Below are 115,000 nucleotides of genomic sequence, written 5' to 3' on the forward strand. Positions count from 1 at the left end.
ATTTAATTGGCTAATTATGGCAGATTAATTGCCCTAATTACCTAATGATTGCCCTAATTACCTAATGATGATCTGGTGACATCATCAGTGACTGATGACATCATCATTGAGTGCTCGAGTGACATCACCAATTCGATACAGATAAGATAACAGATAAGATCAAATAAGATAAGATAAGATAAGTGATAGCATCAGTGTTTTATGATAAATTTGAGTGTGTCCCAGAGGCTTTGGAGACCACTGTGTTCCAGATCAACTCCCAGGGGGGTCTAACTCCCAGCGGGGTCTAACTCCCACAAGTCCACTAGTATAGATAAAGGTGATATAATTATTGTAAAACATAGTAAACAACATTTTGGCTGGATGGCTGCAGCATAAAAACACTGTAGAAGTCAGCTGCACATGATTTTCCCTCTTTCTCTCCGACTTTTTCCTTGATGTAAAGTTCATGAGTTTTACATTTGCAGTAGTGGTGTTTTCTAGATTAGACACAATTATTTTGTAGCTTTTTTTCCTCATGAGTCAAGGAAAACACAGCAATCACCATACTAATTAACAGTCCCACACCTAGCCATTTTACACTATTTCTCCAGTTAAGATGCATTTCTCGCAGGTTTGAAACAGGCTCGTCTCTTGTGCAAGCTGTTGGGGGATTTGAAGAACAAAACCCGATCACTTTAAGCCTGTAACTGTTCCTACAAAATCACATCCTGCTAGCGAAGTATGAAGTAGAGTATTTGCAGCACCTTGGAAAAGAAATGTATACATCTGCTTCATAAACTATTTAACCCCTTTGACTTTTTTGGCATCTCTTGGTGTTGCAGCCTGAACTCAAAATGGATTCACTCAGGATATTTTGTCATAAATCTATACAAATTACCCTATTTTTACAGATTTGTTGAAAATGTAATACAGAAATATATCATGTTCAATCCCCTGTGTAAAAACTTTGAAGCTGCTCTGGCAGCGAGTCAAGTTGGATGGAGACCATCTGTCAACAAAAAATATCCGTCACCTCACAGCTTTTCAATGGGATCCCAGTGGGTTTGGCTAAGTCACTCTTTCACATTGTTGTTCTGAAGCCAGTCCAGTGTTGATTTAGGTTTAAACAATTTGCCTCTTTTTGGCTCTATCTCTCTATCGTTACAAGTTTCCCAGTCTCTGAAAAGCACTGTTCTGCTGTACATCTTAGATATGTGCAGTGCTGCACTGACTGTTCCAGAGATAGTAATGGTAATAATGGGGTGGCTTTAGCTCAGGAGGTAGAGCAGGTCGGCCAATGACGCAAGGGTTGGCGGTTCGATCCCCGCTCCCTCCCAGCTGCCGTCGTTGTGTCCTTGGGCAAGACACTTAACCCTCCTTGCTCCCGATGGTGTGTAGGCACCCTGCGTGGCAGCCATCGGTGTATGAATGGGTGAATGTAGACTAGCTACTGATTGTAAAGCGCTTTGGATAAAAGCGCTATATAAATGCAGGCCATTTACCATTTACCATTGCCATAGTCTGTACTTCCACCCATTAAAATTTGGACAGAGGATGTTGTCATCTTCCAAATGAGAGAGAGAGACACTTCGGAAGGAAATTTGATGGTATTCGACCAATCACGACACATGTAAACATAGCCGAGGCAGGTGATTGAAATGAGTGGATATTGACTGGATATCCTATTTTTTGACTAATTTAACTATCCAGATTTTTTTTTTAAATGAAAACATTTAACTTTTGACTTTTATTGGCAGATTATTGACACAAATCAGATTAAAATTTAATTTTACTCAATTTTGTATGAAGGCTGCCCCAGATAATGGGGTAGAAGTCATGTTTCATGTTCTGCTATCTTTTGAAGGATAGGCTACTTACTGGCTCCAAATATTTAATTGTGCCATTCATTTTTGATTATACATATTTTTTTAATGAAAACATTTAACTTTTGACTTTTATGGGCAGATTATTGATGCAAATCAGATTAAAATGGAATTTTACTCAATTTTGAATCCAGGCTGCCCCAGATAATGGGGTAGAAGTCATGTTTCATGTCCTGCAGGCACTGCGTGAATATCTAAAGCATTTTGTGTTCTGCATTTAACAGGATTATCAGTAATGTTTTTTTTAAACTAAACTACAAGTTGCCAGCCCGGATTATCAGTAAAAATATTAGCAGAAAATGTTTGATAGTAGAAAAAAAAAGTGCGCCAGAGGCTACTTAGTGGTGTTAGCCTGTTCTCTCAGCAGGTTCAAAACACACTTGTGGGAGAAACTGTAGAGTTAATGAAGGAAGAAAAGATAGAAAAGAAAGACGCCGACGCGTTCCAGCCTAGTGGCCTTCGTCAGGGCACAGGGCAGATAGTAGTACTTTAGATTGCAATGTTGTAATTTGAAAGAGAAAACTGTAGCTCCTTTCACTGCTGTTTGTATTGGGTCCAGCACCTGCCTTGAAGACCGTTTTTTTGGATGTGCGTGTCTCTTTCACTGTTTTTTAATGATGTAATTTGCACATTTTAGTAAGGCAGGGAAACAGCAGGAAACCAGACAAAGGCATCTGTCAAAATTGAATCATGAGCAATTGAAAGATAGCATTCAAATGTTCAACATGGAAAAAGCGTACGCACCATTAAGAGTATTAAGGTTAGATAATCATTACCCTGATGATGATCATGTTCTAATCTTCTTCTATTGTTTGACAGGATGAGGCTACCAAAACAGGAGGGACGAAGAACAAAAAACCAAGGAGCAAGAAGACTAAATGAATCTGAAAAAACAATACTAGCCAAGCCTAGTTAAGCCGGACCCAGACTGCTGTGGCTCAACACTCATGCATGTATGTTTAAACAGTGAGGAGTGAGTCAGTAAGTCTCTGAGGCTTTTTTTTGGAAGGCCCATTCTGGGTCTGGCAACCAAAAATAAAAAATAAAACATGCAGTTTGTTTCAGTAAAAAGGTAATTTGGAGCTAATTCACAGACATCTTAACAGCATTGAACGGGATAAAAATGACTGAAGTCTATTTTATGGCAAATAAACCGTGATAATAATAAATAAAATAAAAATATGTAATTTAAAACTGGATGGAGGGGAGGCTGTTTAGCAGGTGAAAGCGAGTTGAAAGAGATGGATCTTGAGTAGTCTCAACGCCAGACCCATGAGAGTTCTTACGCTGATACACTATGTTACTGCATGCTGCAGAGCTCTCTCTGGGTCTGGGACACTTCCCCCCAGCTGGCTGGTTATGGAAGGGAACCGTTCACTTGGCCAGTGATTGGCCAGTGGTGGATTCAGTCTTCCCCAATCAGTAACGACTTTGCGATCAGACGACACCGGAGGCGTAGCCCATTTTTCGAACCGCTCTCTCATCAGTGCTACGACCTGTCACTCATTCAATTCATTTATGTAGTATGCGAAGCGCAGCGATTCAACGTAATATTTGAGTCTGGGGAGAGACTACCGTAGGTCTTGAGGGCCTGTTTGAAGGATGGTAGAGTGGCTGCCTGATGGATGTGGGTGGGGAGGGCATTCCAGAGGGAGAGTGCAACAACTGAAAAGGCCCTGTCGCCCCAGGTCTCGAGCTTGGTCCTGGGGGTTATCAGACTGTGTCAGCAGACCTGAGGTGGCGGGGCAGGAGGTCGGAGAGGTAGGGAGGGGAAAGGTTGTTTTTGGGCTTTGTAGATGATGAGTAGGCTAGTATTGTGAAGTCAATCCTGTATTTAACTGGGAGCCAGTGAAGGTTGTGAAAGACAGCTGGGGTGATGTCGATGTCGGCGATGCGTGGAGGTGAGCAGATTGGCAGTGGAGTGCTGGACGTATTGGAGTTTATTGAGCATTTTGTTGGGTGAGCCGTAGAGGATGCTATTGCAGTAGTCGAGTCTGGAAGTAACGATGGCATGGATGAGTGTTTTGTAGTGTTAATTTCGTCGACGAAAACTATGACGAAAAATGTTAGTCGACTACCTTTTTCCCCAAGACTAAGACGAGACTAAAATGTTCAGACTTTTAGTTTCATTGACTAAGACGAGACTAAAATACTCAAACTTTTAGTCGACTAAAACTTAACTAAACAAAAAAAGGATGAGTTTGACTAAATATGATAAAAAACTAACAAGGACTTTTGACAAAGGACTAAGACTACGACTAAATTTAAAAATAGATTACAAAATGAACACTAATTATAGACTGTTTCCCCCCCTCAATGCAGCAGTTCAGGTTCCTGTGCTGCAGCATCATAGATCTAGCTGACATTTAGCTGTCTTAAAAACATTTACAGTAGTTACAACAGAACCCGCCCAGTCTTAGTTAAGGGTCTTATCTATGTGTATGAGGCATCGTGTTCCCTTGCTTGTCTACGTTATATCCAGAGAGGTCTGAGCGCTTTCCACATAGCGCAGCCAGTCCACTTGTCGTTGCTACCGCCGTACGCCGACACTGGCCCGGGTGGGCAGAGTCAGCATTACTACTTAGCTACTTTCCCTGGGAAAGAGTTGCCAACACTGCTTCGAATTACCATTACTACTACTAGTGCAAGCGCATCAGCAGATTCAACAGTTTTCATTGACTAAAACTAGACTAAAATGTGAACAGTTTTCGTTGACTAAAACTAGACTAAAATACTTTGGTTTTATTTGACTAAGCTGAGACTAAAATGCTCAAACTTTTAGTCGACTAAAACTTGACTAAATAAAAACAGGATGAGGTTGACTAAATATGAAAAAGATGATAACAAGGACATTTAACATGGGACTACGACTAAATAAAAAAATAGCCGACAAAAGTAACACTTCGGCAGTGGAAAGGGACAGGGATGGGCAGAGGCGGGCAATGTTCCTGAGGTGAAAGAAGGCAGTTTTGGTGATGTGGTTGACATGAGAGGGTGGGGTCGAGGGTGATTCCGAGGTTGCAGACCTGCATGTAGGGGTCAGAGCCGTATAATAGAAGAGTTCCGACATCTCCATTCACTCCAATGGACCAGTTTTTTTCCAGGAAGTTGAAAGTGGAACTCTTGAGTAAAAAAAGCAGCACTGTCGAGTTGCAACAAAATAGACAGTTTGTGTTGTACTTTCAAAGGGTTTTTCATCCCTTGAATCAAATTGTACATTATCAGCTTTATTTTAGCATGCAAAAGTAGCGTGAGACCCATTCCTGGCTGTTCATTGGCTAATGAGTCTCGCATTTTGGTCCTCCGCTGACGCCACTCTTTTACTAGAGGACACTAGTAGGGGTGATGATGGAGCCATCGATGTTGAGAGCATAGACTGTAAATATAGGTTGAGAGATAAGTTCTGGGCGGAGCGGGTGAGGGAGTTTGGCTCGATGATGAGTATGTTGGATTTTTTGCAGTTGAGTTGGAGAAAGTTATGTTGCAAGGCAGGTGGAGTGGGTGGTTGCATACCAGTGGGAACGGAGGCCATGGCGGCAGAGAATTTGTCCAAGGGGGAAGCATGTACAGGATGAAGAGGACGGGGCTGGGCGGGCACTGAACCTTGGGGACACCATGAGTGACTGATGTATTGATGTCTGTCAGAGAGGTAGGGGCCGGAAATGCCAAGGGAGTGTTGAAGGCATGAGAGGAGGATGGAGTGGTTGAGCCCAAATATCCCTGTGTGTGTGTGTGTGTGTGTGTGTGTGTGTGTGTGTGTGTGTGTGTGTGTGTGTGTGTGTGTGTGTGTGTGCGCGCGCGTGTGTGTGGGTGTGGTGAGGTTTTGTTTTTTGACTGTTCATTAAAGAAACCCCAAAAGTCTCTCTCTCTCTCTCTCTCTCTCTCTATCTATCTATATATATATATATACAGTATATATATATACATGTATGTATATATATATATATATATATATATGTATATATATATATATATATATATATATATATATATATATATATATATATATATATATATATACATAAAAAGCTGAGTTTGTCCATGATGATAAGACAAGAGTCTTTAAATAGTGATAGTTTCAGTAGTGGTCCTGCTTTCCCACTGCTTTTTATCAATGATGCACCTTTTTCCTCCCAAAATAGGACACTTAAGTGAAGGATTTTTGAGTGGCTTCATGTCTGCCCTGGTATCTATCACCTTTTTCACTATCCATGAGTTTGCATCCCTCTTTTTAATGCACTCCTTATTCCTTGTAAATATTAATTCAGTCTTCAGCCAAAATCTGCATCAATTTATTCAATGTTGCTCTCATGAAGGATGATTAAACTTTGCTGGCCTGCCAAGGTCAAATTTGATTGAGTTTCATGACTCTCTCACACACACACACACACACACACACACACACACACACACACACACACACACACACACACACACACACACACTTCGCATGTATACTATACTATCTTTTTGGCATCTACTTCAGTCCTGCTAAATAGGCTATTCAGTTTTTCACAGTTGCCTCTTCCCACTGAGCAGTTATAGGCTACCTCTTGCTGTGGCTCCTGTGGGGTTTTGCCTCACCTCTCCATTTTCGTGTCCCTTAATCCCTTGAAAGACGTGGTCTGCATACTAACCACTCTGGGCTCGGCTTTAGACAGCAGAGGTTCACCATCTAAAAGTATCCTGTTCATCTGCACACTTCTTCTTTGGCTTCCATTGCTATCACTCAACCACTGTGATGGACAAAGTGGACTTTTATGTTCAGCGTGACCCAGGAAGGACGTTTTACTAGACTTGATCGACAGTAGGCTAGGTTTTTACTCCAGGCTCGTATAAAATTACCTTCTAAAGATTAAATTGGGGCCACTGCTTATGGCAGGCCAAGTGCTTAAAATCCTTGAGGTCCATCTCTGGACTTCAAGCTCCCCATTCATTTCAGCTATTGAGAATAATTGCACCCCAATTCATTCAGCTGAGAGCCTTGTCCTTGACAAGCTGTCATCATGCCCGAACTATTGCAGCAGCTATAAGGCGAGTTAAGGACTATAAGGACTTATTTTAGTGTCTTGTGACTCATGGAGCTAAATTCGCTACGCAACACAGAGGAGCATAATTAGCCTAGATTAGATTTGAAATTTCTGTTGCATCCATACAACTTCAGTTTGCTGCGTATTGTGACAAATGAAGTTTTTCAGAGTCTGAGATCAATATACTTTTTTGGACACAAAAGCCAAGTTGCTGCGGTTTTGAATAGCCTTATCTGAAATCAATAACAATAATAGGCTAAAATGATGCAATACTAAAATAGGCTATTGTTAGCACCGACACTTCTGCCATAATCTCTTCCCATAGAAATAGGCTAGGCCAGAGCATTTGAATTTCATGGTGGGAGCACTTGCCTTTCATAATGTTGATGAACAGTGAGATTAGTGAATCTGCTGTTGCAGTGGTTCCAAAACTGTGGTGGTCCATCAGAGCATTTATTTTTTATTTTTAACAGACAACAATTTTTACACTAAATTATTTTGTGACCCTTATTGTAAAGTGTTACCACTACTCTTCATTACTGTTTTATGATCTCAAGACAATATTATTTTATTTTTTATTGTATTTATTTGATCATTGGCTGTATAATATAATAAGACGTTTTCTCCAGTCTGCAGCACGTCATCACTCACCCTGACAAGTTTTCACTGATCACAAACCCTCTGGCTGTAAAACTCTTTTATCAAAGTACAAAGTCTATCTGCCAGTTAAATTTACTCTGAATAATAAAACACGCCTGTGTAGTCGCAGTTTAAAAGTCCAGTGTCCCAAATGAGAAATTTGGTTTGCAGTAAGGCATACAACACAATAAATCATCATAAACAACTTATACATAAACAGACAATAAACATTGAAATGAGTGGTGGAAAAGCAAATACTTGAATGACTATGGAGGTGAAAGCATGTTGTGTAGAAGTTATCTGGTGTAGATGATCAAATTCAGGGCATGATTTAGCCTCTGGTTGGTAGGTCAGGTCAGGACAGTCTATCTCAATGCTGTGGGTTTAGACTAGCCTGGGTAAACCCATCCCCCACGTGACCTGCTCTCAGACCTGTTCTCAGTCACTAGTGACTGGGAACTGAGAGAGCAGGTCACGTGGGGGCTGGGTTTACCTAGGCTAGGTTTAGACATGACAATACTGTTGTGTTTTGTTTTTCACACTCAGGTTTCTTACTACACCACTGCAACTTTCATAACCCATCGTAACTCAAAATATCTTTCTTCTTCTGTTTGATTTTACAGTGTCAGAAATACATATAAAGTGACTTTCAGCTGTATACTGCCAGTTCTTGCAACAACTCTGTGGATAAGTTTTGAGTGTGAAGAATATGCTTTCAGTCAAAGTAATTCCAATATGAACAAAGCCAGCAGGGCAGCAACATTTCACAGTGCCGTGCTGCAGGTAGAGAGTGGGGCTTTGAAAAAGCATTTCCATGAAATACAAAAGGGTAATATTTCTATTTTCCTTTCCAAATGACATGTTGACAGCATGTGGTGTGTCATCTTTCAAACACATTTGTTACGCTGTTTCGAAAGAGGCAGCTATATTTATGCTGCCATATTCAGCATCTCTGATATAAAGCTCTATTCAAGAATTCCATTACCACGTATTCACTCGCCCGTCCTCAAAGAGGACCTCATCTGTTTGTTTTTGTGTGTGTGTTTTTTAGGTGTTTTGTGTTCACAGGGAGACATTTTATTCATTACCAATTATATTTGTTGAAAGTTTTGTCCCAAATCTTTCAATTTGGGGGGGGGGGGGGGGGGTCTATTTAGGGAAAGCTTTTTTGTTTTCAACTATAACAGCATCAGCATCCACATGTTACGGCAGTATTAGAAATGGGCTTCATGCGTCATGACACCATGGAAAGATCTATTCACTCTAATGAGCCCATGTCAGAATGGACAGCTACAAAATGTGGAAGTGTCACCACTCCACATTTGAGGTTTTAAAATCACAGGTCGCACCAGAGATTGTTACGTCCCGGACCGGTCTAGGGGTACCCTGATGTAACATGAAAAGAGCCCATCCTCCCCAAGTCCCAAAATCACATACTGGTTGGGAGGAGAGGAGGATGGGATATGGCCCCTGCGCACACCAGCGTCTGCTGTCCGCTCTCTTTTAAAGGCTGGGCCTCCCCAACACCAACCAATCACCCGCTGCCTCCTGACGCAACTAACAAGCACTCACACATACACACCTGGAACCCACTCAGCCACTCACAGTCAACCAGGAGGGAAAATCAACCAATTAGTGAAACAGCAAACAAAGTAATGAAAAACCCTTACGACCACAGTCGTAACAAGATTTACTGGATAGAAAATATATTACTGGTCAATAAACAAGATACACAGCTGAAACACTTTGCTTGATGTTCTGATTTTTTTTTCTGTCCACAGTGAAGTTTTTTCTGATTGGGGTTTTAATGGAAAAACAGTTAACTCTCAAAATAGAAGAGAATGTGTTTTATCACCACCCCGATATTAACTAGTCACCGCTGACTTCTACCAACATGAATTGTGTCTCGATAGAATTTACAAATGTTTATTTTTATACCTGTATTTTAATATTTGGCGGTGCCTCCACTTAGCAACTTTTAATGATCTGAAATCAAGTCTGCTATAATGAAATGTTTTTAAGTCTTTACCATTAATTTATGCTCTCACTCATTTATGGCCTTATCTAATAGTAAACACAATACTCAATTGTGTGTGTGGGGGGGGGGGGGGGGGGGGAGGGGTACCAGAGCTATGAGCCCATTATCTACTTCATGATTTTTTTGTATTGCCTTGCTTTTACTTTCAAAACTGAAAATAAACCTTGTTTAAAAATATATAAATATACAAATTGTGAGTCTCGTCTTCCTATGACCTCTGTCGCGTTCTGATTTGGTGGTCACCGGTCATGAACCAATACGTACAGCATCTAGATGTCACTAGATCAAGTTACTGTGAGTTTGACTTTATTCAACACATGCAAGACTAATAATATATTCACAATGTAACTACTACTTACTGTATGTTTATACTTTTTTTTTTTTTAAGAACATTTACAAAACATATTTACATTTCCTGAATGAAATTCAGTCAGGGCATGTGATGAATAGGATATACTGAGATGTACACTGAGATTTGACTAACAATACGCAAACTGTGTACACATCTGTACCCAAAGTTATCTGCTGAACAAAATCACTGAATGCAAAGTAAAGATCGTATACTGATCTAATGCATCGGTCCATTTTTTTTTATTACAGATTATTGAACCTTTGACTTACATACTGCAATATAATCTGGGGAGCAACTTATCCTACTCACCTTCACAAGCTTTATTTATTACAGAAAAGGTTTTGTAGAATTTCAACTTTCAGTGACTGGATTGCTCATTCAGATCCGCTCTTTAAACAGTTAAATATCTTAACAATTTTCAATTTAAATAAGTACTTAACATGTATTTTTATTTTCAATGTATTGTCCCAGGATGTTTCCACTCCCTTGCCCTGTAAAGCTTTTTTTCAGGTAAATTGCAACGTTCACAATATCAACACTAGACAAGCCAAGTTGTTACACCTCCCATTTTACCGCACTGGACTCTGTCAGTTCTCTATCAGATATAGGGGTGTCCAGATATGGAACAATATTTATCATCTTGTATCCCAGTCCAAATCTCTCAATCATTTCAAACACAAATTTAAGATCTATCTGATGAACCTAACTTAATTCTACTGCCCACATACACCCTTTCACACACAGCACACCCACACTTTTTTATGTTTTTCTTTTATTCAGTTTTATTTCTGTTTTTAATTTATTGATTGTGTATTGATAAGAGGTGACATCATGTTTACAAGCTCTCTCGGGTTTTTTAGATGTTCACCTGCACAATATGTAGGCAAATGTTTATGTTTGTTATATTATGTTTTAAATGAGTGCAAATAAATAAACTAAAAAAAAAAAAAAAAAGACTCCACCTGTCTTCCAAAAAAAAAAACATGCTTTATATGTCCAGTTCGGCAGGATTATTAGAAAACTACCTTCAACATTGATCCCATAGAAATCACCATCTATAGTTACAATGTCTTTCCTCTCAACACATCTAGTTACAATGTATTTCCTCTCAACACTAGGATTTGGTTACTTTCTGTGTGCCATGGTTTTGTGTCTTGTGTCTCCAAGCACCTCTCAGGGTCTGTTTTTTCTCCCAAATAAGAAGTCCCACATAATTCCCACAGGCGAAGCAATGCTGTCACTTCCTGTTCTTGAATCCCTAAGGATGCTTTTCCAGACTTCTTTTTCAGTATGTCTATGCTGAAAATATGTAAGAAGGGTCAAAAAGCCCTAAACTCCTGCCAAAGTGTGACAACATTCCCGAAAACAAGAAATCCTTGTTTCCACTGCAGTGCATGACTGTTGTTCCTCTGAGACTTCTTCCCTTCCAATGAACCTTCTTAAATTAACCTGTCGGTGTTTCACTGGTTTTGATAATTTGCTAGCCTGTACTGTATATGCCACAGACAAAGAGATAAATGAGTGTGGTGGAGAAAATATAAAGATATCAGTGAGCTCCAGGTAGTGCCATTCACATTCCTGTAAGGTTCCACTCCTCTCATCTCTCAACCCACACATGTAAATCTTTCATCTCCTTATCATATGGAGCCACGGCCAATTACAAACCTTCAACCCCCACAAAATACTTAACTCTCCCTGTCTTAGAAGTTGTATTAACATGTACAATTACAAAGGTTACATGATTGTAGACAATCTCTTTTTATTGGCCTTTTTATTCTTTCTTTGAACTTTTGCCGCTTAGATACAAAGTTGTCAAGTAGCTGTTTCTGTAGTACAAACCAATGAAATCTTTGAAGATACCACACTAAAAGAACACAATGACGTGGTTTGGCATGCACATTATTGTTACAAAAATGTTAATGCGTCTCTCATGTTACATGGTACATTTTGTACATCAACAAAATACTCTTAAAATTTAGTGCATTTTCAGTGTTGGCACTCGGATACTTAATATATCAATGCACCGCTGCTCCCACTTTTAAGATAAAGTGATCAAAAAACATAAACATTGATAAAAGTGCACTCAGTAGTCAGTAAACAATTGATCTTTTTCTCATTTAGGTGCTTTAAACTTGTTCAGCAATTAAGCAAAAGGTCTGATTTTCAAGTTGATAGTAATGCATTTTTGAAATTCTATGAGTAGGCTAGCTATGGGTTTCATGCACCCTATAGGTCATGAATTTTTGTGATCACATTTCTTGTCCATTTCTTTACTGAGTGTAGCAGTAGTAAGTTTTCACATAGGCTACCCAAGGTCATGAAAGTTGCACACCCTTGGATCAGTTTGACTCATATTGGAGTTAAAATATAGGCAATTCAACAACTCAATGTGCTGCAGTTCTTTTGCAAGATCTCAGACTAGATTATAGTAATACTCTCTGGCTGCCAAAAGCCATCACTTCACAGACTATATATATACGCTATATATATACGCTGTACTGATGACTGCACACTGCGAATGCGCCTCATGGCAAACGAGGAAGTAACTTCGGTTATATTCCTGTTAGTTCGGTTACTCTCTGTTTAGGTCTCGGTGTGTGGGTTTACTACGAAAATGACCGTTTAACGTAACTTTGGCCTATTTTCATCACGTGGTGAGTACATGAGTCACACCATGTACACGTGAGTGTTTTTGGCGCTGTTGGAATGTGCGACTGAATGGAAGTAGGCAAAAATCCCATAGAGACACTGCATGAAATAGGCCACGCCCATCACGGGGGAAAGCACTCCAAAACACCAGCATCATTTTGCTTGAATTAAACATGGCTAAAAGATGTTGTGTGGTGGGCTGCGTAGACAACAAATGTAAAAAAAGAAATAGTTTTTTTGTACTCCCGAGCCAAGAAAAATGAAGATATAGTTGTCAAGGAAGTAAGTTGGAGTGTTCATCTTCCGTATATATGATCCTTGTGTGCAACACGCAACCATGCATGCGACATAGGAGAACGCCAGGATTTGGCAGGGGAGTTTTTGTTTTCCCCCGTTTTGGGCTTGGTTTCTGAATGATGACGCGCTCCGCAGTGTCTCTATCGCTATCGCGTAAAATGCCGGTAAGTAACCTACATTGCAGTCAACTCATATGAGGAGTCAGTAACCCATACATCGCTATTAATAGAGACACTGCATGAAATAGGCCACGCCCATCACAGGGGAAAGCGCTCCATTCACTCCCATACACCAGCATCATTTTGCTTGAATTAAACATGGCTAAAAGATGTTGTGTGGTGGGCTGCACAGACAACAAATGTAAAAAAAATAGTTTTTTTGTACTCCCGAGCCATTGAGAATTGGCGAGAAGAAAAATGCGGATATAGCTGTCAAGGAAGTAAGTTGGAGTGTTCATCTTCCGTATACTGTATATGATCATTGTGTGATCCTTGGTTTCTGAATGATGACGCGCTCCGCAGTGTCTCTATAGACTGTGATTGTAGTGCTAAGCTATTAGCAGTGAAGGCTCTACACAGTTTGTACTGCAGTGCACGGCATGCAGATTGAAAATAAAGCCATGTACGTTCTAGTTTTAATATAGGCAATATGGCAAATGGCTAAACTCCCAAAAAGTTGGCCTATCCCTTTAAGAAGTAGCCTACAGAACTCAGCAGCATGTCCTGTCTACAGTAACACACAGTGCCTGAAGCTTAGTAGAAATGTCAGTTGAAAAAAGTGGCACCTGCTGCTCTTAGATAGCCGAGCTCTTAGAAGCAGTAATGAAACTGATTTTTTTTTATGAGTTTAACTTGTCAAAAAAGTTTGGAAACTGGTGTTTGCATGATCATATCTCTGCTGTTACTTTATCCTCAGCATTGTATCTTATATCTGCTGTTACTGTATCCTCAGTACAGTAAACAACTCCAATTTAAATGACTGTTATTCAGAAATCCTACTCTGGCTCCCTGCACAGAGCCGACACAGTTGCTGAACGTCAGATAGCAACACAGGCTTGGTGACAAACAAACAGCTAACGTTAGTGTGGTGTTTTCTATGTTGTTTAATTCTATGTTGTGAGTAACTGAAAGCCTTGTGGAAGATAGCCTATAGGCTGCTGGGGGTGGGTTGTTATGGTTGGTTATGGTTACTTCCTAGCCCCGTTTCGCCTCTTTCTGTGTAGACTATGCTAGCCTAGAAAGAGTCCCGTCTCCGTACATAGACTTGCCTGCGACTTTGGCTCCCAAGCTGTCTAAATCAGCAATAGGGACGTATTTACAAGTGTCACAGAAACATTTCAAAGCCACATACTTGAGAAGAAGGGTTCATGGCTTCTCGACGTTGGCGTTAGAAAGCTCGACGCTGCTCATAAATGCCTCTTTTCATCCGAAGTCTGTGCTGGTGATATTATTTTTTCCGGGTTAGAGCCCAGCCGTCACAGCGCTCAACAGCGCCACTCTGGTCGATAGCTGGTCAACCTCAACCAGGATTCGTCGCAGGTCAGCCAACATGGTTGTGTTGGTCACACTAGCTCTACCACGTACAGCATGCCTGAGCTGATCCTGCAAGTGTTCAATTGGGCACCTGATTGGCAGCACTTGGAGCATCCTGTTTGCTTAAATAAGGCCTGATTGGCAGCACCTGGAGCATCCTGCTGGGTGCTGCTCTCTACCAAAGTGGTCATTTGGTGTCTGGTCCAAACTAGTGGTCCAAACATGCCACGGTTAAAGCAGGTTGAAGCTGGTGTTCCCCAGAAGCAAGTTGCCACATTATTTGGAGTAAGCTGTGGTACCATCTCCAAACTCAATGCCATCCCCAAGCAACATGTGACCAGGCTGGTGACCAGCATGAGGAGGTGCCAGACTGTTGAGGCTGCGTATGATTCTTCCACTCGCTACTGAGGCTCCTGACTGTGTTCAATGGATACCGTGTCAAATTGCCAATATGTCTTGTTTGTTCCTTGTTACTGATAGAGAGTTCAATCAACCCAATCTCCCAAACAACCCAAAACAATAGAGTCAATACCAACAGGAGGATACACTGGTTGACATTGGCAGAGCAAATTGGCACTTTTGATGTTGGCGCAAACTCGCAAATTCAGCTGTGTTGCTCATTCCACAAATGCAGGATCCTGAGACAGTGTAGGTAGGGAAATGAACAGGCTTTCTTATAAGTTTCCAAACTTCTTTTGATGACCTTTACATGTGGCATGAAAGTCCACTGATTTACCACGTTACAAGACCGCAGGTTCCTCTCTTGCGCTTTGTTTTGTCGTGGTATTGCTGTCAAATATGTAGGGAAATCCCACTTGATTCTTATTCCGAAAATTGATTTTTGATGAAAGTATAATGAATTTTTACAGTGTTTGACCAACAAGAGTTACTGCATTCATAAAACATCAAAGTGCAATTGAGTCCATCTAGCTGGACTGAGTCTCAATCTGAGGTCGGACTGATTGTCTTTTAGGACACAAGATCTTAGCGAAAGCCCTTCGAAAGCTACTGTGGCAGAGAGGGTACAAGAAGGGGTTGATAGCAGAATTCAGCCACAGCAGCCAGAATGTAATCTCATACCAGTAGTTCTCCACACATTGACCTCTACAGGCGGCGCGGATAATCATCAGTAGCGTGTAAGGAGCCCAGCAAATTCCAAAAATGCAGACAATAATGGCCAAAGATTTGGCGATCTCTTTGTCACGGGAGAGGCGAGCTCTCTGTGTTCTGCGGCCAGGCGCGAGGCAGGCGGCCGTGGGCTGAAAAGGTGTGGAGTCTTTCCGGCAAGGAGATAACTTCTTCTTCTGCATGGTGTCGGGGTCCCCGCAGGAAAAGCGGGACAGAAGGTCATCGTCCTCGATAACTGCAGAAATAGCAGCGGGCTCTCTGGACGAGACCTTCCGAGTGTTGATGAAGAACACGGACCAGGCGCCGGCGTCTCTGTGCGTCTTAGCTTCTCTCTGCGTGTCGCTGGTGTCCTCCGCACAGGTGGCCCGGCTCTTGTTCCTGCGGTGGATGTTCAGGTAGATGCTGAGGTTGAAGAAGGCCACCGACACAAAGGGGCAGAAGAACTCAAAGGTCGAAGCGCTTAGCAGGAAGTACCAGGTGAAATAAAACTCAGTGAAGCACTCGTCGGCCGGGACGATGCTTTGGCCGACGATCGTCTCCCAGAAGATGATGGCAGGGCCATAGAGGAGGAAGGCCAGCACCCACACGGCCACCATCTTGGTCACAGCATGGCGGGTCATGTTTCGCTGAGCCCTGTATTTCACCTGCATCAAAGGTACATTAGAAAAGTGACTGGCAGTGGTGCGCTGTGCGTGACAAGCGAATGACTTAAATACATGAAAGGCGATTGAAAATAATAGGCAATAAACAATATTGGTTACATTTCAAGTTAATTGCTGTTCACATTCCAACTGGCTGACAAACATGCTGGCTTTTGTTCTGAGAAGTTCACTGCAATGAACCAAAGGTGTTTGTATTGTACGGCCATGGTGAGTGTGGCTGGGAAAGAGCAATGTGGTAGACTAAATAAAACCCACTTATGGGTTTTTCTCCATGGAGCGTCAGTGAAGCTGGAAGGAAAGAGTTCCAAGCAAGGAGACATCTGTTTTCTCCCCAGTCTTCACCCATCACTCATTTTCTTCACATTCGACCCGTTTGCAGTTCACTGTCTATGTAGAGTAACTCATTACTTATCACACTACTTTTGCATTACTCTCATCAAAATAACTGCAGTAGCAGAATGACAACGCCGCCCCGGAACCATCCCGAGAAATAATTTAAAGGGTCTCAAAGTCAGTGTAAACCGTCCAAAATTCGAAATGTTATCCTTTTCCTTTGTTGTTGTCATCTATAGTGGTTATTTGCGTAAAAACACACAATTTGATTAGGAAATGCTTGTATCTTGATATAAATGTGTGTGTCTGTGTGTGTGTGTGTGTGTGTGTGTGTATGTGTGTGTGTGTGTGTGTGTGTGTGTGTGTGTGTGTGTGTGTCTGTGTGTGTGTGTGTGTGTGTGTGTGTGTGTGTGTGTGTGTTTAAGTAACTCAATTTGTAACTTGTGTTACTTGACAGAATAACTAGTATAATATTACTGAAATCATATTGGTAATAAGTTATATTACTAAGTTACTGCTAAAAGTAATATATTACATGTAATATGTTACTTTTTAACGAGTTACCCCAACACTGGTCTGAAGGCATTTATTTGTTTCACAATCAACTTCTCCAAAACTACTGTATCTCTGAGTCTGAACTGAATCTCTTTAACCAAATCACACACATTTAGACTATTCATGTGATCTCCTTTTGATAACTAACTAATGTATATATGTATATATATACAGTATGTTTTCACTTTCATCCAATGAGGCTCCCCTGAAACTGTTTGGAGCCCCCCCTGGGGAGGCCAGCCTCCCACTTTGAAAACCTCTGCCCTAAAAAGAGCATGTTCTCTGGGAGACTTTTAAAATACTGTTTTAAATCTCAGAATTAAGATGAAGTGGTGTGAATGATTCGGGCCATATTACAAAGCCATCGCGTTAATATAACACAAAGTTATGACATAATGTGTTAGCTGGTCTTATATGGAGCCAATGACTCAGAAGCAGTAAAGATGGGCTTGTTTTTGTTCTGATTAGATTAGATTAGATTTTTGTTCTGATTCTTTTTCATTTGTATTTGTTGACCTCCTCCATCTGTATTGCTGTCACTCACTGATAAGCAGAGTGGACAGCAACTGCCACTGTTTGCATTCAAAATATTTACCAACTAGGCATATTGTTCAAGCTCTGTGTTCAAACTGATTGGGCAAAATTAGAGATCTTAGATCTGTAAGGGAATAAAGCAGTGAATGTAAAATGGGCTTCTAGGCAAATTTGTACCTTTGCAGTAACACAAAACACAAGTGTGTGTGTGTGTGTGTGTGTGTGTGTGTGTGTGTGTGTGTGTGTGTGTGTGTGTGTGTGTGTGTGTGTGCGCATGTGCGTGTGTGCGAGTGTGCGTGCGTGTGTGTGTGTGTGCGCGTGTGTGTGCGTGCGTGCGTGCGTGTGTGTGTGTGTGTGTGTGAGTGTGTGTGTGTGAGAGAGAGATAATGAGTAATCTCTGCTGCCTACTTACTGCTCTGGTCACTGAGAGGAAGCGGTCAAAACTAATGAGGACAATGTTGAAGACTGAGGCGCTGCAGAGCATCCAGTCCATGACCAGCCACACCTTGCAGAGGCCCTTGCCCAGCATCCAGCGCCCTGTCAGGTTGTAGGGGATGTACACGGGGATGCAGCAGACACCTGGAACAGGCACTGGATGATGACTTAGCCCCAAGCAACACCTTCCTGGCTTCCTCTATGCCAGAACGCAATATGACAGGTCAAATGTACACCATCACACTTATCAACACCTCCACACCAATCTGGGAACCCAGAGTCTATCAGTCCGATGACTGTCAGACTGATAGACTCTGGGTGCCCAGATTGCCTCCACACAGTCTGATGCGTTGGGAATGGGATTCATTAAAATTAAAATTAGTAAATTCATGGATTTCGGTGACTGGCTGCAAAAACAACCCCTGCAGGGCGTTTGATTGGAAGACATGAGCTTTAAAGACAGACCTCTAGTCTAGGGCACCGGCACCCCCCCCCCCCCCCCCCAAACAGGTAAATGCACAATTTTTGAGCAATTTGAGATGAGTACTGAATTAAAGCCAGTGGTTCTCAGGGGTCCTTGAGAGGGTTCCAGGCGGTCCCCATAGCAAAGTCATGAATTGATCAACTTCAGCATTAGCTTATTTCATTTACAAGAAGTTAACGCAATTAGAGAATGTAGAAGAAGATTGTATTGAGTATCGTTTCACTGTTGTCTACATTACAGATAGCCTAGTTATGGCAGAAAGTGCATGCAACTCAAGGTGCATAGCTCTAACCAGAACCCATTCTCATTCAGATATCTTGAGGTGAGGTCAATGGACCCCTTTGAAAATGGCCATGCCAATTTTTCCTTCACCAAAATGTTGCTTTAATTGGAGCATTATTTAGCCCCCTTCCCAACAAGCTAGGCATGGTTGGTACCGAGGATTGAATTCATAATAGGCTACAATAAATCCAATGATGCGGTATGTTAACTTAAGAGAGATCACTAATTGGGGGGGTGGATGCCTTACAGAAATAACTGTTATAATGCTATGATAAATTTTATATGCAGAGACATGATCACTCCTTTAGTAATACCCAAACAAAAGGAAACATAATAGGCTACCATAACGACCATAACGGTCACCACTGAGTAGGCAGGGGGAATAAAAATCTCACTTTTTCCCCCTTTCCATTGACGGCCATTATCCATTCCATATAGAGCGAATTTCAATGCAGACACAGAAAGAGCTCGATGCCAACTCACCCACGAGAAAATCAGTTATAGCAAGGTTCAGGAAGAAGTAGTTGCTTTGGTTTCTCAGGGATTTATCCACAATAAAAGCAACGATGACAAGTGCGTTTCCAGCCACAACAACGACAACCAGAGTCACCATGAGGACCAATAAGATCACCACCAGGTAGCCCGGGAGGACAGCCTCGAGCGCCGCAGGAGTCAAGTTGCCGCTGGAATTGGACTCCAGCAGAATGTGAGCGCCCATAGTTAGTTTAATGTCAAATCATTATAGACATCTGGGAACAACAGTCACAAACACCCAACTAGTCGAGGCATGCGCTCCGCCGTTGCCTTCCACATTAAGGAATGAAGCATGATGAATGGAGACCTATGGTTAAATGAATACACTTTCCCCAAATTCCCCATTGTCCAAGGCTTCTCTGTGACCTGGAAAGACACAAGTTTGGATGATAATAGTGATTGTATATCCTTTGTGCGCGCTCTCCGCTGCCGCTGTCTGTGCGCTCACCACGGCGCGCACCGTTGATTTTGTCGCCACTGCTGTCAAGACAGAGTAAAACATAAAGACAGCGTCCGCTGACATTTTCCAAAATAAAATCATTAAATTATATTCTAACGTCTTTCGGGGGTTCAAATAAAACATTGTAAGGAGGAATAAATAGCCTACGATTGTTTTTATTCAAAATCCTTTTCACGGGCCTAATAGCCTATTAATGCAACAAAACATGGGCTACCAGACGCAAATGCCCACAATCTTTTATGATTGCATTTTATAAAGTAAATTCTGCACAGCATAATTGTAACCTATAGCAGTGGGCAGTGGCACAATTGTTTCTTATTGGGGCAGAGAGAGAGAGAAATCTAGCTTTTATTTTGAAGGGAAAGCTACGTCTGGCCTCTCACTGTGGTGATTTCGGCTTACTTGACGCTTTGCTCCTTTGCCCGTCGATCAAACGGTGGAGTGTGACCCATTTATTATACAGTCTATGAGTGTGACTGTGGAGAGGAGTGGAGAGCAATGGTTTGACATGATACTATGCCTAGAAAGACAAACACAATTCTGGTTCCATGATATCACATGAACTCCTTATTTTGGATTCACACAAATCACCCACAAAAGGCTTAACAATGCATTAGCCTACCCACTTTTCGTGTTTTTTCCAAGATTCTCCTTAAACTATAATAGCACAACATGGGGGCCCTGTTCAACATAAGATTCACAGTTCATTATGACAGGCAGCCCCCCATCATGAAATTCAAGCCGAGGGGTTCCCAACCTTTTTTGTACCTTCTCTCTCTCTCTCTCTCTCTCTCTCTCTCTCTCTCTCTCTCTCTCTCTCTCTCTCTCTCTCTCTCTCTCTCTCTCTCTCTCTCTCTCTCTCTCTCTCTCTCTCTCTCTCTCTCTCTCTCTCTCTCTCTCTCTCTCTCTCTCTCTCTCTATATATATATATGAAAAAGACTGTGATTGGTGGGATAGTTAAATTTCAAAGATGTTGGTTGAGGAAACTGTTTGTATGGATCAGAGAGCCTCTGACTGGTGTGCACATTAAAACACAAGGATCCAAGGGCCGTTTAACCATTTATTTTGTAGTAGGTTCGGCGTAGGTTCATTGGATGGATGATTTCTGTACAATAATAAACAACAAAGTATTAGTACATTGATGTGCCCACCAGAACTAACTAAAAATAACAAAAGGAATATAAGCTTACATTTGTTATGCATCCACTAAATTAGGTCAAAATAGGTTTCACACCGGTTGGTGTGTGGCTCCACTGGTCGGACAGGGCTGGTGGGCATCACCTTGCAGGTTCAAGTCTAACACAGTGATGCAAACATTTGCTTGTTTGTTTGGTGCTGCACAATGGTGGCAGGCCAGCTCTCAACTGGGGGTGAAACTGACTGAGGTTTTAAAGGGAGTGTGCAGGGTGATTAGGTATAATTGTGAGCAGCTGGGTGAGGTGCAAGAGGAACAGGTGAGGGAGTGATGCATTATGGTAAATTAAGTCCAGAAATCAAGCTTGGGATTTTTAACAGCCGCCCCTTCAAATATGGGCCCTGTTCCAATACCCTACTTGTACTTCTTTCTTGTAGTATGTACTGCCGCTGCCCTCACAAAGTATGGATTGTAGTGTGCAGCATGCATGCAAAATGCATACTATTGGGACACACTACATCTGTCGTCACGTGAGCTTCCTGAACTCCGACCTCTTGCTCACTTCCGCCGACGTCCGCAGCGCCACATTTGAGTTTTTTTTTTTTTTTTCAATAAACAAAGTCTGGCAGTAACAAACAGTACATTATACAAAAAATTCAGACTAAACATTTACAAAATTGGAACAGACAATCAAATAAACAAAATAAAATAAATAAAGCAAAAACATTAAGTCAGAGATCTAAACAGGAATCAAGATATGCATGTTTTGGTACACACCATGCTTGTTTGGTTTTAACATATTTCAAGGCTTTCTTAAAGTTAATTATCTCATTCATGAACACGCAGCTCAGTCAGTGCGACGTAACTCCAGTAGGTGGCGGTAATGCACAAAAAGTTGTTTGCCAACCGCCATAAAACATTAGAAGAAGAAGAAGAAGAAGACATAACTTCCTGCTGCGCAAAGGATTGTGGGGAAGTTTGGCTGAAGCAGCATGCATCGATGCATACTCCGAAATAGGAGCTGATGTAGTACAACATCCTGGTACTCTTGGCATACTGCATCTGACATACTATGTATTGGGACATACTAAATCTTTTTTTGCCTACTAAATAGTATGGAAGTATGGGTATTGGAACGGGGCCATGGAGTATTTGAATTAAGTGGAATACCAAGCTGGTTTGGTCAGGTGACAGTTCCTAGTAGGCTGCCCCTTGGAGGTAATGGGCAGCATGGTCATTCAAGGGGCAGGGATCTGAACGGGCTGGGTAACCTGGGAGGTCTAAGGCGGGGCACCACAGCAGGTTTAACACTAGGGCTGGGGAACATGGGAGGTCTAAGGCTGGGTAACATGGGAGGTCTAAGGCTGGGCACCACAGCGGTTTAACAATAGGGCTGGGGAACATGGGAGGTCTAAGGCTGGGCACCACAGCGGTTTAACATTAGGACTTGGTAACCTGGGAGGTCTAAGGCTAGCAGGTTTAACATTAGGACTTGGTAACCTGGGAGGTCTAAGGCTGGGTAACATGGGAGGTCTAAGGCTGGGTAACATGGGAGGTCTAAGGCTGGGCACCACAGCGGTTTAACATTAGGACTTGGTAACCTGGGAGATCTAAGGCTGGGCACCACAACAGGTTTAAAACTAAGGCTGGGCACCACAGGAGGTCTAAGGCTGGGTGCGACAGCAGGTTGGACCTTGGAGAGCTGGCCTGGTTCTGGAGTCCTGGAGGTATGGTGGTGGCCTCCTCTCTCTGCTTGGTCTTATGCCTGCATCTGTCCCAGGCTGTAGTTCGGCCCTTGGATCCATATCCAGTCAGAGGCTCAATCCGGCTCGAAGGACCATGAAAAAGACTGTGATTGGTGGGATAGTTAAATTTCAAAGATGTTGGTTGAGGAAACTGTTTGTATGGATCAGAGAGCCTCTGACTGGTGTGCACATTAAAACACAAGGATCCAAGGGCCGTTTAACCATTTATTTTGTAGTAGGTTCGGCGTAGGTTCATTGGATGGATGATTTCTGTACAATAATAAACAACAAAGTATTAGTACATTGATGTGCCCACCAGAACTAACTAAAAATAACAAAAGGAATATAAGCTTACATTTGTTATGCATCCACTAAATTAGGTCAAAATAGGTTTCACACCGGTTGGTGTGTGGCTCCACTGGTCGGACAGGGCTGGTGGGCATCACCTTGCAGGTTCAAGTCTAACACAGTGATGCAAACATTTGCTTGTTTGTTTGGTGCTGCACAATGGTGACAGGCCAGCTCTCAACTGGGGGTGAAACTGACTGAGGTTTTAAAGGGAGTGTGCAGGGTGATTAGGTAATTGTGAGCAGCTGGGTGAGGTGCAAGAGGAACAGGTGAGGGAGTGATGCATTATGGTAAATTAAGTCCAGAAATCAAGCTTGGGATTTTTAACAATATATATATATATATATATATATATATATATATATATATATATATATATATCAGAATCAGAATAACTTGTATTGCCACAGTATGCAAGTTACATACGAGGAATTTGTCTTAGTGTCTGTATGCAGCGCAGTGGCGCCGGAACGAGTTTGCAATTAGGGGGACAAAAGCAGGAAGGGAGTCTTGCCGGCAAAAAAAAATTATGTTGTTTTTTTTACGTTTGGATGATTTTTAGCCATATTTAGAGGAATATCTAATTTTAAATTAACATTAGGATTATACTGTAGTGATGTCATTATTCAGTATTTTCTCCTTTTCTCACTCACTTGGTGACCTGCTCTCCCTTTCTCTCTGATGTTGCCTGCAGCTCAGGAACAGAAAACCTGCGGCACCGGAACTGATGGTGCCTGCAGCTCAGGAACAGAAAGCTTGCGGCACCGGAACCCTCTGTTCCTGCGCCGCAGGGACCATCAGTTCTGGTGCCACAGGCTTTCTCTTCCAGCTGTGGCCATCATCAATTCCGGTGGGTCCCTCGACAATTCATCCTTGACCCCCACATTTGGGAGTGAGTTCGGCCGGGCGCCACCTCGTACTGTTAGATGATGTCAACGATGATGATGATGATGATGGATGATGTCAGTGCTGTTGTCAATGATGATGATGTCACCAAGGATGTCAACAGTGATGATGCCACAGTGATGATGTCATAATTGATGACAATGTCATCATTGATAATTTCACTGGTGATGTCACTCTTGACATGATGTCACTGTTGAAGGTTATGATGCCACAGTGATGATGCCAAAAGTGATGATGTCATAATTGATGAATGTCATTGATTTCACTGATGATAGTGATTTCACTTCTGATGTCATACTGTAATGTCATGTCACATTTGAAGGCTATAAGAGTCAGCTCTGCCAGCTTCGTAGAAGACATATTCCGGCTGTTTGAAAGAACAAGAGCAGAGTACAAGGAGGAAGTTGCTCATTCAGAAGAGGAGATGGACCAACAACGAAAACTCCTGGATGCTGTGCGGTTACACAGAGAAGCCTTGCCTCCAGACCTTCAGAAGCTGCTGGTCATTAAAGAAGAGGTTCCCGCTGAGCAGCAGGAGTGGAATGCCAGTCTGGACCAGGAGGACCCAGAGCCCCCACACATTAAAGAGGAAAAGGAGGAACTCTGGCTCCGTCAGGAGGGAGAGCAGCTTCAGGAGGACCCAGAGCCCCCACATATTAAAGAGGAACAAGATGAACTCTGGACAAGTCAGGTGGGAGAGCAGCTTCAAGGGCTGGAGGAGGCCCATATCACCAAGTTACCATTCACTGCTGTCCCTGTGAAGAGTGAAGATGAGGAAGAAAAACCTAAGTCCTCTCAGCTTCATCAAAGCCAAACTGAGGAGAACAGAGAGGCAGAGCCTCAACTGAGCAGCTCAACTCAACAGATGAAAACAGAAGCTGGTGGAGAGGACTGTGGAGTATCAGAACCAGCCAGGAACTTAGATCCAGCAAGTAGTTTACCACCAGCTAGTGATGACAAGACTCCAGACTCTTCTGAACATGGGACTGAAGACAGTAATGAAGAATGGATGGAAGCTGAACCTCAGTCAGGTTTAGACTCACTGACAAACAGTGAAGTTCTTGAGAAGAAACACTTGAGTTGCTCAGTCTGTGGTAAAGGTTTTGGTCATAAAAGAGACTTGAACAGACACATGATAGTCCACACAGGTGACAAACAATTTATTTGCTCAGTCTGTGGTAAAGGTTTTGGTCGAAAAACAAGCTTGAACAGACACATGATAGGCCACACAGGAGAGAAACTACTTAATTGTTCTGTTTGTGGTAAAGGTTTTGGTCATAAGAGATACTTGAACAGACACATGATAGTCCATACAGGAGAGAAACAATTTATTTGCTCAGTCTGTGGTAAAGCTTTTGGTCAAGAAACACACTTAAGGAGACACATGATAGTCCACACAGGAGAGAAACCATTTCTTTGCTCTGTCTGTGGTAAAGGTTTTGGTCATAAAAGACACGTGGACAGACACATGATAGTACACACAGGTGAGAAACAATTGATTTGCTTAGTCTGTGGTAAAGGTTTTGGTCAAAAAACATGCTTGAACAGACACATGATAGTCCACACAGGAGAGAAACAATTTATTTGCTTAGTCTGTGGTAAATGTTTTGGTCAAAAAACACACTTAAGGAGACACATGATAGGCCACACAGGAGATAAACTATTTAATTGCTCTGTTTGTGGTAAAGGTTTTGGTCTTAAAAGATACTTGGACAGACACATGATAGTACACACAGGTGAGAAACAATTTATTTGCTCAGTCTGTGGTAAAGGTTTTGGTCAAAAGACATGCTTGAACAGACACATGATAGGCCACACATAGGAGATAAACTATTTAATTGCTCTGTTTGTGGTAAAGGTTTTGGTCTTAAAAGATACTTGGACAGACACGATAGTACACACAGGTGAGAAACAATTTATTTGCTCAGTCTGTGGTAAAGGTTTTGGTAAAAAAAACATGCTTGAACAGACACATGATAGTCCACACAGGAGAGAAACAATTTCTTTGCTCAGTCTGTAGTAAAGGATTTTGTGATAAAGTAAAATTGAAGAGACACATGATAATCCACACAGGAGAGTAATCGCCATCTGTGGTAGAGGGGGATTTGAGTTTTTATGTATGATACTGTATATATATATATTTGAGCTTTGTTGTGTTATCCTCTGTACATGTATCACAAAAACAAACACTTAATAGTCAATTCCATAGGATCAGGAGAATATGCAGTACAGAGGCCTCTTTCCAAAAAAAGTCACACTTTGAAAAGAATGTTCAAAATGAGTGGTTACTCAGAATCGGTCATAGAGAAAGCAGCTCAGAAAGTTTCTTCCAAAACTCAAGAGGAGTGCCGACGTCCCACCCAAAAAAAGGACACACTGCAACCTGTACAGTGTATCATACAATACTCTGGGAAAACACTTTGAGAAACATTCAACACCACCCCTCGGATAGTGTACAGGAGACCGCCCAACATTGGAGATCAAATGGTACACTCAGACCTGCCTCCTAACAAACCCCACGCATTCATGGATGACCTTCCAGAAATAGATGCTGTGGAGCATGTGCACAATGTCACTTTACAACAAAATACAACTTTTTCCACCATCCATCAACAGGAAAAAAGATGAGCATAAAAGGAAAAATGTCATGCACAACTACCAATGTCATCTATATGCTGGTGTCCATGCGGAAAAGCGTATGTGGGAAAAACAACACGGCCACTGAAAACACACATAGCAGAGCATCGTAGCACAATAAGAGACTGTGATGAAAGAAGCCCAGTGGCTGTACATTTTAAAAATGCCCACCACAGCATCGCTTCACTCAGACACACCGGCATAGAACAAGTCAGTGTTCCAAGACGTGGGGGTAACATCAACAACCTCTTATTAAAGACAGAACTATGGTGGATCCACCTCTTGAACACCATGGCACCCATCGGACTCAAGCCTTTAAGGGGCTGTTAAAGTCATGGCTCAGATCAAATCAAATCTGCGACCACATTTAAACCCTTTTGTTTCATGTGTTGTTTTTGTATGTCCTTGAAAGTCCTATGTCCACCTTGGTCAATGTCCCTAATGTTTCCTGTTTTTGTTTCATTTGTGTTGCATACCGGAATTGAAGGTCTGTATGTGCCCACTTCACTTGAATTGCAAAGTTGAATGCCTCCTTCGTGTATATGTATGTCTCCTCTCCTTTTTACCCTATGTGTATGTATGTGTCACTTACATTGCTGTATGTATATGTATGCCCTATGTATGCACTAATTTTTGTATTTCTTCTTTTAAACTTTTTTGTACCTCACCTGTCGAGGGACTACGGATGGAAATTAGCTAAGGCTATAATCCGGCACATTTACATGCAAATGTTCATTAATGTTGCACTGTCCCTGAAAAAAAAAAAAAAAATGAGGCGTTCGATATCAGACCTTACTTATGAGGGGCCTCTGTACTACTGCATATATCTCACTTACTGAGTGCACTCAGTAAGTGACCACACTTGGCATCTTGAATCCATTATGTTGATGCAAGAACATTTGGTATGAGACATTTAATAAGAAAATGATTACTGTCAACACCATATTGTCATATAAATACATTTATAAATACATCATTTCACAAACTGTCTTTACAAAATCACAACTCTTTCATTTAAGCTGCCATTCTGCCCAAACTCTGCAAATACTGTAGGAATCTCGGTAATCGTACATTAGGTGCATCGTGATATGACATGCCTACTGTACAAATGTGCTATAGTAGAAAATGTGTTATAAGATCTTCCTTATTAAAAGTAGAACTTGATCTAAGTTAATACTGATTTTGCAGAACATAAAACATTATGCCACAATATCTTAATCTAAAGAATGTAACCCTATGAGCAACACACAATTGGCATGTTTTATTATCTCTCTTGGTATACTTAATTAACTCTAAAGCTTTTGCACAAATAAAGAGAAAGACTTCTCAGAGTCATCAATGCTTTGGGGAAGAGTGGGCTGTCAACATCCAGTGTGAAAGTGTCTCAGTTTACAAACCGATCAACAAGGGCCGATGAAATCACTGTGCTTTCTCCTGCACAATGATGTCGGTTACGCCATGAACTTGTGTGATCTGCTCGCAGTCCAGTGAAGCCAGGAATTTCCTTGGTCCAGGCAGGGTGGGGATGAAGTGCTCAGTCAGAGTCTTGGAGGCACGGCTGCCAATATCACTGAAGGTGGGATAGGAAATGACCGTGAAAATCACAGCATGGCGTGTGTGTGTGTGAGAGAGAGAGAGAGAGAGAGAGAGAGAGAGAGAGAGAGAGAGAGAGAGAGAGAGAGAGAGAGAGAGAGAGAGAGAGAGAGAGAGAGAGAGAGAGACAAGATAGATTGGGTAAAATGGCAAGGAAAGTGAGTGAGCAAGATAGATTCTTGTCCTTACCCAACAGCAATCGTTCGAGCACTCAGCAGGCCTAGCCCTTCCATGTGGATTACCACTCCTTTCAGCATCCGTGGGAGTGGGTTGGTAAAGGAGATTTCTGCTGCCATCTTTGTCCCTACCATGGCCTCCCCGATTGGCTGCGTGGGAGGGAAACAAATGAAACGACGAAGGAAAACAACGTCAGGTCTGAAATGGCCTTTTACCGTAATCTCTCCAATAGTATTTTCATTTTGGCTCACCTTTATGATGAGGTCTGGGGTCCTGAGTCGGAAGCTGAACTGCGTGGCCAGGACCTGCTGTGTTTCACTGACCCGTCCCGACAGCGTCAGCATCAGAATGGCTTGATCCACTAGCTGCTCCTGGTAGTCTCTGTACTCAAGGATCCACTCCAAAGATTTCTCTGTAGACAGGGGATGACAACCAAAAACAGGGGAGATTAGGGTGACTGTTCTGGTCTTATCATGTATTGTATGTTTCTTCTACACACACACGGCTATATATATATACACATAATATATATATATACACATAATATATATATATATATATATATATATATATATATATATATATATATATATATGTATATATATATATGCATATATATATACATATATATATATATGTATATGCATATGTATGCATATATATGATATGTATATATATATATATATATATATATATATATATATATATATATATATATGTGTGTGTGTGTGTGTGTGTGTGTGTGTGTGTGTGTGTGTGTGTGTGTGTGTGTGTGTGTATATGTCATTTATGTCATTTATTTTCAGTAAACCTATACTCTCACTGAGCAGGCGCTCCACTCACCCTCACTGGGCAGCAGTTCCACCTCTGTTGTATCCTTTCTGACCATGGCCTTGTGCACACCGGTGTAGTACATCACTGCCGCCTGGCTGTGGAGGAAGATTTTGCGATGCTGTGTGCTGCTGCTGTTACGCAACACAATGGTCAGCTCTGCATCGCCTCCCATGCGAGGACCTTCACCATCCATGGTCACTTCTACAGAGACGTCCTCTGCTGTGGGAGACGAGTAGGTTTCTGGCTTGGAGCCGTAGCGGGAGGCTGTTTCCACAGCAATGCGCTCCTCCTCTGTGCCTGAGAATGACAAAAATATAGTCATATAGTCATACCTCCGAGTGTCTGTAATCTTCCCCAAGACGTATTTTAGTGTCTATCCTTTATTTGATGATACCTTCAGGGTGTTTGTAAAGGTGTGTGATATCATTGCGCTCATCAGAGCCAACAGCCTTGGTGCTGATGAAGTGGCCCACTCTCTTTTTCTCACTGTAAACTTGAGTGAAGGTCCCATCTAGGTTCCTCTGCCAGTAGATTTTATCACTGTTCACCTACAGGTGCACACTGAGAGAGTGAGTGGGGAGGAGGGGGGGGGGGGTAGCTAACGAGACTGCAAATGTCTGTGTTGTAGACAATACATGTATCTTCCACACGTGTTTTAAAAGCCTAGGAGAGGATTTGAGTGATACACCAACCTCAGCAAAGACAAAGGGAGTGTCATGTTTGAGGTACACCTGCCCATTGCGGACAGCAGTAACTGAGGCGGGGCCGCAGCGGAAGGTGCCCTGGCTGGTCTCCTGAGGCGTGGCGTCAACTACCTGCCAGCCTCCCATGCCTGGAGGCAAGTCCAGACGCACCATCCAGCAGTCGTTCCACACATGGAAGTTCCTAGAGCAGAAGTGGTGGATTGTCAGGTTTCGTAAACTAGAGATATGATGCGGATTACAGGTAAAGAAAAGTGGGTTATGAGTGAAAAAGCGTGACCAAGACAAAACACACCAGATAGCGTCGGAGTTTAGGTGATCTAAAGGGTCCAGGTTCTCATCAAAGTACACATCTGTTGTCAAAGAGACGTCCGTGTCGTGGGCAGAGTTGAAATTGGTGACACTGCGACTGGGAATGCCCAAACATCGCAACACTGCAGAGAAGATGGAGAAGAAGATGTGAAGGGTCATTGATCAGTGTGTGGCGCTGTTACAACATACACACACAAACCTTCCGTCACATGAACACACGTAGTTGAAAAACAGTTCACCTGTAGTGGTAACTCCGGAGAAGACCCAGCACTGGCCGTATTTGACAGGAGTGCCTCCGCTCTTATGGTAGGTGTTGAGAATTTCCACACTGCCGCTCCAGACTGTTGGAGAATTTCCACCTAAATAGTTTCCAGACCAGTTACCCTGCAGGACACCGCGGTCATCAGGGGAGTTGATCTGGATGGATGAAGATAGTGGAGGAGTTGGTATAGGTTGGGATTACATGAAAAGAAATATGAAGATAGCTCTGGTGTTAAATGTTTTTATCAGTTGCAATTAGGGCTGGAGTGATATGGTTGAAATCAATATCACGATAATCACAAGGATTTTTCTTGATATCAATATATATCACAATGTGGTTCATGTATGCAAAATCTCATTGACGTGAATGATAATGTTGTGATATCAAACAAAACAGCTAGTCTTAATGTACAATTTGCTTGTCATCAATTTAGACAGCAGAAATGTGTCACAATATTAACATATCTTCATATCATCACGATATGATTCCACTGAAAGACGATAATATTGAATTATCACCCATTGCAATCCATGCGTTTCTTTGCGTGCAGTTGCTGTAGTCTCACCATGGCTGAGATGACTCGCACCACATTAACAGGGTCTCCCCATCCAGATGGAGGAGTCCCACTCTTTTCCAGGACGTACAGGCAAGCGGCAAGAACCCCTTCGTCAAACTGTCAAAACAGAGACGAGAGGAGGAGGGTGGGGAGTGAGAATCAGTTGACTCTACTTAATTCATTCACAATCAAACACGGATGTGGGAGGACCATACAGTCAACTCACCTGTCCGTAGTTCCATGTCCGAGCTCCTATTTGTTTCTCTGTGCCATAGTACATTCTGCCGACGTCGTTCATGACATACTCCTTCCTCTCCTCTTCAGCATCCATGAAAACTGTGTCATCTGATAGACAGGAGGAGTGAGAACATATTTCTCTGAAATGGGAAGTAACTCAAATGGGAAATAATGTAACTCAAACATGAGATCAGTTTCAACAGTGGGTAGCATGGAGTCTTTCTCTCTGAGCGTCTATAGTAGGGTATAGAGCTCAACAGCTCCCATTCCATCAGAGAATTCCCCATTCATTTTCTCCATAGACATTGAGATAATCCTTATAAAGAGTTTTAAGCTTGGAACCAAGCTAACTAGTCACCTACTGAATCGGGAGTGACCATAAAATATTTCACTTGGAGCAAAAACAAAACATAAAAAGCGAGAGAGAAAAATCTATTTTCTATCTTTTATTTTATTTTATTAATTTTATTTTGAGTTTTTATTTTTGCTCCAAGTGAAATGTTTTATGGTCACTCACGATTCAGTAGGTGGCCCCTTGGCTTGGTTCCAGGCTTAAAACTAAACTCTTTATATAAGGATTTTTTTTAAACATCTATGGAGAAAATTAATGGGTGATGGTACAGGAGCTGGAAAAAGTGGGCAGTCACTGTTGAGCTCTATATGGTATACTGTATGTTAGCTTTTCTTCTTCTTTTCTTCTTGTTCGCAGTTCCGTGTGCCAGTAGTAGCAACAATAGCACAGAACTGGCTGACACCTGTATTTATAATCTCAGTGAATGTGTTATTATGGCATAATGCTGTAACCCCCCCCCCCCCCCAAAGAAGGAGGGGCCACTGAGTGAAATAGGCAAGAGAAATTGTTCTGACTGTCAGTCAGCCTTTTAACCATGCAAGCAAAAGTGTAGATGGATAGCTGTCAAACTTGACAGTGCTGTGTTTTCCCAATTCTTATATTCTTGTTGTAATTCACTAGAAGGCACTCCATGATTCAAATGATTGATAGCGAACCCCACCTAGCCCATGTCCTCAATTTCATCATGCTTACATATCAACCTTGCATGTGACTTGTGTGTGAGGGACGGGCTCTATCAATCTCATGTAAGAAATTAAACCTTTTTATCCCATATTTTACCTTCACACCAGGGGTTGAACAGCATGTAGATGTCATTGGTTGGGTCGTGTGTGGAGGTGGCCTCGCCTTTTGGGCAACGTGTTGCCACTGTGAGTTGGTATCGGCCAATGACGGCTGTAGGTAGAGAGTTGACGGACAGCTGTATCCTGTTGCCATCCTGTTTGACAATCGCAGCTTCCCAGCGATCGTCCTCCAAGTCTTCCACCAGAGGAATGATGACATGGGTTGCCTTTGACACTGTTGGCAGGGGCCCTAGAGACATACCACAGCCATGTTAAAGGAACACTCCGCCCATTTTCAACCAGCTTTGTATCATTAGAACATCAGTAGTATATCAGAAAACTGTAAACTGTTTTGAAGTCTGTCATTTAATTTGACAGTGATTGAGTGTTAAAGTGTGGACCAGTGATGTCACTGGTCCACACTTTAACACTCAATAACTCAAATTAATAACTCATTAACTCAAATCAACTCTCAATAACTGTCAAACTATTCATCATTCATCTAGTTTGACAGTTATTGAGAGTTGATTTGAGTTAATGAGTTATTCATTTGAGTTAGTGTGGACCAGTGATGTCACTGGTCCACACTTTAACACTCAATAACTGTCAAATTAAATGACAGACTTCAAAACCGTTTACAGTTTTCTGATATACTACTGATGTTCTAATGATACAAAGCTGGTTGAAAATGGGCAGAGTGTTCCTTTAAGTATGAGGACATAGACAAAATGCACTCAGTATGACTGGTTTCAGATGTAATAAGGAATATAGGAATATACTGTAGTAGTGCATTAAAGGCGTACAATGATGCTGGCGTCGTGAAAAACCATGCCTCGAGCGCCAAGATTTTTTTCCAACCTTTTTTTCCAACCTTTTTTGTATTAACCCACACCTGCATTCCTACCTTGTGGGGTGTGTTTGACTAAACGAAGGCAAAATAGAAACAGCCCCGGATGCTCACTCACGCTCTGTCTCTCTCTCTCACACACACACACACACACACACACACACACACACACACACACACACACACACACACACACACACACACACACACACACACACACACACGTCATGACAGGTCACACATTGCAGTTCATGTCATCTGATCTTCATGCTGCTGTACTATAAATGGAATCGCAACCTAGGCACCAGTTTACTGTGCAGCTACTCAAGAGCCTATCATGTACCGGTCTGAGCACTGCAGTAACTGCACATACTGTATCATGGGTGTAGACATTAAAAAAATATAACAAAATAACATACTGCATAATTAAGTAAAAAGATTATGACTTAAATGATGACAAAAAAAAATATTAACATTTTATTTTGAAATTAAACCTTTTAATAATTCTCTCTAAGCTTAATTTCTTACAGCATGCAACTGTAAATGTAGGATCTATACTATTCTGTGTGCCGTCCTCTCTGCCTTACAACATTCAACACAGAGAGAAATGGAGAATGAGAAAACAGGCAGCGGGTAAGTCTCAGAGAGCCGGTAGTAGGAGTGCTGATGGTGTATTGTCAGTGGATGAGGGTCCAGGGAGAGCGACTCCAGAATTGTTACCATAGCAATAGCAACCAAAAACCTCTATTTATCTCTCTAGGCACAATGGCTAGTGCAATTATGCAGATGCAGGTCAACCTTAGGAGATGCAACCATGTGGCATGTCAGGCAACTGCTAGTGTGTAGGCTACAACTGTGTGTGTGTGTGTGTGTGTGTGTGTGTGTGTGTGTGTGTGTGTGTGTGTGTGTGTGTGTGTGTGTGTGTGTGTGTGTGTGTGTGTGTGTGTGTGTGTCCCCCCTCCCATGACTCTCCTATGGGATCTCTTATCATGTGTATCTCTGGGTTTCTCAGGGCAACAGGGAGGCACGTGAGCACACTTTGGCCAGGGTGGCTAGTGGCCATCCAGTTTCACACTTGGCCACTCAAGATTAGAGGAATTAGTATTTATAAGCATGTCTGTTGCCTGCAGAATGTCAAAAACTTTAACATGTACATTGATTTTAGTGTTGTAACAGTCCACCAGAGGAATGTCTAGTTCATTCACAAAACATGATCAGTCCAAATCAGGGCACTTGGTAGAAAGATAGCCTACATATCTCCCCTTCCCTCCACCCTCAATCAATCTCAGAAAACACTTTGACATTTTGTTTTTAGTATTGGTAAGAAATGTATGTGACATAATGGGAATACTATGAACACCAATATTGGAGAATATTTTGAGAAGTGACCTGTAACATTCAAATGCAGTATATTAAAAATGTTTGCTGATGGTGATTTCTGTGAGGGAGTCTCACTGACCTATTTTAAGCTCGAGATGAAGTTGGTCGGTCTTGGAGTTGAAAGGTCGTGAGAGGTTAAGCCACATCTGGAAAGTCTGTCCTCGGCGGATGATGAGGTCATTGCCGTGGTAAAGATCTGTGTGATGCTCCTTGCGGTTCTGTCCCGATTTGTTTTTCATCAGGTCTACCGATCCCACTTTCAGAAGGAGTTCTGCAAAAACAGATGCATGCATGTTATGTGACCGGCGGCATGTTTCCTTCTTTTCTCTCTCCTTGGAGCTCCTGCTAGCACCCTCTATCTAATTACCTCAGCAGGTGCACCTGCTGGAGACAATTAGCCCTCCTGGCTTAAAGGGACAGCTCACCCTAAAATCCAAAACACATATTTTTCCTGTTTAGAAAAAGAAGGTTGCGCTTCAACAATGGGCTTCTCAGTGGAGTGCCAAACCCAAAATCCAAAATATGTTCAAAAAACATTTCTTTTTTTCCAGTTCTTTTTTTAAACATATTTTTCCTCTCACCTGCAGTGCTATTTATCCATCTATATTGTTTTGTGTTAGTTGCCTGAGTTTTGCCACAGAGTTTCTGTCTTCTCTCCAATACAATGGAACTGGATGGCACTCGGCTTGTGGTTCTCAAATTGCCAATACATTTGATAAACTCAACAGCAATGTCTCTTTCCAGAAATCATGACCCCGTTACTCAAGATAATCCACAGACCTTGTTATGAGCAGTTTCATGTAGGAACTATTTTCCTTTGACCGAACTACACCCGCTAGCTGCTAGCTATTTCCTACATGAGACTGTATAGTTGCAGCTAGAGCAGCAGCAGCTAGTGGTCAAAAAAGAAAATAGTTCCTACATGAAACTGCTCAGAACAAAGTCTGTGCATTATCTTGAGTAACCGGGTCATGATTTCTGGAAAGAAACACTGCTGTTGAGGTTTTCAAATGTATTTTTTGTGTGCTTCGAGCACTACAAGCCGAGTGCCATCCAGTTCCATTGTATTCAAGAGAAGGCAGCCATCTCTATGGTTGATAACTCCAAAACTCAGGTAACTAACACAAAATTATATAGATGGATAAATAGCACTGCAGGTGAGAGGGAAATGTATGTATATGTATATGTATTTATATACATACATACATGTATATATGTATATGTATAATGTATATGTATTTTGGATTTTAGGGTGAGCTGTCCCTTTAAATTGGGACTGGAGGATCAGTGAGAGGAGACCTACATACACCTGACAGCAGAGCGCTTGGGGGAATCTTTTTTCCCCCTTCTAGTTTTTTGGGGTTGGAGATCTCAGGTAGTCTAGATATTGTTTTGTAGTTTAGCTTTACCCCTTCTTTTTTGGGGGGTAGTTTAGGGAAAAGATCACTTTGATTGTAGCGGATTGTAGTTTTTTGGGGTGTCAGCCGGGGTTTAGTCTGACAATGTTGTGCACACCGGATAGTTAGGTTAAGTTAGTTAGGTTAAGTACATACATAAGTGCATGGGTAGCGAGCAGACGGTGGTATTTGACAATTTAACTGGAGCTCAGCCAAACTTTATTTCACATTAGTTATTATTGTGAATTAGATTCTAATTCACAATGAAAACTAATGTGAAATTATTAGGAAATGGTCGGGGGGCCACTCTGCACCCTGTCGCAGGCCGCATCTGGCCCCCTGGCTGCAAGTTGAGTATCACTGGCCTATACTGTCGTTCTCTCCTCGCAGGTCAACCAGCCAAAACCATCCAGAGGTTACAGTATGTGCAAAACTGTGCTGCCCGGGTCCTCACCAAAACCCACAAATCAGAGCACATCACCTCAGTCCTTCACCGCCTTCACTGGCTCCCAATAAACCAACGGATAACCTTCAAATGACTCAAATGACAAATGTGTTCAAAGCTATAAACTGTACCGGTCCAATCTACCTTCAGGAACTCCTCAGCCCCCAATCCTCACCTCGGTCACTCAGGTCTGCAAATTACAATCTCCTTGCTGTACCAAGAACAAAGCTGGCCAGCATGGGTGACCGTGCCTTCTCGTCGCTGGGGCCACATCTCTGGAACCAGCTCCTCCCAGCAACAACCAGGGCATCATACTCGCTCGCTGCTTTTACATCAAAACTTAAGACCCACTTGTTCCTCTCTGCTTTTCCCTCGGCCCAAGTTCTTATGTTGTCCTTTTAAAATGCTGTCACAAATGCTATGCATTTTTTTAACCCTTTTATCATTTGTGCTTATTATTGTCTATTTTATGTGTAATTGACCAGTTTTACCATGTTGTTATGATTGTTTTACTCTCTGTGATGCACCTTGACATTTCGTTGTATTTTAAAGTGTGCTATATAAATAAAAATCCATTAATTTGTTTGATGAATGATATGATCATGAGCTTTCAAAAGCGTTAGTTACCGTCAACCTCGCCATCACCATCCACAGGCTTCTCGCCGTTCGTCCCTTCCTCCTTGTCCTTCTCGTCGATCCCGGTGACCACGGTGTCTGTAACGTCGTCGTCATTTGGCCTGGAATAGCAGCAACGGCAGACCTTACGCAGCCAGCGGCGACACCCCCCCTCCTCAGCATCCTGCTCAGCATCCTTTACTTCTAGTTCTTCTTCGTCTTCCTCTGTGTCCTCCTCCAATTCAAGAGTGACAGCTGGGAACCGGCCGACTGCAAATCTGTTTCTGATTGACCGTGTTTCTACAGGCATCCTGAGAAAAGAAAAGAAAAACAAAATGGGTATGGTAAAATAGGTTCATAAGACTTCTGCCATCAGGCTCTTGCTATAGACTCAAGGGGATAAAGAGACGAATAGGTTTAAGCATTCATTCATACCCTGCGCAATTATTCTGTTGAACTATAAATATGATGACTGAAAACTGGTCTGGGGTGTGCATTCTTTTTTTTATTAGCACCTCTGCACATTGAGTCTATATTATCATGAGTGCATGTTTGCCGTTTTCATGCTACTTTCAATAGAAGCTGAGTGTTGGTTATATGGTTATCGGCTACTGGTGTCAACATCAACATTCAATCTATAACATCCAGGTAGCAAAGCCAAATGCCATTGCTAAATACATATTTTTATGATAAACCTACCAAAACATTAACTGATCTTTAGTCACCTGGGGAGTGACTTATTTACATGAAATATCTTTTGTTTGCTTTCAAAATAGAAAAAATAATGAAATATTCATTTGATCATCCAACACTGCCTGCTGCTGAACAGATTAAGGCGATCACAGTAGGATCAAATCATCCTGGATTTGTGTGGATATGTCTTCCTCTTGGTGTGAAATAGGAAAACTATTAACTGTGTTGAACATCAACACACATGAGCTGTTCTACTGATGATCAATTAGAGTCTGATTTCTGAGTGTTGTGACAGTATGCAGGTTGATTTTCTGGGGAGATGAGCACACACCACCCGTTTTTCTACGATGAAATAAACCTCATTTGAGTGTAAAATCTCAAACAAATGTTTATTTCACAATCTCGACTAAAGTGTCTAAGAATCAAACATTAAAAAATTCTGCTGGATTATATAAAAGGCTTCACACCCATGCACGACTGGTAGTTTTCCTGTTGTCTCTTTGATTCCCCTTTATTCACCTCAATTGTGTCTCCAGTAGTCTCGCTGAGCCAGACCTATCTCCACACCATCTCACACAACACCATCTCCGCTATGGTTCCCATGAAAGCCTTTTCCACACTTCCTGCATTCTTCGGCCTCAGTGACAGTAACATGGTGACATAACAGGCTCTGATGAAGCAATACCAATACAGGGGACAGTGGACTCGTTCCTTATTCATATGCCAATGAGGATACTCAGGAAAGAAGTTGAGACAGAGAATATAAGTCGCAGACACAATGGAAGATAAGTGAACGTCTCCACCCAGCTCAGGCAAGGCGAAGCCCATGAAACAGGGGGGGGGAATCCAATATCAAAACAATTTGACTATAGGAGGACACTTGATATACTTTTGAATGATTAACTGTCTAGAAATGTATGAAGTCTCCATGGGATGGCAAAATTGAATGCAGGGCGAGCCCATGCAAACTGTTTGTATGTAAGTGAAAATGCAATGCACCACGGCCTCAGTGCCAAAAATATGAGGAAGGTCGATGAGAAAGACTCCATGGAATGGGAATGTGCTCCACATGGCAGGGATTATTACAGCCTGCTTGCAGTGTATCTTGGCCCAGAAACAGGATTCACACCCAGTCAATACATTTCTTTGTTGCTGCATCTGACAATCTGTTAAATGACACAGATATTTGCACAATCTCCTCTCCTCACCAAATCTGAACCGCAGAGAGAGTGGCACTGTGTGAAATGGAGTGAAAGTTGAGATGTCCGACAACTGAACCCAGTATGATTGATGGAATTTTCCTAACTTGATCCACCTCATCTGCTCTGCTGTGTCAAACTACTCAGACCAGACCAATATATCACACAGTAACATACGTGAATTGGTCATGTATTTGGCAAGCTTGGTGTCTTCAAGATCACTACTCAAATCAAATGGGGGCTAACTTTACTCACATTACGTTAGCAACAGATATGTCACACGCACGTGCTAGCCATCAAAGTAGAATATTTTCCTTGAGGAGGGTGATGATCCAGTAAACATCTCTCACCCATGACCTTGCCTTGAGGCCATAGCACTGAAGTCAATACACATTAAATTAAAGTATTCACTGTGTTCCTGTTCAGGTTCAACAAGCACTGAGTTTACAACTCTGAGCCAACTAAGTTTAAATGTTTTCCCCTTTGCACCTACAAGCAAGCTTGGGTATTTGACTTGTCTCAGCACTTAGGCTAACTAATAGCACACTCTTCAAGTCAGCTTGGAAATTATATACTACTATATTATGTTTGCATAGACTACAGAGATTTGGCTGATTGATTTGGCTGCTGCCAATGTTCTAGTCTCCATATAATTGTGTGTAAAGGAAGAAAATAGGATATCAAATTTTAAAACATTGTCTCACAGACTTATTGATGCCATAAGTGGTACCATGTGAAACTTCATTAACATAATGTTGGCATGGCCATATGAAGTCAATTGACATCTTTCTTATGGGCATCATCCCCTTTTCCTATGCACTTATGGTCACAAGAAAATTAATCTGATTATACATTTTTAAAATACAGGCTACATTTGTATGTAGCCTACTGTATATGAGTCTGAAAAAAACAGTGTACAGCATTTTTAAAGTTATAAATTATACAGCTCGTCAAATTGGTGAGATGAGATCAACACTGTCATATAGGCTACAGACCAAACAAATAATAATAATAATATAATCATAATCATCATCATAATGATAATCATAAATAAATCACACTCACTCAGTTCAGAAACAGCCGTTATGTGATAATGCAGACAGTGAAGGAACGATAATCCTTCGCGTGGTGTTTGTTTGACAAAGTTCAGACCTCCTTTTAAGAACTTGAAGATTGTAGGCACGCCTTCTTCGGTCAGTGCGTCACAGCTGGGATATGGAGGCACCACACGTTACAAATGCGATGTCATTGCTTTTCATAGGAACAGTTACAGTAATGTCATTGCTTTTCATAGGAACTAGTAGGCTACAGTGTGAAAAGTAGTTATCATCCCCTAAATTGAAGTTGAATTGTCCAGAAGTTTGATTGTCCCGAAAGTTTTCAAGATGACATTTGTCGCTGCCCAGTGCCCACTCAGTTTAGATGAGAAATGTCAAGAGGAGTTCTGTAGCCTACTTCAGGTGGAAATTATGGCAGATGGATGGGTTACCGGCGGAGGCTGGCTAGCGAGACTACCGGCCGCCCCATCTGGCGGAGTCAGGTAGGTGCAAATAGCCTCCTACATGATCGCCTATTGGTTTCACTGCATTCACAGGAGAGGTGACTGCACAGTGCGTGCCTTCGGAAATCACTGTCGAGTAGCCAACGGCTACCTAGCCCAGCCTGGCCATGCCCAATGGCCGGTCCGGTCCGGCCCGGTCGGGCCCGGCCCGGCCCAGCCCAGCCCAGCCTGGCCAGGGGCTCGGTCCCCAAACTTTTCCATGCCATGGCCCCCAAAGGCCAAACATACATTTTTATTATTTGTTTATTAAAAAGGATCGCCATTAGTTGACGTCATAGAGCAAGCCATCAGAACCATGGACAGCGCTATGACACCTGGTAACAGAATGAGTAGCCTAACAGACAGTCAAAGTATTTAAGCAGCACCTGAGAGCCGACAACCTGTCTCTTACACTGTGGTTCTGAAATGACCGCTGACTATTGTTTAATGCTGATGAATGTTGATTTTATGTTGAATAAGCTGAGCATATCATTTTGGGTAACACTTTACTTGGACAGCAGGGGCAGAAGTAAATTACAACTACTCAAATTACTGTAATTAAGTTGTTTTTGGGGGTAGTTGTACTTTTAAGAGTATTTCAAGTCTGTCATTTTACTCTTACTAATTGTAATTTCTTATTTTCAAAGAGTTATACACACACATTGACAACAACAATGACAAAAAACAAACAAACAGACAAACAAACAAACAAACAAACAAACAAACAAACAAACAAACAAACAAACAAGCAAACAAGACAATCACAAAGACAACAGAGGTGTTACAAAGGTATGCATGGGATAATGAGGTCATGAGTTTAGGCCAGTCAGGTTATATTTAGTTGGGGGTCCAGTCTTGGAAAAAACGGAATTTTCTTAATCAGTTCGCTCACCTTTGCCCACTCAGAATGTTCCTCGTTGTATAGCTCCACGAGGTTAGTAGCATCCTTCTCCATCACTAACATGTCTAGGAAAGACCTCAACCACTGATCACTGTCCAATCCATCTGAACGTTTCCAGTGCAGTGCAATGAGTCTTCTGGCTGTCATACAACCAATGGTTAAGAGGCGTTTATGATGTTTGGGCCAGGCACCTTGAGGGGAGTAATTGAAAAGGCACAGTAAGGGGTCCATGGTGACTGTGCTGTTCAGAAAGACCCCGAGAGAACAGGTCACTTTATCCCACAGTGCCTTCATTACTGGACACAACCAAACCATATGAAATGTCCGTATGTCTTGGCGACACACACCAGAATCTAACCGGCCCATTCTATTCAATCTTGATGGGGTGTAGTAACCTCTGTACCACTTTATAATGAATCTGCTTGTTTTTCACAGATTTAGAGACTTTGTGAAGATTTTCCCAAATTGAACACCAGACATCTATATCTAGGTCACCCCCAAGTAGGCTACCTCTCCCAAATTCCTTGAATGGCACTCCATCTATCTGATGAGATGATATGAGATGAGATAAACTTTGTCCCCTGGGGGAAATTTGTCTTGGGCAAAAAGTGCATATAGCCACATCCCGGCTTAACAAACAGACCACATACAACAGTCAACAACAAGAACAGAGACACTCCATAATTGCACTCATTTCAACAGAGGAAGTGTACACCAAGACATAATAGTTGCAAAGCCCCAATGCACTATTTGTTCAACTCAGACTTTTCTAAGATAACAAAAAAGCGAAGTAAAAAATACTGAAAATCCCTCAGTCAGCATCACATGTGCCGAGGGTTGTGCAAAAAGTGTACTGTACGTGTAGTCGTAGACTGAATTTCAATCATGGAAGACCAAATAAGGCATTAATAGAGCACCCCATGCTGTCATACCCCTCAGCCCAAATGACGTCACTAAATGACGTCACCATCTCCGACGTCACCTTCTCCATGACGTCACCTTTGCAGTGTGACGTCAGTTGCCCAAATGACATCAGTTATGACATCATAAATGCCCTTCTCCCAAATGACATCAGTTATGACATCATAAATGACATCAGTTATGACATCATAAATGCCCTTCTCCTGGTACTATATAAAGCTCCCATCACCACAGCTTAAATCACACTTGTGCAGTCATCACTCACCTTGTGTCAGCATCACACATTCATCCAGCATCTCCAGAGCAAAAAGCTTCATCCCACCACCTCCCCAGATCACCACCAATGTCATGACTCCTGTTGGAAACAAATCCCCTTAGGGGGGATGTCCTATCTCATACAGCACCGACGCCCTCTCTCATAAGCAAGAGGAGCGTCACATCATGGAGTCATACGCCATACTCAAACCGTCTATTCTGATTCAATAAAGTTTGTTAAAATTATATTAAGAGTCTCTCATGATTGAAATACACTGTGAGGAGATTTCAAACATTGTTACCTCTATGAGGTAGAATAGTAAAAAGAAGAAGAAAGGCCACAACCAAAACTTCATAGGTAAAATTTAAGATAATAAAATAATAAAAGTTCTACAATATAAAATCAGTCAAATAAAAGAGTAATAAATAAGCATAGCAAGAGCTTGACCAAGAGCGTAAGCTACAATACCTCCTTTCCTAGAGATACAGTACCTCCTCCTATCATCCTATGCGATACTACAACCGTGAGGTAGGCCTGGTTGTTTGTTAAGAAGTGCAATTGAAGTTGGGAGGAAGGAGAGCTTAAAGTGGTTACTCTTGTATCGACTAACTCTGTATAGCGTCTGCCAGAAGGTAACAAATCATACTAAAATGTGTGATGGATCCTTCAGAACTCTGTGCTAGACTGATGACCTTTTTCTCAAAGATGGTCTGCAGAGTTAGATGTTCTTTCTTACCTATCACTTTCATGTGCTATCTATCTGGGAGCCGTTGAGCAATTTATAAATCTTGGAAGCAATACTTTCTTTTTCCATTATTATGTTTTGCAGCTTACCTTCTAATTTTGACATTTTCGGTATAATCACTGTCTGGCTTTCTTTACCCTGTAAACTATATTTTGTCCTTGGCTTGAGCAAAAGTGAGTAATTTCCTCCCATGGGGGCCCATCATATCCACAAGTCTTTCAATACCCTTAGACTTCCATATTTCATTTCTCAAAGGCTAGTTGCCACCCTGTGTAAACCTATAATTATCCCACAATGGGGTATCAGGCGAGTTGTTACTCTTAAAACTAACGATTGAAATATTTTAGTGATTTCACAGGAGAACTTGATCGATGGATTCTCGATATTTCTCTTTTTTATGGATGCATACCACAAACCTTCTAGGGAGAACTTATCTTCCATACTCTCCAAAATCTCCTGTTCCATGACTTCCCAAACAGTTTCTCTGGGTTTTAAGCCATAACCCCACTTTAATGGATACCTGGTATTGAAGGCTATAATACTTATAGAGGTCAGGAAGGCCTAGCCCCCATCCACTCTGTCTATATGCATCTTAATCCGGTTAACCCTTGTTTTTATCATTCCAACTGAATTTTCTGAATATAATATTGAGATCCTTGACTAAGCTCTTTTCGAAAGGGAGAGGGATTGCAGAAATGAGAAAAGTCAGTCTGGGAAACACATTCATTTTTAGCGTGTATATGCCCCCATAGTGAAATGGGAAGGGATTTCCATCGGTCTAAATCATTTTTAATGTCCACTAGGAGATTCTTTGCATTACAGTAAATGGGGCGATATCCTGTATGTCCGATTTAAGAGTTGTAATACTTACTACTACTTTTAAAATCATAATTCGTTACGAGTACAATTTGAATGAATGTAAATCCAGACATGCAAACCTAAAGGCTATCAACTGTTCGCAAACGGACCAATGAAAACCATAAAATAGGGATGGCAGGTTAGGTTTCCGCTTTGGAGAGAGGTGACCACACTGACCACAACAGTGCAGGAGTTGGGAGTAATTTTGGAGAAAAAGAAAAATGGAGATGGACAACAGCAAAGTTTTGCACCCTGTCTACTGAGGCTAAGAAACGATCTCAGACACGCAGTGGCTGTCAAACAGAAATGATTCGATTTACTTCTTGAAACAGACTCAACAGCCATGGAGAACTCAATCTGATGTACATGTATTTTTCCAGCAGATAATGAGGAAGCTGAACTCTGACATTGTTGATCTTTCATTCATATAATTTATCAGGGAAATTAGCTTTGTTTAAAATTTTCTACATAGATCTCCCATTTCAATTGAATGCCTGTGACAGCCTGCTATAAAACATCGATGGGTAAAAAAGTCACTAATACTCCAAGTAGTTTTATAGAAGAGTACTTTTTACTTTTACTGAAGTATTTTTTATAACACCAGTAATTTTACTTGTAGTTGAGTAATATTTCAGTAATGTAACAGTACTTCTACTTGAGTACAGACTTTCAGTAGCCTACTTCTTCCACCACTGTTGGATAGTCTGCCTACAGAGAGTCTACATTATAACATTTACAAAAAATAATTAAATAACAGAGATGGCGTTGCCTTTCAAGGGCATAATAGCAGGTGCACCACTTTAGATCTAATGTGTGTTCTTATTTGAACATAGGTTTTTATTTCTGGCGTCAGTGGAGTGACAATTTGAGTCATTTGCAATGGCATGTTCTCTGCCCAATATGTTGTTGGAGAGCCTGCTCTCTCCACGGGCCCCTCTACCCCAGGGGCCCCAGTGCAACCGCACTGCTTGCACTGTCTACGCCCCTGCCCGGGGCATAGACCTGACCAGGACCAGGTCAGGTCAGTTGAGAAATACAAAGCACAAAGCCTGCAGACTTTGATTGATGTTTAGATTGCAGCAGTGTCACAGAAACACTTGAATTATCTACACAGACTGGTTAAGTTGCTTCAAGTCTGAGCAGCAGCTGAGACTGCTGAGTAACCCAGGCTGGGCCAATTAAGAGGTATTGTACAAATAAACTAGTCTATAGGGATATTGGGATATTTCACTGATAGGAGATTAAAATGCCAGTAAGTAGCCTATATTGCAGTAAACTCATTGAGGAGCCAGAAACCCAACATACCATACATCGCTATTAATAGAGACACTGCATGAAATAGGCCACGCCCATCACGGGGGGAAAGCGCTCCATTCACTCCCATACACCAGCATCATTTTGCTTGAATTAAACATGGCTAAATAATGTTGTGTGGTGGGCTGCGCAGACAACAAATGTAAAAAAAAAAATCGTTTTTTTGTACTCGCGAGCCATTGAGAATTGGCGACAAGAAAAATGCGGATATACAGTAGCTGTCAAGGAAGTAAGTTGGAGTGTTCATCTTCCGTATATATGATCCTTGTGTGCAACACGCAACCATGCACGCGACATAGGAGAACGCCAGGATTGGGCGGGGGAGTTTTTAACAAACAGACCACATACAACAGTCAACAACAAGAACAGAGACACTCCATAATTGCACTCATTTCAACAGAGGAAGTGTACACCAAGACATAATAGTTGCAAAGCCCCATTGCACTATTTGTTCAACTCAGACTTTTCTAAGATAACAAAAAAGCGAAGTAAAAAATACTGAAAATCCCTCAGTCAGCATCACATGTGCCGAGGGTTGTGCAAAAAGTGTACTGTACGTGTAGTCGTAGACTGAATTTCAATCATGGAAGACCAAATAAGGCATTAATAGAGCACCCCATGCTGTCATACCCCTCAGCCCAAATGACGTCACTAAATGACGTCACCATCTCCGACGTCACCTTCTCCATGACGTCACCTTTGCAGTGTGACGTCAGTTGCCCAAATGACATCAGTTATGACATCATAAATGCCGTTCTCCCAAATGACATCAGTTATGACATCATAAATGACATCAGTTATGACATCATAAATGCCCTTCTCCTGGTACTATATAAAGCTCCCATCACCACAGCTTAAATCACACTTGTGCAGTCATCACTCACCTTGTGTCAGCATCACGCATTCATCCAGCATCTCCAGAGCAAAAAGCTTCATCCCACCACCTCCCCAGATCACCACCAATGTCATGACTCCTGTTGGAAACAAATCCCCTTAGGGGGGATGTCCTATCTCATACAGCACCGACGCCCTCTCTCATAAGCAAGAGGAGCGTCACATCATGGAGTCATACGCCATACTCAAACCGTCTATTCTGATTCAATAAAGTTTGTTAAAATTATATTAAGAGTCTCTCATGATTGAAATACACTGTGAGGAGATTTCAAACATTGTTACCTCTATGAGGTAGAATAGTAAAAAGAAGAAGAAAGGCCACAACCAAAACTTCATAGGTAAAATTTAAGATAATAAAATAATAAAAGTTCTACAATATAAAATCAGTCAAATAAAAGAGTAATAAATAAGCATAGCAAGAGCTTGACCAAGAGCGTAAGCTACAATACCTCCTTTCCTAGAGATACAGTACCTCCTCCTATCATCCTATGCGATACTACAACCGTGAGGTAGGCCTGGTTGTTTGTTAAGAAGTGCAATTGAAGTTGGGAGGAAGGAGAGCTTAAAGTGGTTACTCTTGTATCGACTAACTCTGTATAGCGTCTGCCAGAAGGTAACAAATCATACTAAAATGTGTGATGGATCCTTCAGAACTCTGTGCTAGACTGATGACCTTTTTCTCAAAGATGGTCTGCAGAGTTAGATGTTCTTTCTTACCTATCACTTTCATGTGCTATCTATCTGGGAGCCGTTGAGCAATTTATAAATCTTGGAAGCAATACTTTCTTTTTCCATTATTATGTTTTGCAGCTTACCTTCTAATTTTGACATTTTCGGTATAATCACTGTCTGGCTTTCTTTACCCTGTAAACTATATTTTGTCCTTGGCTTGAGCAAAAGTGAGTAATTTCCTCCCATGGGGGCCCATCATATCCACAAGTCTTTCAATACCCTTAGACTTCCATATTTCATTTCTCAAAGGCTAGTTGCCACCCTGTGTAAACCTATAATTATCCCACAATGGGGTATCAGGCGAGTTGTTACTCTTAAAACTAACGATTGAAATATTTTAGTGATTTCACAGGAGAACTTGATCGATGGATTCTCGATATTTCTCTTTTTTATGGATGCATACCACAAACCTTCTAGGGAGAACTTATCTTCCATACTCTCCAAAATCTCCTGTTCCATGACTTCCCAAACAGTTTCTCTGGGTTTTAAGCCATAACCCCACTTTAATGGATACCTGGTATTGAAGGCTATAATACTTATAGAGGTCAGGAAGGCCTAGCCCCCATCCACTCTGTCTATATGCATCTTAATCCGGTTAACCCTTGTTTTTATCATTCCAATTGAATTTTCTGAATATAATATTGAGATCCTTGACTAAGCTCTTTTCGAAAGGGAGAGGGATTGCAGAAATGAGAAAAGTCAGTCTGGGAAACACATTCATTTTTAGCGTGTATATGCCCCCATAGTGAAATGGGAAGGGATTTCCATCGGTCTAAATCATTTTTAATGTCCACTAGGAGATTCTTTGCATTACAGTAAATGGGGCGATATCCTGTATGTCCGATTTAAGAGTTGTAATACTTACTACTACTTTTAAAATCATAATTCGTTACGAGTACAATTTGAATGAATGTAAATCCAGACATGCAAACCTAAAGGCTATCAACTGTTCGCAAACGGACCAATGAAAACCATGAAATAGGGATGGCAGGTTAGGTTTCCGCTTTGGAGAGAGGTGACCACACTGACCACAACAGTGCAGGAGTTGGGAGTAATTTTGGAGAAAAAGAAAAATGGAGATGGACAACAGCAAAGTTTTGCACCCTGTCTACTGAGGCTAAGAAACGATCTCAGACACGCAGTGGCTGTCAAACAGAAATGATTCGATTTACTTCTTGAAACAGACTCAACAGCCATGGAGAACTCAATCTGATGTACATGTATTTTTCCAGCAGATAATGAGGAAGCTGAACTCTGACATTGTTGATCTTTCATTCATATAATTTATCAGGGAAATTAGCTTTGTTTAAAATTTTCTACATAGATCTCCCATTTCAATTGAATGCCTGTGACAGCCTGCTATAAAACATCGATGGGTAAAAAAGTCACTAATACTCCAAGTAGTTTTATAGAAGAGTACTTTTTACTTTTACTGAAGTATTTTTTATAACACCAGTAATTTTACTTGTAGTTGAGTAATATTTCAGTAATGTAACAGTACTTCTACTTGAGTACAGACTTTCAGTAGCCTACTTCTTCCACCACTGTTGGATAGTCTGCCTACAGAGAGTCTACATTATAACATTTACAAAAAATAATTAAATAACAGAGATGGCGTTGCCTTTCAAGGGCATAATAGCAGGTGCACCACTTTAGATCTAATGTGTGTTCTTATTTGAACATAGGTTTTTATTTCTGGCGTCAGTGGAGTGACAATTTGAGTCATTTGCAATGGCATGTTCTCTGCCCAATATGTTGTTGGAGAGCCTGCTCTCTCCACGGGCCCCTCTACCCCAGGGGCCCCAGTGCAACCGCACTGCTTGCACTGTCTACGCCCCTGCCCGGGGCATAGACCTGACCAGGACCAGGTCAGGTCAGTTGAGAAATACAAAGCACAAAGCCTGCAGACTTTGATTGATGTTTAGATTGCAGCAGTGTCACAGAAACACTTGAATTATCTACACAGACTGGTTAAGTTGCTTCAAGTCTGAGCAGCAGCTGAGACTGCTGAGTAACCCAGGCTGGGCCAATTAAGAGGTATTGTACAAATAAACTAGTCTATAGGGATATTGGGATATTTCACTGATAGGAGATTAAAATGCCAGTAAGTAGCCTATATTGCAGTAAACTCATTGAGGAGCCAGAAACCCAACATACCATACATCGCTATTAATAGAGACACTGCATGAAATAGGCCACGCCCATCACGGGGGGAAAGCGCTCCATTCACTCCCATACACCAGCATCATTTTGCTTGAATTAAACATGGCTAAATAATGTTGTGTGGTGGGCTGCGCAGACAACAAATGTAAAAAAAAAAATCGTTTTTTTGTACTCGCGAGCCATTGAGAATTGGCGACAAGAAAAATGCGGATATACAGTAGCTGTCAAGGAAGTAAGTTGGAGTGTTCATCTTCCGTATATATGATCCTTGTGTGCAACACGCAACCATGCACGCGACATAGGAGAACGCCAGGATTGGGCGGGGGAGTTTTTGTTTTCCCCCGTTTTGGGCTTGGTTTCTGAATGATGACGCGCTCCACAGTGTCTCTATCGTTATCGCGAGTAGTAGTTGCCTCCTATGACATTGCCCACATCACTGATGACATGACTGATGACATCATCAGTGATGGTATGACATCATTGATGACATCACTGATGACATCATCAATGAGGTCACTATGACATCATCAGTTGCCTCCTATGACATCATTAGTGGGACAACAATTTAAACAAACAGAGAAACATTGCCCACATGCTCCCTTTTATAAGTCAGGGGTGTCCAAACTTTTTTGAATGGGGGCCAGATTAGATAATGTGAAAATACCGGGGGGCTATTCTCTAAGGATTTTGTGGTAACCCTTTATTTTACAGGTACCCTAGTTACATATGAACTATTTGTAATTACACATGAACACCAAATGTAATTACACAGTAATTACCAGTAGTTATAAATGATGTTCATATGTAGTTACATTGTAACAGACCTGTAAAATGGAGTGAGTCTGTTCAACTGTAGTTCATATGTAGTTACATTGTAACGGACCTGTAAAGTGGAGTGAGTCTGTTCAACTGTAGTTCATATGTAGTTACATTGTAACAGACCTGTAAAATGGAGTGAGTCTGTTCAACTGTAGTTCATATGTAGTTACATTGTAACAGACCTGTAAAATGGAGTGAGTCTGTTCAACTGTAGTTCATATGTAGTTACATTGTAACAGACCTGTAAAATGGAGTGAGTCTGTTCAACTGTAGTTCATATGTAGTTACATTGTAACGGACCTGTAAAATGGAGTGAGTCTGTTCAACTGTAGTTCATGTAGTTACATGGTAACAGACCTGTAAAGTGGAGTGAGTCTATTCAAATGTAGTTCATATGTAGTTACATGGTCCCGGACCTGTAAAGTGGAGTGAGTCTATTTAACTGTAGTTCATATGTAGTTACATGGCACCGGACCTGTAAAGAAGCTCTGGCCTGGGACAGAGATTGCTAAAACCCAGTGGTGGATTCGAACCACTGAACTTCAGATTGCAAAGCAGGTGGCTTTAACCTCTCAGCCACGAGGGCTTTCCAACTGTCTTAATGGAGTTTGGGAGGATAACTGTAGGTCAGTCAGATGTAGTTGTCACTTCCTAGCTTTGTTATTATAAGCATAGACTTGGGGGAAAATGTTGATACTTTGTTAGTTGTAGCTTGAAAGACAGGCAATATTGATTAATGTGAATGCATTTCTGCAGTGTGACTGTGCCAAAGCCCCCCCCCCCCCCCCCCCCCATGAGCTGTAAATGGCTCATGGGACTATTTTCACCAAAATTCAGAAAATTATTAGAATGTATTTTTTTATTTAAAATCTTTAAATATAACTAAATGTTTCTAGAGCACAGTGCATACAATTTATTTAGCAAATAGGGGGGAGTTCCCCCCTTATGCGGATTAGGGGATTTATAGACTGGGGGGGGGGGGGGTCTGGTGACCAAAGGGGTCTTTGAGGGGCTTCGACTGGGTCCCCAACAAATTGAGAAATTGGGAAATTGATGGGGAAATGACTCATTTACAATAAGCTAACAATTAGAATGTAGACGAATGGCTATTTTGATTATAGTTTCACTGTTACCTCTATACCTACAATACTTTTATTAGAATTTTTGTATGGGAATTCTGGACAAAATCATACCTACAACTAAATAAAGTATCAATATTTTCCCCCAAGTCTCTGTAACAAAGCTATGAAGTGACAGCAACTACATCTGACTGACATACAGTTATCCTCTTAAACTCCACCATGAAATTTGGGAAGCCCTCGTGGCTGAGTGGTTAAAGCCGCCTGCTTTGCAATCAGAAGTTCAGTGGTTCGAATCCACCACTGGGTTTTAGCAATCTCTGTCCCAGGCCAGAGCTTCTTTACAGGTCCGGTACCATGTAACTACATATGACCTACAGTTGAAAAGACTCACTCCACCTTACAGGTCCGGTACCATGTAACTACATATGAACTACAGTTGAACAGACTCACTCCACTTTACAGGTCCGGTACCATGTAACTACATATGAACTACAGTTGAACGGTCTCACTCCACTTTACAGGTATGTTACAATGTAACTACATATGAACTACAGTTGAACAGATTCACTCCATTTCACAGGTCTGTTACAATGTAACTACATATGAACTACAGTTGAACAGACTCACTCCATTTTACAGGTCTGTTACAATGTAACTACATATGAACTACAGTTGAACAGACTCACTCCATTTTACAGGTCTGTTACAATGTAACTACATATGAACGTAATTTAGAACTATTGGTAATTACTGTGTAATTACATTTGGTGTTCATGTGTAATTACAAATAGTTCATATGTAACTAGGGTACCTGTAAAATAAAGGGTTACTGATTTTGTTTACCATCTGAAAACATTAGTCCTGCCTGTGTTGTTCCTACTTGGTGCTTGTCTACAAACTGTACGATAGTGCTGTCATCATTAGGTGAACGGAAAAATGTGAAGTGAACTTGCTTGATTAACCAATACTGTGTGGAGGGCCACTTAAAATCGGTCCGCAATTGGTCCCCCGGGCCAGACTTTGGACATGCTTGAATTGTAAGTGGACTACTGAAGTGGAGATTTTTGGCTCAAAGTATGAGGAAGGGAAACGTCTGTATACCCTTTTCACCTGTCTGACTAAGCATGACTAGACCTACCTGACAGCTTTCACTTTACTGTCACAGCCGGACCAGGTCGGGTCAGTTTGAGAAATACAAAGCACAAAGCCTGCAGTAGGTTAGCCTACAGCAGTGACAGAAACACTGAATTATCTACACAGACTGGTTAAGTTGCTTCAAGTCTGAGCAGCAGCGGAGTAACCCAGACTGGGCCAATTAAGGGGTATCATACAAATAGACTAGGCTATAGGAATATTGTTGGGATATTTCAATAGATTAAAATGCCGTTAAGTAGCCTACAGTTACAGTAACACAAACTCATTGAATAGCCTACCAGAAACCCACCATGAATCCCTATTAGGATATTATGGTAGTCTAGTGATTTTTTCGTAAGGGAGTAGATAGGCTACATGTAGGCCTAGCTGCACAATAGGCCCTTCTCACAGTGGCCATTTTGTGTTGAAAAGGCAGGATAAACACAGGTGCAAGTAAAACAGTAATGAGGGTTTCCAATTTCCATGATTGGAAGTTGGACATTTTATTTATAAAGCAACACTTTTTTTGTATGTGTGATTCATTTAGGTATGTATGAGCAATTTTACCAAATTTTTCAGTCCCCAGAAACTTATTTTGGAAAACAATCAAGTATAGATGTTAGATATTTATTAAGAACTCTACAGTCTATTTAAGTCCAATAATTAATTGAGATGAATAAATAAATAAACAAATATTTTATATGCGATTTTCTAGCATATCGGACATTCAGTATGATTTGGGGAGAAATACATAAAGCAACAAACAAATAAATTTGGTTTATATGAAGAAGTACTTGGACTACAAGATAAGGAGGCGTGCAGAAACTGAAAACTGGTTGATTGGCTTCACAAGCAAGCACATTACGTCATCATCATCATCTAGCAACCCTGCATTTTTCAGATGTCATGGAACAGTTACTGGGAGTTGACAGACATCTGTTGCTCATGTGCTGCTGCTGTTAGCTAAGCTGTCTCTCAGAAAAAGCACAATCATACAGCATTTCCTTTAATAGTTTTCGAGCTATGGCACACAAAAAAGTTTATTTAATTGTCATTATCATCACCACCACCAGGAGGGTTCTTATAGGGACATTTCAGCAGTATATTTGGCATCAGGTCCAAAAACAACAAACTGCATATGAACACTAAAAAGCCAAACATTAAACAGGCATGCGACACTCCCAAAGCGTATGACAAAGTAAAGCGGGCGTCAACACCTGTTGCAAAATCACATTTATCTCACAGAACTATAATGGCATATTTGTAACTGAAGACAAATCTAATTCAGATGACACACCCTTAGTTGCGCCGGCACACCTATTGAACAACCTGGTGAATGAGTTATGGTATATTTGTCTAATTTCAGGAAAAGCTAGTAGGCTACCTCTGATGTAGCCATTTCAGCAAGCATAGAAAACAACACAGGAGGCTTGTTGGAAGGCAGTGACACCATGTGTGCGGTTTTATTGGTGGATCAGTGACTTACTGTGCAACACTATACTGTAGTGTCATATTGTAAATGTGTTACACCTTTCAAAATATATCTAGCCTATGAGAACTATGCAATGCTCCAATCATCAGCCTTTGTTAATAAGGTTCAGCTTATCTCCAAATTTAATCCTGACATTGAATTTGCAAATCCTGCTAGAAGCAATAAGCCAATCTATGTACAGTCCATTTACTGCATTATCCCTGTTTTAGCATGCATTTGGGTGTTGTGTTGAGCACCACATCCGTACACACACACACATTTCAACAAACCAATGCAATGGAGTATAGGGCTGTGAATCTTCACTGGCCTCACGATTCGATTCGATTACGATTCAGAGGGCTACGATTCTATTATCAATGCATCTCGATGTATCTTCAATCGATGCATCACTTTTTCACCCAATACATGATTTATTTTTTCTCACTGTGTGGCTACTTTTAAAATAAAAGTGCATTTAGAATTGCATTGTATTATGATGCAAATAAACAACTGCATGTACTTCCATTATATTTCATTCGATTATTAAATAAAATATATATATTTTTTTTATTTCATCGATTTTTGACATTTGTGAATCGATGCAGAATCGTGCACGTCCGCATCGCGATGCATCTTATAATCAATTATTTTTGACACCCCTAATGGAGTACACTTGCAAATGCACAGGTATGCAGACAGACACAAATACATATGCCGCGTGGCGCGCGCGCGCACACACACTCACTCACTCACTCACTCACTCAATCAATCAATCACATCTAGACTTTCTGTGAAGGCGTTTCAGTGAGGTCTTTGACATTATGCTTCAATGCAACAAGCATTCAAATCTTTCGGACCGGCGTGATTCAGATTCTCCCAAACAAGTGGAGTAAACAGTCACAAGACACTTGGAAAACACCCACTTGCTTTTCAACATACATGCCCAGAAACGGGGACATACAGTACGCACAAACAAAAGACAATGGCAGTGACTCCTGCCCCGTGTCTGATCAGAGCAGGAGGTCGCTGACTGACGGCAGCAGCTCGGCTAACTCGGTCTGGAAGTTGGCAGTCTGGGTGACGGGGTTGCCGCGGAGATCAAGGCTTTTCAGCTTGGGGCAGGAGGCCAGAGGTTGAAGGTCTGCCAGCTTGGATATTTCTGTGCATTCAGGTTAATGAAAATCAGTACTAAATGGTCAGTAACATTAGTATCAATCAATCAACACAAAACAAACTGCACCTATTCTCATTGTGTTGCTAACACTGACCACTGACGCAGCAGATAAAATGGAAGAATGAATGTGTGTGTGTGTGTGTGTGTGTGTGTGTGTGTGTGTATGTGTGTATGTGTATGTGTGTGTGTATATACAGTATATATATATATACAGTATATATATATATATATATATATATATGTATATATATATATATACACACCAGTGTTGGGAGTAACTAGTTACTAAGTAACTAGTTACTGTAACTGAACTACTTTTTTCAGTAACTAGTAATCTAACTAATTACTTTTTCAAATTCAGTAACTCAGTTACAGTTACTAAAATAGTAACTGGGCTAGTTACTAGTTACTTTAAGACATGAAAATAACGGACAACTTCAGAGGATTACCCAGTTTCTGATCCTCAGACCTAGTCCGGGGAGAGAGCTGCAGCCAGAGCCCCAGAGGCTAATGACCTTGATAGGTTATAAGCCTCCCCAATAAGAGAAGGTTCAATGCCACACTGTGGCACAGCAACACTAACATAATGTGTGCATTAATAACAATCGAAGCAGACTTTTAAAAGTAACGCAAAAGTTACTTTCCCTAGTAACTAATTACTTTGAAGTAACTGGTAACTTTAAAGCAATTAAATTACCTTTTGAGAGAAGTAACTAGTAACTGTAACTAATTACCAATTTTCAGTAACTTTCCCAACACTGATACACACATATATATATATATATATATATATATACACATATATATATATATACATACCGTACATACAGTATACATATATATACATACAGTATATATATATAGATATAGATATAGATAGCTAACGATTTTCACACTTAGCCAAGCAGAAGCCAAGCAGTTCAATAACACCATGATCCAGAATATTATAGGTCAAAATAATTTATAACAGGAAACCCACTGCTATAACACCTTATTATAGCCTGCTGCGAGATGCTGCTATTGCATCTCCCGGTCAAACCAACTGAATCCCACACACTTGAACCCTCTGACATCTATGTCACATGACTAACACACACAACCTCACTGAGTCAACAAACTAAAGAATATAAATATTTGATTTAAGGATACTGTTATTCTTTAAGATGACTTCCTCCAGTTTGGGAAGATGATGCACTCCTTCCAAGTTTTCTATGGAATTGTTATCAGCCTCCAAGACCTGGAGTGTGAAAAAGTCATTTTAATTCAGAATGTAATCAATATATAGATGCATATTTCCTATGTTAATCTACCAACAAAATAAGAAATTAAAGACATTCCTTGTATAACAGACAATTGGATTGCAATGACAGCTTTATCACCTCTAGACACTGTAGCATCGCAAACTGAGGGGGCAGCCGCTGCAGCTGATTGGACGACAGATTAATATGGGTTACCAATAACAGCTGATCCAGGTGGCATAAAGTGGTGAGGGTCTGTTGTGAAAGAAAGGGGAAGACCAAAATCACTTTACATTAGACATAGATATTCTGACAGGTCTGACAAGTTAAAATAATGTAATTATCATAATAATTATAAACCAACCTTGTCAGAGATACTGAAGACGCGTACTTCTGCATACTCCATTTTGAGAATGGTGTTTTCAATCATAAACTTACTGCACAGGTCACTGTAATAGGCAGAGCGCATGGAGTCCACCTCCTGAGGGAGAAAGTGGGACAGTTCACTCCTGTACCTGCACTATGCACCAATGTAATCTATCAGATGGTACTCACTTTGAGTGTTTGGAAATGAGCCAGGGTCTCTTTCTCATATCCCAGGGGGTCTAGCGCCCTCATCAGGAGGATGATGGTCAGCAAACACCCTGCCAGAGGGAAGAGAGGATCAACAACATGATCAGGGGCAGACATCATTGTGATCTCTTTACCAGTATATGCATGTGTGGTTGACCATTTGGCTCTGAGAAAAAATAAGGAACCCTGTGCATGCAAGGAATATAAAAAGCACTTACACTTATTCAGCGGCTCCATTTCTTGCAGCTGTTTGCAAGATTGTAGCTCAGACTGTAACACTGATGTCTTCTCCACTGACAATTCACTCCTACAGAGAAAGGTCCCACTCAATGCTTATTCCTCAAACAAACTACATGATACACAGTCATCGTGCAAAGGCAGTACCTGAAAAGTTCCTGATCAGTAGCAGAGTCCCGACACCAACTCTCAGTTCGACCTGGGGAAGTTACATGACATGACATTTAACCTAAGAGTATATGACATTTAAATCCCAGTGGATACACAATATGCATCACCTGTGTAGAGAGCACAGTCTCTGCGAGTGTGTTTTTCAGTCCAGTGGACAGTCAGATTATGTTCACTGGTGATGTCACTTATCGTCCCAGGAGGAAGATCACAGATCTGAGCCTGAATTAAGGTTCAAATATGGACAACACTCCAGATGTGCTTTAGTACAGAGCATAGACATAAATAATATGGACGTAGTTATCCCATTAAATTTCTTCCCCCTGGCGCAGTTCAAACGTTGGCCGTCACCATCTTGATTTTTCGTCAGCACAGTGGGAGGGAATGGGTTGAGTCCTTCCGCACCTCACGTGAGATGGGAGTTTCCGCAGCTCCACCTGCTATTGGTCCATGTTCGGCAAGCTGCGCAATCACTGGACAGGTGATCTGTCAATCACCCCCTTTTCTATCGTCTATTTTACTCCAAACCGGCGAGTTATATAAAAAATGACCCCCCTACAGTTGTTATGAAAAGGTGACATTAGCTATATAGACCAAAATCGTGTTTTGCCCCTCACTGGAAAGATGTTTAATCCTGTTACAAAGTGGGGCATTTGAACATGGAATGCCTACTGCCCCCGAGGCCTAGTGGCCATTCGAGGAACTACAGCTTTTCAATTCACTTCCGAATCATCAGAGGGAAGGGGGTGGGCTTGCCCACTGGTACAGAGACATTTTTGCGATACTCTACACACACTATTTATTCCTTAAGGAGAAATGCTATTTTTGCTTGATCCCTTCAGAGACATAGAACAGCACTCTGGGAGCTGGGAGGGATTCAGTGTCTTGTTAAAGGACACTTCAGCAGAGCGGATGCTTCTTAAAAAACATCTTAAAGCTGTTTGACTTCTGTGCTGCTCTGAGGTTGAAGAAGCTGACAAAGAAATGATAGACAGTACATTCCAGTGGTAGCGATAATAACCTTGCATCACAGTGCATTGATCAATGTTACGGTCTAATCTTTCTCCGCCATGCTCTTCATTGTTACACACACCATAGCAAGGTCTTATCAGCAGGTGGCATGTAAGGAATGATGTGAACAGAATGTTAAACCAATCGGTATCTGGTACAGTCAGCAGGGTGCAGTGAGTCAACATCAATGGGCGTGGTTATGACCTGTGTAATACAGGGAAGGATACCCACACAGGGCTGTGTTTGAAGCGTGGGTGGACACTCCTCCATTCCAGTCTCTGGGGCAGGCCGTCCAGCACCAGCATCAGACCCCCAGACTGCGCCTCCGAGAACAAAGGGAAATACGATAGGAGAATGTATGGCACAACCAGGGTATATGAATACTGGATTGAGAATGAGCCCACTCCTTTCATGAGACTATAACCTTTTTTCTTTTCTTTTTTACATTATTTCTGGGGCATTTTTGCCTTTATTGGATAGGACAGTAGATAGACAGGAGTACTACTCACATTGACGGGCCTGGAGAAGGCCACAGCCACTCTCTCCTCATCCCGACTGACATACACACAGCTTATCATCTCCTCACGTTCCGCTGTGACACAGAAAGCTAGACAGCTTAGGTGTGAACAACTTGCATGTGACAAATGAACACACCAAATACACACAGCATATAGACACGATTAAAGAGACACACACCTCAAATACACACAGCATATAGACACGATTAAAGAGACACACACCTCAAATACACAGAGCATATAGACACGATTAAAGAGACACACCTCAAATACACACAGCATATAGACACGATTAAAGAGACACACACCTCAAATACACAGAGCATATAGACACGATTAAAGAGACACACCTCAAATACACACAGCATATAGACACGATTAAAGAGACACACACCTCAAATACACACAGCATATAGACACGATTAAAGAGACACACCTCAAATACACACAGCATATAGACACGATTAAAGAGACACACACCTCAAATACACACAGCATATAGACACGATTAAAGAGACACACCTCAAATACACACAGCATATAGACACGATTAAAGAGACACATACCTCTGCCTAGCAGCCACCGATAGTAGAACCAAGCACTCTGGTCATTGGGGTCGGTGAAGAAAGCATTCTGTACGAGCTCATATTCTAAGCAAAATAAAAACATGAGGAAATGTATATTATTACATGCTAATTGTAGTAAGTGGGATTTTGCAGTGTAAAACAGCTACCATGCATGTATGCCGTTATCAGGCATCACTTGTTAAGCCAAACTATAATGCCTACAGTGCCTGTGAAGATGCAGACTGCCCCCTGTCTGTCTCTAATCAGTATTGCCCAACTACAAACAGCTGACTAGACAATATGACCATTCATTTGCTAGGTCATGATGTGTACCTTTGAGCAGCTGCTCCTCACAGACGCGGTGGGAGTGGGTTTGTGGGGAGGTCGGAGGGGAGGAGTGGGGGCGCTGGCGGCAGGGCGAGGGGGGCTCCGGAGACACCGGGTGGAGCAGCGGCAGCAGAGTGCTGCGGTAGTGCCAGCTGGAGTAGTTGGAAAAGTTGGAGCCTATGAGACGATCAGTGAACTGCAGCTCCTTATCCACGGGCACGCCGGACATCTTCACTACCATCCGACGATAGTCCCAGCAATGAACTAGGAGATGCGAGGATATAGTTTGAGAAGTGGATGGAAATGTAGGCAAAGAAATAGTGCAGTGTTGTGTTGACTAAAATGACCCCCCCCACACACACACACACACACACACACACTACTCACAGTTGCGGTCATCCAAGCTGAGGCAGCGATCACACAGGCTCAGTTCTCTAGCCCAGTCCGGTCGAGGCAAGCGGTGCGAGACCCACCCTCGGTGGTGCCAGCTGCCGTAAGACTTGGGGTTCACCTTCAGACACGACTCCAGAAACAACAGCTCAGCCTCGTACATTTTCTGCACGTCGTCCTCCTCCCTGAAATGAAAACATCATCCTGCTGTGATTTCTCAAGATGATTTATTTGTCAAAACACGTTATGCAGTAAACTATTTGGAAGCTACAGTATAACTGACAGTAATCTAACCTCACAGTCTCCAGGTGCATAAGAATCTCTCTTCTTTGGTTCCAGAGGGTCCCAAAATCAGGGTTGGATGACAGTAGTTGCTGGGTCAGCAGCAGGGCCTCGTCATCCCAAACACCCTCCTTCCTCTGACAAACACAACAAGGCGAGTGAGCATGTGAGAAAAGCAAACATACGGACAGCAGGGAGGGACATGAGACAAATGAGCAGAAGTGGATTAAGTGATTTTGAATCCTAATTTAATCATCATAATTATCTTTTCTTTATGGTGCATAATGTGCATTTCTTTTGAAAGAACCTTAGAAAAACAGGCGTCCCGTGCAGCCACATATATCTTCAATTTCTTCTCCCGCTCCTTTCTTTTCTCCTCCTCCTGCTGAGCTGTGGATTTGATCTTTACTCGACCATGCTGTCAGTGACAGAAAGAGGGGAAGTGGTTAACAGTTCATTATGATGAATACTTGACTCCCCAATATACAGTAGCCTATGCAGGCACACTGACATACAGTGTATGCATTTTAACATAAAATAAATGAAGAATGAGTCTCTTACCATCCTTTTCGCCTGGAGAAGACACTTCTCTAAAAATCTATGTAAAGATATAGCATAAGAGATTCTAGGTTAGGCTTAGGTAACATCAATATTAGACAGACGCACAGATAGCTGACAGATTCATATGGGCTCAAAAGTTGTGACTAGTAAATCTTATGAGTCCTGACTCCTGACGCTAGTTGGCAATCGATGTGGACGTACCCCCTGCCCTCAATGACAAACAGCACAGCCACTCTAAGCAATTTAAACTTAGCTTCCTTCGTTAGCTATGTTACTAGTCAACAACCCTGGGTTTGGCTGATTCACTGTTCATTCACACCGGAGTAAGGTTAGATGACCAGGAACGACAGATAATGTATTGTAATCATACATTTTGTAAATCGCTTTACTTACCTAAAAACACACGACTGTTTTAACCTTGTTGGCTTTATGATTTCCGAAATACGGTTAGATTTGTCTGTGTCACTGTTCTAGAGATTCACAACTACAATTTTTACTTCCGTCTCGTAAAATACACGTCACGGAAGGTTCTATAATCATGATGTTATTGCGCTCTCTAGTGGTTAAATCAGCAAACAACAGCCTAGAGTTTTTGGTCGTGCACACTGCATAGTTCCCTGCACAAAGAAGGGATTATTGTTATTCTTGATAATAATAATAATAATAATAATAATAATAATAATAATAATAATAATAATAATAATAATAATAACAGTGACAAAAATGATGCTTTCTGATGTTTTCAAATCCTCAGTTTAATGTGAACTTAATATACCGTAGATTCAAGATTCAAGAACTTTATTGGTCCCCAATGGGGCAAGACAGCTTTCTTGCATGCTTGTTTGTTGTAAAGATCCCGCAGTTACCTGAGTATAGTGCCAGTATACAGTCATTTTGTTACATACATTAAGCATCTTAGTTTTGTGTTTGACCTTAAGAGACTGAAACCACTACCAGCATAAGAAAAAGTGAGCACAGACTCAATAAAACGGTAAAACATTGTCATCAGGGTTTTGTCGACCTGTAGTTTCCTACACACTACAGTACTGTATTACAATATGATTTTACTGAAATTGCTTTGACATAGTAAAATATGTCTTTATATTAGGCATGCATGCACACACAAAAGACTGCACATACAGCATAAGATAATTTATTTATTCATCAAAATCATTTGCATTTAGCTCATTTGAATCACCATCTAAATGTGTATTTGCAAAATATTGAGAAAACACAGAAACAAAATAATATTTGTGACTAACAGGCAGAGATGCTCACAAGTCATTTTTTGCAAGTCTAAGTCTCAAGTCTTTGGTCACAAGTCCAAGTCAAGTCTCAAGTCTCTTATGTATTAGCATTCTTTCATCTGCTCCATGCCATCCAGTCTGCTTAGAACACTGCATAGCTAAAACTAAGGAATTCAACGCATGTACTGTATTATCATCACTCCTTTATCTATTAGCATGCAGTATCAGCATTAATTATTATCACATTAGTAGACATTTCCTTAATGTTAATGTGCCGCCGCCCGCCCCCCCCCCCCCCAAATATATATATATTATTATTATACAGTCAATGATATATATATATATATAAATAGTCCCAAACTTCAAGTCCAAGTCAAGTCTCAAGTCTTTGAGGACAAGTCTCAAGTCTTTGAGGACAAGTCTCAAGTCACTGTGTGTGGGACTTAAGTGCGACTCAAGTCCAAGTCCAAGTCCCAATCTCTGCTAACAGGTACTGTAGGGCTAATGCTATTGGTGAAGTTACATACTTAATCCTTAATACTTAATACTTATACTGACATCCAGAAGTAGGCCTACCCTTAAACACACCACTGAAACACCCATGTCATCATCACACCTTTATCTATTAGCATGCAGTATCAGCATTAATTATTATCACATTAGTAGACATTTCCTTAATGTTAATGTGCTGCCCCCCCCCCCCCCCCCCAAATATATATATATTATTATTATACAGTCAATGATATATATAGTCGTGGTGTGGGTTGTCTTTGCTGGTAATCCTGTACATTTACAACAAATGTATATGTATTGTATAATATTGAAGTGTGCCTTTATTACTTTTCAAATTAGTAATAATGTGAATTATTCCGAGTGTATTTCATTTAAATGCATTGTCCAATTGCTGGCGCTGTTCAATGGCGACACGGTTTTGCCGACTCTGAGAGCGAACCAAGCAGAATTTCGCTCGTGATACTTGTACCATGAAGTGACAATAAAGTTTATCTTATCTTAATCTTAATGTAAGTGCAAAGTAAGTACAGCTTCACTTCACTTCACTTCACTTATGCCTGACACCCCTCCAGGGGTATTAGGCCGTCGACAAGGGACTTCAAGGAAGTGCAGCGCTATAATGCGATTTTCATTTTCAACAGCCTATTTTGCCTGCAAAGACAATGGCCTCTCACTTCATTCAAGATCAGACATTTCTCTGTTGGGGTCAAAGAAGTCTTTGCCTGGCAGGGATCCATATCCTGATGTCTGAGAGAAGTTGAGGGTCAGCTGGTCCTCTATGTTTCTGCTGATTTGAAGTGTGGACAGCCAACTCAGGACATTCTCAAAGTTGCTGTTTGACTTTTGTCTGTCCGGTAAAGATCCAGCTACAGATGCCGGCGGGCTGTGGCTACTCACTGTGAATCAAACAAAGCACAGATTGATTTTGGTGTAATGGTGAATGTTTTGGTGAATGCTACAAACCATAAAACCATATTTTTACTTACTGGTTGGGACCAAGAACTCCTTGCTGTTTAGAAGAAGAATCGAGGATTTCAGTATGTCCTTATCCTGTTTTTCAATTTCCTGGCTGATTTTCTTCTCTAATAATTGATCAGAAAAATGAAAGATTAGAAAATAGAGAATTTATGTTAACATGAAACAACATATTGATCATCCCAATCACAGCATAATACTCACTCAGAGACTTGTGCATCACGCTTCCCCTGATCTCAGCTTGCAGGTCGAGGAGTGTTTGCCTGAAGCCTGTCATCAGCTCCAGCTCTCTCCTCCTGTACTCCTGCTCCAGACGTTTCTTCAGCACCTGCTTGAGCTCCTTCCTCCTGAACTTCTCCTCAATTCTCCAGTGGATGTCTTTCATGTCTGGGCAGAAAAACTGGCCACCGTTCCCTGCCACCATTTCCTCTATCTTCTCAAACAGCTCGGTAACCTGGATAGCGTCCATCTTCTTTATGTTGTTGAGGACGTGGTACTTGTTCTCACACTTGTCTACCAGCCACTGTAGAGAGGCTTTCTCCCTCTCGATGTGCTCCTCGATGGATTTGTCTTCTAGCCTGTCTCCATAGGTGAAGACAAGCAGCGTGTGTTTCCACACACTGGCATCGAGCAGGCTCATGTGTTCCTCCATCGCTCTCTGTCGAGCTTCTGTGAATGCCAAGTCCAACGGGATGACCAGCAGAACAGCATGGGCTCCCAAAGGGCAAAGAGACAAACCTTGGACGATTTCTTTGTCCTTCTCCTCGGTGCACTGGGAGTGATCTTTGTACCACCCTGGGGTGTCGATCACTGTGAGCAGTCGGCCTGCAACCTCTCCCTTCTCCACTTGACATTGTTCATTCTGACAGATGCCGAAGACTTCTTTGCGCAGGAGGATATTTCCCGTTGCACTCTTCCCAACCGTCTTTTGACCAAACATCACCAGCCTGAGCTCCTGTAATTTATTTCTGGGACCTGAGAAGAAAATCATCTGAATCTGTCAATGTATCTGACAAGGTGAAAGACAGTATCACATAGACACAGTATGAAACAGTGGGGTGTTGTTATACCACTACCATACATTTACCAATAGCACATTTACTCGTGAATAAAAATGGTGACGCTAATGTTGGAGGGGAATCTGAACTCTTACCTTTGAAACTCGCTCTTTTGGCTTCAATTTTCCTTTGCCTCAGTTTTGCTCTTTTTTCCACTTCCTTTCTTCTTTCCTCAATGGTCAGAAAGATCTGCTCCTCTGGGACAAAATGGTTCCAACCATTTCCAGCGACGATTTCACTGACTTTCTCCAGCATCTCTGTGACCTGAGTGCCATCATCTTTATTCTTATTATCAATGACATGGTACCTATTGCCACATTTGTCAACAAGAGACTGCAAGGCCCTTCCCTCCCCTTCGATGTACTCCTCGATGGTCCTCCTCCCCAGCCAGTCCCCTCTGGTGAAAACTATCAGCGTGTGTTTAAACACATCTTCCCCCAGCAGCTCCAGGTGTCCCGTCACTGCGTGTCGGTGATTGGCGTTAAAGGATGCATCTGCATCGATCACCAGCAGGAACACATGAGGCCCGGGCCGGCAGAGAAACATGCTGCTCATAACTTCCTGTTTGATGGCTTCAGGGGTGTCAGAGGCCGGGAAGCCTTTCCACCAACCTGGAGTGTCAACCAGAGTTATAGCAGCTTTGTCCACATAACCCCGCCTGGCCACTGAGTGTGCGGTTCTATTCCCATCCTCTTGCTCTTTGACTCCTAAGACGGTGTTCCCTACTGAGGTTTTCCCCACGTTTCGACTTCCCAAGAGAACCATCCTGAGTTCTGGGATCGGTTTCTGGTTTTCTGTTGTCAGAAAAATCAAAGCATATAGTTAGCCATTGGTCATAGATTTTAATAAAGTGTTGACAAAAAATATTGTAAACAATGATACAAGAGCTGCAATGTTTGAGTTTACCTGGAATTAGTGCTCTCAGTTCCTGCCTTTGTTCCTCTGCCCTCTTCCGTCTCTGATTTGCCCTTTCCATTGTTGCCCCTTGCTTCTCTTGAATGATTTGAAAAGTAAGTTCATCTGCCTCATAGCAACCGCCGTTGTTGCGCCACACCATCTCGTCTATCTTCTCCAGCAGCGATGTGACCTGCGATGAGTCACTTTTATCCTTGTTATTAAAAACATGGTACCTGTTCCTGCACCTCTCTACTAACCACTTGAGCGCCACTCCCTCGCTCTCGATGTGCTGCTCTATGGTCTTCTGCTGGAGGAAATCCCCGCAGGTGAACAGCACCATGGTGTGTTTCCAGACCCTCTCTCCCAGGAGCTTCATGTGCTCCTCCAGCGGTCTCCTCTGCTCCAGGGAGAAAGCAGAGTCTATAGGGATGACAAGGAGAAAGGCGTGCGGCCCTGGAGGACACTTGGACACGTTGAGCTTGAACACCTGTTTGTCCCCCTCCGGGATCTCAGTGAGGGAGTGGGAGCTGTTCCATCCCGGGCCGTCGACCACGGTGAGCCTGCGCCCCTCCACATCTGCGTTTCTCCCTTCAGACTGAGCTGTCCTGGTTCTGCCACACTCAAACCTTTCCCTCCTCAGTATGGTGTTGCCAGAGGAGCTTTTACCAGACCATCGCCCACCAATCAGAATGATCCTGACCTCTGGAAGGGCAATGCTACCTTTTTTCCCTGTGAGGCAAAAATTTAATAAATAAATAATGAAAATCACTATTATTGGATCAGAAATATAATGTAGAAACAGTGAATATTGATGCTGTTGGTGGTAACGTTATATCTCCAAATCCTAGTTAAAATTGGCTAAGTGGGCGGGCAGCGGTGGTGTCTGTGCCGGCGGTGTCTGTCACGAGTGTGATGTCATCAGTGATGTCACTTGAGCAATTGTGATATCATCAGTGATGTCACTTGAGCAAATGTGATGTCATCAGTGATGTCAGTGATGTAGTCAATGGCGCACGGTTGCACGATGGCGCCTAGGTGGGTGGGCGGTGTCTGTCTGTTTGTCTGTCTGTCAGCCACGTTTTTGGGAGCCCGTGGAGTGGGCGATTTCCATAACTGCAGCTATGGCGCATCATCTCCAGAGTCTCCACCCTAGGAAACGAGTGTGATTCCTATAATTAAAAATGCTATGCATTTTTGGCATTATCCAATTGATTTTGAAAGAGTTTCTTAAGCTCCAAGAGGCCAGAGGATTTTCTCAACAATAGAAAATACTTCCGTTGAAGTAAAAACATGAAAATAATCTAAATTGGGAATGACAAGGTTCTCACATATTTCTACTGCTTTAGAATCTAACACTTACAGTAGATGATGAGTTAGATGATGATGTATAGAAAATAAATGTTGGAAACGTGTTGCGTTGTTCCTCATCAGTTATTTCTAGGGGTTATTTTTGACTTTGTATATCCTTTTCATTTGGTAAACTGAGTCATGCTTTGAAAAAATCTGTGCGGATGCCAGTGGAGAATAACAACAATGGGAAACAAGATCAGCAGCACAAATGAAATATTTTTAGAATGTAGCTTCTTACAGCTGAATCAAAGCAAATTATGTTATGTGAAATGAAACAACAACAACAACAACAACAACAACAACAACAACAACAACAACAACAACAACAACAACAACAAAAACAACAACAACAAATGAGCAAACAAAAAACTTCAAGGAACTGAGTTCAGTGGAATCAGCTGATTTCCTTCCTGACATTTCACTTTATCTAAAAAATAAATAGGGTAGGTTTATGAACAGCAGGTTTTACCTTCTTGGAAGCCTATTTTGGGTGACACATTGAATTGTGTCGTTCTGGGAATCATACTTTTCCTCCAACCTTACGGGCACACGGGAATCTGGTCTAGCTGGTTTTGTTTGGCATTGTACCAGAGCCTTGTTGTTGATCTTTGAATGCACTCCTCCCATTTAGAGACTGCATGTTTTTATTGTATCATTACTGCGTTTATTGACCAAGGCAAAGTAAATGGTCTCCACACATTGTTGACTGTTATACAACAGTGTAAAGAATGATCCATTTAGTTAACAAATATGCTGTCTGTCTGTCTGTTTGTTTGACTGAGCTGACTTTTAGCCCACAGTAGTTATGAATGTTACATATTAAGAAAAATACACAATGTGGATATTTTATAGTGGTAACTCTACAGTCACAACACATCAGAGTACTTGATAATTGCACTTAACTTAAAGTAGGCGTAGGCCTGAAGAAAATGCCAGTAGTTTGTGGATATTAGTGGGATTTTTGGCCAATCTAAAAGGGGGCTTAATTGTGCCCTAAGCACCTTAAACTATACAGCTACTAACTCACCAAGCTTTGCCTCCATGTTGTCTGGTCCGCTTCTCGTCCTCAGCCGGAGGCTCTCGGCTCAGCAGAGGTCAGTGAGGGACTGAGGGTGAATGCTCTCAGAAGTTGACTCTCAATTCAAATATGTTCAGACCACGGGATTTGCTTCTATAGGAATTCATCAGAGTTCCCTCGCCGTCGCCCGCCGGTCTATGCTTCTGTGACTGTGTGCCATGTGATAGATCTTTTATAGTTCCAGCTAAACTGGTTTTACCAGTGGCATGGAAAACTGAGATGTTTGTTGACTGTCTCTAACACAGCACATACTGTATGTAGGTCGAATAAAAACAACACATCAATTACAGTGGATATACAAAAGTCTACACACCCTTTCAATTTTTCTACTGTTATTGCATTGAGGTCTGTTTGGGGGAACAATACACACGTATACTGTAGAACACATACACACATATACTGTACACTGTAGAACACATACACACCTATACACTGTAGAGCACATACACACATATACACTGTAGAACACATACACACATGCTGTATACACTGTAGAACACATACACACATATACACTGTAGAACACATACGCACATATACACTGTAGAACACATACACACATATATACACTGTAGAACACATACGCACATATACACTGTAGAACACATACACACATATACACTGTAGAACACATACGCACATATACACTGTAGAACACATACACACATACCGTATACACTGTAGAACACACACATGTGCACTGTAGAACACACACACACACACACACACACACACACACATACACTATAGAACACATACACACATACAGTATGTAGAACACACACATACACTAGAGTAGAAAATCTCTGCAGAATCTATGGGAGTGAGGTCTGCACTCTGACTATGCCACTCCAGGATACTGATACTCATTTCCTCCAACAATTTCTTGATTGATTTGGCTGTGTGCTTCAGATTCTGGTTATAGGGCCTACTGAAAGATTAACGTATTTAAATTGAGCTTTTTGTTGTTAAGAAGGGCAACAGATTTTTCCTCAGGATATCTTATTTGGAGTTAATAATTTCCCTATCTATCCCCTGTGGAGAAACACCCTCACCCTCATCAAGCTTCACAGCATATTGGTCTCTGGGTGAGGAGGAGCTGCGTTGGCACGGCACCAAAATATATCTTCTGGAATTAAGACCAAAAAGTTCTACTTGGCTTCATCAGACCATAAAACATTTTCTCACAGACTGACCATCTCTGCTTGCAAAGAGATGAGATGGCACTGGATGTTCTTTTTAGTAAGAAGTTGCTTTAATCTTGGCACCCACAGTGCAGAAATGTGGAGTGAAATGTGAAATGGTGTCTCTCGCTCGCTCGCACGCACCCGCGCGCACACACACACACACACACACACACACACACACACACACACACACACACACACACACACACACACACACACACACACCTTGGAGTCCTGGAGATGCCAGAACTCCTCCACTTCTTGATTATAGTCTTCACTGTTGCATGGTGTATTCATTTTAAAATAACTTTTTATATCCCTCACCTAAAACATTTCAACAAGGACATCTCAAAGTGTTCCCTCCCTGTCGCCCGTAACCTTGCAAGGCAGCTGGATTCGCGCGAGAGCATGAGATCAGGCCTCAAGGCAATACAAACTTGAAAGAGTGTTTAGACTTTTCATATTCACTGTAAATAAAAAGCCAGCTTTTTAGAACAAACTACGTGCAAAGAAAATATATGTTGTACACAAATATTTATTTTAAAGTGGTACATTGTACTTCATTGAAATTTAATATTCAAATATGCCCTCAAAACAATTGACATTTGCTAAGCTTTTCAGAACATAGGAGACTTTTGAAGCATTTTCTGAAAATCGCGTTAAAAATGCATTTACGCTTCAAAAGTCATAAAAGTGGTCCTTGTTTGTGAAGATTATCCTGCTCGACACAAATTTACACTCCCATAAGCTTGTGTTAACCACAGACCTTATTTCATGCATTTAACGGAAATCCCCATACTAAAATCCCACAGCCTTTTCCCCTTAACATGGCGGCAATTTCTGGGTAAGCCTGAATACATCATCCCTGCGGTACTCCATAACAGGAAAGGGGAAAGTTGGCCTAGGTTCTGAGAAGGGGTGGGGCTTAGGAAAGGTCATTCAGGATTGTGTGTCTTAAACAAGACCCAAGAGCATTTAAATTCAGATTTAAAATTGACATTCATAGTGTAGTAAAAAAAAAAAAACAGTGTTGATTATTTTCTAGACATGTTTCAGGTGAGAGTCAGCCTTTAGCTGTTGGGGTATAACTTTTTGTCCAGCAGATTGGACATCTCCATCCAGGACAGATCCCACTGCACCTCTGTCACATCCTGCTTGGTCTTGGGAAGCTCCACTGCTCGTAGGTCTTCTTTACACAATAGGCCTAATTGGTACCTTCAACCAAATAACAAACATTTTAGTGAACGGTTTGACTTGTGATTGATTGATTTGATAAACAAATACATAGAGAGAGAGAGTGTTAAGTAAACTGAGCCAGTTCTACAGGTGCTGTAACTGACCTGTACTGATAACCCAGCCAAACCATCAGAGGAATGAAGAGCAGGAGTCCGACAATCCAGCAGGATAGAATAATCCAGGTCCAGGTGTCTGATCAAGGAAACAAATCATATTTAGCTATACACAATATTCTGCACACTGCACCGTCATCTTAGTATAGGAAAACAACATGGGCTGTGTATAGGAAATACATGTGACATCATGGAGATACTTTGAATATGCGTCACAATGTACCACACCTGGTGAGTAACTGAAACTGCATCCCTTGTGACTGCAACACAAGGTACTTTTCAGTGTGTCTACAGTAATGTGATTTGTAAGTCTTATGATGTCAGAGTAATGAAACATGAGCATCACAATTTGAAAAAGCAGCTCGACTGAAAACCATTTGTAATGAACCGATTTCATTTCTAAAGCACAAATACACACACATTACATCCGGCATCAGGTGAGCACCTTTTCAGAGGTTGAAATGGGTGTAAAACGCTCTCCAACACTGCTGCTACAGAAAATGTGAGTTAAATTGAGCTTTGGTTTGGCTTATGCATGCAGAAGATAATTCTCTGTGATGTGCAGCCTTACACCACTGAGTTATATATAAGATATAACAAACAGAATTTTAAAACATTATACTTGGTTTATGCATAGCCCAGCCCACTGTATGTCTGAAACCATGACATATTTTATACAAAAAGTAACCAGAGGCTAATTTTAAAAAGTAATACAGTAACATATTTACACAACTGATTACTTTTCTAATCTTTTTTAATCATCACAGTTTATTATATCAGTATTCCATTTAAAAGTAGTGGGTGTATCAACAATTTTAAATCAGTTTACCACGAGTGGAGACTGTTGTCCCATCTACTACTGATGTTGAGTTGCCTAAATCAGAAAACAAACCACATCCTTTCAAAGATTCACTTTCGGTGAGGCAAGATAGAATGTTAAATATTTTAATGAAATGGAATAAATTAAACAATGGCCATCCTTCCTCACTTCCCACTGATAACCAGCTCTCTGGGCTCTCCATGTTTCTGTGCTGGGAAGCACACTTGTAGATGCCTTCGTCTGCCCGCGTCACATTGTCAATCGTCATCCCTATGACATTCTCTGAACTGTCAGAGCTGTGAACTTCCACTCCATCTTTGAAGAAGGTGGTTTTGCTGCGGTTGCTGTTCCAGTACTGGCAATACAAGACCACTTGAGCGCCCTCTGGAACAGTGAAGGTGGGGCTCTTCATGATGATGGTACCATCTGTTGGACAGAGATTATCATCATGTTTAAGAGATACCTTCATTGTCGCTCATTAAAAAATACCTCTACATATCAATCATTATTATCATAATGTTTTTTATATATCAAATACAGTCTCTCTATCATGTCACACATTTAAAGCTTAGGATTCTTTGCACCATCTACACTCCAAGTTAAAAGTTTGGACACCACATTTTCTTTCTTTCTTTCTTTCTTTCTTTCTTTCTTTCTTTCTTTCTTTCTTTCTTTCTTTCTTTCTTTCTTTCTTTCTTTCTTTCTTTCTTTCTTTCTTTCTTTCATTTTATTTAGACAAGCGGTAGCCTAGACTCTTCCACAATTTACCTTTGACTGACAGCACAGTTAGTCAGAAAGTGGTACGCCTGTAGGGCACCTCACTGTCCCCTCTGGTGGTGGCCCTGGTGGAGGAGCCACTGCCATCCCTCTGCTTAATGTATAAGTTTAGCAGGGGTGGTGCAAGGCCATGCAATGCCTGGCTTATAGCCTACATGAGGCAACCAATTTTGAAACATTTTAAATTCTCAAAACTAACTTATATTTCTCAAGAATATTACAATGCTGAGAAGGGAAGGCATCAACTTCATTATTTATATTTGTCGAAACAAATTCCAAACACTGGCATCAGCCTTTAGATCAAAGATGATGACTATATTCAATCAGCTGTGTCCAAACGTGACAGACTGGAGCAGTGTGTTTGTGTCGTGGATGCACTTTGTTTGTTTACACTACAAAAGACTCACAGCTTATGGTGATGTTGACTGCGTTGTGTTTACACTACAAAAGACTCACAGCTTACGGTGTTGTTGACTGCGTTGTGTTTACACTACAAAAGACTCACAGCTTACGGTGATGTTGACTGCGTTGTGTTTACACTACAAAAGACTCACAGCTTACGGTGATGTTGACTGCGTTGCTGCGGCCCTCGGCACTCTCACACCAATACAGTCCACTGTTGCCACTGTACACCCCGGAGAAGACACACGCGTCGGGAACGTCCACACTAACGGCGCCCTCTAGTGGGGAACACGTTCCAGTCTGGAAGTCTGCTGCCCTCAGCCCAAAGTCGTGAGAGAACTGCCTCAGTCTCCAGCCAGAGGAGTTGCTCCGAGACTCGGGGCACTGCACGGTGAGACGCTCCCCGCGGAAGAGCTGCCTGCTGCTGGGAGTCATAGTCAGCAAGGGAGGGGGTAGATCTGAGAGAGAGGGAGAGAGAGAGAGAGAAAGAAAGAGAGGGGGAGAGAGAGGGAGAGAGAGACAGAGAGAGAGCAGAACGCAATGGGATGCAGTAGTAGCCTACACACTTCTGTTGCCTGACATGACACATGGTTGCATCTCCTAGGTTTTACCTGCATCTGCATAAATGTAGCCATTGTGCCTATAGGCTGCTGAGTAATGGAATACATACGCTACACTGCAGACTATGAGAAATAAAGTGCACATCATTACCGTTAATAAGAAAAACACTGCATATAGATCAGAGATGCACTAATAATTACTTAGTGGATTACACACATGATTGAAAAGAACCTGGTCTTTTGACCGTGAGATAAATACATTTTCACACAATTAAAAAGTATAGATGTAAATGACAATAATCATTCAAACTCAAGTCCAAAATGGAAGGACAAGGACATACAGTACATCTGAACTTAATTGGTTGTGGTATGTATTTTGGGGGTAAACTAATGTAAAAAGCACCTGCAAATAACCAGAGTAGGTTGTTGCGTTAGAATAATCCCATAGATCACATTACTAACTGGAACTGTGCGGGAATACATTTAGAAAATAACCTTCCCATCCTGCTGTGTTGTGGAGTGTATACGAAACCCACACCGCAGAGCCTGTGTCTGTTGGTGGTCTGTTCCTGGAGCTCACCTGACACGGTGAGCCGGGCTGCGCCGCTGTGCAGCACGGTGGTGGAGTTGCCGGCCCCCCATCCCCCTCGCCCCTCCGCCTGGCACCAGTAGCTGCCCTCGTCCTCCCTTGTAACCCCCGTGATGGAGTAGCTGTCACCAGAGAGCAGGTGTCTGGGGTTGGGGGTCGCAGCTGTGTGTGGCTTGTGTCTGAACCAGCGGTAGGTCCACGACCTGAACCTAGAGCCCGGCGCCGGTGCCACGCCACACTGCAGCAGCACACACTCGCCGGGGAAGACGCTGGGCCCTGGAGGCCAAACAGACAAGCTGACCTTGAGAGCCTCTGCAGAAAGATAGAAACTCAATCTTTTCCTGCGCTTTCCCCCCGCTTATGTCAAATGTGCTGCGTGCAAACTCTTTATCAACATGTAAGTCAATTGTCTTTACCTTTAGATGTAGAAATGTGGATGAGAAATGCCAGACCACCTGAACAAACAGAGAAATGTATTGGACACAAACCCAGGCAGAACCACAGCACAGTAGCAGTCAGAGGTTTGGACACACCTGATTGAATGTACCATTTTGGTCAAAAGGTTTATGCTTAAATAGTGGGAGGCTGGCCAGCGAGACTAATGCTTAAATGGCTGAAATTAGTTTCTTAGACAAATATAAATAGTGAAGTTGATGTATGTCTTTGCCTCCCCATCAATGCAAATAGATTCTACTGTAAAGAATCTAAAAATAAATTGATTTTTTTGGTCACTGCATAATTCCATTGATGTTATTAGTTTGAATGTCGTTGCTATTATTCTACAATGTGGAAGATGGTAAAAATAAATATAAATGTGATGTGTCCAGTCTTGTGACTGGTAGTGTGCATCACTGACATACAGAAGAAAAGCCAATCTCTGCTGTTGGACCATAAAGCGCAGACCCTGAAGCCAAAGGTGTTCCTTTTCCTGTGTCCCTCCCTGCAGCCGCTCCACCAAAGCTGGCTCCTGCCACCTCGCTGCCATTTTGGGTATGTGAGTCCCAAGCGCCTGTCGTCAGCTCGGGCCAATCAGAAGTAGGCTAATGTATTAACATCGTCAGCTCGGCCAATCAGAAGTAGGCTAATGTATTAAAATGAAAATCTGCTCAAATGGCTTGTTACCAGATGGTGGCACGCCAGCCGAAACTAGTCAATTATCTAGTGCTGATTTTCAACCATGTGCGTTACATAACCAAGACAATGAAATGTAAAGCCCCAAAAAGGAGTGAATCTGCATGTGTGTGTATGTGTGTGTGTGTGTGTGTGTGTGTGTGTGTGTGTGTGTGTGTGTGTGTGTGTGTGTGTGTTAGGTCTAGACTAGACACCATTGCAATATTCCCTCATTCTGTCAAGACTTGGCTATAAAAAGACATGTCCAGGCTGTATTGTTTACATGGATGCTCATACTGTAGCCTTACCACACACACACACACACACACACACACACACACACACACACACACACACACACACACACACACACACACACACACACACACACACACACACACACACACACACACACACACACACACACACACACACACAGTGACAGTGGGGAGCTTAGCATTTCTTAATGAGACTGTTTAGACGTTATCATCCCCATGGGGGTGGGAGGAATATACACACACTCACTGTATCTTCCTGTCAGACAGCTGTAGCATCCACAGATAATATAGTGCTGCTGCAGTCCTACAGTCTGGAACATAACTCACGTTCGTCAAAGACGTCATTTGATTGGCAACGATTTGGCAGCCCAATTTCCATTAGGCCCTATTCAGATTGTGGCTGCTGAGCATGATTTGAAGTTAGCACTCTCTGAAATGCCCTGTTGTAGGCTGCACTCTCTGAAATGCCCTGCTGCAGACTGCCCTCTCTGAAATGCCCTGTTGCAGACTGCACTCTCTGAAATGCCCTGCTGCACGCTGAACTCTCTGAAATGCCCTGCTGCAGACTGAACTCCCTGAAATGCCCTGTTGTAGGCTGCACTCTCTGAAATGCCCTGTTGTAGGCTGCACTTTCTGAAATGCCCTGCTGCACGCTGAACTCTCTGAAATGCCCTGCTGCAGACTGCACTCTCTGAAATGCCCTGCTGCAGACTGCACTCTCTGAAATGCCCTGCTGCACTCTGCACTCTCTGAAATGCCCTGTTGCTTGCTGCACTCTCTGAAATGCCCTGCTGCAGACTGCACTCTCTGAAATGCCCTGTTGTAGGCTGCACTCTCTGAAATGCCCTGTTGTAGGCTGCACTCTCTGAAATGCCCTGTTGTAGGCTGCACTCTCTGAAATGCCCTGCTGCAGACTGCACTCTCTGAAATGCCCTGTTGTAGGCTGCACTCTCTGAAATGCCCTGTTGTAGGCTGCACTCTCTGAAATGCCCTGCTGCATGCTGAACTCTCTGAATTGCCCTGCTGTAGGCTACACTCTCTGAAATGCCCTGCTGCAGACTGCACTCTCTGAAATGCCCTGCTGCAGACTGCACTCTCTGAAATGCCCTGTTGCAGACTGCACTCTCTGAAATGCCCTGTTGCAGACTGCACTCTCTGAAATGCCCTGCTGCAGACTGCACTCTCTGAAATGCCCTGCTGCAGACTGCACTCTCTGAAATGCCCTGTTGCAGACTGCACTCTCTTAAATGCCCTGCTGCAGACTGCACTCTCTGAAATGCCCTGCTGCAGACTGCACTCTCTGAAATGCCCTGTTGCAGACTGCACTCTCTGAAATGCCCTGTTGCTGACTGCACTCTCTTAAATGCCCTGCTGCAGACTACACTCTCTGAAATGCCCTTCTGCAGGCTGGCAGTCTAGTAACATCTGTATCCTTGCACAATGTACTACTGATACTGTATCTATATCAAACAAGAGAACATAGCCTAAACCCTAAAACAGTACTCTGACAGCTGAGACATGATATAAGTAGGCCCCTCTTAAAGTGCAAACAGACTAAAACAACTAGTCTACAGTTTCCTCCACCAGTGGAGTGTGCTTTGAACTGGATTCACTCAAAATGTAAACATATGTTTTTCTGTTTGTATGCTGCACAGTAGCCTATTCTGGCCCAACTCCACATAAATAATGCATTTAGTTTTCAGTTGGTACAAACAAAATGCAGAGCTATACAGATAGATAGGCCTGTGTGAATTAAATCATTCATCATCAGCAACAAAGAGACAGCTGTGTGCATCAGTCAATCTGATTTAATCTGCTGTTAAATCAGATTTAATCTGCTGTTAAATCAGATTTAATTTGCTGTTAAACTCACCCAGAAGCCTGGAGATGAGGAGGATGTTCATTCTATCAGGAATTGAATGGCCAAAATTAGACGTGGAGTTTGGCACAGTTATTCTCCTCTATGTTTCTCTGTAAAGAAGAAAGAATGTGATAATAATCAGAATATCTATCCCCCACCTGAAATTGCATTATATTCAATAAATCCAAGGTTCTGATCCATGGGGTGTTTATAGAGGCTGTAAGAGAAGAATGATGATCTGTTAGGAGGAGCTTCGACTCCCTATCACAACCTTACTACAGAGATGGCCATCTTGGTGGGGACACTTCCTTCCTCTTTTATCCAGTTAGCAGGCAGAGCCGGAGACAGCAGAATCCAGAGGCGGAGAGGAAGACAGCAAGGTGAAGCTCCCTGTGATGAGACGCCCCAAACCACCATGCAGCCAATTTAAAATCTGATGTGAAAATATTTTTCATCTTTTTCATAGTGCACATTTCTGACATTAGTTTTCTGTCTCTGTAGGTTCTGCTGCTGATGACACTGCTGCTGTTCTGCACATCTTGCACATGCTGGAATCCTTATCTTTTTGCCGTTCACATTTTCATTTATACAAGTGGTTGTTGGTTGTGTCTGTTTATGCAATCCCCTCTCTATCATTATTATATTATATCCTACTTTGTATTGTTATTTCCTGCTGCAATAGCCCAATTAACCCATGATGTTTAATTTGATCTAATCTACTCCAATCAGTTACAACCAGATCTCCAATGAGTCCAATGAAGTAACAAACAATTGTACAATTCTTGCATTAGTCGTTATACTAGTATGAATATGTCATAATAATTTAATACGAATTTGCAGCCAACCTACCTATGCACTAGCCTACTTGTGAATGTCTCGCTGCATGCATCTGTGCTTTCAGGTAACTATACTGTCTGCCACCTCATTACTCCTCAATGATCTCCCAGCCTCCCGACCATCCATCCCCCCCCCCCCCCCCCCCCCCCCCCCCCCTCCCGATCCCTCCCTCCATCCTCTCCCACTAGCCTCCCACATCTCTACATCCATAGGGTTTCTTCCAGGAAGCGAGCTGGGCAGTCGGATGCTCTGTTGGAATGCCTGGGAGAGAGACCCTCCTTTCTGCTTTCTGATAGCGGACCAGACATGGCTTCTAAAGAGATAACTGCCTCTTGTTTCGTCAGTGTCAGCAAGGATATTACAGGTGGGTAAAAGACAGCTGTTTCTTTATTATTATTATTATTATCGGGCTATGACTGGTATCTTCCCTTTAGTCTTACCATGCCATCGCCTCCTCAGCATGTGCGACCGGAGCTCACAGGATGCTTCCTCCGCGCGTCTGGCGGAGGCTGCGAACAGAACAGACGCATTGGATGATTATCATAAAGCAACACCTTACATTCTGTCCTAAGCTATCAGGCATGGATTTTCACTGAATGTTGAATGAGTTCTCAGCGACTGAATTATTTAGAACGTGTTGTGTGTGTGTGGTGTTGAGAGGGGGGTACCCTACTCCGCTTTAAATATGCCACTCGAGGATCAGGTAATAAAAACCCTCGCCTTAGGCCAGATAGGAAAAGGGGCGTTGTGAAAATAATGGTGTGTAGCCTACTCGTGGCGCGGGGCTTCTCAGCGGTCTGTTCCCGGCTACATTAATGTTGTGTTCTGCTGCTTCTGCATTTTTATTGTCATATTGTAACAGAGAGTAACCCCCCCCCCCCCCCTGCATTGAGCGTGAATCTTTAGAATAGTATCTCTGTTTCTTTGCAGCGTAAGCTAAGCTAGCGCGCAGCATTGATTGTGTGTGTGCACGCGCTTGTGTGTGCACTGTGCACGCGAAAGTGAAAGCGAGAGAAATATTCATTCCTTTATCACGCACGCACGCACGCACAAGCACGCACGCACACAGCTAGGGGCGCGCGCGCGCACACACACACACACACACACACACACACACACACACACACACACACACACACACACACGCACGTTCTCTCCACATAGCCTACTCAGGATAGCAGGGACTGCTGTGTTAATTACTCGTAATGGCTCTATTAAGCACACTGTGATGATTAATCCGGTGGAATCCCTGCCTGATCCATTCAGTCACCTGCTAGGCGCAGCGCCCCCTCCTGGCTGCCCCCTCCTCTCCTCCCGCACTGCCATCACTGGCTGGACAGTCCAGAGCCTGCGGGCCACCGCCGTGGTCCAGGTGGCCCACAGGCGGCACAAGGTCATCCGAATGAGATCTGCTCAGCCGCGGCCCATCTCATCTCTGGATGGACTCAGATGATTGTCACTGCTGTCGGTTCAGTCTTTGTCACTGTGCCCATCACCAGCTCTGTTAAACAGACTCCCTTAAACCCATAGACTCCTAACTGTGCAGTGGTGCTGAGGCAATATAATCTACAAGCCATCCAGTAGGTGGAAAGCTATTCTATTTTTTTAGGAAAGCATGTACTGCTCTGGGGGGGTGTCTTCTTCTAGCTTACCTATACTGTAGTTTGATACTTTACTGTGATGTATATTAAGACTTTGCCTGAAGGTGGAAAAAGAAAAAGGTACATTTGTCCAGTGCCTCCACCACCATGGCACAGCTTACACTGGTAGTTCATTCATTTCCACTGTGTTCATCCAGGACGTCTGATTGGTTGAATCATGTAGTGACTGTAGTCCTATAACCTGTCAATGAGAGACTTCCTCAGGCAGGGGTTACACCGCTGACAGCAACATCTGTCAGTGGATCACAGACACTGATGCGTGGACACGTCATGCTCATATTTTGTCTGTAAGGAGGTGATGACTCTAACTTGATTTCAGCACACAGCCAGAAAGCATAATATTGTTAACTATTTGGATGGCACCACAAGTCAGTCCACCTAGAACTGGGTCAAGGAATCCAATAAAGGCCTAAAAACTGCTCAGGATAGAAAGACAACAAACACAACTAGTTGAAAACCATTGTCTTTATATTTGTGATATATATATATATATATATATATATATATATATATATATATATATATATATATATATATATATATATATATATATATATATTATGACATAAATTATATGGCAAGTCGTTTGTATGGGTTTATAATGAAAGAAGCAGTCTTGTTAGTTATCAGATTGAACGATAAGTCTTATACACGTGTCACATGCCGGCTCCAGACAAATGGGCAAATGCAGATAAGCATATTTATTTAAAAAGGAGCAATAAATAACAGAAAGAAGGTGGAAGTCACTAGTCATGTCAGCATGTATGCATGTGTGAAGATGTCTACAGCAAGAGAACAAAACAATGGCTGTACCCACAACAGGATAAAGTTTTTTTTTTTTTTAATCAGTCACCACACCGGCCCAGGTGTGGCTCATGAAGCTGATGACGACCTGGATATCTCGCAAACAAAGTAGAACAAAACAAAAGACACAGGACACCTAGTGGAGTGGAGGGGTTGTCACAACAGGATCTACTCGGTCTATTATCGTTCCGTAATATGCTTAGATCTTCATCACTGTCCTGAGTGCCATTTGTGGCATTACAGTCACTTCCACACACACAAAGGACTGTGCAAGACAAGTTTTGTCTTCTGCATGAACACCTCTGGATTGTGCAATGGGTTTTACCCTGACATCTGACCAACTCTACCACGGCCTGTGGGGCAGGTGGAACCGTCCGCCATCACGCTCATTCTGATAATAGCCATGTGTTTGAGTGGGTCGAACAGGCGTTGCCACATCACGGTGGCTTGGCAGTGGCACCACACCCTGTACGCATGCACACGTTCAGTGCGCTCCTCAAGGGCACCAACTGTAGGAGGTAACTTGCTGCTTTCTACCAGATGTTTGCAGAACAGACGCCACCTTAGATCAGGAATACCTGTTATACAAGCATTAGTTTGTGCCTGCCTTCTTCAGTGGGACACGCTGAAAATAAACAGGATAAATATAGAGAATTCAAGCATGATTTAATGTTTTGTGTGTGACCTCTATATTCTCCACCAGTTGTGCAAAGCATCTCCATCTCCATCAATTAGCGGCTGAGGGTGGTTTGATTTTTTTCCGTTCAGCGTGCTTCTTGAACAATATAGAGAAAAAATACAGAAATGGCCTTGATCCATATTGGTAATTTGACCTCTAAGGAAGAAAAGTGTTGACAGTAGGCTACACGCAAACACATTCCACCTTGCCAATGTGCCAACTTTGCCAATCCAAAGCCAGAATGCATCTTCCCTCCTGACTTACTGGAGACCTAAATTGTCTCCTCTATACTTGCAGAAAACGTGCAAAAGTGATCGTCTTGCGTTGAAAAGATTTGTAAATGTCATCAGGATGCACGCAGATTCAGAGGCCGCTGGATTGTTTCGCTGTCTGAAATGCCACAACAAGTCTTTTCAAATCACATGTCTGCCTCAGCTGCCCTCGGTTGGCAGATGGGCTGGATAAAGGCCCGTCCACCCAAAGGTCAAGCTTGTTTACTGCTCTGCTGTGATTTGAACTGAGGTGATTTGTGTGCTCATCTCATCTCTAAACCCAAAGGATGGAGCCAGACAGTGAGAAGAGAGAGAGAGAGAGAGAGAGAGAGAGTCCCCTATGTGTCTGTGTGTTTTGCTAACACTATATTTGTGTCATGGCTTTCATCCACAGAAAGCATCAGGAAGATTATTGATAAGTCATCAATCAAGTTTGTACGTGGCATTAAGCTTGACACCAAAAACGGCAAAACAGAGGACAGAATATTGGTAAGTTGAATCAGTGATTTTGGAGCTGGACTGCATGGATGGCTCACTGAAATCATGTTATTTGTTGCATGTCTCCCATTGAAAGCATCTTCCACTGGATCTCTGTGACAGTTATGATATGTCCTACAGTATAATGAGCACAGACGCAGAAGCAGGATGGCAGGGCTTAAGTGCGAGTGAATGTCTTTTCATCTTGCGGTCACTGACACTTCCTGACTCGACTCCAGTAGAACTGCTGGCCCTCTTCTGTGAGATGAATGAAAGCATAGACAGTATCTGTGGGGGCGGGGCATGTGGTGGCTTCCTGTGAGGTTCGCTCTCTCTGAGCCCCGCTGTGGAGGCAGTGGGGGGGCTGAGCAGCTCACCGTCTTTGATTCCGTGGCTCTTTCATCAGAGAATATGGGCCAGAGAGCGATATGAAATCTCTATTTGAGTGAAGTCCTGCCAGCTATCTGGACAGAATCCAGGGGCAAGGGGCTTCATCACTACGGATCAGAACCTTATACAGGAACAGGACATTGGAAGTTTGCATTGTCATATCCTAAATACACACCTCGTGCATGGTCAGAGGACACACACTGTGTAGCTCCTCCCACACAGGGTAACATACGCACACACAGAGTCCGCTGTCGCCTATTGATTCGCTTTCTCCTCTACCACGTGTTTGCATAAGCAAGACCAGCGAGGCTCTTTGACAATTCCCTATCCATCTGCAGTGCAGCCACTGTGCTGCTTTTATTCCCTCCATAGACTATAACTCCAACTGCCCCGCCCATATCCCCTGATGAGCCAATGAGCTTTCACCCGCAGCTGAGCACACTTTGGCTCGGCACAGCTCCGTGCACGCTTGCATGATTCATCGTGTGTTCATCATTTCTGTCAGAGGCTCCGCCCCCCAAAACAGTCAAACAAGAGAAGATCAGAATGTCCGTCCCGCAACTGCAATCATGCATAATTATATGCAACAATAAGTAGCATGCTGTGTGTTCAGGTCTCCCTTTGATGTGGAAGACTTTGATATGGGCCTCGCCCTCTCTCTCTCTCTCTCTCTCTCTTGCTCTCTATGTCTCTCTCTCTCTATCTCTCTCTTGCTCCATCAGCAAGATTTACTCCTATTTACTCATACACACTCTCTAGCTGCCACCCAAACCCCCAACTCATCACCGTAAGTAATGTGATACAATCTGGCCTTTTTAATCAACTCCTTCAGACGGTCTGTGAAGTGAAATCCAGAACCTCTACTCTCTCTCTCTCCCCCTCCCTCTCTCTCTCTCTCACACACACACACACACACACACACACACACACACACACACACACACACACACACACACACACACACACACACACACACACACACACACACACACACACACACACACACACACACACACTTTGAGTGACTACATTTCAGACACCTCCCTTATTGTGTGGGTGTAGAGGTGGTCAGAAGGTGTGGTGCTGCTGACAGGCCTGTGTCCATATACTCCTCGACAAATACAACAGGAGTGGGAGTGCCATCATTAAATTACTGCTTTTCATTGGACAGAGAGAGAGGTGGAGGGAGGGAGGGGGGGAAGGGGGGGGGGGGGCGGTCCACGGGGAGTGTTTTCGAGAGAGAATGGAGCAGATGATTGGGAGCGACGGAGCAGAAGAGGAGGAGAAACAGAGCAGAGGGCAGCGCTCAGGGGCAGGTGGAGAGCCATCAAATTACCCTTGGCTTGTTTGTTGGGTAAAGAATGTTTTCAGCTAGGTTTATGTAAGAAACTTTGCCACTCGCCATCGACAGTCGGCAACATAATCACTTTTGTATGACAGGAAATGCACCTTGACGACAATAATGCAGACACAGAAATCAGCTCCCAGGTTGCTTTGAAATGGCCAGGTTCACGATATTCCCCTTTAAGTTAGAGATCCGGGGAGATGGTGCTGAACGACTCCACACTGTTGGTCATTTTAGCCCAAAGCCATGTTGTATCCAAAATTAGATACAGTAGATGGCTTTGGTTCAGCCACTGTAGACCTTCACAATGGATACTAAATGATAAAGGAGGACAGATGCATGATGGGATGATTCTATGTTGGCTAGCTGATACCTTGAAGGTGTAGGTGTGTGTGTGTGTGTGTGTGTGTGTGTGTGTGTGTGTGTGTGTGTGTGTGTGTGTGTGTGTGTGTGTGTGTGTGTGTGTGTGTGTGTGTGTGTGTGTGCGCAGTTGTGAGCGTGTGTTTGTGTCTTAACATGTGTGGGCTTGTGTGAGATATGTAGGCTATTATATTATGTTACTGCATGAACAGTTTTCTAGACCAGGAGGGGATACAGAAAGAGAGAGAGAGAGAGAGAGAGAGAGAGAGAGAGAGAGAGGTGTGATAAAAAAAATAGTACATCTGTTATTTGTGAGAATATGATATTAGACCATGGCGAAGAATATGCAATATGTAAATCCATTGTACACACTGTAGCATCAGAGGACGTGTGTCCGACATAAAGGGCTTTAGCTGGATCAAGAGGACTTCTCATTTCACCCTCATTACCATGGTAACTCACAAGAGCATTTTCTCCCCGTCCGTTTGCAGTGAACTTTTGCTCAGTCTTGATTCATTTTGCTTCATTCCCTTTGTTAGGTCCTCACAACATGGCGGCTCTATTTCCTGGTGCCGAAGGTTCCTACAAAGGTCTCTGTCTCCCACAGCATGAAGCCTTTTTTTATGGTACCCACTAACATCTTTATGTATTAACTACAAAGGCGTCAATTGCATCTTTGGCTGCAGGTGGAAACCACATTCAACTTCTTGGAGATTCGAGCCTTGAATTCCCATCCAGAACATCAGGTGAATTTTAACAATTATATTCTAATCTGTAATATGCACTCAGCTAATTTATTGTCTGAACAGTCATATAGGCTAATCAAGTGGTTACATCATGTTGGCTGTCAAGGAAGGAAGGGATGCATTTAAAGCATTTATCAAAACAGCCATTTTCTATTTTTGAAGATAATCTATTCTAAAGCCAGATAAATCATGGAAAATCATCTACGGGTTTTGTTGTGGATTTGTGTGCAGGTTATCATCGACACTGACAAGTCCAGCTACTCGCTGAGGTTTCAGTCACGCCAACACCTCAATCATGTGATCAGCCACGTTAATTTCACCCTGTCTCGAATATTCAACAACTCTGTTTTTGCGTAAGTGTCTCGCAGGAAGGTCAGTTTCACTCTGAAACATCACATACCTCTCTTTTTAGCGGGCGATACAGTAATTGCTCAATCTAAAGAACCTGATCTACATTTATTTACTTGATTATCAATAGATAAATGATTCTTTCTTATATCTCATACTTCTCTCTGTGTTTTTCTTTCTTTCTTTCATCCTTGCAGCCCTTCCATCTGTCATTCAGACAGTGACCTTTCAGAGGGCAGCAGGAAACACTCCCCCAGCTCCGAGACCTCAGTGGAGACCCAGAGGGCCTGCGGTAAAGGACATGGGGACTTTACACACACACACACACACACACACACACACACACACACACACACACACACACACACACACACACACACACACAGTCGACACTCGCATGTGCATGATGACACATACACACACCCAGATACACGCAGAGGCACAGGCATCCTATGACTTGGCAGACTGGAGAGAGGAAGCTAGGCTAGTGCGTCTCACAAACATAGACCGTCTAAAAAATATGGACAGAGTCAGGGTGACGTCACCCATTGGTTTTGGACTCCCATTTTGAAGCCTAGTGTGGCCGTCGCCATCTTGGGGTTCTTGCGCAGCTCGCGTGAGGCGGCACGAGACCAGGGGTTTCCCAGAGCCACAGCTCCGCCTGCTATTGGTCCACGATCGGCAAGCTGCACAATCACTGGACAGGAGTCCTGTCAATCACGCCCAAAACATAGCCTTTTCTATTCTAAACGGGTGAGTTGCATATACTTAATCCTGTTGTAAAGACAAGGATTTTAACATGGGGCGTGAATGCGGAATGACTCCCTTTTGGAGCCAGTCTAAAGTGGCCAGTCGAGGAACTACAGCTTTCAATATCACTTCCGCTGCTACCTCTGTCAAACCCCAAGCTTGCCGCCTGCTCACAAATAGTTTCCCAGATGTTCTTGTTAAACTGCTCTGACTGACAAATTCTTATTATGTGTGACGTACCTCCTCCCGTTCTCTCCCCACCGCTGAAGGAAGCAGCTGTTCATCTAACATTCTCTCCCTCTCCTGTTTTTCCTCCCGCCTGTCTCGTCTCAGGAGGCTTCTCAGAGACCTATGCCGCTTTGTGCGACTATAATGGTATCAGCTGCAAGGAGGAAGTGCAGTGGGTAAGATCTGTGGGACTGTGCCTGTGTTGATGTGAGTGCTTTTTACTGTATGTACAGTATATATGCAGCACCGTGCACAACATTAGGGGGTCATATACTCTAGCAAATAGGCTCATGGGGTAATCTTGCTCCTAGGATGTGGACACCATCTATCACTCGCAGGACAACCGGGAGTTTAATCTGCTGGACTTCAGCCACCTGGAGAGCAGGTGAGGGAGGAGAGCCAGAGTGATCGAAATATATCACGTCCCAACCTGGTACCTCATCCCAGATTCATCTCGATGAGATGCAGCGTTTGATTTATTTGTATCTTTTGCAGGGATCTGGCAGTTATTGTTGCGTCCATGGCCTACAACACTTGGTTCACCAAGCTGTACTGCAAAGACCTGCGGATAGTAAGCATCCAGTGGATGGCTGTTAAATCCCTCTCCGTTTCAGCTTGAGTAAAGGTTTTAAGTAGGATCTCTGCCAAACACAAACAGGTGAAATGTAATGTTTCTTGCCTCAGGGGTCAGAGGTCACGGAGCAAGTCCTGCACACGCTCAGTAAATCCTCCAGCCTAGAGGAGATCACGCTGGAGAACGCTGGGCTAAAATCGTGAGTAGTTGAAATTCAGCACCTCTCAGTTACTTCCCGTCCATTTTCGGTTCTATAAACTCTTGTTTGCTTATATGTTTGTCTGTGTATGCAACGTGTGTTTGTCTGTATATATATGTTGTGGACCCACGTTACAGAGACTTCCCACAGAAGATGTCAGTTGCTCTTTCAGAGAATCCTGCTTCTGTCATCCACTCGCTCAACTTGGCCCACAACTCACTTGACAACCAAGGTATCATGAACCATAAGCTGCTCATGGTTGTCTGATTCAGTGGTTCCCAACCTGGGGTCCAGGACCCCCTAGGGCCACTCCAAAGTCATTTGGGGGGTGGGGGGGTGGTGTGGGTGTGGGTGGGGGGTGGGGGGGGGCACAATGCCTCATCAATCTTTACGTAAAAGACCAAGATAGAGAAAGACCAAGAACTCTGTTACATCTGATTATTATATGTGTTATTTGTTATCTGGTTAAATAACCAAGGACGTCAGCAAATCCAGATTTCACTGACTTTTACTGGTCTAGAAGATGACAGAAGATGAAATGTGTGTTTGAAAGACATAAATGTATGAACCTTTTGGCCCTGTCTGTATTGTGGTGAGTTTGGGGGTCCCAGAAAAAACAGCTTGGAAACACTGATCTAGGTTACGTTTGGGTGTGATTCCGGGCTTTCTTCATCCAGTTTATGTTTTCTTCTTCTTCATATCTGTTCCATGCAGGTGTGTCCAACTTAATCCAGCAGGTGTGTCGCCTCAGCAAAGGGCTTCGTCTCCTCAACCTCTCCAAGACCTCGCTCTCCTCCAAAGGTTCGGATGCTTCCCTCTCTCTTTGTTTCCTCGCTTTCCCCATCTTGTGACCATTGAGATGGTCACAACATATAAATATTTAGGTATTATTGTTGATCAAAACTTGTCTTTTAAAGCACACATTGAAAATCTTGTTTCCAAATTGAAACTTAAATTAGGTTTCTTTTTTAGAAATAAAGCCTGTTTCTCGCTCCAGGCAAGGAAGCGCTTGCTCTCAGCAACATTTTTACCCTTATTGGACTATGGTGATCTACTTTTTATGAATGCACCTGAGCAGTACCTGAAGAAATTGGACACTGTTTACCACTGTGCTTTACGTTTTATCACTGGTTGTGGCAATCTCATGCACCACTGTACTCTGTACACTACTGCCCAGTGTTCTTCCTTGTATGCCCGCAGACATACACATTGGTTGGCTTTTATATATAAATCTCTTCTTAGGCTAGTTCCTGCCTATTAGTCTGTTTACATGTGTAGAAAACAAAATCAGTACGGTCTATGCTCTCACAATACTCTTCAGATGTTAGTCCCCAGAGCTAGAACCGAATTAGGCAAAAAGGCCTTCAAATATGCCGCCCCTTCGTCCTGGAATAATCTACAGAAGGACCTGAAGTTATCAGAGCTGGTAACTTTGGGGGAATTTAATGCCATTTTGAAAGATCGAGAAGAAAATACTCTTGATCATTGTAACTGCCCCTAAATTGTTCTCCCATGTATGAATGTATTTCTCTGTTTGTATTGCTTGTGTTTTTGTTGTACCGTAAATTGTTTTTTATGCTGCCCTCTTGGCCAGGTCGCTCTTGAAAAAGAGATTTTAATCTCAATGAGACTTTACCTGGTTAAATAAAGGTTATTGATTGATTGATCTATCATCTATTGATTTCAATGAAGCCGCCTCACCACAGTATTAAGTTGTCCTGCAATTGACAAGAAGTCTCTTCTGGTAGTTAATGCAAGATGGTAACTCACTAGTGCAGGAGCAATTCAAGTGGAATGAACAACTACAACTGCTGTTATGAAGCCACTGATTGACTAGTCCCATATGTTTCCGCTCTGTTCTCCGTTCCTCTGTGATCCACTCTGAACCAGCATCACACATCCTTCCATGAGGAAATTGGGCGGCTCGGGCATTCAAAACGCTCTCCTACCCCGTCTGGGGTCTTTAAAAGTCTTTAAAAGACTGCTTTTAAACGGTTGTATATAATAATTTGGCACAGGCTGTGGAAAGACTGCTTTTAAATGGTTGTTTCACGCAGCAATATCATTTTAACCCCCCCCCACCCCCGCCTAAATTACTTATTATATTATTATATCTTCGGATCTGCAATCGGACGTCGGAGACGTGTAGGAGAGCGTTTTGAACGCCCGAGCCCCCCAATTGACTTATGTAAGGCTGGTTCAGAGTGGATCACAGAGGAACGGAGAACATATGGAACATATGCGGCTACTGATTGACCAGCTATCAAAGCCTGTGTTATATAGGTTAATGGGATATAAACCTCAATACCCCCAAATAATTCTCCACAGAACAGCTTGGTTTCATGTTTCTGTCCTGCTACAGTAGCACAGTGATGTATGATCTTTCCACTGCCTACCATCCTGCCCTGCAGGCAGCACGCCCACGTTACTGTCTCATCTTACCTTGTGCCCTGTGGAGAATTTAAATATTAAATTGATGTCGTCAGATGCTACACACTGGTTCACATTACCTCTGCTGCCCCCTGCTGCAGATGCAGTCAGATGCTACGCACTGGTTCACATTACCCCTGCTGCCCCCTGCTGCAGATGCAGTCAGATGCTACACACTGGTTCACATTACCTCTGCTGCCCCCTGCTGCAGATGCAGTCAGATGCTACGCACTGGTTCACATTACCTCTGCTGCCCCCTGCTGCAGATGTGGATGAATAATGCAGGGACGCAAAATGTTTTCAGAGCGTTCTCTGTCTTTTAATAGTTCGACAACTCCCATGTCTCTCTGCCTTGTTCTCTCATCCCTTTTAACTGTCCGTCTGTCTGCTCACCTTGCCTCTCTCTCTCTCTCTCTCTCTCTCTCTCTCTCTCTCTCTCTCTCTCTCTCTCTCTCTCTCTCTCAGGAGTGGTGTCTCTCTCTCAGGCTCTGTGCTCCAGCGACGAGTACTCCAACTCTCTCCTGCACCTGGACCTGAGCAAGAACCCGGGGGTCCTCTCTGGGGAGGATGCCTCGGTCAGAAAGCGCAGCCCATCTGCAAACATAACACACAACGTTCCATTTATATGGAAACATGACGCACACTGCCTGCATTTGTATGGCCCTTCCTCTGCTTGGTTTTGACGCTTTTCTATCTCCCTGTCTACTCTGCAGAACTTGTATCTCTTCTTATCTCAGCCCAACTGCCTGGTCCATTTGGATCTGTCTGGCACAGATTGCTCTGTGGACACAGTAAGTAGTTCATGGCTTGGATAATGTCATGTTTATTTGCAATGTTTGGGGGGGAATGCATTTCTCGTCTGTCCAGAATAACTCTTTCCATCCTCTGTCTCATGCAGTTATTTGGGGCTCTTCTGAGGGGGTGTTGCGCTGATCTCTCCTTTTTGAATCTTTCCAAAAATTCCTTCTCTCACAGGTTAGTCATATATTTAGTCATATATTTAGTCATATATTTAGGATCACCTGTCCTTTCAGTAAGATTTGACAGAGACCCACTGAGCGGAACTCCAAATCTAATCTTCAAAACGATTACCTTTTATAGTTCACCCTATCCACCTTATTTTTGAATGCCCCACTGTAAAAAATGATCGGTCCGGTTTAACGCGACTTATTGTTGCAGCTTGCCATTTCCTTTGTTATACTCAGCTGCAGACCCAAATTATAAACCGGAAGCTGGAGGACGTTATAAAAGTTATCAATATAGTCACGTTATAAACAACTAACCAATGCTGGACTGGGAGTCCGTATGGAAACAGTGTTACTCGAAATGGTTAAAAGTTAAATCAATTTGGTCATTCAGTGGCGTTTTACTGCCATGTAACATAGCTAGCTAGCCGCTAACATTAGCTACAGTAGCCGACTACCCACAATGCATTACGTTATCCCAGCACCCGAACGACACGGCTGTAGAGCAGAATGGCTCTGCTGTAAAAGGGTAAAATCCTCATAGACGTTTTTTTTTGTCAAGTTAAAACCATAGACTGTAAAACAGTCTATTACACCGGAAGCGGAAGAAGCACCCATCAGGCATCATGGCAGCTAGAAATAAGGTGGATAGGCTTCATCCTTCCAACTATCTGTCTCTTTCTCCCTCTCTCTCTCTTTCTCTCTCTCTCTCTCCCCCTCTCTTTTTATCTGTCCTTATCTTCATCTCTCCTTTAATGGGAAATCAGAAATGAGCTTTGTAGGGAATCACTGGAACATTGTGTCCCCTCTCTGTGGGTGTGTCTAATGCCGTTTAAAACGAGAACTCTCCGCCGTCTGCATAGATAAGACTCATGAATATTTAAGCAGAACTATCTATCATTTGACCCCACGAGCTGCCCCTCTTTCACCGAAGCAATTTTCACTCTATTTCTCATTCAGTGTCAGTACTCTCCACTCAATCGTGCACTCATATTTACCCAGCATGTCAACAATGTGAGCTCACCTCTTCTGTGTAGCTAGCCTCGCCCCCACTCTCCCAGTATCTCTATACTCTCGCTGCCTCTATGCGTCCTCTCTTTAACACCGTGTTTCTTTGATCTGACAGAAAGGTGAAGGATACACTGCCACTGTTCCGTCAGTTCTTCAGCTCAGCCTTCAGTCTCACCCATGTCAGCCTGGCCTCCATGAAGCTGCCCCCTGATGTTCTGAGGTCATCTCCACGCCTCCTCTCCTTCTCTCTCTAAACGCCTTTCTTTTCATCCATCCTCCCTCGCAACCCGAGGCAGACTTTAAGTGTGAAATGCTACTAAACCCACTTCTTCCTCTGCCCGTCTTTTCTCCTTCACTCACTGCTCTTCTCTCTATCTCCACAGGGCTCTCCTGACGGGCTTAAGCTCCAATCCGCATGTGAACGACCTGCACCTGGACATCAGCGGCTGTGAGGTAGGACTTCATCTAGTCTGACTGGGTTGAAGCAGCATGGTGGACTTAGCTCTCCCATTGGTGCCGACCATTTCAGTCGGTGCCGGATGGAAATCCCATTCCGCTCCCTGCAAGCTCTGCAATTGGCTCCGACCCGCTCTGACTGCGGCTGCGACCATATTTGGATTTCCTTTCCACGGCCCCCGTGTCGAATCTGTATGCCTCTGCTGCTGTACGTGTCGAATCTGCCGAGCTCGAATGCCTGCGCCGCTGCCTTTGAAACAATAACAACAGCAGCTACACGCTGAAAACGATTGATTATGGATTATGGATGGATTATGCAATGAAGCCAGCCTGCATGGTACGTTCGGTGGATGGCTGTAAAGAGACTTTTTCCCGTCTAGTCCACAGTGATGAAAGCCTTCCCCAGCCAGACTCTCCCAGCCCCTTTGCTGGGAGAGTCTGGCAAGCGAGACTAGAGTTCATCTGACACATCTAAGGGCTGGTCAATTCACCTAAAATGCCACTGATACATGAATGATAATCAAAGGTTATTTTGAGAGCATCTTCTTGCTTCCTTAATTATATAATAATAATGACAGACACCACTTTGGAAATTTTATGTATGATGATGATGATGATGATGATGATGATGATGATGATCTCTCTCTCGCTTCTCTCTCTCTCTCTCTCTCTCTCTCTGTCTCTCACCCCAGCTCAGGTCCCCAGGTGCTGCTGTAATCCAGGAGCTCTTCCCCAGAGTTTCCTCTATCGCCACTCTGGACATCTCAGACAACGGTAGGGAGGCACTCTGCAACACTCTCGCTCTTTGAACTAGACCTCTTAACGTGCCCTTGACTTTTTGTCTTCGGGCCAGTGAGGCCTATGTGGGCTGTTAGTGGAGCACACAGTGTTGAGCTGTGTGTGCATCCATGTGTGTGTTTGTGTGTATGTGTGTACGAGCACGCGTGCATGCGTGTGTGTGTGTGTGTATGTGTGTGTGTGTGTGTGTGTGTGTTGACAGGTCTTGATGCAGACCTGCTTTCAGTACTACCAGCCCTCTCCAGACACTCCTCCCTCAAACACCTTCATCTGGGCAAGAACTTCAACATCAAGAACAGGTACTGCTGCAGTTATTTGTGTTTGTTTGTTTGTGTGTGTGTGTGTGTGTGTGTGTGTGTGTGTGTGTGTGTGTGTGTGTGTGTGTGTGTGTGTGTGTGTGTGTGTGTGTGTGCGTTGCATGTGCATCTGAATGCCAGTTTGTGCTTGTGTGCACAACTTTCTTCCATTTTCCAGAGCGCCTGTCATTCCTCAGGCAGGCGACATGCTAGCAGCAGGAAATTGCTTGTGCAGCCAGCTAATGCAGTCTCGTCACTCACTCTCCTCACTCACTCACTCTCCTCTCTCTTTTCCTCTCTCTCTCGCTCTCTCTCTCTCTCTCTCTGTATCTGTGTCCACGGTTTAACCTGCAGGCTTCTGGACGAGGTCCTGCAGAAGCTGGTTCAACTCATACAGGAGGAGGAATGTGTGAGTGACAATCAACACGCATGCATAAGAACACATAGCCTGCTAAACCAGCCCGTCACGTGAACTCACATTTAATTTGGTTCTCCGTGACGGTCTGGCCCCGGTGCCATGGGGGGGGGTTAGCAGGGGCGGGAGCATGGGCGGGCGTAGTTGCCTTGACAGACAACTCCTTCAGCCAATCCAGTCAAACCCAAATCCACTCGGGAGAATGGCAAAAATATATTTTCCGCCGAGAAACTCTGCGGTTGCGGCGATACTCCTGTACTTGTTTAATTGTTGTTATTGAGTCTATTTCTGCAATAACTGCACTTTATGGCTGTTTAAACTAGACAAACGCTGACATGACTCCTCGAGACGATCAGGCAAAGGAGGCGGCCATTACTGTTTTGTTAGTGCAGTGCTAGTGGCGTTCCTGATTGGCCAACTTGCGCTGTCAATCACAGCGGAGTCGCTGATTGGCTCTTCCGCTCTGCAGCTTCTGCTAAACCCTCCCCATGGCGCCGGGGCCAGACCGTCACGGAAAACCAAATGAAATGTGAGTTCACGTGACGGGCTGGTTTACCAGGCTAAAGAACACATACTGTGCACTGCAAATTTGAAAGGTGTGCCGGAACCGCTGCTTGAAAGTCCATAACAAATTGTATGAATGAGAAATGGATCTGCTGCAAAGACACAGACAATTTCACTCCATTACCTTTCACTCCATTATGCATGAAGATGAAAAATAACAAAGACAATAATGAACCGATTGAACTTTCTGTGGATTTTCTGTTACCTTTGGCTACGGCCGGTGCAATGTAGGTAGTTACACATTCATTTAGCCTACTCCAAGTGAAAGCATTATTACATTAGGTCCATTTAAAACTCCTCTTCAATATTTACACAGTGCAGTTATTATTCTGGATTCTGCGATACAACATTTTGATGTTACTGTAGCCATGGCACTATTACTATGTCTATGATGTGACATCTGATGATGACGTCACTGATGATGTCACAATGTTAGTGGGAAGCAGGGAAGGGATGGTGATGATTTCACATCCAGATGGACACACAGCTCTCCAATTATACAGTAGTAGTAGGATAGGCTACTCCTTGCATGAAATATCTATACACACATTGTAAATAATGCATACACACACAATGTAAATTCATGTTCTGATCACGGTCACAGCACTTAGTAACCTTCCTCACTTCAGCTCTCGTGTTTAGTCCCGCCCTTGCTCTTTTATTGAACGATATGACATATTGTGCTTTCTGAATTATTCACTCTGTTTTCAAAGCTATGACACATTGTGCCATGTTCATGTAGCTTTTATATTTCCCAGGCCTTAGCTCTCACCTCAGCTCCCGCTCTCTGTTTCTCTGTGCTCTCCCCTCACTTACCCTTATATCACCTCACCCCTCCTCTTCCTCTCCTCACCCTCACTTACCCTTATATCCCCTCACCCCTCCTCTTCCTCTCCTCACCCTCACTTACCCTTATATCACCTCACCCCTCCTCTTCCTCACCTCACCCTCACTTACCCTTATATCACCTCACCCCTCCTCTTCCTCTCCTCACCCTCACTTACCCTTATATCCCCTCACCCCTCCTCTTCCTCTCCTCACCCTCACTTACCCTTATATCACCTCACCCCTCCTCTTCCTCACCTCACCCTCACTTACCCTTATATCACCTCACCCCTCCTCTTCCTCACCTCACCCTCACTTACCCTTATATCACCTCACCCCTCCTCTTCCTCTCCTCACCCTCACTTACCCTTATAATGTATCCCCTCACTCCTCTTCCTCTCTTCACCCTCACTTACCCTTATATGGCCTCACCCCTCCTCTTCCTCACCAGGCGCTGCAGTCTTTGTCCCTGACTGACTCGAGGCTGCGCTCTCGGGGGACAGTGCTGGTCAACGCTCTCGGCAGCAACACCTGTCTGAGGAAAGTGGACCTCAGCGGGAACAACATGGACGACATCGGGGCCAAGATGCTGAGCAAAGCGCTGCAAATCAATACCACGCTCAGGTAAAGCCAGAGAAACAGAGGCACTGCTATAGGGATGCTGTAAGCATGGGGAGGGGGGGGGGGGGTGCCTGTTTCTGCAGCCTAAGCTGTGTTCTGACACAAACTTTTGGACTCGGTGCAACTCACGACTTTGCCCCGCAGGAGTGTGACATGGGATCGCAACAACACTTCCGCAACGGGATTTCTTGATGTGGCCCGCGCACTTGAACAGTAAGAGAACCTTTAATTTGTATTGTACACCAGAATTTAGGCAACAAATAAGGCAATATGATATCCTATAATATAGCTGTATAGCTATATTATAGCTGCTGCAATAAGGATAATGTCTTTGAGAAACTGATATCATTTCCTGCTATTTTAGAACATTTAACCACATTGAAATTTTTAGCATGAACCGAGCAAATTTCCACTTTGCTATCTTAAATGGTCCAGGCCTACCTTTAGGCTAAGGATTACATGGTTGCAAAGATCAAAGTATTACTCACTTATCACAGCATGGGAGGGATATTTCGGTACCAGTTCTGTCCACTGGGGATATTAACCTTAACTAACCCCTGAATCTGTAACCCACTTAATCTTCTCTCTTTTTAGTCCGTTACTGTCTCCTATAATAACTCACCCCCTCCCTCTGTTCTTCCTTCCTCTTCTGGTCTTTCCTCTCAGTAATTTCACCTTGCAGTACATGCCCCTACCCCTCAGTGACATCAGCCAGGCGTATCGCAGCGCCCCCGAGAGGACAGAGCAGGCACTGACCAAGGTTGGCATCTGAGACCAACCCACTGTCGAAAGGAGAGAGAAAAATCTACCCAGAATTCAAAATTTAATCCAAAAGGCTAAATAAAATTGTAGCAGCTTTGAAAAAAATCATTCTGATTTGTGATAGAAGTACTTTTGTGTGTTTTAAGGCAGAAAATATCTTGGATATGAATGCCTCCAAAACAAGTTTCAGTTCTATAGCTTTGAACATTTGGGGTATTTTAGCACCCTGGTTCTAAGGGCTTTGGATAAGAGATGATCAGACATTGAGGCAAATTGTATACTGATGAGATATGAGAGAGAGAGAGAGAGAGAGCAGATCTAGTCCTCCATGTGGGATCAAAGGACAGATACTCCAATCTTGTCTCATGAAGGGGTCTTTGTAACTCTAAAAGCCTGCCTCTGGAGAAATCAATACACTTCTATACAGACAGGTGGCACTGTCGGATTCAGCTTATGAAGTCATGACCAGAAATGTACGATGCGAAAGGATTCTGGGGTGACTTTTCCTTCATGTCTTTAGCCTCTTCTCATCTTACACTGCACTCCGCTTCTTCTGCAACAGTCTGGCCGTGGCGCCCTCACCTCCCTCTCTTCCGCCTCTCCTCGTCATGTGTTTTTGTGGCCACCATTACATTTGTGATAAAGACAGTGGGTGAGCGCACCTCTGCTGTGCCCCTTCCGCTCCTCAGATCCAACGCGCTCTGCTGAGAAACAACCAGACCCAGCGCTTCTCCCAGAGACAGGCTCTCCGGCTGCACCAAGGCCTGGTCACTAGCACTGCCGAACAGGTACTGTTTATCTGTATGTGTGTGTGTGTGTGTGTGTGTGTGTGTGTGTGTGTGCGTGCGCGCGTGCGTGCGTGCGCGCGTGCGTGCGTGCGTGCGTTGTGCGTGCGCGAGCACCAGCCAACTTGTAAAGAAAGCATACCACTTGTTGTGAGTTTGTAACACTTCTCCACCTGTCTGTTTCCAAGGTGATGGAGCGCCTGTGTGTGCGTGTCCAGCAGCAGGTGTGTATGCTGCGAGGTGTCGGAGAAATGGAGGAGATTCAAGCTGCTAAACAAGTGCTAAAAGAAGCCAGGAACTCCCGCGCCGTGAGTGATGTGAAATGTGTTGTTTGTTTTGCGACGTACAGTATGTGTATGGTATTTTGTATGTGTGAGACGATACTGTCGCACCATAAATAACAAATTAATATTTTCTCTCTCTGTTACTCCAAAGCTCTACCCTTCACTGTGTGAGCTGGCTCACGTACTCTCTGTGGACGGACCGGTCAGACAGAGACTGGATTCTCTGGCCGGGGAACTTGCCAAAGCTGCAGACAAGGAGCTGCAGGTAGTTTTGATTTGACAAAAAATACCATCTTACCATCTTATTCATTTGCCAATCTAACTGCAGGGCTGTACAGCACAGTGTACTGCACGGAGAGTGACGATAAAAGCATTTTCTTTCTTGTTCATGTATGGGCAATATGGCAAATAATGTAGGTGAATCTCTCAAAAAGTTGGCCTAACCCTTTAACAAGTCATTTAGTCTATTATTGAGTTATAAGATCATCGTTTTCTTAAAATAAGTGACGAAATTGCAGAAAGAACTGATCAACGTAGAATCAACGTACAGATGTTACCTGTTTCAAAGTAGCCTATTGCCGCCCGTCACCTAGCAGTAAGTGTTCTTCTTCAACTGCTAGTTCAGTGAGTTTTGGGCGGAGAGTGATCAGACTAATACCATTGGAATCTGTCGGACTCTTACTGCTGCAAACAAAGAGGAAAGAAATCCAACCATTGCCTCTATGACCGCGGCAGTACTTTCATGGTAATAGGGTCTTGTTTCAAGATAGTGACATCATTTCTAGGAAACTCCTGGAACAAATGAATTTCCATTGAAAACAAATGGAGTTATCTCACCTCACTGGCAGAATGTTTCTCTGAGACTATATGACTCGTTAAGATGGATGGTTTATATGACTTGTTAAGATGGATGGTTTTTGCTATTTACATTGTGACCCATAACAGATGTTTTGGTTACTAATGGATGGATGCCTTTGCAGGTCATTGTTGACTCCATGGTGTCCCTCTGTCGTGAGCTGTGTCCCTTATCGTCGTCTGCGGCAGAGAGACTCAGTCCTCCGCTGTCATCCGTCTCAGAGCAAGTGTCCATTCCTCGCTCTGCTATCCGCACAGCTCTGATGGAACGAGCCGCGCAGGATATTCACCGAGCCCTGGAGTAAGAGAGGGATGGAGAGAGGGAACAGGGAGTGCAGTAATAAGTCTGAATTTGATAAGTAGGGTCTTGATTTGCTCTCTTTTTTTTTTCTTTTTTTTTACCAAACTCTTTCCCTGTCCGTCCCCCCTCCTCTTCCCCAGAGAAGTGAAGCTGTCGGTGGTCTCCTATCTCACCAACTCCATCGTGGACCAAATCTTGCAGGAGCTCTACGCCACCCATAAGACGCTTGTAAATACACAGCAATTACTGTAAAGGTTATTGTGTGTGTGCGTGTCCGTGTGCATGTGTGTGTGTGTCCGTGTGTTTGTGTGTGTGCGTGTGTGTGTGTGTGTGTGTGTGTGTTTGTGTGACTTCAGGGACTTCAGAGTATTGTGTGTGTCAGACCCGCCAGGTGTCCCAGGCGAAGCGCTGGGACGGGACATGCGAAGGCGGAAGCAGCTGGAGGTCCCACAGACACAGAGACTCCCTGGACATCACTGATGAGGAGCTGGGCACCAGCATCGTGAGTGCTGCTGACGTGTGTGTGTGTGTGTGTGTGTGTGTGTGTGTGTGTGTGTGTGTGTGTGTGTGTGTGTGTGTGTGTGTGCGCGTGCGCGTGCGCGTGCGTGTGCGTGTGCGTGTGTGCGCGCGCGTGCGCGCGCGCGTGCGTGTGTGTGTTTGTGTGTGTGTCTGAGCTGGGGAGACTATCTGTCTGTGTCAACAGTAAGATCTCAGGTGATATATCAGACATCACAGGGGAGGGATGATGGATTTTCACAGTGTTCCAGGGTTACACAAACTCACACTGATTGGCTTGATGGAGATGCTGTCATTAAAGGTCACAATTTAAAAACACACCAGGTCACATTGAAACAACACAAACACTGACACGCCCACACCATAAGTCTGTTTGACATGAAATTCACAGACATCACCAGACGATTTTTGACAAATCTCTGAGAGCGTTTTTGGCACTGATCGGCTGCCTGGATCATTCGCAGTGGATGACATGTTTCTGAATTGTGTATCTGATTCTAATAATATCCCTCAGCCTCTCCGTATCTCCCTCTTCTCTTCCAGGACACAATAGCCATTAAGAAGCACAGCTCTCGAACCAGACGGATACGACCCGTCTCCACCAGGCTGAGTGAGTACTGAACCCACTTTCCTCTGGTGCTCTTTAGCCCGTCCCGTCTCCATTAGTGTGTTTTTAGCTGCTTCTTCTTTTCCTCTGCACTCTCTCCCTCCCTCCATCTATCTCATCTATCCTATTAATGGCTGCTTTAATCTGCCAGAGCCCAGGCCCCACTCAATATATTTCACAGCAGCCGGCAGTTGTTTTCAATTTGAAGTTACATGTCTTTGAAGCAGAGATGATAGCTCCCCGTGATTTCTACCCCCCGTCTGCTCCGCTGCACCTTTTCAAATTGTCTTTTCCTTCTCTGCCTCTCTCTCTCTCTATCTCTCTCTCTCTCTCTCTCTCACACACAGACACACACACACACACACACACACTTAACCCTTTCCTCTCCGTCTGCTGTCAGGCCTGTGTGACGACTCCAGCTCCTCTCCGCCCCCCTCTGTGCCGTCGTTCTCCTCGCCCCTGTCGCGCTCTGCCTCCTGGGAGGGTTTGTCGGAGTTGCCCACGCAGGGCGTACCACTCCATCACGTCACCCGGGTTCGCCCAAGGCCTCCGAGGAGGCACAGAGCAGGACACATCCCCTCTGAGACGGTGAGGCGGGGTTGATCTCAGCACCCTTTTAGACATGACAATCTGATTGTTATACATGGGCAATCTGATACTGTGTGTGATATTCCAATATATACACTGTCGGTACCCAGTCTAATAGATGGCACTGTTTATGTCAGAGATAATTAACCTGCAAATTATACATGTAAATACTTAATTACATACATATATCTATCTATCTATCTATCTATCTATCTATCTATCTATCTATCTATCTATCTATCTATCTATCTATCTATCTATCTATCTATCTATCTATCTATCTATTTATCTCTCTCTATCTATCTATCTATCTATCTATCTATCTATCTATCTATCTATCTATCTATCTATCTATCTATCTATCTATCTTTAGTTCCATGCATAATTCCCATCTGTCATTTCCTAATGTTCAGGCCTGCTGGCAAGGGCAATGCGCTGCTCTATTTTTCAGAATGATTCCTGCCTTTGTCAGGCATAATCTATACAAAGTGGATGGTTGAAAGTGGGTTATGTCATGTCTCTGAAGCCACTATAATGTATCCATTTGTATTATTGCATACAGAACATTTTGCAAATGAAACCCAGTGGCTACAAGTAAACTGACCTCGCCAAAAAGACATGAATGAATGTACGCCAAATCTGTGTGTGTGTGTGTGTGTGTGTGTGTGTGTGTGTGTGTGTGTGTGTCCAGCACTGCAGAGAGAATGGAGGAATAAGTCCTCTTGATGATGGACTCCCAGATTTCTACACTAAAAGAGTCCTCCCTGATAGGTAAGTGTCCCCTTTACTGTTCTCTTTCCTCCAGCGCTTCTAAAATTGTCCGAGCAAAACTCAGGTGAGGCGTGTTTAATTGAAAGCAGGTGAGCTCCACCTTACGGCACTTTCCATAGAGATAAGAGCCATCATGTTTGTCACTTTGGCTGGGCTCAGATGAGAAATAGTTGCAGTGTGTGGCCCTCTGGCTGCCACAGCTTGTCAGAATAATGTTGTTCCCCCTCCACACACTACACTGCCCATCATCTGCTTAAGTAGAAGCTTTTAATATTATTACATTGATCATCATCATGCACCGTAGATTAGGTGTGTCACGATACACTCAGTTCACGATACGATACGTATCACGATACTGGGTTCACGATAACGATACGATACGATACGATTTTAACAATATTTTTTTAAACTTGAATAATGACAATATATGACTGGAAAAGTAGTATTTTATTTGAAATGCACAAATACAAAACATGCTGTTGTGGGAAATTGTTATTACAATAACAACTAGAAAAAACATGAGATTGGAGAGATAAGGCTTATCTTGAAATAGAATGAGTTACACCGTCACTTAGATTTACTTTGAACTAAAAGGTTTCTCAGCAGTATAAATTCTCATTATGCATCTTCAGTTTTTCTTCAAACTCAAACAACAAGACTTTTCTTAATCTATTTTTTATGCATCTTCAGTTTTTCCTGTCAAGTAAACAGTTTTGCCAGAAACTCAATTGAATGGTTTCTCTCCTGTATAACTTCTCATGTGTCTCTTCAGAGACTTGTTCAACTGAACTACTTTCCACACATTGAACTTCAACAAACAAAGACGTTTCTTAGTCTATTTTTTGGAAAAAAAAAAAAAAAAAAAAAAAAAAAAAAAAAATTCGATATGAGATTTCATCTCAACGATACATATCGTGACGTTTTACTATCGCGAAATTTCGTGGGACGATATATTGTGACACCCCTACCGTAGATAAATCATTGCATGCCAAGAGGCGTAGCCTAGCAACACTCAAGCCGCTGAGGTAGTGGACGCAGTGGGGTGTAGAAACGCCGGGCGTGACTGGCTATGAATAACTACAATTACAGGTCTTGATAAATGACCAATCTTGTAACAATGGCGATGACTCATGTGTGAACACAATGACGAATGTATTTTGTGTGTGTGTGTGTGTGTGTGTGTGTGTGTGTGTGTGTGTGTGTGTGCGTGTGCGTGCGCGTGTGTGCGTGTGTGTCCATGTGCGTTCCACCTCTCTCACCTCCTCCAGTCAGCTCTCCTCTCTACACAAAGCCCACTCTCTGAGGAGGAAGACGAGGCGCAACATGCTCGCCATCTTCAGCTTCCGTAAAAACCGCAATCCAACCGCGTCCAATCAGGGGCCGGAGTCTGGAGGAGAGGTTCATGAAGAAGAAGAGTGTCACAACACTGTTGCCACAGCGCCCACAGGGTTCGTGTGTATCCTCCCCCCTACACTCACACACACACACACACACACACACACACACACACACACACACACACACACACACACACACACACACACACACACACACCCATGTACACACACAAACACAAATGCAACTCAGTCTGTAGCTCAGGGAATTACCGTTGAGAAAGGAATGGCCTTGAACACAGCACATGGCCGGGCGATGTGTCAGATACTAATACTACACCGTGTCACAAAGCACTGATCCATTTTCCCTCCCCCATTTTATTCTACACCTTTTCTATTATTTTACACTCTAATGGCTTCTGTTTTTCACCCGTATAAGGACAATGAGCATTACTGAACTCCATAAATACTCTGACAAATAATGCTCTAAATCTCCCTTTTTTTCCTTTGTCGATATGAGAAATGACTGATAGCTGCCAAAGTGCAGACAGGCTGATAGCAGATCCAACAGAGTGATGACAATTCAGCCCAGTGACGAGAAATGAACACGTTGCACACGTCTCATACAGATTGTGATAGCAAGATGGCTGATTTCTGGGAGGAGATATGACACAGCCTAATTATAATTCAGTTCAGCATGATAGCAGCAAGCAGCCGTGTCCCTCTGTATTACATTACATTACATTCTGTATTCATATCAGCAGACTACGTGGCGAATACTGCATGCAGACTCACTTCTTTAATTGACTTCCGATCTCAGGACAGCCACAGAGAATGTGTACACGCTCCTGCAGCCTCCGAGGGGCGCTGCCCGAGTGGGATCTCCGGGAGACGGGGCTGACGGGAAAGTGAAAGATCATCAGGGGAAAAACGCCCTCGTTTTGAGCCCACCGCCAGTGCAGGGCATACCGCATCCAGCCATGGGGGGCAGCAAACACCCATTTTACTTTCCCAAAGAGGTACAGTCAGTGTAACGTGAGTACTCACTATACTGTAGCTTTACATCGGGTGTGATCTCTTTTTCTCTTTGTCTCCTTTGTCAGAAAGCTGAAGAGGATGCAGGTCTTGAACAACCAGTAGAAACAGAGACAGAAAGGCACTGGGCTGAGGACAAACAGCGGACAGAGGTGCCGCACACAGACAAGCTGTGGATGGAAGGCAGACAGAGCGATCAACATCCTGAGACACACGCAGAGAGACAGCCCAACCAGCTGTGGTTAGATGACAGGCTATCAGAGAGAACTTGTGCAGAGGTGAAAACAACAGACAGGTACTGGACTGAGAGCAGGCATCCGGAGAGACGCTTGGAGAAGCAGTGGACGGTCGACAGACACACGCAGAGGCAGATCGACAGGAAGATGGAGAGACAGTGGACCATCGGCAGACAGGTGGACAGGTCGTGGTCAGAGAACAGGCCCACAGACATACATCTTGATCATCAGTGGCTGGAGAGCAGGCATCTAGGCAGGAAGACGGACAGACAGGTCCAGGCGGTGCATCTGGCCCAAAGGCCCCTGCCGCCGTACCCGTCGGACAGGACTCCCTCGCCGAAGCAGGAAACGGATCTCCCGAAAAGCGCTGAGGCGACCGTGGCGGACTGGCATCCGTGTCAGCAGGAGGCGCAAGCGGATAGACACGCCTATGCGGACGCAGTGGGGGGGCACGCGGAGGGCTGGAGGGGCGGGGGAGGGGCGTTGTCTGGTCGAGCTGCTCCCTGTGCGCCCAAACCCAACCCTCCTCCACAAAGCAGCAAACCCAACATTCCCAGGCTGAGGCTGAGGCATCGACTAGAGAGCTCTGGTACTCTGCCAGGTACTGCAACATCTGCCACTAATGTGCACCATGTAAGCTCACAATTAAGCACGTACACAAATCATTTTCACTGAACTAGCTACCGGGCAAACTGCCAGCACCAAATCTATTTTTCTGCTCTGTTCTGCTTCTGTCTTTTTCACATTCAAAGGAGCCCCAACAAAGACCGAGCAATCTCTCTTCTGGCCAGCTCAGATGGCAGCAGTCTAATTTGTATGTAGCGCTTTTCAACCCAGATTACAATCACTTCTCTGTCATCCGTAGGTGCAGAGGAGGAAGATGCAGAGAGGGATCCTGGAAGAATAGACAAGAAAGAAAGAGGAAGAGATTCAGAAGGTCATCCGCCTCCTATTCCAGAAAAGGTGTGCAATTTGTAGTCATCTATATTTGGTCGGCAAGCCTCATCTGCACAATTTGTCATGTTTCTAACAGCGCTCTGGTTTTGTCTTTTGTGTGAAAGAAATTAATCTTGATATACTACTGTGTGTGTGTGTGTGTGTGTGTGTGTGTGTGTGTGTGTGTGTGTGTGTGTGTGTGTGTGTGTGTGTGTGTGCGTGCGCGTGCGTGCGTGCGTGCGTGCGTGTGTGTGTGTGTGTGTAGGTGTGTGTGTGTGTGTGTGTGTGTATATGTGTGTGCGCTGACATTGGCAATTATTATAAACTACAGCATGTTTGCCAGTTGCTAACGTCCTCTTTGTCCTTGTGGTTTATTCATGTTTCCTAATCTGGATTGATGAACAGCCAAAGACGTCCTCGTATGTGACTTTTCCAAAAGAATCAGCCATTGAAAGGGACTTGCCCCCTCCTCCTGTGCCCCCTCCTGTCAGCCAGCCTGTTCATGGACTGCCAGACAGAGCTGCAAGTCAAGGTACTCGTACAACTTCAAAAAAGTTACAAAGTTTACAAGTACAGAGACATCCATTCTTCACCCAGTTATTTAAGTAACCTGCTGTTAGTTAAACTTTGGCGGCAAGCTTACTCTTATTACAGGTATAATTTCTTCCGTACAGTACAGGTGGACACAGGAATATTCTGTTTGTTGGTTTATTGATGGCAACAGCAATATTCAAGCGTACTCAGGATAGCTACAGCTCAACCCGAAGAAGACCTTAACCAAAGGATGGCCAATAGTCAGTTTCCTCAGTGCATATAAACATAGCAAATGATTGTGTGTTTGATATGTGTGTCGTTCAGGTGAAGAAGGAATGAGACCGCAGGCACCAGTGAAGCCACAGAGGAGCAGAAAGGCCATGTCATGTGACACAGGTACGCATGTGTCTTATCAGTTATCTAACAGGGTGGAATATACTTGTGTTGGGTATGCATGTCTGTTACTCTGTGTAAAGCATCTGTATCTAACTGTTCACTTGTGTTTCCTGTCCTCACTCATCCCAGGCGACAGGGATAGCCCCAATAACCTTGAGAAGCCCCCAAATCGCAAACCCCCTGTGAAAAAACCTAGGCTACCCCAAAACAGAAATAAATCCCTGGACTTGTCTGGTACATGTCTCTCATTTTTACATGTGCCCTGTGTGTGTGTGTGTGTGTGTGTGTGTGTGTGTGTGTGTGTGTGTGTGTGTGTGTGTGTGTGTGTGTGTGTGTGTGTGTGTGTGTGTGTGTGTGTGTGTGTGTGTGTGTGTGTCTGTGTGTGTCTGTGTGTGTGTGTGTGTGTGTGTGTGTGTGTGTGTGTGTGTGTGCGCGCGCGCGCGCATGCGTGCGTGCGTGTGTATGTGTGTGTGTAGGTGTGTGTGTGTGTGTGTGTGTGTGTATGTGCGTGCGTGCGTGCGTGCGTGCGTGCGTGCGTGCGTGCGCGTGCGTGTGTGTGTGCATGGGGTGGGGGTGGGCAGTATACTGGGTAACAAGTGGTAATCAAATACCAATAGTGAGTTGATAGCTGCAGCAATTGAAAAATATGATTATTATTACTATTTATAATCTGAAATATAAATAGACAAGTGTAAATATACGTTAGATAGAGATTTCATGGGTTTCTATGTTTCTCGATGAGCGAGTACACACCATTATCTGTATCTGTTTAACCAACTAAATTATCTGTATCCATATCTGTACAAGGAGGAGGTGTGGCTTAAATCAAAAGTGGGTTTAGACTGAAAGTGGGTGTGGCTTAAGTTTTGTTTGTTTGTGGTTGTTGTTGTTGGCAGTTCAGCGTGCCGAGATGCCACCAAAACGTTCAAAGTATGGCTAATTTTTTATTAGCCATATTAGCCAAGTTATTTGTATCGGTATCACTTTAAGGGTATTTGGTTTGGTTTGGTTTATTTGACAATTAAAAATACATGCTACACAACACATGCATGTGAAAAATAAAACATCAAGGATATCACAAAAAAGTGAAAGACTTGTTTCCATTGTGGTCCTTGGTCTCGACAGACAATATCAAAAATAAACACAGTATAAACATCACTGGTATTGGTACTGGTATCGTTCTTTTTTAAACGATACCCAGCCCTAATCACAAGTACAGATATTGACACATTGTACTCGGATGGTACTCGTACTCGTAAAAAGTACATTATCTGTACTGGGTACTCATTTCATCCAATCCGAGTACTCGGCTTGTCCCTAGTTTCTATGGATCCCTAAAGATCCCTAAACCATTTTTGTCTTATTTTGTCCTTTAGCTGTTTTGTCATGCTGATAGTACCCCCTCACTCATGCGTGTACTTTGTACCGCAAAGAAAACACTGTGGCTGCGGTGGATCCGTGGACGTGCAAGTAGCCTAAATCCATACAGTACAAAACATATTTGTCGCTGAACTGCCGGTGTTTGGGCTTGGCCTCTTTTTTTCCTTTTGTCACCGAGCTTCCCTAAACCTGAATGTGGAGTGACAACAACTGGACGTTTGAGCCATTTATCTATGCTGGATGCTACTGTACTGTAGCTAGTTGGTTTGCACGGTTTGACATGTGAACGTGACCTCTTCACAGAGGAGTGTATAAGTTGACACCTGCTGGAAATAAATTGTAATCCCCAATCTTTCTAAGTACCTCCTACAAGCTGCTCAAGTACCCCTAGGGGTTTACACCTACCCCTGGTTGGGAAACACTGCTTTAGCTTATGAAAACCTGTAAAAACCTATTGGATAAACATTTTGGAGAGGCACGGTTACAGCAGGAGCAATAGTTACTGTATCGGTTATGTGGTTGACTTGCTGCCTAGACAGCGTTAAGACAGTTTCCGATAGTCCCCACTTGGGACAGTTATTATCCTTAGCACAAGGCTTAATTGATCACCAGTCACATCTATTAGTTCTGCCTAGTGGATTCTTAACCATTCTTTCTATGTAACAGTCACTGTCACTGTCACTTTGTATGTAACAGTCACTGTCAGTGATCAGGAACCTGTCCTCTGCTACATTACAGACGGTATCAACTCAGCACCGGGCCACAGTGAGCTGTTGTGATGGCCGAGAAACTCACCTGCCACTGTCCAGCCAGAGCGTCGTCATGACAACTGTGTAGCGTTTCATCAACGGTGGAAACAAAGAAACGTGTGTGTGTGTGGGGGGGACTGGACCTGAAGATAAACATTGAATGGCGCCATATGACAGATATCATAAGCATCACTTATCTATGTTGGACTCTCACTCCTTAATGAGCTCTGTCTCTGTCTCTCTCTCTCTCTCTCCCTCGACCTCCTGTTTGCATTCCTCTCACGTGAACCCAAACCTGCTGAACTCTTTTGTCACTACAGTATCTGAATGGTATTTGCTACTTTAGAAAACCCAAAATGATCATTGTCTGATTGTTGCCACTTTTGTGCTATAAAGCCAATGGACGGAGCCAAATGCCTGAGCATTGTGGCTAACGCTAGGAGAGAAAATGTCTTTATTAGAATGTTGTTTCTAAATTTGCAATGCATTTTTGACTGCTGATACAGTTGATTGCCTTGGTTGACACTTGAAAATTAGTTGCTTCTTATCAAATGAAACTTGATGATTTATATCTAGTTTTGCTTTCAGGAACTGAAAGGTAATATATTTTATAGAAAAATTGAATAAGATATTATGTACGAGTACCCTCACTGTATGAATAAAACACTGTAACAGAAGAAGCGTGAATGTCTTTGTTCTTTGTTGTATTGTCACCTGATCTCATATATGAGATTTATTTTGAGATGTATTTTGTCACAGTTGAAATATACTGGAAGACAGCTGTCACAATATTAATACAGTACTAACCTGATAAATATGAAACACTGCATCACTGTAATTAGTGTCACTATGAACTCCCAATGAAAATGCAGCATTCAATGTAATAATTAACCTGACAAGCTGAGAACTAAAACACATGAAAAGTATGATTTTATGTAACCTCAGTCATAATGATCCACCGGAATAGTTTGATTTTCATAATAGAGAGCTAAAGTCGCGCCCCATTCCAGCTTAGGCATAGAAGGAAGGGATTTCATCTGCCATTCTTCTTTTAATAGATATTTTGTAAAATGCTTATCAAAATACTTTTACTTGGTCAAACCAAGCAATTCAGCTATATTTAGGATCAAGAGAGACCATAGAACATTTCACTAGGACCAAAACACAAAAAATAGAATGTGTTTCCTACGTTTTGTTTTGAAATGCTTGGGTTGACCAAGTAAAACTATTTTTATAAGCATTTTACAAAATGTCTATTAAAAAAAAAGAATGGCAGATGAAATACCTTGGATTGTATGCTTAACCTGGAAGAGGGCGTGACTTTGGCTCTCTCTTGCAGGTAAATTCTAAATTTACTTCCTCAGTTCAGAAATGCCTCCCTTGGTTGGCATGGTAACCGCAAGTATTCAGAAGTCAATCTGAAACAGCAGGGGGCGACTGATCCCTACAAATGAGGGAGGCGCTTACACACACACACACACACACACACACACACACACACAGAGAATACACAACTCATCTGAGCAGAGCAGCAATGTTGCAGGTTGTCAATAGCAACCATGCCATGACCTTTTTTCTAAAGATGCTGTAATGAGTCAGATATGGCCTGGGCTAGAAAACTGGCATCAACTGAGCAAGGAGATTTTCTTTGCAAGTTGTTGAAAATAGAGATTAAGAGGCCATTCCAAGTCAGTAATTATAACTGCTAAAGAAATTTGCTAAAGAGATTTCTCAAATGACCTAAACTCTTATTATTATATTATTATTATTTTGTTCATCAAATGTTGCATGCTACTACATAGGCTACTTTGCATTCTTTTAGATGCATTTCTGCTATGCAGTTCAAACTGTTTTCTCATTTCCATAAAATAGATTTTTATTGCTTGGTGAAGACAGACAAAAGATAAGTGAGATAGGTGTGGCGATTTTAATTGATCTATTTAATCATTGGCTTTCATGCCTGTCAGTTAACTGCAATTTTGCGGATAAAATATATATATTTTTATATCTTGTTCCATTAAGGGAAAATTCTCTCTAGATCAGACAGCTTAGATTATTTTAATCACTCGTTGTGAAGAATTGGCAATGCTCCCCTGATACATGAATATGAAGTCTCAATTTGATGTACATTATGTGTGGAGGAGCCTGGAGTTGGTGCATTGGCAATCTGTGCAACAATGACTTCATAACAGAGTAATGGAGTCATAACATAGTGACTTTTGACTTTTACACCCAAACCACCTTAACTTTATTATAGTGTGACACTGACAAGTTGTAAAGCCTCTCATATCCTAAGAAGTCTAAAGTCTCATTCTTTTTTAATTGTCAGTTGCAGAGAGTGAAGCTCGACACTTCAGTTTGCTTTGAGTGTTGCTTTCTTCCAGCACTGAGAGAGAGTCATGACTTTTCTATTGCTTTTTTTAACTTGATCTTTTCAAGGATTCCCCCTCTGCCTGCCAAGCATTCTCTTTTTCTGCACCATCCAGCTTCACTTTCATACAGTCACATCAGGAAGCTCCCCGGTGCGACCAAAGACTTGTTGGCCACTGAGGAGGTGGGTGTTCAGTGCCTTGCTCAAGAGCGCCTCCACAATAGCTGTCAAAGGCAGCAGAACATTACTCCTCCACTTTCTCACCTAGATTTTCAGCCACAAGTCTCTTCCCTTTAACACCCCACTAACCATCATTAGTTTGAACATAGAAACCCCTTTCCCATTACAAGTGAATTAAAAAAGTCATGAGTTTGTCAGCTCAGGTAGCACCCAACACACAATTACTTTGAAAACACACGGTCAAACAACAAGTTTCCTTCTGCACTTTCTGGCCTATATTGCGCAGTATAGTATAGTATGCACATCACATCACACAGGAGACACCCCAACACATCCTACTCTTCTCATCATTCTTTTGCTGTTACCAAGCAACATGATCACAGGAAAAGCCTGAGCAAAGAGAAGGAGCCAGGCAGAGAACATGTGTGGGTAGAGGAAAAAGATGTGGGGAAAAAACAAACATGAAAGCAACCCAAAGCAATGTGCATGTTGTGCTCACATAATAACCCCCACCCCATCCTCAACCCTTCCTTACGGGTTGAAGAAGGATCTACTGTATGTACCAAAAAAAAAAAAAAAAACAGGCTCAAACTATACTAGGCCTAAGGCTAGATTCACTCATTTCATGTTGTAGTGTGCATGAGGGAAACTGTATGCAAATTACTCCTCTCCTACATCTATATAAACAATGTTAGATGAAAGATTATGAGTTGAGGTCAAATTCTTAATTTTAGTCCTACTTTTTTGTACAATTTAATCCATGCATATGTATTTCATTCACATTTTTTGTTTGTTTGAGCTTGTCCTTAGCCTTTTGATATTTAAGAATCAATGTTTACTGTACAAATGTGGCTTGTCTTATATCTTGCTTTATTCATATTTGTCTTTCATGCTGTGGCCCATATCAAAGTCTAATTTGAGGTATTAGTGTATCCTGGTTTTAAACTTTGTGCATTTGATTTGGATGTAGCTACAGTATATAGGCCTATTGTGTTTTAGTGGGAGGATGAATAGCTGACAGGGGGGATCATTATTAATAAACAAATCCTTATCAATAAACATCAATCAATAAACAAGCTAGATATAATTATTTTTCCTGAATAAAGTTGCTTACTGTTGCAACTGCACATGTATCGGAGGAAGCATTATGCTAGTCTACGGCTCTCCCCAGATCAGCAGAGGGTGTGGAGCAGCGACCGGGACAACAGGGGGAATTGGCCAAGTAGGAATTTGGGAGAAAAATCAGGGGGTGGGAGAAGTTTCTTAATGTCTTCCTCCATGCTGCCACAGTATCATCAGGCTATGAAAGTCTATCTGCTGTTGGATAGGCACAGCACAGCACAGCACAGCACAGCACAGCACTGCACAGCACAGCACAGCACAGCACAGCACAGCACAGCACTGCACAGCACTGCACAGCACAGCACAGCACAGCTGGTGGATGATATTTGTGTTACAGGGGGGATGGCTCATGAAAGCAGGCAATGATAAGATGTGCTGTAATCTAATGCAATTACAACCATGGTCTACAAAAGGTCATCAGTGAGCCGTTCAGCCAGGTAGTCATGGGAACCGTCGCGCTAATAGGTGACATGGCTGCTGCCTTTGGAGCCACCTCACAGCATCTTTTTCTGAGCGGGGGGGGGGGGGGGGGGGGGGGTGAAGCTCACAGACTGTCCTGTGTCAGTGGTGGCACACAGGGGGAAGGGGGCGGGTCCTGTGTCAGTGGTGGCACACAGGGGGAAGGGGGCGGGTCCTGTGTCAGTGGTGGCACACAGGGGGAAGGGGGCGGGTCCTGTGTCAGTGGTGGCACACAGGGGGAAGGGGGCGGGTCCTGTGTCAGTGGTGGCACACAGGGGGAAGGGGGTGGGTCCTGTGTCAGTGGTGGCACACAGGGGGAAGGGGGCGGGTCCTGTGTCAGTGGTGGCACACGGGGGGAAGGGGGCGGGTCCTGTGTCAGTGGTGGCACACAGGAGGAAGGGGGCGGGTCCTGTGTCAGTGGTGGCACACAGGGGGAAGGGGGCGGGTCCTGTGTCAGTGGTGGCACCCGGGTGGGGGGGGTGAAGCTCACAGACTGCCCTGTGTCAGTGGTGGCACACTGTAGATCCTCAGGCTGCAGTGACTGAGAGACGCTGCCTTGTGTGCCAACTAATCAACAAGAGATTAAGCGTGACACGCCCCTCCCTGCTGACCCACAACACATCTATCCACACTGAAGGCAATGTTTCATGGTTCATAAGGGCAGAATTATTTAAAGGGAAATGGGGATATGGCTGTGCAACAACAACAACAACAACAACAACAACAACAACAACAACAACAACAACAACAACAACAACAACAACAACAATACCTTTGTTTTAATGTTTCATTAATTAATTCAAATGGGGTTGACGGGCATGAAATACAAAGGTAGCCTATTGCCAAAGGTACTTATCATAAAGGGCACTTATTGGTGCTTATTGTTTCCTTAATTAAAAGCATTGTTAGCCACAAGCACCATTAATATTCATATTCCACATCCACACACATGCATATCCACATGCATGTACACACTCATAGGCCTACACACAGTAATGCACATGCATGCATTAGCCCACACAAACACAATTACAAGTAAGACCATGTCAAATGCAAATCAACATTGTGTTTCCATGTGAAATGCCTTCTGAGTGTCTGCTAATTTTGCAGGCTGCACTGCATTGTGGATAAACTGCAGTGGAGCGCTGACAGTGGCGAATGCCTCCTCCACAGAGCCACATCCCGGCAGGTCACATTACAGTAGGCTACATGTTAACGCCTCCTTAGCTACAGTGCATCATAATTACAGTGAACATCTACCTTTAAATGTGGTTATCACAGTTCCCTGTAATTGTGTCCCTGTCTCTCTATACAGCATTGCCTTGAAACACCAATTTCCCTATCATTTTTTCTCCCTAATTTACATGTGGATGAAGATTTAGGAAACGTCATACAGACTTCTATGAAAATCAATCTTTGACTCTAGACTCTAGACCAGTCAAGGACTTCTTACACATTCATAATATTGGTATTTGAAATTGGGTGTGTTTGTTGCCTAATAATAATAATAATAATAATAATAATAATAATAATAATAATAATAATAAAATAAAAATACTATAATAATCCTGAAAGAGGTGGAGGGAGGGGTGAAGAAACAGAGCAATGCTATGAGGAGGAGAGGCGGGCGGGGCAGGGCGGGGTGAAGGGGTGAGAATGAATTAACAGCTTTAGTGTCATCTCAGTCTGGGAGAGGAGCCAACGTATCGACCACTCTAATCCGCTCATGGCTGCCTTCCTAACCTCTGTCTCTGTCTACTGTGTGTCTCTCTGTCTGTCACCCACTGATGGTCATCTCTGTTTGTCTGTGCTTTTTGTCTATTCAGATTACAGTCCTCTAATGCTTATGTTGGTTTGAAATCTAAGTCTGCGTGTGTCCCTGCTGGGTGAGAGGTTGCACCCACTCTAAGCTGTCTGTCAGCTTTAGATCGTTCCTTTTTGCTGCACTGGATTGACGGTCATGAGTGGTGATGATTTATTGCAGATTGTTTAGTATCACTTGTAACTTGTCAAAGCAAATGGGCCGGTGATTTATTTATGCTATTTAGCAAATATGTGCTCACTGAATATTTCATAATTATGATGGCAAATAATTGACATGCAGCCAAGTGACATCTAACATTAACATCTGTATGAACTTCAGTCAAGATAAGTAATCTTCTCCTCACCCTGTTTAGTCTCCCTACAGCCACAATACCTATGGGAGTTAGCTTAAGCACCTAAATGTCCTGATTTTAACCTAAACATGACCCCGTTTGACACTGTACTGTAAGTATTATCATGCCAAGTGACTCTGTTGATCTGAGTGGGGGGATAGACAGTTGAGGCTGGGGTGGGTGAGGTAATAGCAGGGGTACCAAACAGCTTATTGTTTATTAAGACACGGGTATCTGTTAATCTGATGCTAGTTACAGGGGGAGAATCCGCACTAATCCCATGACTAGCCTGATAAGTCCACTCATAATGAGACCCTGAGCGTGGACAACACCAGTAAACACACACACACACACACACACACACACACACACACACACACACACACACACACACACACACACACGCACGCACAAACGCAATCAGAAGTAAGATGGTCTGGAAGGTAAATCAATGAAAGACAGTAAACGGCTTAATAAGTATGAAATGTGCAGTGTATACAGTAGCTACACAAGCTGAGAGAAAAGCTTAAGTGGGCAATTTAAAGTTGAACAGTTGAAGTGATGGATTAGATCCCTCTTACAAAAACATGGAGATTAGAGACAGCAGAAGGGGGTAAGGTGAATTGAGGTGAATGATAAACTATGTTGTTTAAGGCAGAGTGGATACTTATGAAGAGACCGGATAAAACAGCATTTTTAGGAGTGTATTTGATTATAGTGGGGGCTTCACATTGCATTACACCTGTTTTTCCTAAATTCTTATTTCTCATTTAAAACAGAAGCAAAGTAAATCATACTGGTCAGTGTGACATTGCAGTAATGTCTCAAATCAAAGAAAAACAAGAGGGAAAGAAATAATTTTCCTACATTTCTCTAAATAAACAGAGGGGACTACTTTTTTTTAACTTGGTCACAAGCTACTGCACATCACTTTGTCACAAGCTACTGCACATCACTTTGTCAGAAGATGATCAGTGTGATTTGTCAAATTGTCATAATCTTATCTTTGACCTAAGTTACACATACTTTGTTATTTTTTATTCAAATTTAGACACAAACAGCACATTAATGTAATAATTACTTTAAAATTACTTTCAATACTTTGCTGGGATTGTCCAAACGTTTTGGCAATTTAATTATCTTGTCCTTTGTGGCAAACCGCACCCATCCAGGACATAAATGGGCTTAATCAAATAATGAGAACATAATTGGCTCAGGTGTGATTACCAGGGTATATACTTTTTCTCACTACAGTGCCATTTAACAAACTAGCTTGGTACAGCCTTTGTGTAGGTGCGTGCATGTGTGTGTGTGTGTGTGTGTGTGTGTGTGTGTGTGTGTGTGTGTGTGTGTGTGTGTGTGTGTGTGTGTGTGTGTGTGTGTTTCTGCGCGTGCGTGCATGGATGCGTGTGTATGTGTGTGTGTGTGTGTGTGTGTGTGCGTGCGTGCGTGCGTGTGCATGTGCATGTGCATGCGGGTAGAGAGTGAAGGAGACAGATCTTCATAGGGAGGGAGGGGCCCCTTGTGAGGTGAGACGTGTAAGCTTGCTGCTTGTAGCAGAGTTACTCAGGATTAGGACATATATCTGTGGGATAAGGTGGAGTTAGTGGGACCCTAAAGGCCACAACCTCGCACCATCTGTCCAAACAGGCCCGACCCGTCCTCAACTCTGCCACTCTCTCACCACCTCTGCTCTCCTCTCCT

The 115,000-nt window shown here is 43.0% G+C and overlaps 7 protein-coding genes across 8 annotated transcripts in view; 2 read left to right on the forward strand and 5 right to left on the reverse strand.

The window, feature by feature from the left end:
- Positions 1-2,821, forward strand: part of impact (impact RWD domain protein) — a 16,544-nt gene extending 13,723 nt beyond the window's left edge. The window contains exon 11 of the mRNA XM_083648462.1: positions 2,685-2,821. Within this exon, the coding sequence (XP_083504588.1) occupies positions 2,685-2,747 (63 nt within the window). The 3' untranslated portion in view covers positions 2,748-2,821. The remainder of the gene's footprint in view (positions 1-2,684) is intronic.
- Positions 2,822-15,328: 12,507 nt separating this feature from the next.
- LOC310785857 (histamine H3 receptor) lies at positions 15,329-19,533 on the reverse strand (the record flags this gene model as incomplete). The annotated part of the gene is made up of 3 exons (XM_083647016.1): positions 15,329-16,174; positions 18,027-18,193; positions 19,299-19,533. 3 exons carry the CDS (start codon positions 19,531-19,533, stop codon positions 15,329-15,331), a joined length of 1,248 nt encoding a protein of 415 aa, XP_083503142.1.
- A 7,918-nt stretch (positions 19,534-27,451) lies between these two features.
- LOC310785970 (protein-glutamine gamma-glutamyltransferase K-like) lies at positions 27,452-40,056 on the reverse strand. The gene is made up of 14 exons (XM_083647151.1): positions 40,028-40,056; positions 37,083-37,381; positions 34,693-34,884; positions 32,385-32,636; positions 31,242-31,360; positions 31,025-31,132; positions 30,437-30,614; positions 30,181-30,319; positions 29,877-30,069; positions 29,579-29,732; positions 29,194-29,481; positions 28,602-28,762; positions 28,363-28,499; positions 27,452-28,150 (listed from the first exon to the last, which is right to left on the reverse strand). The coding sequence occupies exons 2-14, from the start codon at positions 37,378-37,380 to the stop codon at positions 28,000-28,002; spliced, it is 2,370 nt and encodes a 789-aa protein (XP_083503277.1). The 5' UTR covers position 37,381; positions 40,028-40,056; the 3' UTR covers positions 27,452-27,999.
- Positions 40,057-53,414: 13,358 nt separating this feature from the next.
- Positions 53,415-61,305, reverse strand: rabggta (Rab geranylgeranyltransferase subunit alpha). Of its 2 annotated transcripts, none has more exons than XM_083647773.1 (17): positions 61,231-61,305; positions 60,838-60,874; positions 60,584-60,694; positions 60,289-60,413; positions 59,992-60,179; positions 59,611-59,868; positions 59,278-59,361; positions 58,703-58,785; positions 58,421-58,510; positions 57,293-57,398; positions 57,162-57,213; positions 56,996-57,084; positions 56,760-56,848; positions 56,569-56,685; positions 56,346-56,459; positions 56,116-56,203; positions 53,415-54,951 (listed from the first exon to the last, which is right to left on the reverse strand). In XM_083647773.1, exons 2-17 carry the CDS (start codon positions 60,838-60,840, stop codon positions 54,803-54,805), a joined length of 1,746 nt encoding a protein of 581 aa, XP_083503899.1. In that variant the 5' UTR covers positions 60,841-60,874; positions 61,231-61,305; the 3' UTR covers positions 53,415-54,802. The 2 variants fall into 2 exon arrangements, with proteins under 2 accessions (XP_083503899.1, XP_083503898.1); XM_083647772.1 differs by having other exon boundaries at positions 58,421-58,516.
- A 671-nt stretch (positions 61,306-61,976) lies between these two features.
- Positions 61,977-68,083, reverse strand: LOC310787111 (GTPase IMAP family member 8-like). The gene is made up of 6 exons (XM_083648456.1): positions 67,905-68,083; positions 65,537-66,256; positions 64,726-65,424; positions 63,777-64,547; positions 63,584-63,679; positions 61,977-63,493 (listed from the first exon to the last, which is right to left on the reverse strand). Exons 1-6 carry the CDS (start codon positions 67,918-67,920, stop codon positions 63,273-63,275), a joined length of 2,523 nt encoding a protein of 840 aa, XP_083504582.1. The 5' UTR covers positions 67,921-68,083; the 3' UTR covers positions 61,977-63,272.
- A 1,648-nt stretch (positions 68,084-69,731) lies between these two features.
- LOC310786082 (neural cell adhesion molecule L1) lies at positions 69,732-76,931 on the reverse strand (the record flags this gene model as incomplete). The annotated part of the gene is made up of 7 exons (XM_083647264.1): positions 69,732-70,357; positions 70,483-70,570; positions 71,321-71,365; positions 71,480-71,737; positions 72,643-72,948; positions 73,631-73,915; positions 76,901-76,931. 7 exons carry the CDS (start codon positions 76,929-76,931, stop codon positions 70,213-70,215), a joined length of 1,158 nt encoding a protein of 385 aa, XP_083503390.1. The 3' UTR covers positions 69,732-70,212.
- A 1,100-nt stretch (positions 76,932-78,031) lies between these two features.
- LOC310786611 (capping protein, Arp2/3 and myosin-I linker protein 3-like) lies at positions 78,032-107,038 on the forward strand (the record flags this gene model as incomplete). Its single annotated transcript, XM_083647841.1, has 40 exons — positions 78,032-78,089; positions 81,536-81,630; positions 84,253-84,303; positions 84,400-84,459; positions 84,691-84,812; positions 85,005-85,099; positions 85,891-85,961; positions 86,097-86,170; positions 86,281-86,356; positions 86,470-86,558; positions 86,696-86,790; positions 87,273-87,359; positions 89,454-89,563; positions 89,702-89,779; positions 89,887-89,963; positions 91,080-91,184; positions 91,348-91,417; positions 92,113-92,194; positions 92,421-92,517; positions 92,869-92,923; positions 94,770-94,942; positions 95,084-95,152; positions 95,606-95,699; positions 96,391-96,489; positions 96,675-96,794; positions 96,922-97,035; positions 97,751-97,926; positions 98,067-98,154; positions 98,309-98,428; positions 98,986-99,052; positions 99,450-99,637; positions 100,329-100,408; positions 101,677-101,856; positions 102,563-102,761; positions 102,846-103,614; positions 103,879-103,976; positions 104,355-104,481; positions 104,808-104,889; positions 105,016-105,113; positions 106,998-107,038. 40 exons carry the CDS (start codon positions 78,032-78,034, stop codon positions 107,036-107,038), a joined length of 4,629 nt encoding a protein of 1,542 aa, XP_083503967.1.
- Positions 107,039-115,000: the final 7,962 nt, after the last annotated feature.

Source organism: Poromitra crassiceps (assembly GCF_964638095.1).
Source record: "Poromitra crassiceps genome assembly, chromosome: 12".
NCBI lineage: Eukaryota > Metazoa > Chordata > Actinopteri > Beryciformes > Melamphaidae > Poromitra > Poromitra crassiceps.

What these genes read in the sequence shown, in the direction of transcription:
- LOC310785970 (XM_083647151.1), bottom strand. Translation starts at nt 37,380, where the DNA reads ATGCCTGTAGAAACACGGTCAATCAGAAACAGATTTGCAGTCGGCCGG. An exon ending in TGCGAGTCATCTCAGCCATG is followed by an intron (nt 30,615 to 31,024) that starts GTGAGACTACAG and finishes TCATCCATCCAG; the next exon opens with ATCAACTCCCCTGATGACCG. An exon ending in CCTTTACAAACACCCTGAAG is followed by an intron (nt 29,482 to 29,578) that starts GTATCATCAAAT and finishes TGTCATTCTCAG; the next exon opens with GCACAGAGGAGGAGCGCATT.
- rabggta (XM_083647772.1), bottom strand. An exon ending in ATGCACCTGGAGACTGTGAG is followed by an intron (nt 60,180 to 60,288) that starts GTTAGATTACTG and finishes TTTTCATTTCAG; the next exon opens with GGAGGAGGACGACGTGCAGA. An exon ending in TGAGGAGCAGCTGCTCAAAG is followed by an intron (nt 59,362 to 59,610) that starts GTACACATCATG and finishes TATTTTGCTTAG; the next exon opens with AATATGAGCTCGTACAGAAT.
- LOC310787111 (XM_083648456.1), bottom strand. An exon ending in CGTGATGCACAAGTCTCTGA is followed by an intron (nt 63,680 to 63,776) that starts GTGAGTATTATG and finishes ATCAATTATTAG; the next exon opens with AGAAGAAAATCAGCCAGGAA. An exon ending in GGAGTTCTTGGTCCCAACCA is followed by an intron (nt 63,494 to 63,583) that starts GTAAGTAAAAAT and finishes TTTGATTCACAG; the next exon opens with TGAGTAGCCACAGCCCGCCG.